Source organism: Protopterus annectens, chromosome 17.part0 (genome assembly GCF_019279795.1).
Source record: "Protopterus annectens isolate FY-2018-M chromosome 17.part0, PAN1.0, whole genome shotgun sequence".
Classification (NCBI taxonomy): Eukaryota; Metazoa; Chordata; order Ceratodontiformes; family Protopteridae; genus Protopterus; species Protopterus annectens.
In genome coordinates, this window is record NC_056751.1 from 767,578,085 (window position 1) to 767,722,263 (window position 144,179).

The window sequence follows — 144,179 nt, forward strand, 5'->3', positions numbered from 1 at the left end:
CATGGCTTAAGAGACATGAGCTTGTCTGGGAACACATTAACCCACACCCATCTTGAGAGCCCATCTGCACTGGCATTACTGACACCATTATGGTGCTGCACTGTCATATCATATGCCTGCGACCCTAGGCTCCACCTTAAGAACTTGGCATTTTGCTGGCTGGCATGATGTAGCTATGTTAAGGGATTGTGGTCTGTAATCACAGTGAATTTCCTTCCATAAAGATAGGCCTGAAGTGTCTGCAGTGCCCATGCTATGGCTAGATATTTTTTTTCTAGAGCTGCATAACATTCGTCTCTGGGTTGGAGTCTACCACTGAGACATTCAACTGGGTGCTCTTCTCTTTCTGAGGAAACCTGGCTGAGGTCAGCCCCCACCCCATGGTTCAAAACATCCAGCTGCATAACAAATTATTTGTTGTAGTCTGGACTGACTAACAGAGGGGGTCCTCCCAAAGCCCCTTTAAGATTTTGGAATGCCTGCTCACATGCTGGGGTCCACACTACCTTATCTGGCCTGTTTTTTCTCATCAGGTCTGTGAGGGCAGCAGCTAAGGTGCTATAATTGAGAACAAACTTTCTATAGCACCCCCCTGTCCCTAATAATACCCTCATCTGACTTTGGTAACAGGGGCAGGCTATGCCTAAATAGCTTCCACTTTGGAAGTTTATGGCCTTATCTTACTACTCCACAGTCTATGTCCCAGGTAGGTGACTTCTGCCATCCCTCACCTGACACTTACTTGGCTTAATGGTCAACGCTGCCCTTTGCAGTCAGTCCAATACCACCCTGACATGCTGAAGGTGCTCATGCCAGGAATGGCTGTAGATGGCAATGTCATCCAGGTAAGCAAGTACATAATCCCCTGCTCCTGCTAAGACATGATCTACCAGCCTCTGGAAGGGTGCTGGGGCATTCTTCATCCCAAAGTGCATCTTTGTGAATTCATATAATCCAAAAGCAGTCACAAAGGCTGACCTCTCTCTAGTGGAAAGAGTCAAAGGCACCTGCCAGTAGCCCTTGGTCAGATCAATAGTGGTCTGATACTTAGCGCCACCCAGCAGCTCTAAGGCTTCATCTGTTCTAGGCATGAGGTAAGCATCTGACTCTGTGTGACTATTTAGTTTTCTGTAGTCTACACAGAACCTGATGCTGCCATCTTTCTTTGGTACCAGCACCACTGGAGAGGCCCATGGACTGATGGACTCCTGGATCCAAGTTCCAACATTTCCTTATCTCCTCCCTAAGAGTCTATCTGACTTTCTCAGGAACCCTGTAAGGGGCCTGCTTGATAGGCCTTTGGGGTCCTGTATCCACATGGTACTGCACCAGGAGGGTGCACCCAGGCTTCCCATTGAACATGTACCCAAACTCCTGTAAAACTGCTTGTTTTTCTCGAACCTGAATAGGGGATAGCTGCTTGGACATTGCTACCCTTCCACTGAGGTTTCAGTCCAAGCCTCATTGAGGAGATCAGTTACCAGATCCCCTCAGACTCCTGCTATCCATTGCAAATACTCAGCACAAGGACCGCCCTATCATGGCAAGGCTTCATCATGTTAACATGGTACAATTTGTGCCCTTGCCTCCTGCCTAGCAGGTTTACCATGTAGTTAACATAATTGACTTTCTTACCACTTCAAAGGGTCCCTCCAAAGCTGCCTGCAGCTTATTGTGTCTAACAGGAATGAGCACCATAGCCTGCTGTCTCACAGTATTATATCTGGCTAGAGGATTTCAGTCAAACCAGAGCTTTTTCATCTGTTGGACTCCTGCTAGGTTCTCCTGGGCCAAAGCAATGAACTCTCTAAACCTTGTCCTGAAGTTTAGGACATATGCCACAATAGACTACTTGTGGAATTCACACTCACCTTCCCACTCAGCACGAATCAAATGTAAAAGCCCCCCCCTCACCTTATGCCATTACAGCAACTCAAAGGGTGAAAACTCTGTGGATTCCTGGGGTACCTCCCTGTATCCAAACAGCAGAGGGGGAAAATATTTGTCCCACTCTCTATTAAACTGTTCTGCAAATGTTCATAGCATGGTTTTTAATGTAGAGTTTAACCTCTCCACAAGACCATTAGACTGGTGGTGGTAGGGGGTGGTCTTTAGGAGCTTCACCCCACAGTGCTCCCACGGACAAGGCAGTAGGTCTGACATGAAATTGGCACCTCCGTCAGTCAGTATTTCTCTCGGGAAACCTAACCTGCTAAAAATCTTTAATAAAGCATTTGCCACCTTTTCTGCCTCAATGGAGGACAGATCCACTGCCTCAGGATATCTACTAGCATAATGTACTACCACCAGGATGTATTTCTTCCCTGTGGAACTTGGGGTACTCAGAGGCCCCACAATATATCCATAGCTACCCTCTGAAATGGCTTCACAATCACAGCAAAAGGCATCAAAGGAGCTTTGACTTTGTCTCCTAACTTGCCTATTTTTGGCACTGCTTACAGGTCCTGCCATACCCTGTTACACCCAAGGCCAATAAAAGTTCTGCATAATCTGTCTCTTGCTGCTCTTTATGCCCATATAACCTGCAAAAGGAACGTCATGGGCTATGGATAGAAGTGAGAGAAGGTAGGGACTCAGCATTACCAACTCTAGGCCACCCTCAGGGGTCCACTCTCTATACAGTAACCCTTTGTTCCAGTATACAAACTCCCCATTTTCTTGAGGATCAGGTGCCTCCCTAGCTAACTTTCTCAAGCCTCATAGTGTAGGGTCCGAGAGTTGAGCCTGTCTCCACTCTATGTTTGTGACCCTTTCCAGCTCCCCTTCCAGAGGAAGTCTGGTATCCTCTGACAGTGGTGCCTCACTGCCAGTCTGGGTACTACATTTACCTCTGCTCTTGTAGTCATTCAGTCCACGAGAACATCAGCACCTATCAGCAGCTGTGGCTAACCTTCAGGCTCACTGCTATAGGGTAGCTCCCGGAAATAGCCACTTCACCAGCCATGGATTCAGGTGTGGTGTCTGTCTGGGTCTCCCCCAGGCTACCAGCCTCACATGCCTCCAAGCCTGCCTGTGTGTAACTGCATGCACACAAGGTAATGTGTGTGTAACTGCATGCACACAATGTAATGTGTGTGTAACTGCATGCACACAATGTAATGTGTGTGTAACTGCATGCACACAATGTAATGTGTGTGTAACTGCATGCACACAATGTAATGTGTGTGTAACTGCATGCACACAATGTAATGTGTGTGTAACTGCATGCACACAATGTAATGTGTGTGTAACTGCATGCACACAATGTAATGTGTGTGTAACTGCATGCACACAAGGTAATGCATCATCAAAATCCTTCTCTTTCAAGACATCTGCAGGGATATCCTCAAACACAACTTCTTGTTTGCTTCCTTTTCCACCCTCCCTCTCAACGTGAACCCTGGCCAGAGGCATTTGGAATGGAGTCCCTCCTAAAGCTCTCACTATGGTGAACTGTCCAAGCAAGTACTGCCCCTCTTTAGCCACTGCCGGCTTCACAATGTTTCTGTCAGAGGCTGCGTCTCTCTTAGCAGTGGTCTGTTTTCCATTCACTAAGATAGGATATAAACTCCAGTGATAGTCTGGCATACATACTGTCTCCAGACAACTTATCACTGGCATACTGTTATTCCTACTTGCTGGTTCCCCCACCTTTGTTCTCTACATTCTTTACATAGACATATGTATGTACATGGCCCCACTGTTTACATTTCAAATAAGTAACCTTTGATCCTGGCCATGTACCTGAACTATTGGCTTCTGCTGTTACTGGTGGACTCTGTTGGGGTGGTTTAGGCTGCCACCATGGGTTCCCTTATATCATGTGCAGCACTGGGTATCCCCTTCTTATGCAGTAATGCTCTGAATGCTAAGTAGAGATCCCCTTTTCTCCCCAGTTCATCTGCAGACTTACACTCCTATTTTGCCAACCAGATTCTCATGTCCTCAGGCAGAGTGATAAGGTCTTGTCCCCTCACCAAAAGTTCTGCCAGCCTTTCAAAAGTGGTGACCTGACACCCACTCTCACACCTATGAAAATAGGTACTTAACTCAGCAATATAGTCACTTACACTTTCGTCTACTTTGCATCTATGCTCACAAAACGTTTTTTTCTGTAAGCTTCACATCTTAACTTAAAACATTCCAATAAACTTTGTTTAACTTAATCATAATTTAAACAATCAGTATCTAACAATTTAGGAACAGAATTACAGCTTTACCATGGAGTAAGGGGGTCAGGATCCATACCGAGAGCCCTTGGTCAACATATACAGTTTACATACCCTTTCAAATATATGCATACAACTATGAAAATGATCACCCCTGTAAACTGGGGAAGACATTTCCTGACCGTTATTGCTTCTGGGGTTCAGTTATTCCCTTCCCCGTTACCTTCATTACCCTGATGAAGGGTCAGCATTCCCCTCTCACGTTGGGCCTGTTTCTCATTTTCTTCCGCCTCCATATGTTGCAGTCTCTGTGATGATTCTGTCTCAGTATGTTTTGCCTGTCACAGTCTCTCATTTTCTTCAACCTTCAAATACCACATTCTCTCCACTGATTCTAATTCCAAATGTTTGGCCTCCAGTTCAAGTCTCTTTAACTCTAGATGGGATTTTAAGTCCTCTAAGGAAAAGGTGAGTTGTCCTGTTTCTAAAGGCTGCACATCCCCATCACCTGACTGGTTGTTGGTCTGGGCTGAGCTGTGATTAAGGGTGAAATCATTTCTTCTTTATTCAGGTTGGCATGGACCAGTCCCTTGATTTCACACTCCTTTGCCAAGTGGTTCTTTGTCAGCTTGCCATAATCTTCTACTGACATCTTTGCTTGCTTTCTCTGACTAAACTTAACTAAGAAAAAATAAAGAAAACTGTTGTGAAAATGAAACTGTGTATGTTCACCTTGTGGCTGCTGAGAGTACAAACACATCTTCAGTGACAACTGCCTACAGGCTAAAGAAGTTCAATTAATATCCACACCACTGCTCACCAATATAGGATGCCCCTCCTTAGGACCAGTAATCAAGAAGCATGAATCCTCACCACTGACAGCGGTGAGGGATGTTCACTTGGTACAAAAACAGATACACACAGTATTTCCAGATGCAGCTGTCTGCACCAAGCACAATCTCCTTAACAGCACACAAAGAACATGCTCAGTCCAGGGGTTGGGTTTCCCTCTCTGTCTGCCTTCAGGCCCCCAGTAAGACTCCTCACTGAAACAGATGTAGTGTTGTCCTCAGCTGAGTGTTCCAAGCCAAATCCGGTTTCCTCCCACATTACATAGACATGTGTCTAGACCGTTTCACCCCAGGCCCCCACTGAAAATTAGCTATGTTCCAAGTCAGACTTTCCCAGTAAACAAATGTTAAATAAATTAAATAAAATAAATAAACTAAATGAAATTTTCCACCACCCTCCCTATGAAATAAGTGGTCTGTGTCCCTCCTCCAAGTAGCTGACACACATGCTCTTTGAGATTTGATTTCATACACACACACACACACACACACACACACACACACACACACACACACACACACACACACATATGCATCCACATGTGTATCACACACACACACACACACACACACATACCTGGGAAAGGTTGGCACAGAGTTATTAACTCTGCTACCTTTGCCCAGACTATAAGATAGTTACAGTGGCACCAGCCAGCTACTCTAAGGATCTTACAAGGGTACCCAATTATATTTAGTAAAATTATTACTAATACAAATGGTAGTGTTTGGCCAATGCAGCAAGGCTTTCAAGAGTGGCCACAGTGTCACCAAATAAATGTAAGTACTTTCAAAGGTTAAAATATTCTCTAAAAGACCACCCACAAGGAAAAGTTTAAGTTTATTTAATAATAAATAATAAAAGGACATGAAAATACTAAATATCTATTTACAATAAACACCAGAGTTTCATCACAGAAAATATTAAAAATAACACAGATGGAAAGATTCACACAGATACAGAAAATAATACTTAACTAATCTCACTATATTTTCCTGACTTGTCTAAAGAATTACTATTCCCTGGTTACTTACTAAGCAAGGCGAGATGAAGTTGGTGAGTGGTCTTCCTTCTTTGTCAGGTTTCAAAAACAGACTGCTCTGAGACTTCTGTAACATCTAGTATTAAAACATCATTTCAGTGCTGGATTACAGAACGACATCACATACATCTGGTCATCTGACTCTGGTTTCCACATTACCCCCTTTATTAGCAACTGGACTAGAATCTAGCACATATGTGTCATAATATACACACACAGAGCTCTGCTAAGATATGTGATAGCATCTGGAAGCTATAAATCCATTTCTAAACTTCTACCCTTCCAGGTTAGCAATTACTTCACCCCTAAGGACAATACAGTAGGATTCATAGTCCTGGTTTTCACAGACATTTTGTCTCTGGCTGAAGTCAGAGCTGTATGATACAATATGTATGGCCTAAGCCAGGTAGTTTAATTTCAGAATATTTTTCAAATGTAGCTAGATTGAGATTAACCTATTCTCCTCCAACATCCCCCATTACAGTATATTAATTTCAATAGTCACAATACAGTCTGTCATACAGGTGTATTTCTTTTCTGTCCAGCAGGACCAACTGTTGGTACATTTTTAACACAAGCAGCTTTACAAATACATTTTCAACACAAGCACCTGCACAAAGCAGTTTGATATACAAATGACATATACTTTTTTAAAACTCCAGCTAGCTATGCTGGTATGCGTTACACATGCACTGCCCTACTCTCTCTGTCATAGCTGGCACTACCTCATATCATCACACTGCCCATAAGACTTATATAGTTATCAGAGACTTATGTTCTTTGATTGACATGAAGCTATTCTTCAATCACCGTGTACCCAGAAAGTTTAGGAATTTATATTACTTTTTGTAACTAATTACCAAAGAAATTTTCTTTAGCTATAAAAAGTTATTGTTCTGTATTACTCTTCATCAGACCTTTCATAGAATATAATTCCTTCTTAAGCATATACCTCTCAAACACCTTGCTGAGCTTCAAAAGGCCACAGTTCTTGCTGACTACCTAAAATTATATGTCTGCAATCCTCAGCCTAACCAGATAGATTAAAAGACCTCTCATTATATTGTGTCTCCTATCGACTCCTATGTGGTGACCTTTACTTAGCCTTTCATTCGGTAAATGACCCTGTCCCACTAATCGTACTTCTCCTTCAAAAACTGGTAACACCTTTAATACCTTCCAGAAGGAATTTAATATTCATTGCAGCAGTGATAGGACTTGTTGTCAGGATTGGTATCTGACCCAGCACATCCTGCACTGCAGAATTAACTTACCCTAGGCATTAAATAGTAAAACAGTACTGCCCTATGTAAACCAATCTTGATGAGTGGGCAGCTATTCAAAAATCCATCCCAGGGTATGTAATGTGTCCCTTTTCAATAAGGGAAGTCAGTTGCTGGGTTACACTGCTTAGGGTCTTGGTGGTCTTCTGGACTATTTGCCTATTTTATCTGTAAATCTAAGAACATGTACAGTGGGATTCCAAAAGGTTTGCACGGTGCTGTAGATAGTACTAATCGCTTACGTTGCAAAGTTCTCTGAACACGAGTTGTAGGAGAACAATTCTATGACCTAAGGAAGTACTAGCGGGAGCCTCCAGGCTGATCAGGTATCTCCCTAACTGTTCAGAAGCAGTTACAGTAAGAATTAATGCATGCCTGCATCCCAATAATGTCAAATATAAGGAAAAATGCAACTTTTGTAAGTTGTATGAAAAAAATAGAAATGTTTATCAGAAGAAATATACAACAAAAGCATGCTTATTTGCAACATATGATTAAAACAATTTTGTGAACATCTATTAATAAAAAAATCTTTATATTCACATATTCATATGTGTCTGTTGTAATATAGTACCTGCTCTGACAGTTTTTAACACCAGGGTATCAGAGAGGAAGGTAGGGAAATTCTGACTGTACCCACATTATACACTAGATTATGTGGTTTTGTCAAGGCAAGAAAGATGTTATCAGGTGAGTATAAACCCAGCTGTGTTCAGGCATGAACTTAATAGGTGAACTCTACATTTAATTTTCATGCCAGGGTGATTTTTGGATGGAGTCCCCAACTGCTTTGAATAGTTGATGGCAACTTTGGCAGAACAGAGCTGCTGTTCGCCAAAATAAAGTCAGAAAAAGGCTGTTGCATCTGTGGAGTTTTCCCTCGCTTGTAAGGAAGGCTGCTGAGGGAATCGTCCCAACTTGTGGAACTGTTACTTCTGGAGCTGTGAAGCTCCTAAAGGGAAATATTTCTAATTCTTGGGCATTGTTGGGCCGGTTTTGAAGGACATTTTGTTTGAACTGAGTTGTGTAAGATAAAGCCATTATGAACTATTATTTTCCTCAAAAGTGTAAATACTATTTTAAAAATTACATTTTGTGTATGTTTTCTGCCTCTGCATGTTTTGCTTAAAACAACACTTTTTTGTTCAGCGCCCTTGTAAATAAACCCATACTGAATCTTGTAAACTGTTGATTGACAATATTTTTGAGTAGTATTAAACTGGAATATAACAGTTGGTGGAGAAAAGCAACGTGGACTTTTCAGTGCCTACCATTAACAATTTAGAAAGTATTTAAATATGTGCTCCAGAAAGAAATTAGTATTGTTTCATATGTGCTGGGAATTGGAGTTAGAGGTATGTAAATAATTTGCAGAGACTCAGAAAAAAAGTTTGAAAAAAACATAACATGATATAACATAAAAGTAGAACATGGTTGCCCTAATGGTTAAGGTCTTTGCCTCCAATGCACAAGGTACAAGGTTTGATCTTGCCTTATGGCTAATGCCTTTATGGTGATTGCATATTCTCTCTTTGTCTCTGTCGGGGTCCTTTCCTCTCCAAATTGGCTCTAGGTGATTGGGTCAAATTGACTAAAGTCGCCAAAAGGTGGCATGGGTAATAGCTAGTGATAAGTGCTTGCTCTGACCTAAACCAGGGGCTCATGCTAATGGTGGGAAGGGTCTATGAGGCCAGCAACCATGGGACAATATGTTATTAACTGGCTGGTGCCCAGTTGCCTAGCTTGGGTTACTTGGGATAGCTCTGTTGAATGAAAGCCAATCAACCTGTCAAGGATTGCTACACTTAATATTGGTTCAGTGATGGGACCAGGTTTGGAAGTGGATCACATGATGGTAAGAAGGAGGTTGGACATCCTGTTTATCCAGGAGATGGAAGGGCAGCAGATCCACTTGGCTTGAAATCCAGAGTCTACTACTCAGTGGAAAGACAGACTAGAAATGGTATGGGAGTTGTGGTGAGGGAGAGGCTTCAGAAGACAGTGAAGATGTCATAGGATAGGGCAGTATTCATAATCTCTATCTAAGCCACACAGCAAGGTTGTGACTGAAAGGAAAAGCATGCATTCAGGCAACAGTTACAGGACTACTAGAAAAAGTAGGACAGAAGGAACAACTGGTGTTGACAATGGATGACCTGAACGCACATATCAGACATACAGTACAGGATATAAGGCCTGCCTGGGTCCACATAGATAGGGCAACAGAAATAAAGAAGAAGGAACCATTCTAGAATTTTGTCTGACAAATGTCTTGATGGTGGCCAACACATGGCTCAGCAAGACAGACAGTCACAAGATCATATACAACAGTGGCCAACATGCAACTCAGGTAGGCTTCTTCTTAGTAAGGAAAGGGCACTGGGTTAGAATCAGAAATTACAAAGTCACCCCAGTGAAATAGTCAGCCCACAGTATAAACCACCGGTTATCACAATCAGCTGCAAGCAGTGGTCAGAGACGGTTCTATGGTAAAGAGACACCAGGCTGAAGACCTGGACATTGACTAGAGAGAAAACACAAGAGTTCAAGGAAAAATTCAGGGTTTCAGCACCTCAGGAAGAACAGGAAACAGTTGGAGTTGAAAAAAATGGCAATGCCTCAAAACAGCACCTATGAGGACTATAGAACAGATATGTGGCCAGGCCAGTATGGAAATGGGGTGGTGGTGGAATGCAGACATGCAGGAAGTCATTAAAAAGAAAGGAGGAGTGCAGGAAAATGGGAGATAAAAATGGGAGATAAAACAGATGGGCAAGGCTAAGAAGGAATACTAGTTGGCTAACAAATAGGCTAAAAATGCAGTTGTAATAGCAAAGAATAATGTGTCACACTGCCAGCCCAGTTATCTGGAATTCTATAAATAATTCTATGTCATTTGTGAATATTGATATGATTTATACAGAACTGTATGTTATGTATTGAGCTAAAATGTAACCACAGCATGCCCTGCTAGCTTAGAATAGAAATGTATGTAAATCATTGTAATTGTGTAACTCTATATGTTTTAGCAGTAGAAACTGGGACATAAAAGGTTAACTTGCACAACTTCAAGAAAATAAGTTGAAATTAAATTCTTTTACAATTGTGCTATAAAAGTTATCTCTCAGTTTCAGTGTAGCAGACACAATGTCTAGAACTAATGAAATACACACCTCCAAACACCAATGCTCAATTCATAAAGACACCATCAAGAACATAACCATGAAAAAAGCACTGAAAAACAAAAACTGTATTAAGCATGTATTGCAAGTTCTGGTACCTCGGCCATTTGCCTTCAGTGGAACACTTTATTGCAAAAACAGCACCTCCTTATATACCAGATATTCAATCATTTATTAAGACAATTAATTCATCAACACGTTGTGACCATTATCTGCTTCTTAAAGTGCAAACACACAGTGCATGATATATACAAATAATATAAAAGGGGAAAAAACATAATCTCAAAAACATTGCAACCCTTATTTCATTTTATATTATGATAATTCTTAAAATATAGATTGTGATGTATATAATAAACACAGAAAAAACTATATACAATATATATAAAACAATCTTATTAATTTCAAAATATACACATTTCTAAAAACCTAAAGCATAAGTGTTGTATAGATATAATTTATTCATTTATTAACTTATTAATTTATCATTTTAAACACCATATTGCTCATAAGATTTATATAGTCATATTACTATCCAAATTCATTCCTCTGGGATGCAGTGTATGATAATTAATTATCATTCTATATTCTAATCTGTTTAATTCCCTTTTTAAATTTCCTGCAAAAACTTTTGGTCGTGCCAATACACTGAAAATGAATCCCTCCACTGAACCATTATGCTCAGACATAAAATGAATGGCTACAGGACTTTCCACATTTTTCCTTATGATATTCCCAGTATGTTCCATGATATGGACCTTCACCTTTCAAGTGGTCTGTCCAATGCATATTTGCACAATTGCATCCAATAATATAGATTCCCCCACATGAGTTACAATTGAATTTTTCCATAGCAAGGTATAATTTTCCATTTATTTTTATTTATTTTCTTATGAGCAATATGTTGTTTAGAATGATAATTTATTCATTTATTAACTTATTAATTTATCTACACAACACTTATGCTTTAGTTGAACTAAATATATTGTATACATTTTTTTCTGTGTTTATTATATACATTGTAATATATATTTTAAGAATTTTATTTGCACAGTTGCATCCAATAATATAGATTACCCCACATGAGTTACAATCAAATTTTTCCATGGCAAGGTATAATTTTCCGTTTATTTTTAATTATTTTCTTATGAGCAATATGGTGTTTAAAATTATAAATTAATAAGTTAATAAATGAATAAATTAATAAATTATCTACCCAACACTTATGCTTTAGTTGAACTAAATATATCGTATACATTTTTTTTCTGTGTTTATTATATACATTGTAATATATATTCTAAGAATTGTCAAAATATAAAATGAAATAAGGGTTGCAATGTTTTTGAGATTATGTTTTTTCCCCTTTTATATTATTTGTATATATCATGCACTGCGTGTTTGCACTTTAAGAAGCAGATAATGGTCAGAATGTTTTGATGAATTAATTTTCTTAATAATTGATTGAATATTTGGTATATAAGGAGGTGCTGTTTTTACAATAAATTGTTCTATTGAAGGCGAATGGCCGAGGTACCAGAATGTGCAATAAATATTTAATACAGTTTTTCTTTTTCAGTGATTTTCTCACGGTTATGTTCTTGATGGTGTCTTTGTGAAAAATGTCTAGAACTAGAAGTTTTTTGTATTGTCTTGGAAGGGAGGTAATTACTAGGTTTGAGATGCAGAAGTGTTTTATTGTTTTATAACTTTCAGAATCTCAAACATCTGAGAGATATGCATTCTTCACAGTGAGATGCTAAAAATGCTTGCACTTTCTGACAATGGGGGTAGCTTGGGAACTAAAGTCAGGTGACAAAAAGTGATGTCCCCCAAGCTAACCCAGCAGTAATATTTGATATTAATTTAAGTACTCTCTCAGAGAGAGACTGTGCATTTTGTATTTTGTTTTGGACCTAGCAAGAACATCCACTATACCTTCAGCACTTGCCTTGCTGTGAGTAAGTTTCTAGGGCAGAGTAACTCTTTTAGATTCAGATAAGAACATAGTAAAAATTAGTTTAGATGTTTTCTGTATTTATTTGAGACTGTCCTGCAATGTTGTTTTAAATATTTCCTGTGATTTTGAACTCTGAAGTTACTGTGTTGATTAAGTATTGTCTTGTTCTTTTATTATTTATTATTAAATATATTTGAACCTATCTTTGTGGCTGATATCTTGTGAGACATATTTAAACTTTTAGAGTACTTGCATATCTATTTGGTGACACTGTACAAGCCACTCTTAAATAGCCTTGCTCTTGTTAAAACTATCATTTGGATTAATAGTAACATTACATAGTAGGATTGGACACCCTTTGTTAAGGGCCTTAAAAGTAGCTGATAAGAGTGGTTGATGGCAGTGGAAACTACGTCATAGTCTGGGCAGAAGGAAGCATAGCTAGCAAACCTGTGCCAGTCTTTCCCAGGTGTGTGTGTGTGTTTGTATATAAATCAAACCCCAAAGAGAGTGTGTGTGTGTGTGTGTGTGTGTGTGTGTGTGTGTGTGTGTGTGTGTGTGTGTGTGTGTGTGTGTGTGTGTGTGTGTGTGTGTGTGTGTGTGTGTGTGTGTGTGTGTGTGTGTGTGTGTCAGCTACTTGGGCAGGGACATGAAGTACTGGTTGGACAGAGAGGGCGCTGGAGGTTTTGGCTTAGCCACTCAGCTGAGATTTCAGCCCTATAGCTGTGCCAGTGGGGAGTCTTATTGGGGATCTGGAGAAAGAGGGAGAAACCAGCCCCAGATTGACTGTGGTCTCTGTGTACTCTTAAGGGAAATTGCACTTTACTGTGTGTGTACTTGTCATCCTCCCAGTGTGTAGATCTGCTAGCTGTTGCCAGTGGTGAGGATTGAGGCTCCTTGATTACTGGGCCAGTGCAGGGACATTACACAAGCCATCACAGGCACTCTACCTCTTCTGAAAAGGGAGTCAGTAGATAGTGTAAAGAAAATTGATCAGGTCGCAAGGCAAAGACAAAACAATAAAGAAGACAGAAGTTATTCAGACATGATGGCAGCAACCAGAGCTGGATCATGGTCAAATGAGACCCTAGGCAGGGTAATGGATTCCTTCTTCCATTCCAGTGTCCAGTTACGTGGCTATTTCATTCCAGTGTCCAGTTACGTGGCTATTTCTCTCCAGTTACCTGTCTGTGTGCTGTTTTCTTCATTACTTCTGTAATGATTACGGGCATTTTGATTTAATTTAATGTTTTCAAATTTTGTACTACAAACATTGATAGCCATTTGCTAAACCAAACAATACAATTTTGGAATGAAAATAGACTTGGCTTGAACAGTAAACTTGTCTGCCCTTGAAATGAAATGGCATTAAAACCCAGATTCAAAGAAAATGCATCTGGCCAGTGGTAGATTAAGTTTACCTTTGGCCTGTTTTCAAACCATAGACGCTTTGTGCACATTCTTAGGGCCATACATACATGTATGTGTTCTTTGTTTCACCTTCCTGATTGCACTAAATTACATTCCTTGTATAATGCAGCACCACATGTCAGAGTGTGTTTTACATTTCTAGTTTTAAAGATGTTTCCCAGTAAGCAACAAAAGAAAATGTATGCACCAATAATGACAAAACTACCCATTTTAAAACATTTCATCCATAAAAGGCCACACAAACTTATTACAATCCACAAATATCAACCAGTATGCACAATCTCTGCAGAAGTAAAATAATTTAAATAATTCCACATTAAAAAGATCTGTAACTAAGGAAGAGGTTCCTGGTGGCAAATAACACATTGCAGTGTTTCATCTACAAATTCAGTGCTTGCTTACCTTGAACAATAAATTGCCGATATTATATTTAAAAAATGGTGGGTTTGTAATACTGCAATAGGGAATGGCTGGCAAACCGACAACAGATACACAATTACTATGCATCTCATCCAAAGGAATACACACTCAGAAGTGCATCAACTCTGTCTCCCCTTAAAATACATCCTAGTATCAGTAATCCAGCTACATGGTGTGGGAGTTGAACCCACAGCCTTCTATACTAGGAGCAAGTATACTACTTAAGGTGCTACAAACACTGTGTTTGAATGCTCTAGCATAAACACTGATGGACATTTGCTAATGAAAACTGTTACACATTGAAAAGAGACATAGCATGAGCAACACTAAACTCCTCTTCCAGTGAAACTTGCAATTCCTTGAAAATGCACTGAACTTCTAAAGTAGTCTGTTAGCTGGTGTACAGGATTCAGGCTCTTATCTTCTGTAACCAAGGTGCAGGGTTTGACCCTGAGCAAATTAATTAACTAACCTGCCATCCTTACCTAGGGAATGACACACACACACACACACACACACACAAGATACATACCCAAAATGAATGACCATCTGCCTTGTTTGAAGGAGTCCAAGCACATGAAGACGAATCACTTTAAAATATGTGTCAATGCAGATAGCAAAGCAATAGGAATGAAGGAATGCGTGTGTTGACACACACATCGATGCAGTGTGTTCTTAAAGAGGAATGCTAGCATGCATATACCTTTTAATTTTTTTGAAAATAAAAAATTAAATGTTGCAGTAGTCCCCTGGCTAACAGATCCTAGGCAACTGCCTAGCTCACCTAGTGCAGGATCAAGGTTTGCCAACAACAACCTGGTCATCAGTCCATAGGATATCAAAGGAAGATGGAAGGAAAACTTCCAGCAGCTTCTCAGTGAAGAAAATCCCACAGAAGCTGTACTGCTCTAGACACAGTCCATAATGAAAGAAGAGGAGGAGCCCACCCTAGAAGAAACAAGGACAGCACTAAGGAAAATGAGGTCAGGCCAGAAACAGCCTATGATGAGAGAAGAACAAGAGCCCACCCTAGAAGAAACAAGGACAGCACTAAGGAAAATGAGGTCAGGCCAGAAACAGCCTACGATGAGAGAAGAACAAGAGCCCACCCTAGAAGAAACAAGGACAGCACTAAGGAAAATGAGGTCAGGCCAGAAACAGCCTACGATGAGAGAAGAACAAGAGCCCACCCTAGAAGAAACAAGGACAGCACTAAGGAAAATGAGGTCAGGCCAGAAACAGCCTACGATGAGAGAAGAACAAGAGCCCACCCTAGAAGAAACAAGGACAGCACTAAGGAAAATGAGGTCAGGCCAGAAACAGCCTACAATGAGAGAAGAACAAGAGCCCACCCTAGAAGAAACAAGGACAGCACTAAGGAAAATGAAGGCAGGGAAAGCAGCAGGCTCAAATGAGATCATGGCAGATATGATCAAGATGTTGACTGATATAGGGGAGAGATGGTTCCTGAGGGTACTCATAGCAGTGTGGAGATAAAGGCACATGCAGATGACTGAAGAATAAGCATAGTAGTGCCAGTGTTCAGGAACAAACAACTGTGGTCAGTACAGAGATATTAAACTCCTGTCTTGCTGTGTGATTCATAAATATGCAGAGCAGTAGAAAGTAAGATGGAAGATGAGCAGTTCAGATTTGAATCAGGATGCAGCACAACTAACCCGATGTTTACAGTGAGACAGATAGTTTAGTAGAAGCTAGAGATGAGGAAAAAGTCCAGCTGGAAATTCCTAGACTTGAAGAAAGTATATGAAAAGGTCTTGGGAAATCAAATTTGGGTAGTTGTACTATAGTTCAAAGTCTAGAAACATTAGTAGAATTAGTGCAGGTTATGTGCAAGGAACCAATGATACAAGTATGAACAGTGTTTGGCCTCACAGAGGGCTTCCCTGTGGAGGTGGGGGGTGTATCAGTGTTCAGCTCTGAGCCCACTCCTATTCATACTGGTGATGGACTCCATTAGCAAACAGGTCAGATGGGAAAGAGCAACAAAGTCACTGTATGCAGATGATGTGGCATTATAGGCAGACACTGAGCAAGAACTTTAGCAAAGGATACGGGAATGGAATGCAAAACTAAATTCTCACAAAACCATTATTATCATAACTGCCTGTCTGCCCCCTGGCAACAATCTCCACAGCATAGAACTCCTCCTCTCTTGGTCTGCCTCCTCATTCTATTAAGAAAGTATCATCCTAGGAGATTTTAATCTTGACTGGCTCTCCTGCTCCTCTAACTACCCCTCCAACTTCTTCAACCTCTACAATTTCTCACAAATTATAGACTGTCCTACTCGCACTGACAAACACTCTTAACAAAAAGTCACTGCTTGACTGAATACTAACAGGTCAAACCTGGGATACCAATCTGGATGCCTTCCAGTCAGTCTTAGTGACCACACACCCACATTTCTACTTAGAAAAAGAACACTAACAAAATCCTACACTTTTTTCAAATACATCCATAGTAAGAAACACTCCTCCGCTGACCTATTTAATTAATTACTACAATGCTGTGATTGGTCCCCATTAAATAACCTACAACTGGATCTTGCAGTAGAATTCTTTAACAACAAATTTCTGGACATCCTAAATAATTTTGCCCCCACCAGAAAACTTCACACCAAATCAAAACAGTTACCATGGCAAGCTCATGATACTAAACTACTAGTTAAACAAAGGGATAAAGCAAGAGCCCTTTACCTATCCACCAAAAACAAATCTTTCTCACCACCTATCAACAACTAAGGAACCAAACTAAGAGAAAAATCAGCAATGATAAAAAACACTTCTTCCAAACCTCTCAACAAAAGTATGCACATAACCTACAGAAATTCTGGCAAACAATCGGCTACCTCCTCATCCCTGGAAAAGTCTCCACCCCCACTCCTTCCACATCCAATAGCTCTGAACCATTAGTCTCCAACTACCAAAAGAATTCCTAAAAATAACAGTTCCATCCATTGCCTATATTATCTCTATACTAATCAATCATTCTATCTCCAAAAATGATGTACCATATCTCCGGAAAATCTCTGGTATCATCCCCCTTCACAAGGGTAACTACCACCCCATTGCTATCATCCCAACCATAGCTAGAATCCTAGAGAAATGTATTCAGCAACAACTCCTACATCACCTTACCTCTAATAACCTTCCAGCCAATACCCAGCATGGCTTTCATCCCAAGCATAGTACTAACACAGACTTAATATCCTTCACCAACACCATTCATCACCATACGAACAATGGACAGCTAGTCTCAGCAATCTTCCTGGACATGTCAAAAGCCTTTGACACCATTTAACACCAACTACTACTAAACAAAGTTGCTTCCTACAATCTCAGTTCAGCTTCCTTAACTTGGTTTCTCAGTTACCTATCAAACTGTCAACAGGCTACTAAGTGAGATAACAATCTCTCCCCTCTTTTGCCTGTATACACGGGAGAACCCCAAGGATCCATACTCGGCCCCCTTCTCTTTATCATATTTACCAATAACCTAAACTCAGCAACCCAACTTGCCTTAATCATACAGTACGCTGACGATACATCTCTTATTTGCTCTGCCTCATTTCCCCACTAGAACTACAAGACAAGATGCAAAAATCTTTCCAGGAAATAGAATCTTATCTATCTAAACAACAACTCCTTCTTAACCCAAATAAAACTAAGTTAATGATATTCACAAATAAACTGTCCAAGCACAGCTTCCTACCCCTCTCTATTCTATCCACCAATGGTACCAAAATTGAGCCTACAAACCAAGCCAAGCTTCTAGGCATTACAATTGACAACCAGCTAAAATTTGATATTCATATTTCGCAAACAATCAAAAAAGTCCATGCTAAACTCGGTTCTTTCTACAGTGCCAAACCTTACCTAACACCCCAAGCCAGGTTAGCCACAGCTAGATCTCAGCTTCTATCTCCCCTTCTTTACTGCTCATACATTTTCACCAACTGACGCAAGGCCATCTTGAACAATCTAGAGTCCTGCTACAACAAAATAGCAAAGTTTGCCACCAATCATCACCATAATGCCCATCATTGTACTGCTCTTCATCAACAAAACTGGCTAGAACTCCACAACCTGCTAACACTAAACCAACTTACCATCACCCACAAAATCATTCAGAACCACAATAACTGCCCCACAATTTCATCCCTGGTCCAACTACATGTCAACAGCAAGTCCCTTAGGTCTTCCGATAGACCACTGCTCAAAATAACAGTCTCATAAGTACCATGATGACCCCCTCTAATAACACAGTCTCATAAGTACCATGGTGACCCCCTCTAATAACACAGTCTCATAAGTACCACGGTGACCCCCTCTAAAAACACAGTCTCATAAGTACCATGGTGACCCCCTCTAATAACACAGTCTCATAAGTACCATGGTGACCCCCTCTAATAACACAGTCTCATAAGTACCATGGTGACCCCCTCTAATAACACAGTCTCATAAGTACCATGGTGACCCCCTCTAATAACACAGTCTCATAAGTACCATGGTGACCCCCTATAATAACACAGTCTCATAAGTACCATGGTGATCCCCTCTAATAACACAGTCTCAAAAGTACCATGGTGACCCCCTCTAATAACAGAGTCTCATAAGTACCATGGTGACCCCCTCTAATAACACAGTCTCATAAGTACCATGGTGACCCCCTCTAATAACACAGTCTCATAAGTACCATGGTGACCTCCTCTAATAACACAGTCTCATAAGTACCATGGTGACCCCTCTAATAACACAGTCTCATAAGTACCATGGTGACCCCCTCTAATAACACAGTCTCATAAGTACCATGGTGACCCCCTCTAATAACACAGTCTCATAAGTACCATGGTGACCCCCTCTAATAACACAGTCTCATAAGTACCATGGTGACCTCCTCTAATAACACAGTCTCATAAGTACCATGGTGACCCCCTCTAATAACACAGTCTCATAAGTACCATGGTGACCCCCTCTAATAACACAGTCTCATAAGTACCATGGTGACCCCCTCTAATAACACAGTCTCATAAGTACCATGGTGACCCCCTCTAATAACACAGTCTCATAACTCCCATTGTGACCCCCTCTAATAACACAGTCTCATAAGTACCATGGTGACCCCCTCTAATAACACAGTCTCATAAGTACCATGGTGACCCCCTCTAATAACACAGTCTCATAAGTACCATGGTGACCCCCTCTAATAACACAGTCTCATAAGTACCATGGTGACCCCCTCTAATAACACAGTCTCATAAGTACCATGGTGACCCCTCTAATAACACAGTCTCATAAGTACCATGGTGACCCCTCTAATAACACAGTCTCATAAGTACCATGGTGACCCCTCTAATAACACAGTCTCATAAGTACCATGGTGACCCCTCTAATAACACAGTCTCATAAGTACCATGGTGACCCCTCTAATAACACAGTCTCATAAGTACCATGGTGACCCCCTCTAATAACACAGTCTCATAAGTACCATGGTGACTCCCTCTAATAACACAGTCTCATATGTACCATGGTGACCCCTCTAATAACACAGTCTCATAAGTACCATGGTGACCCCTCTAATAACACAGTCTCATAAGTACCATGGTGACCCCCTCTAATAACACAGTCTCATAAGTACCATGGTGACCCACTCTAATAACACAGTCTCATAAGTACCATGGTGACCCCCTCTAATAACACAGTCTCATAAGTACCATGGTGACCCCCTCTAATAACACAGTCTCATAAGTACCATGGTGACCCCCTCTAATAACACAGTCTCATAAGTACCATGGTGAGCCCTCTAATAACACAGTCTCATAAGTACCATGGTGACCCCCTCTAATAACACAGTCTCATAAGTACCATGGTGACCCCCTCTAATAACACAGTCTCATAAGTACCATGGTGACCCCCTCTAATAACACAGTCTCATAAGTACCATGGTGACCCCCTCTAATAACACAGTCTCATAAGTACCATGGTGATCCCCTCTAATAACACAGTCTCAAAAGTACCATGGTGACCCCCTCTAATAACACAGTCTCATAAGTACCATGGTGACCCCCTCTAATAACACAGTCTCATAAGTACCATGGTGACCCCCTCTAATAACACATTCTCATAAGTATCATGGTGATCCCCTCTAATAACACAGTCTCATAAGTACCATGGTGACCCCCTCTACTCGAACAAATCGCTAAGTACTGGAATTCTCTTCCTTTAAATGTACAAACACTCCCTGCTAGTCATCTTTTAAAACAAAAATAAAAGAATGTCTTAACAGCAACAAGATCTGCCCTTGTAGTTCTTCCGGATAATCCCTCTCTCCTGGTATACTCTCACCAAAACTCCTTCACCTTAATTTCAGCTCTGGCTATTTCTCTTCATATGTTATAATGATTTATGTTCTCTCTGAGAGATGTATTTTAATGCTGCTGAATTTTAATACGTCACCAAAATTCTATATTCAACATTCTGCATTAGGCCTTATGTGTAATATTTCTAATTTACCGTTAACATAGGTTTATAGAGTGTTTTTCTCAGTTCTTATTATTATTCTGTATTATTACTTGTGTTGTTCGTAGTATTGTATTTGTCTACTGTTACTTATGTTATTCTTTTGGAGCTTTTCTCCCCGAGTCTCCACTGAAAATTGTCTACCAGCCCAGTTGGACACAACCCAGTAAACAAATGTAAATAAATAAATAAATAAACAAAAGGCACATGGGATGAAAATGAGTACAGGTAAGGCGGTTGTAATAGCAGCAAATGAGTAAAATCAGAAAAAAACTTGAGAATTGAGATAGATGAGAAAATGCTGGTACAAGTTAACAGCTTCAAGTACCTGGAAAGAGTGGTTGAGAAGGAAAGTCTGAATAAGCAGGTAAAAGCCAGAATCAGAGGGATACATCCAACTTGCACAGAGAGTCAGGAGATAGTGTATGACAGAAGGACGCCTCAGAAGCTGAAAAGTAATGTGTACCAAACAGTGGTGTGACCAGTACTACTACTTGGTACAGAAACCTGGGCAGTAAAGGTACAGTAGGCTGACGAAGCTGGACATGATGCAGGTGAAGTGCCTTTGTTGGGTGGCAGGGTGCACACTGTGGGACAGACAAAGAAATGAGGACATAAGAGCAGAAGCCAAACTAGGTCCAACTGAAGAGAAGGTCTAGGAGAACAGATTACAGTGCTTTGGGCACATGTGCAGGAAACCAGAAGACAATCTGGTGATGAAGATTTGGGACAGACAGGAAGAAGGCAAAAGGAAACAAGGGCATCCAGCAAAGAGACAGATGGACTGTGTGAGAGAAGACCTGCAACAGTTAGGCATGACTGTTAAAGAAGGTAGGAAAGTAACACTGAATCAAGAGCTAGATGACGGCAGTTGACACAACACCCCAACCCAAAATAAAAATGGGAAAAGGGGAGGCTGTTGATGATGATAATATAATATGAAACCTGCAAACTGTACAGCTGAAAGTTTGAAACCTGTAATCTTCTGTATCTCTGAAGTGTGGTACTGTGTACTGTCGCTTATAGCTGTACGTATGTATGTGGGGGACTCCTGACATGTTTGGCCCTAAGTCTCCAAAAAAGTGAGCAAAAGTGATAAAGTGGAGAAACACAAAGCAAATAATCCAAACAGCAAAAAACAAGCAAAACTCCACAATGTTAAATCACTTTAATAGAAACAAAGCTTTCGGATAAAATATCCTTCTTCAATGTTTTACAAAAGAATTGCTAAAACCATCATTTTTAAATACAAGGCAAACCATCACATGACAGAGTCAATCTATGAAAAAACAGTCAATTAAGATCATAATTAAGTTTTAAAAGTATAGATATCTAAAAAGATGTATAGTTAAAAAATAACAAACATATATATATATATATATATATATGGGTCTAGGTTATAATGTCGACAGATGGGAAGACCGACAGCGAAATCACCGACGCGAGAAGATCGACGGATGAAAACACCGACGCGGAGAACACCGAGATGGGGAAAGGATGTGTACGTATGCGGTAGTGACGGACGTTAGGGTGCGAGTAAGGTAAGTGTGCGATGTTGGCGGTCTGTAGGGGTAGGGGTGGGTTAAGTGAGTTAGGGTTAGGGCGCGAGTTAGGTAAGGGTGCAGTAGTGACTGTTTTGGGTTAGGGGCGGGTTAAGTGAGTTAGGGTTAGGGCACGAGTTAGGTAAGGGTGCAGTAGTGAATGTTTTGGGTTAGGGGCGGGTTAAGTGAGTTAGGGTTAGGGCGCGAGTTAGGTAAGGGTGCAGTAATGACTTTGTTGGGTTAGGGGCGGGTAAAGTGAGTTAGGGTCAGGGAGCGGGTTAGGTTAGTGTGCGATAGTGACGGACCTTAGGGTTAGGGTTTCGGTTAGGGTAGTGGATAGTTGTGTATGTAAGGTTTAGTGTTTGTTTGTTAGGATTTAGGTGTGCTTGTGTTGTGTGTGTGGTTTTTGGTCAGGGAATTTGTTTTGTTTATTGGTTGTTGTGATGATGTGTTGAGTGTGTGTGGTGTCGTGTTTGTGAGCTGTCGATGATGTGGTGTCGGTGATGTTGTTGTCGATGTTGTGTGCTGTCGGTGTTATAACCTAGAACCATATATATATATATATATATATATATATATATATATATATAAAACCTCCTTATAGGCTTATTTTATCTGTTACTGCTTAGCCTTCAAAATCGGCTTCAGTGTGATTTGTTTATTCAAACCTGGATATTTGTCTGCTTGTAAGCGGACAATCCATTCATACTTCTTTGTGTCCACTCTAAAACAAAACTGATGTGTATCATCATTTTCTTGAACATGCTGGGCTAAACAATTAGTAAGAACTCTCCTATGTATATCTGACTTGTGTTCTATGATTCTATCACGTAACCTTCTCATAGATTTTCCAACATAGAGACCTGCGCATTTTTGACAAGTAGCCTAGTATATGTATAAGTGACTTATCGTTGTGGAGTTTTGCTTGTTTTTTGCTGTTTGGATATGTTTGGCCCTAAAACAGAAGTAGTTACTGAAGCACTAGTCAAGGTAACTACAGATACTGGCTATTACCTAGGACAAACAGAAACTAGCACAACCAGCTGTCATTTAGTCCGCAGGAAAGAAGTGATTTCAGAAGCGCAGTCCCTCAGCAACATTTGGGTGAACTGGAACAGCAAGTTGCTTAACACAACAACAGTCTGCTGTCATAACTTGTCACCCCCCAAGGGCCTGAAGAACCAGTCAACCATTGAAGAAACTAGGAACAGATGAGGATATTAAGGCCTACCTTCTGGTATTTAAGAGATATGTGACAAGAGAGAATTCACCTTCACCTGAGTGCCAATAATTTGAGTTGCACATCATATGGGGACTCCCTGAAAACCTATATGGACATGGAAGATACAGACAACTATGATTACCAAAACTGAAAAATGAGCCTGCTGTTAAAACTTCACCACAGAAAGAGACAGACAGATTAAATCACTGGACATTTGTTGTAAACAAATTGCTAAGGTTCCAGATGGCAGATCTGATAATATATTGAGAATCTGATTAGAGTCTACTGTGAATGGGACAAGAGATTTTTAAACATCTTATCAGTGTTATGTGACCAGCATGTACCCGTTTTTGTAAGAAGGTCCTTGTGTATTGCACAGCTTATAAACAAAGGGATTGCATTTGGATCTAAATATGTAATTATTCTCCTTCGCTTGGCGCTCATTCAGCCAATCATTCAACATAATTAATATAATGCCCCATTTGACATGTAGACACATGCAACAACTGGAATGCCCAGAGAGATCTTACTAAAAAGATAAAAGGCCTAAACAACATGTCTTAGATGGACCAACTCAAAGCTCTGTCACTATAAAATCCTACAGACTGCTAAGAGGTGGCATGTGTCTGGTATACAAGGTATCCTCAAGCCAAATACTAATGTATTTACTGCACATTAGCAAGTCATAGGGTATCAGAAATACTCAGTCTAGGGATCTAAACATCTCCTGCAATATTAACAGAATGGTTTACAGCGAAATGCATATCTCACAGAGGATACAACTGCTTTGGAACAGGTTCCCCATCCACATAAAATAAAGTTCATCCCTGATTATACTCAAGACCAACTTGGATCTATGGATGGGAAACATAAAATTTACCCAGAACTGCCCCCTGAACTACTAATGGACAGAGGTAGCTCTTAAATGCTTTATCACATGCATGGATCCCCTCAAATTATCTATGCTATGATTGCAGTAATTCTCATTATGGGTAATATGCAATTATCAACCATGGGATGGGTAAGGCCAATGTCTAAACAAATGGGATATGTTAATTTAATCACAAAAATGGAAAATGGTTCGCTTTAAAATGGCTTGCAAGGGCAGCTGGGCTAGTTCTTACTGATGGACCTATGAACCTATGATATAATTAAGCAAGTACAGCCTAATAATTTAAAGATATAGGCATTTCACAATAATGTACAAACCTCTGGGTAACTAGTAGCCTTAAAAGAACATTTGTTATTCTCTGAAAATATGTAACAAACACTACCAGCAAACCCTAACCTTAAGTATGCATTTATTCCTGTAAGTAAAAAAAAAAATCATTCTTATCTGAAATAATGTGTTTTAAATAATTTAATAAAACTTTATATAGTGAAGATATTAAACTTATGACAAAACGATTGTGCAGATAAAATCTACTAACCATGTCAGTTGTTAGGTAACCTGGATCTGAAGCTGAATCTAGTGACTGTGGTAAGACTAACTTTATATAGTGAAGATTTCAAACTTATGACAAAACTATTGTGCAGATGAAATCTACTAACCATGTCAGTTGTTAGGTAACCTGGATCTGAAGGTGAATCTAGTGATTGTGGTAAGACTAAGTGCTTATCCTCTAGAAGTGAAGAATTTACCTGTTGCAGTTGTGCTACACAAATAAACAAACAAACAAATAGCTAGAGTTGGAAAACATCACTCAAACAGCATCACCCTAAACACCGGGGTCCCACAAGGTTGTGTACTCAATCCACTTCTTTTCACAATTCTAACACATGACTGCACAGCTAAGCATCATTCAAACAGAATCATCAAATTTGCAGATGACTCCACAGTAATCGGTCTTATCAAGAAGGAAGATGAGGGAGCCTACAGGAAGGAGGTGACCCAACTCATTCATTGGTGCACTGACAACAACTTAGCACTAAATGTTGGGAAAACCAAGGAAATCATCATCTATTTTAGGAAGGTAAATAAGCCACACACCCCTATCATTATCAATGGTACCACAGTGGAGAGAGTTAATAGCACCAAATTCCTAGGGATACATATCTCGCAAGACCTCAGTTGGGTCACAAACACTTCCTACCTTATAAAGAGAGCCCAGCAACATCTCCACTTCCTTAGGAGACTTCGTAGAGCTGACCTCCCCCCACAGGTCCTACTCACCTTCTACAGAGTCATGATTGAGAGCGTTCTGACAAACAACATCATTGTCTGGTATGGAAATTGCTCTCAAGCTGATCGGAAGGCACTGGATAAGATCATTAAACAAGCCACAAAAATCATTGGCTCCAACCTTCCCTACAGGACATATATTCAAACAGATGCTATGGTAGAGTCCAAAAACTACTGAGGGATGTATATCATCCGACCTATGGACTGTTCAAACTCCTGCCACCAAGGAAGCACTACAGAAGCATTAGATGCAGGACATCCAGATTCCATAACAGCTTCTTCCCGCGTGATATCAGACTGCTGAACAACAAACCGACAGCCTAACGTGCTACATGGGTAAACAAACATTATTTATGTGTTATATGTCATTGTTATTTACATAACTCTACATAGCTCACTTTACACGTCTCTATCTGCACTATGAAAAATGTAAACCGTAAGTTTTTTTTGTATGTGTGCCTCTTTCTTTATAGTACTGTTTGTTATATATCCTTATATTTCTACTAAGTCTGTTCCTGTCGTTGTATTGTTTTTGTTTCTGCTGTAAAAACCTTCACATTTTTATCTATTTTTTATTGTATTTATTTTTAGTATCTTATTTTGATTTCTGCTTTCAGTATTTTTAAATTATTATTAATCTTCCTTCTGTAAACTATAATTTTTATGGTGCGAGCCTGATTATCAAAATTTCCTGCAGTGGCATGCATTTTTTTCTCGATGTTGATCTGTATGACAATAAAGTTTAGTTTGACTTTGACTTTGCTATTACCAGACGTTAAATGTTTTTGTAGATGTACAGGAATTACAAAAATGGTCAGGTTCAGGAAGCATGATTACTTTAGTTAGAACAGAATATATGTATAATTATAAAACCACTTACAACCAGAAAATTGAAGTAATGTCTCTACATGGGGACACGGAAGCCTAACTAGCACTGCTAACTAGTACTACACCTAGTAACTTTGGTGTCTAATCTAACACACAATGTGATAATCAAACAAGACTTCCAACAGTAGTGAATCAGATGCATTGATAGAGTACACAGATCTAAGAAAGACACAGCTTCAAAACGTAGTATGGTTTCAATCTAGATGGGAGATAAATCTAAATCTGACACTGACCAAAAGACTTAGATAAAACTATGGAAGGAGTCAGTAAAGAGCCAGAAAGGGAAATACTTACAGTTAAAGATACTCTGCATAATATAGGAATATTCAAAGTACTGAGAAAAGTCAGTACGGCATCTGGTGAAAAAGGACCTGTGGTTATAATAAGGGAAACAATTGCAGAAACTCAGAAGGAGAAAGACAACACTATGATGAGCAAACAAACAATAAAGTAGCCAAACAAAGTCTTAAACAGAAAACCAGGAATGTATACTATCAGGGTTCTCATGCGGGAATATCTAAAAATAACAGTAAGATGGTGACAGAAAACTTACCAACACCCCAGGGTGAAGATAATTGTTTTCATGAACTGCCTTTCCTATAGCAGAAGTTAGGTAAAGGATAGAAAGTATTACCCATCGCTGTAGGCAATGAAGCTATACCCGTCACCTCATACAAGGCTAGGGATGAGAGCAATACTGACTTGGCTGAGCTCCACATAACCCATGTAAATATTAATAAAGCTTAATGAGAAGATGACACTAGCCACAGCTGAAGCGAGACCACTGAACAGAACAGTTTCACTTTATAGCCATATTCTTAATTAAACATTACATGCCTTATATACTAATCAGACAGACAAGTACTAAACTAGTAACTGTTATGAAAAACTCTTAGACCTCTCATAATGAATATAAGACAGATGCTAGGATTTTAGCTAGGTTTTACTGGCTAGATGTTATGAAGAAACTATAATAATAGGTGCAGCCTTCACAGAATGCCAGAAGGTTCCACATATCCTAGGGTTTAGGAACTTTTAATGCCCTTATCTGAGTCCCATTTGAGAAAAATAACCATGCACGTTGTAGGTCCCTTTGTGAAACGAAGTAAAGGTTGCAACTATATACTAACTGCTGATTACACTACAATTATAGACCAAGGCAGGTGTGCTGCTGCAGTTTTCCATATTGGTGGGTTGCAGTAAGCATGTTGGCACAAGTTATTAATGTCAAAGTCCTGAGATTTATCATTGCCCACATGAATGTAATTTACCCAAAGAGAGAGAGAGAGAGACAGTTTAATATTGTACTGAAAATAGTTTTGTGACCACACCTGAGTGTGGATCTATGTGTTAAGATAAACAGAGAAAAACAGTAAGTACAGACTACATCAGCTGCAACTGAAGGATAGCTGCAGTAGCTAAATGCCATCATTAAAACAACTTACCAAGGAGGTGGTCCTTGAGGTGTATCCGCTGATATTGAGGAGATCATCAGGAGGTACTGGCCTGTACTGACCTGTCACGAAGAATTCAAAGATGCCCTCCCACCACACCTTAAATTTGTAAGAAAGAGGGACATTAATTTCAAGGAACTATTTGAAAGAAAACCTAATTTCCAGGCTAATAACTCTAACACATGACTAGGCACTTTCAAATGTGGGTCCTGTAATCAATGCCATGCCATTATTAATGCTCCAACACTTTACATTCCCTCCAGGAATTTTAACATCAAATCATATCATCACTACACCTGTGGGAGTAAAGGGGTTGTCTACCTAGGTTTTTGCATCACCTGCTCAAGCTTCTATGTTGGCAAAACTGAGAGGCCATTTAGGAAAAGACTCTACGAACATTTTTACGATCTAAGTAAACAAAGTGAGTTTAACGCATTCTATAAGCATTCACTCACTTGCCCTGGGATAGATCTTAAATTCATAGTGTTGGAGCAAGTTTCCCCGGATGCTAGGGGAGGTGACTGGGAGACGACCCTCGAATACAAGAAACTTATATGGCAACTTAAACTAGATGCAGGCAGACACCCTGGATTAAATGACAACATCAACATAAACAGGGTCCTCAAGCTAAGAAAGGCTCGATTATGAGAAGCTCATTCATTGCTGATAAAAAAATCTTCAAGTGAAATATGATAAATGATTTATTTTAATTTATTGCTAAATGCACTGCCTACAGTTTCTTTCGATTATTTTACATTTCAGTTTTAATATTTACTGTATACGTTTATTATAATGCACCAGGTTTAACTTTTAACAAAGAAGCATTTTTAACAATTTATCAACTCCAGCATTTTTAAGCTGTAATTTTTTAATTGATTAATTTTTTAATTGATTAATTAATAATTAACTTCAGTGTATATAAAGCCTTGCAGCACTTTGGATGTTCACTTGATAAAGCTCGGCATAGACCGAGCGAAAGCGCTTGTGTTTTCATTGTTTTTCATGGTTTCGTATTAAAGAATTAGACTTTCTGAGCAGCTGCCTGTCTTGGTTTGGTTTTCCACCTTGGATTTATTTTTTATTTTATATGCTGTAAACTAACTAAACCTAATACTAAAGTAATACTTATTATACTGAACATTTGCAACAGCCACGTATGAATGTCATATTCTGGAAACCAACTAAAACTAACACTAGAGTAATACTTATTATACTGAACATTTGTAATAGCTGTGTATGAATGTCATGTTCTATAATCTAAAACTAACACTAAAGTAATACTATATATTCAATGGCCATAAATATTTAAAGGCACAGCTTTCTTTTAAGACAAAAACCATAAAAGCCTATTGCCATAAATACACACATAGCAGTATACTATTTAAGAAGCTTTCTTTCTTTCAGAACTGGCTTAAGAAGAACTGATTCCTTCAAACCTGACATGAATGAATGTCATATTCACTAAACTTACTAAAACTAACACTAAAGTAATGCTTATTATACTGAACATTTGTAATAGCCATGTATGAATGTCATATTCTGTAAACTAACTAAAACTATCACTAAAGTAATACTTATTATACTGAACATTTGTAATAGCCATGTATAAATGTCATATTCTGTAAACTTACTAAAACTAACACTATACTTATTATACTGAACATTTGCAACAGCCATGTATGAATGTCATATTCAGTAAATTAAAACTAACACTAAAGTAATACTTATATTACTGAACATTTGTAATAGCCGTGTATGAATATCATATTCTGAAAACCAACTAAAGGAAACACTAAAGTAATACTTGTTATAGTGAACATTTGTAATAGCTGTGCATGAATTTCATATTCTGTAAACCAACTAAGACTAAAGTAATACTTATAGTGAACATTGGTAATAGCTGTGTATGAATATCATATTTTCTAAGCTAACTAAATCTAACACTAAATTAATAGTTATTATACTGAACATTTGTAATAGCCATGAATGAATGTCATATTCTATAAAGTAAAAGTGAAAAAGCAGCAAAGCAAAGACCAGGAAGGAACCGGACCACAAAACTTATAAGCTTTCATTTGTTTAATAAAACACCACCAACTTCATCAGAATAAATACAAAAACTTGAAACCACCCTTTAAATACTTGTCATGTGCAAAAAACCATCCAATGACAATATGCTTCAAATAAATTATTTAAATAGCCATTGTGATGTCATGAAATTTTATGTACAAAAACATGAAAATGCATATATATATATATATATATATATATATATATATATATATTAGTCAATAATAACAAACTACTACGCAGTGTTTCATCAAATCAAGCCCATTTTGTGTACAGCTTGGCTCACTACACCAAAGCCTTTGTAACTGAAGAAAACAATTGATGTTAATAGTTTCATTTAGTCCTGGAGGGTAGTCTGCTCTTAAAGCTATCTGACATTTAGTTTCCCTTAATTCTAATAAGGATTTAAAATTACCCAAAACAAGTAAACGGAGACAAGTAAAAAAACAAAAGAAGTTGAAGAAGATCTCGATTGCCTTATTTCCTCCACAAGTAATTTTGCCTTGGTGATTTAAAATTACCCACCAAAGGACCACAAACTACTTTATCTAAGACAAAGAATGTAAATTTCTTAAAATTGTTACATAATAAAACGTATCGTGCCAGTGCATTATTCCTGTCTTTGTTTCTCACTGCCAACACATGTTCATAAATCCTTCTACTTAGTGACCTGATGGTCTTGCCAACATAAACACTGGTGCAAGAATTACATACTGTGAGATAAACAGTGCCCACAGAATCACATATAAACCTGTCCTTTGCCCAAATAACTTTCTTAAAATGTTTCAACTCAACAGAACCTGAACTGGCTATGTATCTACATTTCCTGACCACAAGCAAAAGTCCTAACAGGGTCATTTACCCCATTGTGTGATGTCTTAGATGTACTTTCAAGTATGCTTCTTATGTTACATACCTTTTTATAAGTGAACAAAGGTTCATTACCAATTCAGAATGTCCAAGCAACACCTTCCAATTTTCCTTAACACCTAATAATGTCCATTCCATCTGAAATGGGCAATGGGAAGACCAGCTCAAACACCTTGTTATTCTGATTCACCCTACTTGCTACACTGAAATTGCCTCTCAAGATGGGACTAGCTAAACTGTCTCTGAGAGTTATAACTTCAGCAACAATGTTATGTAACCAAAACAAATTATATCCCCGGCTATAAAATATCCAGTCAGTTTGTTAACCTCATCATCAAAAACAGAATCTTCACTAGTCAAATGACTCAACCTTATAAGTTGTCCCTTGACAACCCCTCTTTTCATATGTTGGGGATGAAGACTGCCCCTGTGCAGGTACTGATTGACAAAGGTAGATTTCCCATGGATACTACTACTGAAACTAAAACCGTCATCAAGTAGTTCCAAATGAATATCCAGGAAGTCGATTGTTTTCCCAAACCCTCCCAGCTAAAGTTCAAAAAACTGGTTGAACAATTCAGGTCTTGCAAGAATAATTGGAAACTGTCAGGGTTCCCTTGCCACACAAAAAAAAAAAAAAAAAAAAAAAAAAAAAACATCAATGTAACGCCTATAAAATAAAATATTCTTAGCCAAAGGATGTGTCACAAGAAATTTCATCTCCCACATAGCCATAACTAGATTGGCAGAAGAGGGAGCCATTCTGGAACCCATGGACACACCAGAGATTTGATGAAAAATATTAATTCCAAACTTTAAAAAATTACTTTCCAAAATCATTTCCATCAAAACACACAAAGGGCCAGATTCAGGAAGGCTTACACGGAGTTTAAGAGTAGTGTAAGCCTCCGTGTAAGCCTCCTGATTCAGCAACAGCCCAAATCTCCGTGTAAGAGACAGCTAACATGTCTCTTACACGGAGTGGGCGTGGAAATGCTCAATACCTCATTTGCAGCTCCAAGATATGCAAATGAGGTATGTGAGCGATCCACAAAGCCCAAACCAGTCCGTGTAACGGACGTGTTAGCTGCAGAAATGTACTCAGCTGACAACTGAGTACATTTCTGCAAAATTAAAAACGGAGCTATGTCAGCTCCAAATAAAGGGTGCATTTGTTACAGTAAGCATGCCAATGGCCAAATATGAGGCCATTGGCATGAAAAAGTGTTGCAAAAAAAAGTTATATAACTTTTTTTTTCACGGATTTATGTGTTTAACTGTAGCACACCGCACAAACGGGTGCGCGACCTAAAACTCAAAACCGAAGCTTATAAGCCCGCAATTGTGGGATTTATGTATTACATGAAATGTCAATGGAGGGACTTGCAGAGCAAAACAATATGGCCTCCGCTTAGTGGTTGTCAAGGGGAAGCTCCGTGTAAGATATGTAACTAAGCATTACTAGGCAATCCTATGTAAATGAGGGTTACAATACTGAATCACACTGCCACATAGGTAATGAGCACTTTCTGAGTAGTGTAAGAGTTAGAGAAGGGGGAGGAACAGAGTAAGAGGTAGGTGACATCATGGGGGGGAAGGATATAAAGAAATGTACCAGATTGGAGGGCAATGTAAGGTAAGAGATGACAGACAGACATCAGGGAGGGAGGTGTGTCCCAACAGAACACTAGGAAAGTGAAGAAATTGAGGGCATACGCTATCCCTACACTCAAAGTTTCTTGATATACGTGCATGCGCGCGTGTGCGCGCGTGTGAGGCAGGTTCTACATGTGGGAGCGTGTTGCAAACTGTTTACAACGGTTTGCTGGCGCACTGCGTGTAAGGCAGTGTGCTGCTTTAGCATGAATCAGCCTAGCTAACACCGTGTAAGGATGTGCGCGTGTGTAACACTGTGTAGGGATGTGTGCGCGCGTTTAAGTGACTGTGAGCGTGTTTAAGCTGGTGTGCACATTGCTCCCCCTCAGGAAACAGAGAGGAAGCAGGAAACAACCAAAATACAGGGAAACTGCCAGGGAATACTGCTGGAGTTAATTGGTGGAAACAATTGGAAGCAGGCAATTACACAGGCAGACTAGAAACCCAACCCAGCACTTAAAACACAACAGAGAGCAGTGCAGGCTGTTTCTCACAAGAGATACTGCCAGAAACTAAGCTATCAGAATTGAAAACTGAAAAAAAGCTGAACTCAGAGCAGAAATACTAGGGGCTGCCATAGCTGTTATAATCAGACATAGGCGAATTGCTGAGGGTGGTGAAAATGCAGATGCTGACAGACAACCCAGAGTGAGGAGAAGGAGAAGAGTATACAGGCCCAGGGTCACCTACCATGGGTTACATGAGCTGGAGATAGTAGAGCGCTATAGAGTGGACAGAGAGCTCCTGCAGCAGATTGTTGAGCTGTGCAGGCCACGCCTCACACACAGAACCAACAGAGGGGAACCCATCCCAGTGGAAACCAAGGTATGTGTTGGCCTAAGAATACTAGCAACAGGTACCTTCCAGAGACCAACTGGCGATATGATGGGGATATCACAGGCATCAGCCTCCAGGGTACTGCACCATTTCCTGGATGCCATGTCACCACATGTCAGTGATCATATATATGTCCCTAATGACCGTGAGGTTGTGGCCAGCAATATGCGTCTCTTCCAGCAAATAGCGGGATACCCTGAGGTGCTGGGTGCAATAGACTGCACGCACATACGCATCAAGGCACCAGCCGGTGAGCGGGGTAGAGTCTACATTAACCGCAAGGGATACCCCTCCATCAACTGCCAGGTCGTGTGTGATGGCCAGGGCATAATAATGAATGTGTGTGCTGGCTGCCCTGGGAGCTACCACAATTCCCACATCTGACGCAGCTGTACCAATCATTTGCCAATGGGGACTTCCCACACGGACACCTAGTGGGGGATGCTGGTTATGCACTTGAGCCGTGGCTGATGACACCCATCAGAAATGCACACACACCCGAACAGGAACGCCATAATGAGGCACACGCACAAACATGTAATATCATAGAGCGTGTGTTTGGGCTGCTCAAGTCACGGTTCCGGTGTCTGGACACGTCTGGTGGAGCTTTGCAGTACACACCAACTACATGTACCCAATTGATCATGATATGTGCTATGCTACATAATATGATCCTGCGGAAACAGCTGCAGCAGGACCAGCACAGGGCTGGGCCAAACATCCGCCCACGATTGCCATGGGGACCACAGGCAGGGGGAGACTTGGATGAGGAACAACCTGACCTTGTCCCAGTAGGCAGAAGGAGGCGTGCCCAGTATGCCCTGGCCTTGGCAAAGAGGCAACGATAGCACATATGCTTGGTCAGTAGGAACACTGGGACTGATACCCACTCTGACTCACTCATACAGTAACAGGGATGCCTAACATGACACAACCTGCTTCCAAACGTACAGGGAGTGTAGTATGTGCATCTGACAGAGGCAGCCCTGCAGCACCACCCGAGGCATGAATGCCATGTGTTAAGTAATGTAACACCATGTATCATATGCACACCTGAGGACCATGACTAACATCCACCCTCACCAATCATAAACCACAAAACACAAACCCACCTCATAGCTATCACAAGGGATAGGAACCTAGATGTAATGCTACCCAATGCCAAAGGTATAAACAGCAAGATGTGTGCAGTGTAAATGCACACAGTATAGGGAATGCACATATCAGTGCTGTAATAGAAAACAGGGTCAAAGCGCACATCAGCACCCTGACACTACCAGGGTCACACCTCATACAGTGATGTACATGTGCAAAAACATGGAACAAGATACAAAATGAGGGTGACTACCAATAAATGGCATGGATAACCACACACCCCTGTTGTTACCACAACAAGAAGCAACATGCATTAGCCATGGTCAAACACCAATGGCTAAAACTGACTACTACTATATAGCTTGCTGCAGACCACTGTCCTAATAGCAGGAACTGCCCCAGGCCTATGTTCACAGGTTCACAGGTTCATACTAGGCTATCTGCCCTAGGGCATTTATAAGCCTAGACCAGAGTTCCGTGGAGTCTGCCGCCCCTTCACTCTGACGGATAATTTGCTCATTATATTGCTGTGCCTCTGACAAGCAGTGATACTGAGGTTATCCCTGGGGCATACCTGCAATCTCCCATCCATTGATTAAGATCTCACTTGAGCAAAGCCAGTGAGGTACTCAGCCTCACATGTACCAGGATGTTGTTCCACAGCATAGGGACTCTCTGGTTGAAGTCCAGCACATCCTATTAATATCTGTGTTGAGGTTTAAATCTCCTGCCACTGTAGTTCTGATGGATGTAGAGGTCTTGAGGTGAAGCGTGTACATTAACTCAGGTTTGGACATGGCCTTGGATGTCAGGCACAGGTCACCTCTGAGCAGACGGTAAGTCACGGAATCAAGCTGGAATTCCTTCAGTCGGGCAGCATAAGAAATATGTTTGAGACCCTTTCTCCTCCTGTCGAGGAATTTGTGGGCCCATCCAATTGCCATAGGTGTCGGGTCATATACATGCTGAATGGGGCATTGCACTCAATCAATGGTCCGATGAGTGAAGAGTACAGGGGAACAATGACCTCCTGGATCTAGATGTGAATCCCTGCATGATGAGGTGGGCAATGTAGAAGTTCTACCTAACTACCCTGGCAACGTGAGTGTCAAACAAAAGGTTACTGTCAACCTGGGTGCCCAGGTCCCTGATAACCTCCTGTGTGCTTAGAGGATTGCCACCTACATGGGAATTAGTGGTAACCTTGTTCTTCCCAAAGGGTATGGCTATGCATTGTTTAGTGTTTAATGTAAGGCCATGGCTCTGGCACCAGTTATCCGTGTCTATGACACCCTTCTGAAGGATGTCTGTGTCAGATGGGTGTCCAACTATGGTTCCCAGTTTGCAGTCATCTTCAAACTTTGTCAGCCATAATCCTGCTGTGTTTGCTTGTACTTCTGAAAAGTAGATGCTGAGCAATAGTGGGCCCAGGACTGAGCCCTGTGGGACACCACTTGTGACAGTTGTGTAGTGTGACATGGCACCAGCAAGTCTGAACCTGTCTGTTCTGTCACGTAGCCAGTTTGCAACCCATCTTGTGATGTATGGGTTCACATTTAAGCTGGTGATGTTTTCAATGATACCCGAGTGGGGTATTGTGTTGAAAGCCTTTGCCAGGTCAAGGTAGGCTGTGTGGAGTGCCTTGCCCTTGTCAATGGCCTTGGTGTCTGTTATGAAACAGTCAACCAAGTTTAAAAGGCATGATCTGCCTTCGACAAAGCCTAACTGGGTTGGATCTAATGTCTGCAAGTCCCCTATGTCCTCATCTATGACTTCCATTATGATCTTCTCCATAGCTTAGCAGACCCTGCTTGTCAAGCTGATGGGATGGTAGTTTCCGTGGTTGGTGGAGGCACCCCATGTGAAGTGGGTCCACCATTGACATATGCCACTCCTTGGGAACATATCCTGAGTTGAGGCTAAGATCAAACAGCTGCCCTGACTGCGGGTTTAATTCTTGAGTGAGTTCATGGAGCACAAAACCAGGGACACCATCTGGTCCCATGGATGCTGCGTTCTTTCCCTTGGATAGAGCAGTTCCCACCTGAGCATTTGAGATGTTTGGGGGCTACAATCCTCTTTCATACATATCTCTCCAGTTGTGGTGGAGGGGTGGGGAGAAATCTGCACTGAACCTGTCAGCCAGTATGTTGGCAATGTCTGTAGGTTCAGTGATATTTACAGCATTCTGAGCCTATTCTGAGCATATCTGGGAGTTTCCTCCCAGGTGTGTAACGTATGTATAAAAGGCCTCATGGTTGTCCCGTGAGTCCTTAGTGGGTTTACTCCCAATATTCGCCTTGGATGATTTCATGGGGAACTCAGTGTTTCACCTATATTGAGCAGGGTGTCTACCCTTCCACGGATATCGCTCTATCTTGTAGTACCTCCTTCCTTGTGTTGTAGTGCTTGTTTATGGCTGAGGTCCACCACACTGGACGCTTGCCTCTGGTACAACGACTCTGTGTTTTGTTTGGGATTGCCTCATCCATGCAGTCCTGAAGGTGCTGGTAGAAGGCAGTTGTAAGTGATACAGTGGCTTGGGTAATGGTGTCTGCTGGCTTGGGGGCTTTGAAAGAGACCACACCAGTCATTAGAAGTGTGTAGTCGGCTTCTGAGAAGTTCTGCACTGTGGTCTTTTCTATCTGGGGTGGGGTGGGATGTGGACTTCCACTGAGAGTAGGTTATGATCTGATCTCACCAATGATGGGTATACCTCTGGTGTTGAACATTGTGAGCCCATGTTTGTGATGATGAGATCTACTATGTTGTCTCCTCTTGTGGGGGTGGTGACTAGTTCTTCCATGGCATGTGAGTGTATGAACTCTAGGAACCTGTGGGCTAGAGTGTTGGGGCTGTAGTACTGATCCCAGTCTATATTTGGATAGTTGGGATCACCCAGTGTGATGGTGTTTGCAGGTACATGTATCCCCACCACTGTTTTCATGAAAGCTCTGTGAGGTACCTGAGTTTCAGAGGATGGCCTGTAACATGCTACAAACTGCAGAGCAGTCTTGCCTATGGTTAATTGCACCGGATGGTGTCCAATGCATCGTGTGTTGCCACCAACCATGAGGTGAGGGTGTCCTTGATGAATATTGCTATTGCCACCCCTCATAGTGGTAATATGTGTACTGCATAGATACGAAATATTGTGCCTCTGACTTAGTAGTGACACATTATGACCACCTTACATAATTGAATAATGTGACTATGCCTCTGTCTAGTCTGTGCCCCTGTCCACATGCAGCTGTCCAGATGTCTCTTGAAGAGAGTCAGTGAGGTACTCTGTCTAACATGAACTGGGATACTCTGCTAGAGTTTGAGATGCCTCTGAGTTATGACTCTGTCCCTTCAGCATGTCCTATACATGTATGTGCTGAGGTTCAAATCTTTAGCTCCCATGTTTCTGGTGGATGTGGATTGCTTGCAGTGGAGCATGTCTACCAAATCCTGATTGGACATGGTCTTGTATGTCAGGCATAGGTCACCTGTAATGCATGTGGTCTGACACTGAAAAAGCTTGTTTTTAGTTATTCTTGAAGTATATGACATGTGTTGTAGATCCCTGATCTTCATGGTAAGGTACTTGTGGGGTCTCTCCAGCTGCTGCAAGTGCTGGTTGAGGTACATACCAAATGGGGCATTGTATTCAAGCATGGGCCTGATAAGGGAGAAGTATAGTGGTACAATGACCTCCTATGGTCTGGATGGAATACCCTCCATGATAAGGTGGCCAAGATAGAAAGTCTGTCAAACAACTTTGGCAACATGGGTGTCAAATGAGATGTCACTATCTACATGTGTCCCCAGCTGTCTGATTTGTTTCCTGTACTCATTGGGTTGCTGTCTATGTACAGATCTGTGGGTACTGTGTTCCTCCCAAAGGGGATGGCTACACATCAGTTGCAGTCAGTTTCAGGCCATGAGTCCAGCACCAGCTATCTGTCTGTGTGACGGCAGTCTGTAGGATGTGTGTGCTGACTGATGTATTCACTATGGTGCCCAGGTTGCAGTCATCTGTAAACTTTGTCGGCCACAACCCTCCTATGTTTGCTTTCACATCTGAAAAGTAAATACCAAATAAGAGAGGTCCCAGGACACAACCTTGTGGGACACCACTTGTGACTGGCTTTGAACCTGACAAGGCACCTGCAATGTTGACATTATGGGTTCTGTTTCTGAGCCATTTTGCAACCTATGCTGTGACATATGGTGTTATATTTCAGCTGTTGAGCTTGTCTATGATGCCTGAGTGGGGTATTGTGTCAAAGGCCTTAGCCAAGCGCAGGTAGGTTGTGTGTACTGTGTAGCCCTCATCAACGGCTCTACTGACAGTTTCAAAGTAGTCAACTTGGTGCAAAACGCAGGATCTGCCCTGTACAAAGCTGAATTGGGTGGGATCAAGGGTCTGTAGGACACCAATGTCTCTGTGTGGAAGCTCCATAATGACCCTTCACAAAGCTTTGCAGACAAGGCTGTTTAAGCTTGTGTGGTGGTAGCTGCCAGGGTCTGTGGAGGCATCTCCTTTGTGGAGTGGGACCACTGTTGCCGTACGCCAGTGTTCAGGTACAGATCCTGTAGCAAGGCTAAGGTTAAATAGCATCTGCATATACAGATTTAGCTCCATCTGTAGTTCACATAGCATGCAACTGGGGATACCATCAGGTCCCATTGATGCTGTGTACTCGTCTTTGCTGACTGCGGCTCTCACATGGACATCCAGGATGACAGTGAGGTTACATACAGCTGTGATAACTATCATGTTTTGGGGGTGAGGGAGGGGTACATTGCACTGAACTGGTCTGCCAGGGTGTCACTAATATCTGTCAGGTCCCTGGAATATAAGTTGTTGTGTACCAAATCTGAGCATATATGAGGGTTCCCACCCAGGCGTCAGACATAACTGAAGAAAGCAGTGTGGTTACCTTCATCGGCTGTGGTGATTTATGTCCCCAAGTTGAACTTGGGTGTCTTTATGTGAGAATGTAGCTTTCTACTACTGCTGATCACAGCTGCCTTACATTCTGGAGATGTAGCTCTGTCTTGCATTAGTATCCTTCATCTGTTATACAGTTCGTTTATGGCTGGGGTCCACCAGACAGGCCACTTTCCCTTGGTGGTGAGGGTCTCATTCTCATTTGTGATTGCATGGTCCATGCTTACTCGGAGATGTCCGTAGAAAGTGTCTGTGCAGGAGTCACCATTGTGTGTTGTGGTTTCCACTGGCCCAGTGGGCTTAATGGATACCATCTCAGTCCGAAGAAGTGTGAAGTCAGCTTCTGAGCTGTTTGTCACTATACCCCTGGTATCATACTAGCACTGACACAGGTGTAGACAATTCCCCAGAATCCATCAAACAAAATGGACATGCAGGCTTACAGATGCCCTAGGGGGGTAGCCTAGTATGAACCCATTATGATACAGATTGTACAGGACACTACAGATAACCCCAAGGCTGTTGCAAATGATGGTAGTAAGCATGTTGTTGATTCCTGGATATGCTCCGGATCACACAGATATTACAAACAACATACCAGACACACACAGGTATGGCCAACATACATCCTGACATGTGCAGTGCAAACCCCCCCCCCATAATGCCAAATACCTTCCCCAGCAGACTGTCGCCTCCCTGACATTATGTCACCCTTACCACAGGGTACGTACCCAAAGAGCAGTGTACAACAACAGTGGGTGTTCTCAACAAAGGTATCTCCTGAATGGATAGTAAAAACAACCACCACAGAATCATGAGAGGTTTGGTCTGCACAGCTATGGAAAGGACCAGCATGTACCACAGACATAATGATATTGTGGATCTATTGACACCCGACCCTACCCAGTGTGGGTTTACAAAGTGCAGACCCCACCCCTAAACATGTGTGACTCAGTTGAAACAGTACTTGAAGTCAGTGATGAGGGCAATGTGGTCCACACAGTGTAGCTGGACCTTGCAAAGCCTTCTGTACAATACCCTATGTGTTCCGTATAGATTTGCTCACCAGCTGATATATACACCCCAATGTCATGAGAGGGGTTGCAAACCAGACCAACGACAGAACTGACATGGTCAGACATGCAGCAGCCATGTCAGACTACAAACCACATATAACAGGCATCCCACAAAGCTTGGTCCTGGGACCTTCACCATCTGGTATATATGCCCCATAGGTACAGGCCAACAAGTAAGGACTGTGCTGGAACATGTTTGTAGAGGACAACAAGCCGCCTGACATATCCGATACACCAGCTGACACAAGCATCCAATAAAAGGGCCACATAGAAACAGACAACTGGTGCCATAGCCATGTCAGCATGTTAAATGGTGAAAACAGTATAGTCAGCCTCTGTGGATATCCAGTAAGTGACCACCAATTCCCACATAGGTGTCGACCCATGACATACCTAACATGTAATGCCAGAATGGGGACACAAGGTGATAGATATCCTGCATTGGACAAAAATGTGGCTGTAGGGTTAACAGAAACAATCCGTATACCAACCTAATCATGAGGGTTATGACATCTAGCTAACGGGAGGTCATTGTGGTTTTGCAGTTATCTTTCAGCAGCATTACAAATGACCACAACAGCGCCTGTGGGTGTACCTCAGCAGATACATTCAGCAACTGTAAAGTCCACAACAGTACCTCACCAGGAGTATCAAAGAGCTGGAACACATGTAATGTGTCGCCTGATTAAACAGAATTCAGCTCCACACACTGCCATTCTCGCCACCCAGACACAAGCTGTGCCTGATGTAGAAAGCCATGTCCAAGCTGGCAGCAATGCACATGCCGTACCTTGTACAATTTGAATGGCAGGGAGATATGCACATGAGGGACCTGAACCCCAGCACTGACATACATAGGACAAGCTGTACTGCATTATCCAAAACACAGAAGCCACCCCCACGCATGAGTAAACTACCAGTACAGGTTATCCATAGAGTCACTCATTGATTCTACTCAACAGGGATCCTAACGAGTGGATGGGAGATGGTAGGTATACCCTGGGTATCAATGTTGTGTCACAGGTAGACAGAGGCACAGTATACAAAACAAGACATATGTCATGTCAAACTGCACTTACGATGTGTTGATGGACAAACACACTATCCAATAAGCATTAGAAATGGCCTTGGGCACATCGGTAGTGTTTGCCAATGTACACCCATGTGTTGGAATACACTACTGATGTTGGATGAGGCCGTTGTAAGTAGTTCACATATGAACATAATGCAACATGGTCAGATAGGTTCATAGGTTCATAGGTTCATACTAGGCTATCTGCCCCAAGGCAGTTCTAAGCCTAGCCCAGAGTCTGGTTGCGTACGCCACCCCTTATATGGAAACAGTACTGTGCCCATTAGTTGGACGTGCCTGTCTCCAGCAGTGACACAGTGACGATCCCCGGGGTAAACCTATGATTTCCCATCCACAGGTCAGGATACCTCTTGAACAGAGCCAGCAAGGTGCTGTGACTCACATGGACCGTGATTGTATTCCACAGCATAGGAGTCTCCGGTGATAAATCCACCCTCCAACATGTCCAATGTACATCCCTGCTATGGTGTAAGTCACTTGCACTAGTGGTTCAGGTGGATCTGACGATTTTGAGGTGGAGCATGTCCATTAATCCCTGGTTGGACATGCTTGCATGTCATGCACATGTCACCTGTAAGCAGACAGTATGTGACTGAATAGAGCTGTAGTGTCTTCAATCTGGCAGCATATGACAGATGTTGGAGACCCTTTATCCTTTGTTGGGGACATTCAGGGTCTCTCCACTTGCTGCAGATGTCAGGTGAGATACATCCAGATAAGGCAGTGTACCAGATCACCGGTCCGATAAGTGAAGAGTACAGGGGAACAATGACCCACTAGATCTGGATGTGGATCCCTTCCTGATCATGTGGACAATGTAGAAGGTCCTACTAGCCACTTTAGCAATGTGAGTGTCATCAGAACAGTGACTGTCAACCTGGGTCCCCAGGTCCATGATAACCTCCTCTGTGCTTAGAGGATTGCCACCTATATGGTAGCTTGGGGTTACCTTGCTTTCCCTGAAGGGTATGACTACACATGTTTTGCAAGTTGACTTCAGGCCATGGCTCTGGCACCAGCTATCAGTGTCCGTGAGTCCCTTCTGAAGGATATCCGTGTCTGATGCACTGTCCACTATGGCACCCAGTGTGCAGTCATCTGCAAACTTTGTCAGCCAAAGTCCTCCCATGTTGGCCTGTACTTCTGAGAAGTAGATAACAAACAATAGGGGCCAAGGACTGAGCCCTGTGAGAGACCACATGTGACTGGCCTGGTGTCTGACATAGTGCCAGCAACTCTAACCCTGTGGGTCCTGTCCGTCAGACAGTTTGCAACCTGATCTTGTGACATATGGGTGTACATTTCTGTTGGTAGGGTTTCCTACAATACCTGAGTGGGGTATTGCGTTGAAAGTGTTTTCAAGGGCAAGGTAGGCTCTATGGACTGCCTTTCCCTCATCAATGGCCTTAGTTACTGTTTTGATAATGTCAACCAAGTACAAAAGGCATGACTTGCCCTTGATCAACACAAACTGGGACAGGTACAATGTCTGCATGTCCCCATATCTTTCTTTATGAGCTCCATTATGATCCTCTCCATAGCTTTGCAGACTACACTTGTTAAGCTTATGGGGCAGTAATTACCAGAGTCCATAGAGGCACTGCCTTTGTGCAGACGTGCACAACTGGACCCTAAAGAGGCTGTTGTGCACAGTATGGAAATGTAAATCAGTGATAGGACTAAAGCCCAGGATACTGTCCACCACAGTGAAAGTACTGAACCACTACACTATACAGTACTACAGTGCTAGGTCAGTAGGAATGGATGTTAACAATTGTATGCAAAGTATCCCATGCAAAACCTGCAGGCACAGTATAATCCCTGTTGTGTTCACAGGAAGCATCTGGACAGTAACTACACAACATGTCACAGAACACACAACCTTAAACAGGAGTTATTTTTGGAGTTCACACTCATCCACAACTGTGATGGGCTGCATAGTTCAACATATGGAAAGCTCACACTGGGCATGCTCACACACTTTGATAAATGAGACATCATTCACACAACATGCCATGGGAAGGCTGAACTGGGCATGCTCACACACTTAGTTCAAATGTTCCTCTTAACAACTGTGAAAACACACCACAGGATGCACATTCCCCATTCCAAACAATGAAGATGTCAGCACCCTATAAGTAGATCAGTAGAAATGCTACCTCCCAGTAATCCGAATAGCGTGCTCTGCTAATGCGTCTGTCTCTAGTGTCATAACATAGTTAGGTAGGGGTTTGAATCCAGGAAGTGGCATGTGTGTGTGTGAATGGGGGTAAGTGTGTGTATGAAAAGAACATCCCTTTTGGCAACTGTGGAAACACACCACAGGGAGCTCATTCCACTTTCTAAACACTGATGATGTCAGCACCCTATAAGTAGATCAACTGAAATGAAATCTCCCAGTAATGCGAATAGTGCGCTCTGCTAATACGTCCGTCTCTAGTGTCATAACATAATTAAGTAGGGGTTTGAATCCAGCAAGTGGCATGTGTGTGTGTGAATGGGGGTAAGTGTGTGTATGAGAAAAACATCCCTTTTGGCAACTGTGGAAACACACCACAGGGAGCTCATTCCACTTTCTAAACACTGATGATGTCAGCACCCTATAAGTAGATCAACTGAAATGAAATCTCCCAGTAATGCGAATAGCGCGCTCTGCTAATACGTCCGTCTCTAGTGTCATAACATAGTTAGGTAGGGGTTTGAATCCTGCAAAGGGAATGTATGTGTGTTAATATGAGTGGGGTTTGTGTGTGTGCATAACGCTGTGGAGGGAAAGTGCCTTTTGCCAACTGGGAGAACACACTACAGGGTGCACATCCCTCTTCGTAAACACAGATGATGTCAGCACCCTCTAAGTACAGCATTGGAAAAGATTGCTCCTACTAATGCAAATAGCACACTCTGCTAATGTGTCTGCCTTTAGAGTCATAACACATCTAGGTAGGGGTTTGGATCCTGCAAATGGAAAGTATGTGTTTTACTGCGGGTGGGGTTGGTGTGTGTGCACAATGGTGGGGGTGGGATGTCTCTTTTGCCAAATGGGGCTATGCACTGCAGGGTGCACATTTCCCTTAACAAACAGTGATGTTGACAGCACCCTGTACAAACAGAACAACAACACAGAAGGTGTTGGTACCAATGATGCATGTAAGGTTACACTTCAACTAATGTCCACAAAACAAAGTAGGATAAACAAATGCTCCTTTTACTCTATCCAAACAACATGGCAACAGACAACTGCCACTACTCAGTATAGTGCTACATGCTACTGTAACATGCAGATGTACCAGAATATACCTAGATAGTGTTTTGAAGCCTGAATGTGGCAAGTGTGTGGATGTGGGATGTTACTGTGTGTGCATTTCAGTATGGAAAACATGTTTGAGATATTGGCAATATTGTTGCAGACAGCTTAGGTGCAGATACCCCCCCCCCCCATTCTCCTACACAAGTGGAATTAGTTATCACAGATGACTGTAACCTCCCTATCCTCTCACATGTCCAGGTGAGGGCCACCCTCAACATTGCAGGACACATAGCATCACTGTTACAGAATGGTATCCCGGGATGTGTGCTACATTCACCCCTGGAGGACATGGCACCACATTACAGACTAATACTACTCCCTGGCCATACTACAGGATGTGTACCTGAAGAGTGCCATACAGACACAGTGGTCCCACACCAATGAGGAGTAACCTCTACTGACCCTGGTATCTACTGCATCATATGCACAACTGGCCTTCTGTTCTAAGCTACGGAAGTTTCACGCATGGGCAACATGTACAGCAATATTACATATGTATATATTTCAGGACTATGCACACAAAACCTATCTCATGGACAGAGCTATAGATAGTGAACTATGATACATTTGGAGGTGTCACAGTAAACACAGTATTAACCTGCTACTTTGCATTACCTGTGTTTGTGGCAGCTGTTGCTGTGTCAGTGGTGCTTGCTTGCTGCTTGCTGTTTGCTACTCATGGTTTTGCTGCTGGCTGTCTGTATATTTTCTCTTCTCTCTCTCTCTCTCTCTTTCTCATTAGGTTTGTGTAATGACTGTATTGCATGAGTGGAGTGTGGGTACTGAATACTTTTGTAGGTATCTGCATAGGTCCATGTGATGGCCCCTGCACCAATTGTAAGGCAGCATTTGCTAATTGCATGCAGCCAGGTGTGTGTTGATTGCATGTCTCACTGTGATTTCAGGACACTGCTATAAAAAGGTATGTGAGATAGGCGTTGCCCTTTCAAATTGTAGGGCGTGGACCATGCTGGTATGCTGTTGACAGTGTTCTGTGAGTGTGAAGGTTAGTATGGGAATCCAGTGATTTGGCCATTAAAACTTTACCTCACGTGCTTTGGATGGTACATCTCCTATATTGCCTTTATACTAATTCCTACTATTGACTGTTATATTTATTTTAGCAGAGTGATTTTGTAGGGTTGTCATGGCTTAGTGGTAGGTCATACAGACTAATGTTACCAAGGTCCTGGGTTCGAGACTGGCAGTGGGAATTTATTTTTGTCTCCAGACTTTCAAAATGAGTACAAGACCTGTCAATCAAAGTGCCATAAAGGCACTTTTAAGCACTTTAAACCAGGTCTACACTCGTTAGCATGAATGAAGAAGGAGGCGTGCCCAGTATGACCTGGCCTTGGCAAAGAGGCAACGCATAGCACATATGCTTGGTCAGTAGGAACACTGGGACTGATACCCGCTCTGACTCACTCATACAGTAACAGGGATGCCTAACATGACACAACCTGCTTCCAAACGTACAGGGAGTGTAGTATGTGTATCCGACAGAGGTGGCCCTGCAGCACCACCTGAGGCATGAATGCCATGTGTTAAGTAATGTAATATCATGTACAATATGCACACCTGAGGACCCCAACTAACATCCATATCCACGCATATGACCCTGTGGAAACAGCTGCACGTCATACAGTGATGTACATGTGCAAAAACATGGAACAAGATACAAAATGAGGGTGACTAGCAATAAATAGCATGGATAACCACACACCCATGTTTGTACCACAACAAGAAGCAACATGGAATAGCCATGGTCAAAAGCCAATGGCTAAAACCGACTACTACTATATAGCTTGCTGCAGACCACTGTCCTAATAGCAGGAACTGCCCCAGGCCTATGTTCACAGGTTCATACTAGGCTATCTGCCCTAGTGCATGTATAAGCCTAGCCATAGTGATGTGGCTATTGCCACCCCTTATAGTGGTAATAAGTGTACAGAATAGATTCTGAATATTGTGCCTCTGACTTAGTAGTGACACATTATGACCCCCTTACGTAATTGAATAACATGACTGTGTCTCTGTCTAGTCTGTGCCTCCATCTCATATGCAGTTGTCCAGATGTCTCCTGAAGAGAGTCAGTGAGGGACTCTGTCAAACATGAACTGGGATACTCTGCTAGAGTGTGAGATGCCTCTGAGTTATGGCTCTGTCCCTCCAGCATGTCCTATACATGTATGTGGTGAGGTTCAAATACTCAGCTTTCATGGCTCTGGTGGATTTGGATTGCTTGCAGTGGAGCATGTCTACCAAATCCTGATTGGACATGGTCTTGTATGTCAGGCATAGGTCACCTGTAAGTATGCGGTATGACACTGAACAAAGCTGGACTTCCTCTATTCCGGAAGCATATGACATGTGTTGAAGAACCCTGATCTTCATGGTAGGTACTTTTCGGGTGCAAAGGTGCAAAAGGCAGGATCTGCCCTGTACAAAGCTGAACTAGGTGGGAACAAGGGTCTGTAGGTCAGTAATGTGTCTGTGTAAGAGCTCCATGACTCCTCCCATATCTTTGCAGACAAGGCTGGTTAAGCCTGTGTGGTGGTAGTTGCCATGGTCTGTGGAGGCATCTCCTTGTGGAGTGGGACCACTGTTGCCGTATGCCAGTGTTCAGGTACATATCCTGTAGCAAGACTAAGGTTAACTAGCAGTTGTATATATGGGTCCAGCCCCTTCGGGAGTTCACATAGCATGCAACTGGAGATACCAGCAGGTCCCATGGATGCTGTGTACTTGTCTTTGCTGAGTGTGGCTCTCACATGGACATCCAAGATGACAGTGAGGTTACATACAGCAGTGATAACTATCTTGTTTTGGGGGTGAGGGAGGGTACATCGCACTGAAGCTGTCCAATCGGAATGTTGCCAATATCTGTCAGGTCACTGGAATATATGTTGTTGTGTACCAACTCTGAGCATATCCGAGGGTTCACAACCAGGTGTCTGACATAACTGAAGAAAGCAGTGTGGTTACCTTCATTGTCTTTGGTGATTTATGTCCCCAAGTTGACCTTGCATGTCTTCATGAGATAATGTAGCTTTCTACTAGTGCTGATCTCAGCTGTCTTCCCTTTGGAGATGTAGCTCTGTCTTGCATTAGTAACCCTCATCTGTCATACAGTTTGTTTATGGCTGGGGTCCACCAGACAGGACACTTTCCCTTTGTGGAGAGGGTCCTGTTTCCAGTTGTGATTGTATGGTCCATGCTGTCTGACATCTAGCTAAGGGGAGGTCATTCTGGTTTTGCAGTTATCTTTCATCAGCAGTAGAAATGACCACAACAGCCCCTGTGGGTGTACCTCATGCACACACATCCAGCACCTGTAAAGTCCACAACAGTACCTCACCAGGAGTATGACAGAGCTGGAACACATGTAATGTGTAGTCTGATTAAACAGAGTGCAGCTCCACACACTGCCATGCTGTCCACCCAGATGCAAGCTGTGCTTGATGTAGAAAGCCATGTCCAAGCTGGAATCAATGCACATGCTGCACCTTGTACAATCTGAATGGCAGGGAGCTATGCACATGAGGGACCTGAACCCCAGCACTGACATATATAGGACAGGCTGTACTGCATTATCCAAAACACAGAAGCCACCCCCACACATGAGTAAACTACCAGTACAGGTTGTCCATAAAGACACTTGTTGAGTCCCCTCAACAGGAATCCTAATGAGTGGATGGGAGATGGGAGGTTTACCCTGGGTATCAATGTTATGTCACAGGTAGACAGAGGCACAGTATACTAAACAAGACATATGACATGTCAAACTAAACACAATGTGTTGATGGACAAACACATTCTCCGACTAGCATTAGGTCAAGATACCTCTTGAACACAGCCAGCAAGGTGCTCTGCCTCAAATGGACCAGGATTGTATTCCACAGCATAGGGAGTCTCCGAGTGATAACTCCATCCCTCCTGTATGTCCAACATACATCCCTGCTAAGGTGTCAGTCACCTGCACTAGTGGTTCAGGTGGATCTTCTGAGTCTGAGGTGGAGCATGTCCATTAATCCCTGTTTGGACATGGCCTCGCATGTCAGGCACATGTCACCTCTAAGCAGACAGTATGTGAGTGAATAGAGTGTGAGTGTCTTCAATCTGGCAGCATATGACAGCTGTTGTGGTTCCTTGATCCTTTAGGTAGGGACAGTCAGGGTGTCTCCAATTGCTGCAGATGTTGGGTGAGATACAGCCACAATAGGGCATTTGACTCGATCACCGGTCTGATAACTGAAGAGTACAGGGGAACAATGACCCACTAGAGCTGGATGTGAATCCCATCCTTATCAGGTGGGCAATGTAGAAGGTCTTCCTAGCCACTTTAGCAATGTGAGTCTCAGAAGAATGGCGAATGTCAACCTGGGTCCCCAGGTCCATGATAACCTCCTCTGTGCTTAGAGGATTGCCACCTATATGGTAGCTTGGGGTCACCTTGCTTTTCCTGAAGGGTATGTCTACACATGTTGTGCACTCTGACTTCAGGCCATGGCCCTGGCACCAGCTATCAGTTACTGTGAGTCCCTTCTGAATGATATCTGTGTGTGATGCACTGTCCACTATGGTTCCCAGTGTGCAGTCATCTGCTAACATTGTCATCCAAAGCCCTCCCATGTTGGCCTGTACTCCTGGGAAGTACATGACAAACAATGGTGGCCAAGGACTGAGCCCTGTGTGACACCACCTGTGACCAGCCTGGAGTCTAACATAGTGCCAGCAACTCTAACCCTGTGGGTCCCATCCTTAAGCCAGTTTGCAACCCATCTTGTGACATATGGGTTTACATTTCAGTTGTTAGGGTTTTCCACAATACCTGAGTGGGGTATTGTGTTGAAAGTGTTAGCAAGGCCAAGGTAGGCTGTATGGACTGCCTTTCCCCAACAATGGCCTAAGTGACCAATTTGAAGATGTCAACACAGTACAAAAGGCATGATCTGCCCCTGACCAAGCCAAAATGGGATGGGTACAATGTCTGCATGTCCCCTATATCTTTGTTTATGAGCTCAATTATGATCCTCTCCATAGATTTGCAGACTACACTTGTTAAGCTTATGGGGCAGCAATTAACAGGGTCTGTAGAGGCACTGCCTTTGTGCAGATGTGCACAACTGGACCCTAACCAGCCTGTTGTGCACACTATGAAAATGTAAATCAGTGATAGGACTGAAGCCCAGGATACTGACCACCACAGTGAAAGTACTGAAACACTACACTAGACAGTGCTACAGTGTTAGGTCAGTATGAACGGATGTTGACAATTGTGTGCAAAGTATCCCATGCAAAACCTGCAGGCACAGTATACTCCCAGTTTTGTTCACACACAAAGCATTCGGACAGTAACTACACAACATGGCACAGAACACACAACCATAAACTGGAGGTATTTGTTGAAGGTCACACTCATCCACAAATGTGATGGGCTGCAGAGTTCAACATATGTAAAGCCCACACTGGGCATGCTCACACACTTAGATAAATGAGACATCTTTCACACAACATGCCACAGGAAGGCTGAACTGGGCATGCTCACACACTTGGTCCAAATGTTACCCCTAGCAAATGTGAAAACACACCAGAGGATGCTCATCCCCCTTTCTAGACACTGATCATGTAAGCACCCTATAAGTATATTGGAGAAAAAGATTCTCTCAGTAATCCGAATAGCGCGCCATGCTAATGCGTCCATCTCTAGTGTCATAACATAGTTAAGTAGGGATTTGAATCCAGCAGGTGGCAAGTGTGTGTGAAGGGGGGTAAGTGTGTGTGTAAGTGTGTATGAAAGAAACATCCGTTTTGGCAACTGGGAAAACACACCACAGGATGATCATTCCACTTTCTAAACTCTGGTGATGTCAGCACCCTACAAGTATATCAGGGGAAAGGACATTCCCCAGTAATGCGAATAGCTCGCTGTGCTAATGCGTCCGTCTCTAGTGTCATAACATAATTAGGTAGGGGTTTGAATCCAGCAGGTGGCGAGTGTGTGTGAAGGGGGGTAAGTGTGTATGAAAAAAACATCCCTTTTGGCAACTGGGAAAACACACCACAGGATGATCATTCCACTTTCTAAACTCTGATGATGTCAGCACCCTACAAGTATATCAGGGGAAAGGACATTCCTCAGTAATGCGAATAGCGCACTGTGCTAATGCGTCCGTCTCTAGTGTCATAACATAGTTAAGTAGGGGCTTGAATCCAGCAGGTGGGAAGTGTGTGTGAAGGGGGGTAAGTGTGTATGAAAAAAACATCCCTTTTGGCAACTGGGAAAACACACTACAGGATGCACATACCCATTTCTAAACGATATCACAATTATGTATGGCTTTTGATTACAGACATGCCATGTGTGTTGTGCACACACAGAATGCCCATGTGTGTGGGTTGTCCCTCACAATAATGCATGACATTGATTACACCGGTTATGGCAATGAACACATGATGTATGTATGTGCCAAATACACATATGTACCTGAGACTTTCAATAGTTACCATGTGTGATGCCTGCCACATGTGAATACATGGTATTTGCACAGGGTAACATTATGACCGTGGTCTTCTGTGCAGATGCTGCATGTGGGATGTGTATATACAGTGTGAGATGTAGATGCTATCAGCCTAGTAGTGAGGGATGCACACCTGGTCTGGGGCATAAAGTCTACATGTTGTTAATGTACAGGAGCTGCATGTTCTCACCTTTGTGGGAGTGGTAAGACAGTATTCCATAGCAATGCAGTGACTGCATGCTAAGAACCATTCAGCTATGGTGTTGTAGATACACTTATTCATTAGCATTCAGTAATTTGTCGGAATCCCTGGTGAGGGTCTGATGCCAACCAAGGTCAGGGTCTACCAGCCTGTGTCACTTGCTCAGTGATCCCTTCCATGTTCCCTATCACGTATCCCAGTGAGCGACATCCCACATCAGCTGTGGTGGCATGGACAATGACTGAGTCATATGTGTCCATGCATCTGACTGACTTGTATGTTGCTGTTACAGTTTGGCCATGTGTTTCCATCTCATACATGTGATGTACATCAATGGGTAGGGATAGGGTTGACTGTGTACATGTGGCAGCTGTGACATTACTACATGACACACATATTCCACAACTGTACCATAGAGGTGACTGACAACTGACCTTTGCACATGCTACCGGAGTATTGAGATTACATTGGTGATTGACAGCACATAGGGCCAATGGTGAAAAAGAGACATAGGTCCATAGGTTCGTACAGGGATATCTGCCCAGGGCATGTATCCACCTAGCCAGAATGTGCGTGCCTTTCAACATGCATTGTGAATCTGTCTTGCTATGCCCTTTTCCAAGGTTAGTATACTGTGCCTCTTTCTCACAGTGACACATAAGTGATACCCAGCGTAACCCTACAATGTCACATCCAGTCATTAATATCGCTCTTGAAGATAGTCACTGAGTCAGTCCACCTAACCTCTATTGGGATAATAATCAGGAATGAAGGGTGCCTCTGAGTTGTGAATGTGCCCCTCCACCATGTCCTATGTATATCACTCCTGAAGTTCAAGTATTTCCAGCGTGTATCCTGGTGGGATCTGGATATTCTGAGATGCAGCATGGCCATTACGTGAGGGTATGACCTGGCCTTCTATGTCAGGCACAGATTGCCTATGAAGAGTCAGTATGTCACTGAGTACAGCTGCTGCTACTTTAACCAGTCAGTATGTGGCATCTGTTTGAGCACTTTGATCCCCTTGTCGAGGTAGATATGTGGTAGCCCCAGTTGCTGCAGGTGTCTGGTAAGGTGCATGCCGACAGGTTCATCATAGTCAATTATGGGCATGATGAGGGATGAGTAAAGGGCACAATGTCCTCCCTGGCCTACATGTGGATCCCATGATGATGTGGCCCATATCACATGCTTACCTAACCACTTTGTCCATGTTGTTGTCAAATGGTAGAATGCTATCAACCTGTGTACCCCAAGGTCCATAATTCCTTGGTCTGCACTTACTGGATTAACACATATGTGGTACATTGTGGTCATTTAGTGTTTGACAAAGGGGATGACTATACTCTTTCTGTCATTCACGTTGAGGCCATGGCTGTGGCACAAGTCGTGTGTTTGCAAGAGTCCCTTTGGAGGATGCGTGTGTTAGCTGTTGAGTTGATTATGGTGTTCAGTCTGCAGTCACCTGTGACTTGCTGAGCCACAGTACTTCCATGTTGGCCTGTACCTATGACAAATATATAATGAAAATGACAGCCCCTAGGGCTTTGCCTTGTGGGACACCACTTGTACCAGGTTGGAGGCTGACATGGCTCCAGCAATTCTACCATGTGTGTTCTGCCCTTGAGCCACTGTGCAATACCCATAGTGACATAGGGGTTAATATGTACACTGGTGAGCTTCCCTAGAATGCACAAGTGGGGTATTGTATCCAAGGCTTATGCAAGGTCCAGGTAGGCTGTGTGGACCTCCTACCCCTTGACAGTGGCCTTGGTGACTCTTTCAAACAAAGCAAACAGGTTTGATAGGCAGGATTTGCCATTGACAAAGCCAAACTGTGTATGGTGACATGTCTGTATGTCCACAATATCTAGATATGTGAGGTTCTTGATGATTCTTGCCATAGCTTTGCAGACAAAGCTAGTCAGACATATGGGGCAGTAGTGTCCAGGATCCGTGACGGCACCACCTGCATGTTGAGGGACCACTGTTGCTGTATGCCACTCTCTGGCCACATATCATGTATTAAGGCTGGGATTGAACAGTGGTGTTATGTCTGGGTGTAGCTCTTCTTGTGGTTCATGTAGGACACAGCCTGGGACACTGTCTGGTCCCATTGATGCAGTGTTTATTGCTTTGGGAAGGGCATCTCTTACCTGAGCATCTGTGATGTCAGGGGGGGGGAGCACTGTGATGCGAGACATATGTTCCCTTTTGGTGTGGTGGGGAGAGAAGGCAGCATTGAACCTGTCCACTAGGATGATGGCAATGTCTGTGTGTTTTATATTTAGTGTGACATATTGTATTACCTCTGAGCATATCTGGGTAGTACCACCCAGGTTACTAACATAACTACAGGCAGCCTTGTGATTATCCTCAGTGGCTTGTGGAATGCTCTCTCAAAGATGGCCTTAGACAATCATATGGGTGCCTGTAGTTGTCTTCCAATACTCATCAGTGGTGCCTTCACATTTTGGGAGGTTGTTGTATCATGTAGTGGCGCCATCCTTCTATTGTATAGTGTGTTTATGGCTGGTGTCCGGCGCCCAGGACATCTGCCTTTGGAGAATTGGGTCATGCTTTCATATGTGGCTTCATGATCCATGCATTCCTGAATGTGTCCACAGAATGCCTCTATACAGGTATCTGCAGTCTGGTCCATATTTTCAACAGGCCTTGGGCCTTTGAAGGTTTCCACATCATTTATGAGGGGTGTGCACTTGCTTGACATGAGCTGTTGACAGACGTGCCGCCCTCCAGGCAGAGCAAGGGGAGGGTCACAGTCAGCTACCTGTTGGGACGTACCTCCCTGGACCACATGGAAAGAGACACAGAGGAGCTCTTACAGCACCCTCTCAAACTCAGGTCTCCCACACAGCCTTCATGCTGACACAGGAGAGTTTAGATTACTCTGCAAACACCATCATACTGGGTGATGCCAGCTACCCAAACATAGACTGTGTACATTACACAGGCCACAATACCCAAGCTCTAAGGTTCCCATTGATCAGACATTCTTTGGCTATGGAACAGGTAACCAACCTTCCCACAAGAGGGACAGATATTCTAGAACGGATCTTTACAAACATGAGTAAAACTGCTCACCACTGGGAGTATATCCTCATTGTTGCAATCAAACCATATACTAATCACACTGGTGTTCTGGATCCCCACATATGCAAACCTCCAACACATCGATGTGTGTGTGTGGGAAATGTCCCTATTAGCAACCGTGACAGTATCGTACAGGATGCAGATCCCCCTTTTGAAACAGTGATGATGTCAGGACTGTATAACTATATCACCTGTAGTAAAGTCCTCCAGTAATTTGCATAGCGCTCTGCTAATGTGTCTTTCTTCAGTGTCATAACGTAGTTAGGTGGGGGTTTGAATCCTGCAAAGGGAATGTATGAGTGTGGTTTATGTGTGTGCACTATGCTGGGAGGGTTAACTGCCTTTTGCCAACTGGGAGAACACACTACAGGGTGCACATCCCTCCTCCTACACACAGATGATGTCAGCACCCTCTAAGTACAGCATTAGTAAAGATTTCTCCAACTACTGCAAATAGCACACTCTGCTAATGTGTCTGTTTCTACTGTCATTGCACAGTTAGGTATGGGTTTGAATCTTGCAAATGGAAAGTATGTGTTTTACTGTTGGTGGGGTTAGTGTGTGTGCACAATGATGGGGTGGGATGTGGCTTTTGCCACATGGGGCTATGCACTGCAGGGTGGTCATTACCCTTAACAAGCAGTGATGTTGATAGCACCCTATACAAACAAAACTACAAAACAGAAGGTGTTGGTACTGATAACACATGTAAGGTAACACTTGTTCAAGTAATGTCCACAAAACGGAGTAGGATAATAAAACAATTCTTTTATTCTATACAGACAACATGACAACAGACAACTAACTGCCAGTACTCAGTATAGTGTTACATGCTACTGTAACACGCACATGTACCGAATATACCTAGATAGTGTTCTGAAGCCTGAATGTGGCAAGTGTGTGGATGTGGGATGTGTCTGTGTGTGCATTTCCGTATGGGAAACATGTTTGCTGTGGCAATCAGGGTACTACAGTACCTGATGCACATTACATCTTCCAACTGATGAGGTTGCCTGCACCCTGTGAGTACAGGTAGAGAAGGGGATGCCAGTAGTAAACAACATAGTGCACTTCTGAAATGTGTACCTGTCATGTATCAACAGCTACTCATGTAGGGAGATAAATAATGGGAATGGCAGGTGAGCGTGTGCATGTGTGTGGGTAGCAGGGTGTGTATAAATGCATGTGTGACAGAACAGATACATGTAGCTGAATCTACATAACAGCACAAGATGCACATTGCCATAGTCAATGTTAGCATGTGATGGTGTGCAGCTGGTACACTTTGTTAAGTAGTATGGGTGCAGATAACAATTGAGGACGTTCATACAGTTACTGCAGCAGGACTGATGGGATATACACACATTTATACTGCAACACACAACAGTTACCAAAAATGCACAACGAGGAACCTTGTTTGCAGTCAGAAACGCCACCGAGTCACAAGCTTCTTAACGCTTTTATTTAGAGTAAACCAAAAGAGCGTTTTCGCCACAGACAACTGTAGCTTCTTCAGAGAAACAGTTTGAACCAAAAAAACACTCCATTTAAAAATAGTAAATCAGGAAATGACATCATCCTATTTCCTGTTACCGACAGATTATAGTAAAAAACACATTAAAATATTTAATGTTGAAAACATCTAAGATTTAAAATCATTTTAAAATGACAGGAGACAACAAAAAGTAAATTCACTGATGTGAATTCAATCTCAACTACATGACTATAAAATGGATGACAATGAACAAATTGTAATTCCTATTTACAACATACTGCCATACAAAATGTACAAAAATGTATAGAATGTGTGTACAATTGATCATGGGCAACATAGAAAAAGTATACAATGTATAAAATATGTATACAGCCCATGTGTACTGAATAACGGCTTAATTTGAATTATTCTATTTGTAAAATAGCCATGCAGGACTAAGCAGTGGCTACCTGCTGCCCTGCAAAAAGTGCATACATCCTAAATGATTCTGCACCAAAAGGTCAGTTATATCTTCCTAACGAGTCAACTAAAATTTCAGCAAAAAACCTAACTATTAGGTTAAGACTAACTCTGAGTTGTCAAAAGACAAAACAGAACACACCTCAGTGTATGAGTTCAAGATGTTACAAGACACCTCAAGTTATCAAATCCTCAACTAAATACTAACGAATACCCAAATCAACCTACAGTCATAAATGTTTATGTAGTAAACTAGCAGGTTTTACCTAAAATAACTTTTTAGTTTAAGTACTGGGGCAATATTACAGTTAGTGTTGAGGCCAGGGAAACAGAAAGCATCCAAACGCAACTGCCAGTCTAACTCAAAATTTTCTAATATTAGAGATACGGGGCCACCCCTAATTTTTGAGGGTACTTGATCTATAGCCATAAAGCTAAAACTATGTCCTGGGTACAGTGCAATGTGTTTGGCAAGTGCGTTGTCGTCTTTACATGTCCTAATTGCATACAGGTGCTCATACATCCTATCCCGGAGTCGCCTGTCAGTTTTCCCGATGTAGAACACCGAGCAACAGTTGCAGGCAGCAATGTATATGACTGATTTGCTTTCACAATTTAGTGCGAATCTGATAACATACTTCCTGTCCCTAACATGGAATGACTCCCCTGTTCGAACATTATTACAGAAGTTACAGAATCCACATCTGGACATTCCTTTCCTTCTGGAAAAACTGTGTTGTTGAACATCCCTTTATAGCAGTTCTTTCAAGTTTTTAGATCGTTTAAAAATAAATCTAGGTTCACCTCCTAGTTTTCCTGCTAGTAAAAAATTAGAAGATATCAACCTCCAGTTTTTACGGACAATGTCCAAAATTAATTTTGAGTTAGTGCTGAAAGTAGTAACAAAACTCAAAGATAGATCTATATCTGGCCCCCTATGGTCTTCATTATTACTCCTGATATCACTTGTGAATTCATCATCTGTGGACCCACTACCTAGACTAGAGGTAACCCTCTGTTTAGTCAATAGGGGGGTATAAAAGCCTCTAGATCTTTTAAGTGTGACTTCCTCAATAAGTTCACAAACCATTTTCTCAGGGTAACCCCGGTTGGTAAACATTTCCCTCAGTAAGGAGCATTCCTTAACAAAATCCACTAAAGTACTACACATTCTTCCTGCCCTCACCAGCTGTCCCTTCACTATAGATCTTTTCTGTTTGTAAGGGTGAAAGCTGGTGAAGTGCAGGAAAGAATTGCAATATGTAGCTTTCCTGAAGACAGTGGACTTAAAGCACTGCTGACAAATGTCCTTCGTAAGTTTGACGTCCAAATAGTCCATCTCAATGGTAGAGAATTTAAAAGTAAACTTCAGGAACTCAGTGGAATTGCTAATATTGTCCACCAAGGTTTTCGCCTCAGTTTCTGACCCCCTAAACAGAAGGAACATATCGTCAAGAAAGCGGGTGTAAAACGTAACAGGGGCCAAGATACCAGGAAGGTTTGCCAAGATGTTAGCTTCCCAGTATCCCATTACGTAATTTGCCACACCTGCTCCACATGGGGAGCCCATCGCTACCCCACGTTTCTGTAAAAAGAAGTCACCATCAAATAGGAAGTAATTACTAGTTAAGACTATTTCAAGTAACTCCATAACCAGTTCAACCTCCAACTTGGATGCCCCAAACTTCTGCAACATTGACCCTGTCCATTCAACCGCTTCTAAGTGCGGTATACACGTGTAGAGGTCAATAACGTCTATAGTTAACAAGTTGTCGTCTTCATTAAATGGCAGTTTGTTTATGTTGTCCAAAAATGTCCATGAGTCCTTGCACACACTTGGAATATACTTAATATATTTATCCAAGATGTGTGTGATTAGTTTGGAACATGGGTAAGTAATAGAGGATCTACTGTCAATTAAAGCCCTCATAGGGGGATCAGTGACACTTTTGTGGATTTTAGGGATCCCAAACATAACGGGGATCTTGGAAGACATGATGTCAATATAATTGTATGTCTTAATATCAATTTTCCCCGTTAAGAAGAGATCCCTAAAATATCCCCTGATCCTCTGTGTAGTACCATTGACTTCATTTCTTGAAGCTTTTGTATAGGCATCACTATCGAGGAGGGAACACATTTTCTCATTGTAAGTGACATTGTGGAAAATCACCAACCCTCCTCCCTTATCCGGTTTTAACACACGTATAGGTAACTGACTAAATTCGTCCAATAATAACCGTTGTTCTTTGGAAATATTGGAAGTTGTGGTCTTATTCTGATCATTATATTTGTTGCCTATAAATCTGAAGTCAAATTCACACATGTTCTCAAACAATTCCAGAGTGGAATGCAATGGAGGGTTAAAAACACTAGACAATTTCAATGACCCTACATTAAGGGTGGTGTTTACTTCACCTCGGTTCACAGACTCAGTTTCATGATTGAACAATAACTTGAGATTCATTTTTCTTACAAAACACTTCAGTTCTATAATTTCTTCATAACATTCCCATAGGAAGTTGGAACAAAAGTGTTTCCAAAAGCTAACAATTCTATCAATTGTTGGTCCAAGATGATATCAGAGAAATTGTAAATAGTGAAATCACCATTCATATTGGTTAGAATAACAGGGACCCCAGTTCGAGAAGGGGAATTTAGGACATCAGCTTCGACTATACAAGGACTATCTGACCCCAAAGAATTTACTGTGGCGTCAGTCAGGGACGAGTTTATTTCTTCGTCCTGTTCCTGTAAGTCTTCTTGCTGCGTTGCCCTAAAAAATTGTTGTTACTATTCCCTACGTTATAAGTGGTGTGGCCCCTATTGTCATTAAAGCCTTTGTTACTTCTCTCGTAACTTCCTTTGTCTTTAACAAGGCCTTTAATTCTATTGCTCCTTCTAGGTGTTGGAGTGACGTAGTCATTCCCAATGTCATCTTCATCAAGGTCCTCTACCCTGTTCTCATCCTCCCCTGATGATTGAAAAGGATGTTCATTGTTACTACTTATACGGACTTGTCTAGTCCCTTTAAGATTAGGATAAGCGGAATTCTTACCATAAGCGTCTCTGTCCCTACTCAGTTTTTTACTCTTGTTTCCCTTTAATTTAAGTAACAAAGTATCTATACTGGACAAAATACGTCCGTAATCAAACTGGTATCTACTAAAATCTAAATGTTGCTTAATCTCATTATCTAAATCATTAATTTCTTTCAATACAACATCAATATATACTCCATAATGCTTAATAATTACATTCATTAACTCGGCACCATGTTTTTGAAATAGTGCCTCCAAATCGGCCAAAAAATCATGGTCTGAAATTAAACCAGAAGGCATAAAGTTATTCCGCAGGCCTTTTGGTACAATATTTTCATTAATGCATTGTTTGAAGTATGCTGACTCAAGCTGCAGTTTTTTTAGTTTTAATAATTTAGTGTCAAAAATTTTTAGCTTTTCTGATAGACATAAGCTATCATTATTTGCAACAGTACCTGTGTTTATTCCTTGCTCGGTAAACGACAAGTTAGTAGTATCCAGTAGCCAGCCACCGAGGTCTGGAATTCTGTTAATAGACCCTGTAGGCCGGTTATCATTACTGATACTATCAGCTGCTCCATTCCGAGCTGTTGGTTGGGCGGAGGTGCGTTCACTAGATGCTGCTACAGCATAAGAAACAGTCCGCCTTGCTGCTTCCGAGCCACTCGGACTAAGACCGGAAAGCTGGAATCCACTACCCTGACTCGCTCTTGAGCCAGCGACATCGGCAGTCAGCATAGTCCGAGGGTTAGGTTGCGCTGCTGGGATCCAATCTTCATTTAGTCCCTGACTCTGCTCCACTGTCGAAACGTTCCCTATCGGGCCATTTCTCAATGCCTGGAAGGAGACTTGCATCGTGTCCATCCTAGAATTCATGTCATCCAGTCTGGCTGATAGACCAGCTATCAGCAAGGTTAAGTCTATGTCCGTGGCAGCACTACCAGTGGCCATTCACCCAACTGTAAGTAACTGCTGCTGACAACTGTCGGTAAGCGAAAATGAAACTCAGAAGGCTATTAGACTGCAAAACCACAGGAATCCTGCGACAACAAACCACAAAAACTAGTTGCAAACCAATGAAACCAAAAATGCACAACGAGGAACCTTGTTTGCAGTCAGAAACGCCACCGAGTCACAAAGCTTCTTAACGCTTTTATTTAGAGTAAACCAAAAGAGCGTTTTCGCCACAGACAACTGTAGCTTCTTCAGAGAAACAGTTTGAACCAAAAAAACACTCCATTTAAAAATAGTAAATCAGGAAATGACATCATCCTATTTCCTGTTACCGACAGATTATAGTAAAAAACACATTAAAATATTTAATGTTGAAAACATCTAAGATTTAAAATCATTTTAAAATGACAGGAGACAACAAAAAGTAAATTCACTGATGTGAATTCAATCTCAACTACATGACTATAAAATGGATGACAATGAACAAATTGTAATTCCTATTTACAACATACTGCCATACAAAATGTACAAAAATGTATAGAATGTGTGTACAATTGATCATGGGCAACATAGAAAAAGTGTACAATGTATAAAATATGTATACAGCCCATGTGTACTGAATAACGGCTTAATTTGAATTATTCTATTTGTAAAATAGCCATGCAGGACTAAGCAGCGGCTACCTGCTGCCCTGCAAAAAGTGCATACATCCTAAATGATTCTGCACCAAAAGGTCAGTTATATCTTCCTAACGAGTCAACTAAAATTTCAGCAAAAAACCTAACTATTAGGTTAAGACTAACTCTGAGTTGTCAAAAGACAAAACAGAACACACCTCAGTGTATGAGTTCAAGATGTTACAAGACACCTCAAGTTATCAAATCCTCAACTAAATACTAACGAATACCCAAATCAACCTACAGTCATAAATGTTTATGTAGTAAACTAGCAGGTTTTACCTAAAATAACTGTTTCTCTGAAGAAGCTACAGTTGTCTGTGGTGAAAACGCTCTTTTGGTTTACTCTAAATAAAAGCGTTAAGAAGCTTTGTGACTCTGTGGCGTTTCTGACTGCAAACAAGGTTCCTCGTTGTGCATTTTTGGTTTCATTGGTTTGCAACTAGTTTTTGTGGTTTGTTGTCGCAGGATTCCTGTGGTTTTGCAGTCTAATAGCCTTCTGAGTTTCATTTTCGCTTACCGACAGTTGTCAGCAGCAGTTACTTACAGTTGGGTGAATGGCCACTGGTAGTGCTGCCACGGACATAGACTTAACCTTGCTGATAGCTGGTCTATCAGCCAGACTGGATGACATGAATTCTAGGATGGACACGATGCAAGTCTCCTTCCAGGCATTGAGAAATGGCCCGATAGGGAACGTTTCGACAGTGGAGCAGAGTCAGGGACTAAATGAAGATTGGATCCCAGCAGCGCAACCTAACCCTCGGACTATGCTGACTGCCGATGTCGCTGGCTCAAGAGCGAGTCAGGGTAGTGGATTCCAGCTTTCCGGTCTTAGTCCGAGTGGCTCGGAAGCAGCAAGGCGGACTGTTTCTTATGCTGTAGCAGCATCTAGTGAACGCACCTCCGCCCAACCAACAGCTCGGAATGGAGCAGCTGATAGTATCAGTAATGATAACCGGCCTACAGGGTCTATTAACAGAATTCCAGACCTCGGTGGCTAGCTACTGGATACTACTAACTTGTCGTTTACCGAGCAAGGAATAAACACAGGTACTGTTGCAAATAATGATAGCTTATGTCTATCAGAAAAGCTAAAAATTCTTGACACTAAATTATTAAAACTAAAAAAACTGCAGCTTGAGTCAGCATACTTCAAACAATGCATTAATGAAAATATTGTACCAAAAGGCCTGCGGAATAACTTTATGCCTTCTGGTTTAATTTCAGACCATGATTTTTTGGCCGATTTGGAGGCACTATTTCAAAAACATGGTGCCGAGTTAATGAATGTAATTATTAAGCATTATGGAGTATATATTGATGTTGTATTGAAAGAAATTAATGATTTAGATAATGAGATTAAGCAACATTTAGATTTTAGTAGATACCAGTTTGATTACGGACGTATTTTGTCCAGTATAGATACTTTGTTACTTAAATTAAAGGGAAACAAGAGTAAAAAACTGAGTAGGGACAGAGACGCTTATGGTAAGAATTCCGCTTATCCTAATCTTAAAGGGACTAGACAAGTCCGTATAAGTAGTAACAATGAACATCCTTTTCAATCATCAGGGGAGGATGAGAACAGGGTAGAGGACCTTGATGAAGATGACATTGGGAATGACTACGTCACTCCAACACCTAGAAGGAGCAATAGAATTAAAGGCCTTGTTAAAGACAAAGGAAGTTACGAGAGAAGTAACAAAGGCTTTAATGACAATAGGGGCCACACCACTTATAACGTAGGGAATAGTAACAACAATTTTTTAGGGCAACGCAGCAAGAAGACTTACAGGAACAGGACGAAGAAATAAACTCGTCCCTGACTGACGCCACAGTAAATTCTTTGGGGTCAGATAGTCCTTGTATAGTCGAAGCTGATGTCCTAAATTCCCCTTCTCGAACTGGGGTCCCTGTTATTCTAACCAATATGAATGGTGATTTCACTATTTACAATTTCTCTGATATCATCTTGGACCAACAATTGATAGAATTGTTAGCTTTTGGAAACACTTTTGTTCCAACTTCCTATGGGAATGTTGCGAAAGAAATTATAGAACTGAAGTGTTTTGTAAGAAAAATGAATCTCAAGTTATTGTTCAATCATGAAACTGAGTCTGTGAACCGAGGTGAAGTAAACACCACCCTTAATGTAGGGTCATTGAAATTGTCTAGTGTTTTTAACCCTCCATTGCATTCCACTCTGGAATTGTTTGAGAACATGTGTGAATTTGACTTCAGATTTATAGGCAACAAATATAATGATCAGAATAAGACCACAACTTCCAATATTTCCAAAGAACAACGGTTATTATTGGACGAATTTAGTCAGTTACCTATACGTGTGTTAAAACCGGATAAGGGAGGAGGGTTGGTGATTTTCCACAATGTCACTTACAATGAGAAAATGTGTTCCCTCCTCGATAGTGATGCCTATACAAAAGCTTCAAGAAATGAAGTCAATGGTACTACACAGAGGATCAGGGGATATTTTAGGGATCTCTTCTTAACGGGGAAAATTGATATTAAGACATACAATTATATTGACATCATGTCTTCCAAGATCCCCGTTATGTTTGGGATCCCTAAAATCCACAAAAGTGTCACTGATCCCCCTATGAGGGCTTTAATTGACAGTAGATCCTCTATTACTTACCCATGTTCCAAACTAATCACACACATCTTGGATAAATATATTAAGTATATTCCAAGTGTGTGCAAGGACTCATGGACATTTTTGGACAACATAAACAAACTGCCATTTAATGAAGACGACAACTTGTTAACTATAGACGTCACTGACCTCTACACGTGTATACCGCACTTAGAAGCAGTTGAATGGACAGGGTCAATGTTGCAGAAGTTTGGGGCGTCCAAGTTGGAGGTTGAACTGGTTATGGAGTTACTTGAAATAGTCTTAACTAGTAATTACTTCCTATTTGATGGTGACTTCTTTTTACAGAAACGTGGGGTAGCGATGGGCTCCCCATGTGGAGCAGGTGTGGCAAATTACGTAATGGGATACTGGGAAGCTAACATCTTGGCAAACCTTCCTGGTATCTTGGCCCCTGTTACGTTTTACACCCGCTTTCTTGACGATATGTTCCTTCTGTTTAGGGGGTCAGAAACTGAGGCGAAAACCTTGGTGGACAATATTAGCAATTCCACTGAGTTCCTGAAGTTTACTTTTAAATTCTCTACCATTGAGATGGACTATTTGGACGTCAAACTTACGAAGGACATTTGTCAGCAGTGCTTTAAGTCCACTGTCTTCAGGAAAGCTACATATTGCAATTCTTTCCTGCACTTCACCAGCTTTCACCCTTACAAACAGAAAAGATCTATAGTGAAGGGACAGCTGGTGAGGGCAGGAAGAATGTGTAGTACTTTAGTGGATTTTGTTAAGGAATGCTCCTTACTGAGGGAAATGTTTACCAACCGGGGTTACCCTGAGAAAATGGTTTGTGAACTTATTGAGGAAGTCACACTTAAAAGATCTAGAGGCTTTTATACCCCCCTATTGACTAAACAGAGGGTTACCTCTAGTCTAGGTAGTGGGTCCACAGATGATGAATTCACAAGTGATATCAGGAGTAATAATGAAGACCATAGGGGGCCAGATATAGATCTATCTTTGAGTTTTGTTACTACTTTCAGCACTAACTCAAAATTAATTTTGGACATTGTCCGTAAAAACTGGAGGTTGATATCTTCTAATTTTTTACTAGCAGGAAAACTAGGAGGTGAACCTAGATTTATTTTTAAACGATCTAAAAACTTGAAAGAACTGCTACAAAGGGATGTTCAACAACACAGTTTTTCCAGAAGGAAAGGAATGTCCAGATGTGGATTCTGTAACTTCTGTAATAATGTTCGAACAGGGGAGTCATTCCATGTTAGGGACAGGAAGTATGTTATCAGATTCGCACTAAATTGTGAAAGCAAATCAGTCATATACATTGCTACCTGCAACTGTTGCTCGGTGTTCTACATCGGGAAAACTGACAGGCGACTCCGGGATAGGATGTATGAGCACCTGTATGCAATTAGGACATGTAAAGACGACAACGCACTTGCCATACACATTGCACTGTACCCAGGACATAGTTTTAGCTTTATGGCTATAGATCAAGTACCCTCAAAAATTAGGGGTGGCCCCGTATCTCTAATATTAGAAAATTTTGAGTTAGACTGGCAGTTGCGTTTGGACGCTTTCTGTTTCCCTGGCCTCAACACTAACTGTAATATTGCCCCAGTACTTAAACTAAAAAGTTATTTTAGGTAAAACCTGCTAGTTTACTACATAAACATTTATGACTGTAGGTTGATTTGGGTATTCGTTAGTATTTAGTTGAGGATTTGATAACTTGAGGTGTCTTGTAACATCTTGAACTCATACACTGAGGTGTGTTCTGTTTTGTCTTTTGACAACTCAGAGGTAGTCTTAACCTAATAGTTAGGTTTTTTGCTGAAATTTTAGTTGACTCGTTAGGAAGATATAACTGACCTTTTGGTGCAGAATCATTTAGGATGTATGCACTTTTTGCAGGGCAGCAGGTAGCCGCTGCTTAGTCCTGCATGGCTATTTTACAAATAGAATAATTCAAATTAAGCCGTTATTCAGTACACATGGGCTGTATACATATTTTATACATTGTATACTTTTTCTATGTTGCCCATGATCAATTGTACACACATTCTATACATTTTTGTACATTTTGTATGGCAGTATGTTGTAAATAGGAATTACAATTTGTTCATTGTCATCCATTTTATAGTCATGTAGTTGAGATTGAATTCACATCAGTGAATTTACTTTTTGTTGTCTCCTGTCATTTTAAAATGATTTTAAATCTTAGATGTTTTCAACATTAAATATTTTAATGTGTTTTTTACTATAATCTGTCGGTAACAGGAAATAGGATGATGTCATTTCCTGATTTACTATTTTTAAATGGAGTGTTTTTTTGGTTCAAACTGTTCCTCTGAAGAAGCTACAGTTGTCTGTGGCGAAAACGCTCTTTTGGTTTACTCTAAATAAAAGCGTTAAGAAGCTTTGTGACTCGGTGGCGTTTCTGACTGCAAACAAGGTTCCTCGTTGTGCATTTTTGGTTTCATTGGTTTGCAACTAGTTTTTGTGGTTTGTTGACACAACAGTTACCAACATGTTACTACTTATACACATCTATGTAGTCACCCTGTGCATCAGCAACGTGTTTACCTTTACCTGCACCGATGTTGTAGTATGCAGGAGGTGGCACAGTGTCATCATATGCACAGGGTGTGGGTTAGGTATGCCCAAGCCGGCCACTGGTAACACCAATTGACATGTGTGTGTATGTGTGTTTGTGAGGGGCAGCAGTACAGGGTGGACCGTTGTTGGTGCAGTGTGTGTGTGTATGTGTTTGCCCTAGGTGTTAGGTTTCTGCATGTGTGTAAGCACGCACACAGTCCCACATAATGGCTGCCATGTACAGGGTTTTGTGGACAGCCACAGACTGCACCTGTTAGGTCATCCAGATCAGTGTCTGTGGGCACGGACACGGTACCTGTGCCTGGCAGGGGTGCTACGGGCCGTATCCGGTACTAACCCAGACTGGGTACTGTCATCGGAAGCAGGGGTGTGTTGACTGGACACAGTTCCCTGTTGGGACTGTCCAGAGCCACGTGCACGTGGTCTCCTGGGGCGTCTGGATGACAGCACAGACCCAGCATTGCTGGGGCTGGTGCTGGCACTTGAGGCGCGTGAGTGGGCCCGTTGTCGTCCGCGGCCACTGCCAGCTGGTGCTCTTGCTGGCATACGGCCATGTCGACGCCGCAAATGCACACCATCGCCCTGGCCCATGGACATCTGGTTGTGGAGCAGCTGTTGTATGCCCCCACAACGTCTGTCAACGACATCTGTGAAGTTACGGATAGCATTCGCAACATCATGCATGCCGTCTGTCATGGCTATGCGACATGCTCTCAGCTCCCTCAGACCCTGTCTGGTGTACCTTTCCATACGTGCCTGTGCCTGCATGACAGTTCTAAACATAGTGGAGGTTGACATACCTCCTTGGGCATGTCGGCCAGAGGCAGTACGGCCACGGATGCCCCCACGAGAACCCATGGGCGACTGTCTGCGTGGTACCATTGGAGGCCTCTGCACATGGCTGCCTTGTGAGGATGCATGTGCCACAGGTACCACATTACCCTGATCTATGCCCACTGCTGACTGTCCATCACCTAGGGACAATGGTGATAAAGGATGTAACGGCAGGATGACTGTGCGGATTGACGGGGTTGAAAGCTGTGTACTGTCAATTGGCTGACCAATGGCAGACCCAGACACACCTTCCTGCACCATTACAGACATTTCATCATCATCAGTACCTGGGACACAAGATTCAGGTTCCCTGCTGCAGGTCACCAGAGCAGCACCAGAACCTACGGGAGGAAAACATGGAACACAGATTACAGTCTCAATACATATTTGAAAGAGATGCACTTCAATACTAATGCACACATTCAGAAATGGACACATGCACTCATGGACACTAACACACATGCACACTTGGGCACAGGCACACTTGCACACATGCACACCCCACAGTAAACACACACATCAGTACCGTGTTACACTACTCAATTTACTACCTGTCAATTACAGTTATTGTGTACACAGTCACCAGCATGTCTACTACAGAGTTACACTACTCTTCCTAGTTTTATAAATTGTTTTACAGATACTGTTAAGACTCACCAGCATGTATGGCCTGCCTCGTTGCTACATGGGAGGGACCTGGAAGTGTGAAGAGAGTAATGTCAGTGGGCACATGTGTGCCATTTGTTTTGCACATGATACAGTACAGTAGTACACTAGTTCCCTTATACACATCAGCTGCACATCATGTCTGTATATATATCATGATGACAGATACATACCACATGCACACCTTATGCGTGCATGAAGTAACAGCGTACAGAACAGTCATATGTACATACCAGGAGTTAACTCTAATCTCACCCTTACCTCTCTTCAAACGTCAACTCAAATTGTACTTCCAAAACCACTGGCTTTGTTCTTCTTGGAGTCCTGGCTAACGTCCCTCTCCCTACGCTCTCTTCACCTTTAACCCCTCATTGTGCATAGAAACCAGCTTCTACCCTGTTTCTTTCACCTTGATGTCCTTCTATGCTCTGACCTACTTCTCCCATCCCTCCCACCTCCTCTTGACTGTCTTCCTTCTTTTCCTCACTTCCCTTCTTGACTCCTGCCTCTTCCATATCATTGTATCTGTCATACTCCTTCTACTTCTCTACCCTTCTGAGCCCTAACTATTATGTATATGGCTTTTGCCTTATTGCATAACCATTATGCTTTAGGTAGGATTGCTTTGAAACCAACGGTACATTGTGTATGACTCTAAACTGTTTGACTTCCTTACATGTATGTTTATTTAATTAACAGGCTGGTGTACAATTCTATTATGTTGGCTGTCTGTATTGACAACTTGTCTGTCTGCCTTTATTACGTTATGTGTGGAGCTTTTCTCCACAGGCCTCTACTGAAAATGAACTTATATCCAGCTAGACTATCTGGGTCAACAAATGTAAAAGTAATAACAATAAATGAATATGGCATCTTACCTGCACGCTCGCTGTCTTGCTGCTGTGTGGATCCAACCTCCATCAGGATGCATGATGGTTGCTGTTGTTCTGGGGCTGGATCCACAACACTTAGCAGTAGCCCCTCCTGTCTGGTGAGGGGGGGATGTGTGGCCACCCCCCCACCTGTGGCAGCCTGTTGCCTGCGGATATCTGCAGCACGCTGGCGGACATTTCTTATCAAATCACTGCAGTGATGTCTCACCTGCTCATATGTCCTATCATGCATGCCAACATCATTTATCCTGCTAACAAGGCTTTGCCACAGTGCAGACCTCTCCTGCTGATTCTGGGTGGTGCTTGAGAACAGGATGGCATAGTCATGCACCAGGCTCTGGTGGATCACGTCATCCTCTGCAGCAGAGTACGCAGGATTTCTTTTAGGTGCCATGTCTATCTGGAAAGGTACACAAACAGGTTATCAGCATAGTATCTCAACAATACATGGTACACATTCTATACAGGAGTGTTAACTTCTACTTATTACTGATTGGTTAAAACCTGATTACAGTGTAGCTATCATTCTATGTCATTTGTACTAAGTACTTGGCCTTCAGACCAGTTGTTTTACATTAGGGAGGTTGGTGGCAAGCACTGTGGTGGCAGGACACATATCTTTCATCCATTGAAGTTGGGAACTGCTGATTGTGGGCCCAGTGTACAAGTGTATTACTTCTGGTATGGGCAGTTGGCCTTTAGGCCAGTTATTTAACATTAACGAGGTTTGTGGTCTGCACTCATGTGTGACAATAGGCTGTACTCTGCCATTCATAGCTGGGGACATCTGGTATCAGGTTTATAGTGCCTGCATATCTGAGCTGTATCTTACTGACATTGCTACACCTTGTTTGTTGTAGCAAACACTACATCCAGGCCTCCTGCATCTACCTTTGTTTATATGCTTGTTATCTGTTAGCTTGTTATTTCACTGGTATGCTACTTCCACATAGTACACATCTTTGCAACACATCTGTGACTCACTACTGTTATCTGCATTGCTTACTGTACGTACTTCCATGTTACACATGACAGCAAGTGACTGCTTGTCATTGTTGCATTTACTTCATTGTGACACATTGCACTTAGGTTACCTGGCATTTGCTCACTGACGCTTTTATATCAGTCAGCAGTTGTAGGTAATGTCAGTACACCCTCACTCCCCACTGGACCTTGTTTTCAATCATTAGTGATTACAGAGTTCACAATAGTATTCTAGCATGTCCAGAGGTCAGTTGTCAGTTCCCTCCTCAGTCCAGCTGGTGAGTGTGGTACTCCAGAGACAATGTTAGAACAGATGCATGTACACAGACAACCCCCTCCTCCTAACAACAAATTCAAACTCATGTGAGTGATGCAACCATATACCAGACTGGAGGCTAGGCTCTGTCTACTCAATACCGCCATAACCAGTCACGTGACAAAGGGGATCACTCACTACACTTCCAGTCTCACGTAGACCTAACACAACAGCGGACCTAACACATGATCACACATGATCATACTTGTAGGCTCAGACCACAGCTCTGCCTATGCAGCAGAGACCTCCTATGCAGACATCCAGGCAACCACTAACACATAAAGGAACATGTGCAACACATATCACACAAAGCCAATGTGCTGAACACTCACAGCCATTAACAGTTAACAACACACCTCATACACCTGTACTAGGTGCCTCTATCATCAGGCACACTCACATCACGTTCACCAGGCTTAACGAGGTGAGGGTCACGGTGTGCAGCCTGTCAGGCACTATGACCTGCCACATAACACAAACAGTCAGGTAACCCCAAGGCAGGTACAGGTATGACTCAGTCAATGTCCATGCTGCTGTGAATGGCCTGACACATTCCTCCCTGGACTACATGACATGAGACATTACAGAGCTCTCTGAGCACGTAGCCGACAGTTTGACCCTGACCTTGAGTAGCATCCTACCCTCACCTAGAACAATGCCACAATATCAAGGCACGATGATCCCTTCCAACAATTGACTGACATACTGGTGTCATTCACAGGTGTGCCAATGCCTGCCATCATGGGGTGGTATGCTTTGCTAGGGACAGCTTGCACCTGTCACCACAGTCCTATTGACATTTGGCGGAGCCTCCTGCTACACCCATAGTGCCTGTATTAGGCAAGGCTCATAAGGCAAACCCACATCCATTTGTATCACAAAGGATGAGGAAGTAAGAGTGATGCTACTCAACACTGGACGTCTAGACCCAAGGATGCACGCACCCAAAACCCTACCTAGCATTCTGGACATCGATATCTGTGCAGTAACATGAACCTGTTTCAGGTTTCACAGGAGCACACCAGTACTACCACGTTATAGCTGTTACCATTCTTGTCGGCCACGACACTTGAACAAGGGAGGGGAGTATCAGTATTCAATGCAGATTCCCACGCCTCCACATTGGTGGCACAGTACAACATAGGTGTTAGGCCATTGAGTACAGTAGACGTAGTTGGGGACCTGGGGAAGAAACATGGTAGCAGTCTGTCATTTGTCTACCACATGGCCAACGTGGATTGACAGACATGTTATATAGCCCAGCTAATCATGACTGATTCACATGTATGGCAGGGGAGGTCATTGTGCCTCTGTACTCATCCATCATCAGGCCTATAATTGCGTACAATGCACCTTTTGGGATGTACCTAACCAGACACCTACAGCAACTGGTACAGGACAACAGTACATCATCAAGGGGATGCAATGGCTCACACAGATGTCATATGCTGCCCAGGTAAAGTGAATCCAGCTGGACTCAGTGGCATACTGCCTGTTCAGGGGCAATCTGTGCATGCCATATACAGCCATGTCCTACCTAGCAGTAATGAACGTGATGCACCTCAGGCAATCACAGTCCCATACAGCCACATGCTCAGGAGAGCTGGACCTCAGCACTGACATACATGGACATGCTGGAGGGGCATATTCCTAACCAAGAGGCTCCCTTCACTCTGTAATGAGCTCACACTACTGGTTAGGCAGAGTCCCTCATTGACTCTCTTCCATAGGAATCTGGATGAGTGGATGGAGATCATAGTTGTACCCCAGGTATCACTTCTATGTCACTGTTAGACAGAGGCATAGTATACTAAAGTCGGACAAGGGCATAGCAGCATAACTTGTGATTGGGTGGCAAAAGACAAACACATTCTACTAGGCTTACCAATGCCCTAGGGCAAATAGCCTAGTATGAACCTATGAACTGTTCATTCTCAACTGTTCGAGCTCATTACAGAGTAAAGGGAGCCTCTCAGTTAGGAATTTGCCCCTCCAGCATGTCCATGTATTTTCTATTCAGTCGCTTACCGCTTGCTCAGAGGTGACCTTTGCCCAACATACAAGGCCATGTCAAACCCAGATTTGATGAATATGCTTCACCTAAAAAATCTAGATCCATCAGAGCCACAAGGGCAGGAGACATAAACCTCGACACGGCTATTAATAGGACATGCTGGAGGGATAGATTCATCACCCAAAGACTCCCTATGCTGTGGAACAAAATCACGGTATATGTGAGGCAGAGCACCTCGCTGGCCTTGTTCAAGAGAAATCTTGACCAATGGATGGGAGATCGCAGATATACCCCAGGGATTACCTCAGTGTCACTGCTCGACAGAGGCACAGCAAAATAATGGGTATGGTTCCCCATACTAAAGGGGTGGCGTAAGCCACAAACCGATGGGCTAGGCTTGTAAATGCCCTCGGGCAGATAGCCTAGTATGAACCTATGAACATGTGTGTACTGCTATAGTACTTCTGCCATATGTTGCATGTGTGTGTGCTGTGGCGGATGCACAGGTAATGGCCAGATACGTCTGCACAGGTGACACGTGTGACACATTCTGGGTGTTCATCCATACATACTGGATGTGTGCTGCCATCCAACCCTGTGATGTGGACACACATTACTCAGCCTGGATATACATATCTGAACAACACCACAAGCACAATACACTACCTTGCTATGTATGCATGTTATTACACAGTTATTCAGTAGTTATGACAGTGATGCTATCCATGCAGCCCACTGGGCCAGTGGAAGCCACAACACACACCGCCAGCACCTTTGCATATGCTTACCACAGACATCCCACATACTGCATGTACTGTGCACACAGTTATCTAACCCAGAACAACTGCACACCACTTATTAATCCTGTCCAGTGGACTACAGATACAGGCATATTGTATAACAATAGTAGGAGGCTACTGCAGCACAGGGCAGATTCACATGACGGCAAGGCATCTGTTGTCTGCAGTGTTAAGATGCTTCACATTCACCAAATGCACAGATATTGCCAACAATGTTGCAGACAGTTTAGGTGCAGGTACCCCCCCCCATTGTCCTACACACGTGTTATTAGTTATCCCAGATGACTGTAACCTCCCTATCCTCTCACATGTCCAGGTGAGAGCCACCCTCATCATTGCAGAACACATATCATCACTGTTACGAAATGGTATCCCTGGATGTGTGCTACATTCACCCCTGGAGGACATAGCACCACATGACAGACTGATATTAATCCCTGGCCATACTACAGGATATGTACCTGAACAGTGCCATACATACACAGTGGTCCCACACCAATGAGGAGGAACCTCTACTGACCCTGGGAACTACTGCATCATATGCACAACTGGCCTTGTGTTCTAAGCTATGGAAGTGTTAGTTATGGCCCACATGTACAACAATATTACATATGTTTATATTTCATGACTATCTACACATAACCTATCTCATGGACATACCTATAGATAGTGAACTATGATACATTTGGAGGTGTCACAGTATACACAGGATTAACCTGCTACTTTGCATTACCTGTGTTTGTGGCAGCTTTTGGTGTGTCACTCGTGCTGCTTGAATTTTGCTGCTGTTGCTGCTGCTGCTGCTGCTGCTGTTTTGCTGCTGGCTGTCTGTATATTTTGTCTTCTCTCTCTGTCTCTCTCTTTCTCATTAGGTTTGTGCAATGACTGTATTGCATGAGTGGAGTGTGGGTACTGAATACTTTTGTAGGTATCTGCATAGGTCCATGTGATGGCCTCTGCACCAATTGTAAGGCAGCATTTGCTAATTGCAAGCAGCTGGGTGTGTACTAATTGCATGTCTCACTGTGATTTCAGGACACTGCTATAAAAGGGTATGTGAGATAGGCGTTGCCCTTTCAGATTGTAGGGCGTGGACCATGCTGGTATGCTGTTGACAGTGTTCTGTGAGTGTGAAGGTTAGTACATCTCCCATGCTTCATGCTGTGTTGTAGATTCAGGTTGCTGCATTTATCTTGCCTGTTCCCTGTAGTGAGTGTGTATGCATACTGACACCTACAACTATATGTCATATGTATTGCTATATAAATATATATATATATATATATATATATATATATATATATCTGTGTACATATACATACTTTCATATATGTACATTAGCTGACATTATTGGGTACAAGCTAACAATTAGCAGGGCTGTTTCGATTAACACTACTCTAGTATGGGAATCCAGTAATTGGGACTATAAAAGTCTGCCTGACATGCTTTGGGTAGTAGACATACTATATTGCCTTTATCTTCATTCCTACTATTACATGTTCCACTTATTTAGCACTATATTCCTGTATGAGAGTCATGGCTTAGTGGTAGGTCATACAGACTAGTGTTACAATGGTCTTGTGGTAGGGCCTACTAGTATGCTCATATTCTGCCTTTGAGTTGAGTATAGGGCCTATCAATCACAGTGCTGGAGGCACCTTTAAGCAGTTAAAGGGCTTAGTAGGTCTCACAGGAGCCAGGCTGTGTTGCAGATTCTGGTTGCTGCATATATCTTCACTGTTTCCTGTAGTGAGTGTGTATGGCTACTGAGACCTACAACTATATTTCATATGTATTAATATATATTTATATATATGTATGTGTAGATATACATACCTTCACATATGTACATTACCTTACATTATTATGTACAAGCTAACAGGTAGCAGGGCTGTTTCTGCTCACACTGAACTAGTATGGGAATCCAGTCATTTGGCCATTAAAACTCTACCAAACATGCTTTGGATAGTACATCTCCTATATTACCTTTATACTGATTCCTACTATTACATGTTATATTTATTTTAGCAGTGTGTTCTTCCAAAGCAGGCATGGCTTAGTGGTAGGTCAAACAGACTAATGTTACCTAGGTCCTGGTTTCGAGACTGACAGTGGGAATTTTTTACTTTGCAAACTTTCCAACTGAGTACAGGACCTGTCAATCAAAGTGCTGAGGCCACCTGTAAGCAGTTAGAAGGGTAAGTAGGTCACACAGGGGTCAGGCTGTGTTGCAGATTCAGGTTGCAGCAATTATGTTAACTTTTTCCTGTAGTGAGTGTGTATGGCTACTGAGACCTACGATTATATTTCATATGTATTAATATATATTTATATATATGTATGTGTAGATATACATACCTTCACATATGTACATTACCTTACATTATTATGTACAAGCTAACAGGTAGCAGTGCTGTTTCTGTTCACACTGAACTAGTATGGGAATCCAGTAATTTGGCCATTACAACTCTACCTGACATGCTTTGGATAGTACATCTCCTATATTGCCTTTATACTGATTCCTACTATTACATGTTATATTTATTTTAGCAGTGTGTTCTTGTAAAGCAGGCATGGCTTAGTGGTAGGTCATACAGACTAATGTTACCAAGGTCCTGGGTTCGAGACTGACAGTGGGAATTTATTTTTCTTAGCAAACTTTCAAACTGAGTACAGGACCTGTCAATCAAAGTGCCATAAAGGCACTTTTAAGCACTAAACCAGGTCTGCGTTCGTTTGTGGAGCTCACGCATGCGCACTGGCGGTGAGCTCCGCTAACACAAGCGCACACCAGCTATTTTCTTTGAAAGAAAAGAAAAGGGGTGACAGGAAAGTGGTGAAAAAGGGGTCACAAAGAGGGTAAGACAGTAGGGAAAGAAGCGTGGGATTTGCAGGAAGGGTGTAGGTAAGGCCCATAGATGCCCATGTCTTTTGCAGCAACAGCTGTATATTTCTATGTATTTTGGTGAGACATTTGAAACCTTCCACCTCTGAGAGAGGTGTCAGGACAACATTAATATTTGTTGTACAGCCAATTGTAATTAACAGTTTAGATGTCCAGCGGACATGTGTGCGACATGGACAGCTATGTATGGGGCGTAATTTTTGTGGGACAGAGTGCCCTTTTTTTTTTTTACAGGTGAGAGTGGTATGACAGGTGAAGGAAGTCGGTAAAGCTGGGGAGGTAGGTTGGGTAGGTTAACAGACAAGACAGACAAGGCGCATACAGGGACGGTGTATGACACACGGGGGGGGGGGTTACACAATTGACGGGACGGAGGTTGGGATATCCGAGATGCATGAGCCCACAGATGGCAACAGTGGAACTGATATCCCCACCCATAGGCAGTTGCCACTGTTCCTTCACAGCCCAGGACGGGCTGTGCTGGGGCTGTGTAGGCGGGCAGCGGCGGGCCGTTAGCTGTGCCACACGAGCCTCAAGCTGGCGAGGGGTCCAAGAACAGTGTCTTGGATCTCCCGCACCACAGACCGGACACCGCTGGGAGGGTGAGTGGGCGAACCCCTCCGGCCACACTTGCAGAGGGGGACGGGCCCCATCCCCTGCAGCGCTTCCACCCGAAGGTGGCACAGGGCCACGGAGGGTCCGCCTGGGCACTAGTGCCAGGTGCAGTCGCCAGCTGAGGTGGGAGAGGTGGGTCCGCTGGGACCTGCCTTCCCAAGCGTTCTAGGTTTGTGAGTAGTTATGTTAGTTTGGGTTAGTGGCATTTTATTCCATTCAGATTAGTTGTAACAGCATGCATTGGTATTCCCATCAAACAAACACCCAGATATGAACACCATTGAACAAGGGGCATATCAATATCACATGCATTATTTGAACAGCAAAACACAGTCAAACGACATGCAGGGTTGATTAATGGCAACAGGCCATCAGATTTGCAGGTATGAACAGGGCACATGCACGAACAGACATGCATATATGTTTGAAACGGACAAATGTCCATGATTAATGAAATGTTCACATACCATTATTTAGTGGATGTTGTTATATGGAATTATAGGGTTGGGTGGGGATAGAAAGTGATGACACATTCATATGTTACACATTGATTCACATTTCTCATAGGTACACAATTAAGTTGAGGCTGATATTTCAAAATAATCTTTATTTGACTGTCATGCTACACCTGTTACACATACATCACTATCCTACTTATTTTGAATTTGATCAGATACATCATCCTGCTACACTTTGATGACAGGACAGGGGACAACTATGGCTGTTTAGTCTGTCAGATAATCATTCATTCTATCTGCAAATTGTTTACTGTTATCACCATATACAGATTTTGAGCTAGACATTCCAGATTCAGACACACTGAAATCAGTTTGGGATGTTAATTTGTACTTCCCACATGCATTTAGTTCTGTAGAAACACACTGAGGCTTATATATTCAGGGGTTATTACTACTTTATTTATTCATACATGAGCCTTTCTGTCACTCTCACACATTCTGCAACTTCACAGTTCAGGTTGGTACTTCTAGGCTTTGTTCACATATTAGACCTGTGGTGATTCAAACACTTTCCAACAGCCTCACTTCTGTCATGATTCAGCATTTGAACAGGGATATATCTCACATGTGACTACCTCAGATTCTGAAGCTGTACTCTTGAGACTACTGCAGGTTACAGTATATTTAATTAATGATGGGACATCTGTATTACAGCACTGTTTAATTCTATCAGTTATATTTCCAGTTACACTTGCATACTGATGAACTTGTTGCAGCCATACCTGCAGACTTTCAATTCCTGCTTGCACATTATATTACTTTTAATCAATACACTGCACTGTTCTGATACATGGTACATAATAATATTTATTTACAAGTACTGGGTGGGGTTACTAACCTGCATGGTGGCGCCGCACCAGCCTTCTGGCGTGCATCTCACGATTCGCAGAGCGGACACCTGCAGTCGGACTACAAAGGGAATAATATTGGACTGCACATCTCCATGGTATCAGCTGGTTGAAATCCTTACATACATGAGTAAAATGTGACTTACTCAGTAGTGGGGCGTTGGGCATTTGCCGGCCTCCTGGATCCAACGGTTCAATTGGTCCTGCTTGCGTCTCTTCAGGTCCGCATGGTGGTGATGGACCTGCTCACCAGTGCGTGGAATGCCAGTAGCACTGGTCAGATCACGAGCCAACTGGTCCCACGCCTCTGCCCTATATACTCCCCATGAGACCTGGCCCTGCATGAGTTGGGCCTCGTGATTATGGACAAGGAGCCAGACCATGTATCTGGACTCCTCAATGCCCCAACGCTGTGCTCGAAAGCAACGTCCCTCACCTACTCCACTCATGCTGACTGCAAGTCTGTTCTACAATCAGTTATGCTGTGTATTCCGCCTATGGGGCTTATATATGCCGCTTTTCCCGCACATTTCTCTGATTGGCCATTTTGGAATTGTATCTACTTCACTGAAAATGCTTTCTCATGCTCCATTCTGGGTTTTATCCCATATATATGCTATTTCTGCATTTCTAGGTATTGCTGTCATGGCTTGGTGGTTTAGTTCCTTGACTCTAGTGCATTGTATCCTGGGTTCGAATCTGGCAACTGATTTTTCATTTTCCTGACAGGAATGAGTTGAGGACCTGTCAGTCAAACATGCCAAAAGCACTTTTAAGCACTTTAAACCTGGTCTGCGCTCATTTGCGCGGAGGTAACACATGCGCACTGGCAGTTAGCTTGTGGGAGCGCCGCGCAAACGGTGTGCGCTGGGATAAATCCTAATTGGCTACTGACAAACATGTTAAGCTAATTGCACACAGTTTCAGTCTGTCTAACTGCAGCTTGGCAACGGGCATGCAGTTTGCAGCTTTTGAAACACTACTCAGCTACGGGCACTCTGTTTCACAACAGCTTAGCTATCAGTACATTTCTGACTATTTTTATTATTATGTTACTTCAAAATATATGCTCTATTTCATTCCATTTTACAAAAGGGAATACATTTACATTTGTACAATACTGTCAGGGGGCTTTTTAGTGCTTATTTACAAAAAAAAAAAAAAAGGTTGTTGTAGTGGCTCAAACCCTGCCTGCCTACTCTTAGGCCGGCAACTCTACCGCTAAGCTATTATTTCTTGGCTTACTTTGCATATTTAGTTCTTATATCCTTTTCCACTGACTGCTAACTGTGATTGCGCTAGTAGCACACCAGCACACTGGCGAACACAGTAGCAAACATTTACGGGTTTAAAAAAAAAAAGGTTTTAATTTAATTTTATAACATCTCTTCACTTTATACAGTGATGGTCTATCGGGGCATGTGTTGTGTAGTGTGTTTATTCACATTTTCATGGCCTTTCCCGTGGCTGTTTACTTTCAGCCATTCTAGTCTTCCGGGGGCGTGTCCGCTTGCAGGGCTTAGCCTACAGACACGCCCCCTACTCTCTTACACGGACCGTGTAAGAGTTACTAGTGTGATTCAGCATGCCTCATGCACCTCATGCATATGCATGACATGCTGACATCACACAGTTTAACTGCAGCCTCCGTGTAAGAGTTATAACTCTTACACGGAGGCTTCCTGAATCTGGCCCAAAGTGTTGATTTTGCCATTGTCAAAGTCAGTATGACCAGTCAAATATTCCCTAAATAAATCAATTCCAGCTTCTTGATCTATACTTGTATAGAGGGAAGTGACATTGTGTTACAAAAAGTATAGTTGATATATCAACATTTTCAAATTAAATTCACATAACAACTCTAATAGTTGCCATGAATCTTTTAAATAAAACTTGAACTTTAAACAATAGGGTTCAAAATTGTATCTAACCAAATAGAAATTGGTTCAGTCTTAGAGTATGCTGCTGACACTATGGGTCTAAAAGGGGGGTGGTTCTGTATTTGTGGACTTTAGGAATGCCAAAGAGAACTGCTAACTTCGGATGTTCAACCTGTAAGAACATGTATACTGAGTGTCGAATATTACCTTTGATTTTGATCTCATAAATACGTTCTTTAATTCTTTTGCCCAAGCTTCTAGAGGTTATACCCCCATAAAAGCCTTGGGCACCTAGAGCAGACCATGACCTAAACAACTCCTTTCATGTTGCACGTATATCTAGCTTTAGCCCCTATAGTATATGACAAATGTTGTAAAGTTATATAAGACCCTTCATGAATATATCTACAAATGCCACATTCATGGCAATTGCAAATACTCACTGTTTTTGTGTACTAGGTAAAGAAACTTCAGTGTGACAATTTTCTAACAAGTTTTAAATGCAATGGTATTTCTTATATACAAATGCTGGAGTCTCTCCCACAGTACTTGTTATATCTCCATTTCCTACTATCATTTTCCAATTATTCTGTATAGCACTTCTGATGGTAGAACTATCTACTGTCATATCTAAGCAGAATGTAGGGGCTGTATTTGACAACAGAATTATTTCTGGGTTTACTAGGGTATTTCTTGGGAAAACCATTTAAAAATATAGGACCAAATTGTGTTGCTTTTAGAACTTACTTCTATACCTGTCTGAACTAAAAAATCCTTATTGTATTCTCACTCTACAAACATAGATATAATAGTTTCTATTTCTTTATCAAAATCCTCATCCCTACTAGGCATCCTTCAGGCCCGAATGAACTGGCCCCTAGGAATGTTTCTCTTTATAAAAGTAGGATGGTTACTATTATAATGAAGATAGTTGTTAGTAAATGCATTTCTGCGATGTATACAGCTATTAAAGTTCATTGTAAAATCATCATACCAAATTTCTACATCGAAAAAGCAAGCCTTGTATCCTACATCTCCTGTTACAAATTTAAGAAATGTAAGCTAAAGAGACAATGAAAGTAGAGTAGTCCACAATAGAGGCAATAATAACTAGCGCTTTCTTCCACTTTTATTTTCTGTGAACTTCTTCAGAAACAAAGACAACAAGCCCCCTCATGCTTGTGTCTTTTATAAAATACATGCAGGAAATGATGTCATTAATTGACTTTTTTCAATCAACAATGAAAACTATTTTTAACAATAAGTAAAATCCACTTGATGTTATAGGTGTTGTTATCTTATTGACTTATACAATGTATTGTTTTCTCTTTTATTCCGAACTACCAGCTTTATGCTGTGTTCTGACATAACAATAAAAAAGGAAAGAAGTACTAAACTTTTTTCAATTGTTTTACATAAAACCGTCATCCTATGCATTTAAAACCATGATTGCGAAAATATTCTACAATCAACAAATTATATAAAATTCACTGTAGTATAATTGTCAAATCCATGTCTTATTCCATAATACATCTGTGAATGTATATTTCGTCATGCAACAAATAAAATTCATTGTTAAAACGGCTCCACTTTGTTGTTGTTAAATGCCGCAAAACAAAATACAACGTTTTCATTTGTTATCAAAAATATATGTCTTATATATGTGTGTATGATCTCCCTAAGTTTTAAAACGCAATCCCTTCAACTTCCTTATGTACAAACGCACATATTTGCACTTTTTCATTTGTGTTAATGCACATATGTACAAAAGGACTTTGTCGTGTGTGTGTATGGAGCATATGATCACACTTGCACCCACTCGTGCACTCTACTAAATGATCTAATCTTATTGACCCCATGTGCATACTCTCATATGCCTACTCTCTCTCTATCATAAACATTCACTTGTGTCCACCAAACTGCCCATTCACTCACACACGTGTAAGCACGACTTTAATGGCTGGCCTTGATGTCCAAACCCAGAGTCTGTCTAGCAAACTCACGCATGTGGACACATATATCCTCATGTCCCCCACCAACATGTGTTACTCCATATGACAGCATGCTCTTTAGCCTCCAGCCACAGTGTGTGGACAGTACCAAACTACCCCACGATAGACTCTCTACCCGTGGGAATGTCAACTACTCCTACAAAGGCTTCAGTTAATGGACTTGCCTATGGTTCCTTTGATGTCTATCTATATAGCAAGAAGCATTTCATGTTTATGGATTCGTTTAGACCTGGTGGATGATCCGCTCCTAATATCAGTTGCCACAATGTCTCTTTCTGCTCCAATCTATTATTGACATCACCCATAAATACGCCCTTCTCAACCTGATCTAATACGAAAAATTCAAATTTCTTGAATTCTTCACACACCAATGCATGTCTTGCTAATGAGTTGTTTTTGTCTTTATTTTTAATAGCCAATGTATGTTCGTAAATTCTGCGTTTCAAAACCCTAATGGTTTTGCCAACGTAGAAACTGTCACATGATGAACATGATGCTAGGTAAACAACATGATCACTGTGACAGTTAAAATAACCATGAGCCCATAGAGTTCTTTTCATGTGTTTCAAAGTGACAAATGAGGTGTTGCTGATAAACCTGCACTGCCTACAATCTTTGCACGAAAAACTTTGGCATTGTGGCAACTGATATTAGGAGCGGATCATCCACCAGGTCTAAACGAATCCATAAACATGAAATGCTTCTTGCTATATAGATAGACATCAAAGGAACCATAGGCAAGTCCATTAACTGAAGCCTTTGGAGGAGTAGTTGACATTCCCACGGGTAGAGAGTCTATCGTGGGGTAGTTTGGTACTGTCCACACACTGTGGCTGGAGGCTAAAGAGCATGCTGTCATATGGAGTAACACATGTTGGTGGGGGACATGAGGATATATGTGTCCACATGCGTGAGTTTGCTAGACAGACTCTGGGTTTGGACATCAAGGCCAGCCATTAAAGTCGTGCTTACACGTGTGTGAGTGAATGGGCAGTTTGGTGGACACAAGTGAATGTTTATGATAGAGAGAGAGTAGGCATATGAGAGTATGCACATGGGGTCAATAAGATTAGATCATTTAGTAGAGTGCACGAGTGGGTGCAAGTGTGATCATATGCTCCATACACACGCATGACAAAGTCCTTTTGTACATATGTGCATTAACACAAATGAAAAAGTGCAAATATGTGCGTTTGTACATAAGGAAGTTGAAGGGATTGCGTTTTAAAACTTAGGGAGATCATACACACATATATAAGACATATATTTTTGATAACAAATGAAAACATTGTATTTTGTTTTGCGGCATTTAACAACAACAATGTGGAGCCGTTTTAACAATGAATTTTATTTGTTGCATGACGAAATATACATTCACAGATGTATTATGGAATAAGACATGGATTTGACAATTATACTACAGTGAATTTTATATAATTTGTTGATTGTAGAATATTTTCGCAATCATGGTTTTAAATGCATAGGATGACGGTTTTATGTAAAACAATTGAAAAAAGTTTAGTACTTCTTTCCTTTTTTATTGTTATGTCAGAACACAGCATAAAGCTGGTAGTTCGGAATAAAAGAGAAAACAATACATTGTATAAGTCAATAAGATAACAACACTTATAACATCAAGTGGATTTTACTTATTGTTAAAAATAGTTTTCATTGTTGATTGAAAAAAGTCAATTAATGACATCATTTCCTGCATGTATTTTATAAAAGACACAAGAGGGGGCTTGTTGTCTTTGTTTCTGAAGAAGTTCACGGAAAATAAAAGTGGAAGAAAGCGCTAGTTATTATTGCCTCTATTGTGGACTACTCTACTTTCATTGTCTCTTTAGCTTACAAAGTTAGTTTTTCGGTTTAGTCCGAAGTTTGTGCGTGGTTCAAAAATTTAAGAAATGTAGTACTAGAATTCAAACCATCAAGAAATAAAGGATGACTCATAAAGAAAAACAAAAAAACAAGTCAAGTAATCTCCTATAAAACCTTACATCAAAGTTGCATATTACAGTAGGAAGAATTTCCAGCTCACACCAACCAAGAACCAGGCTTGCAAAGGTGGGGGTGAGAGTAACCCCCTTTAGTATACCTTTTTTCTCTCAATAGATTTTAGAATTAAACAGAAAAAGATTATTTTCTAACAATATTTCACGAAATGCACAATATAAATTAATTAGATGTTAAAAATTAGTCTATTTAGTTAAATAACTTTTAATAATTTCAATTCCTCCGCTTGAGGAATGGAGGTAAAAAGAGATACATTGTCTTCCGTATACATATAGTCATTGCCAGAAACATAATTGTGCTGCACTGTAAAATTTTTGATGTTATCCAAAAAAAAACAAGCATCCCAAATATATGATGGAATTTGTTGGACTAGAGGATTTAAAATGGAATCTAAATACAAAGAAATACCCTCAGTGTTACAACCTGAAGCTGTCTCTATAGTTCTAAAAGGGAGGCAGGTTGGGTGCTTTTGAATTTAACGCAGATGATGATGTCAACTTTGATTGATGAAAGCACTTAACTTTTGCAATAAAGCTGTGTGGAGTCCAGAAACCCTGTTGGTGCATTTTTGGTTTATCAGTATTTTGTTCTATACCATTCCACCACTTTCTGCGTTAATTGTTGCTTTTGAATTTATATTACTGAAACTATCTCAAATGACAGTGCTACTCAACCAGACTGAAGCTTTATAACTGGCGATTGCAAACTGAATACTCAGACTTCTCTAGCTCTGAAAACAAGATTAGACTTTCCTGTTGTAACTCTGAATTCAGAGACATTCTTTCTTCTGAACTTCTGAACTGAATTTCTGAATATCTGAACTTCTGGATTCCTGGAGATCTGAACAGAGCTGTCTTAAATGTATCTCTCTCTTAATATTAAAACATTGTACATTTTCCTGCGAGTTTTACATTCCTCCTACACCTTGGTTCCTAAACAGCATCTAAATAAGATATAATTCCACTTGTCTGTCTTAGATATGTTTTTGTATCTTCTGCAAGGTCTTTGACACACAACATGTTCTGCATGTTTGGTTAGCACATCTCATCCTTACCAGTGCTTTGATCTGAGGTCATTCACTGAAACATTATTTTCCTTTGAAACTGCACTTACTTTAACTGCATGTAAAAATTGGAAAAACAATATGAAGATATTGGCCTGCTTTAATATGGTGGCATTTCTAGGCCTACGCAAAGAGAATGCTGTATTTACATAGGATTTATTCTGACATAACTATATCTATGTGATACTTGATATTACAGTAGGGATACCAATGGCAATGCTCCATGACCAAGGTACTATCTTAATGTCCAGAATATTGCACCAAATGTGTCAATGATTTAAGGTCAAGCAACAACAAACCTCAGTAAACCACCCCCAAATGGATTAACTGGTGGGATGTTTTAAGTGAACACTGAAATCCATGTTAAGAAATGTACTGAGGTGAATGGCAAAACCTGGTGCCAGTTAATATTACACCTCTTATTTCCATTAGAAAAGTGCCAGGAGGAATGACGGCTTCAATCCTTTTGAGTTATTATATCTGAATTATTAGATATTGCCAAAGAAACTTGGGAAGAACAGAAAACTCTCATTTAAAAATGCTATATTACACTATAACAACTTCAAGAAGTGGTAAAAGTAATGGTGCCAATAGTATGGAAACACATGGAAACAATCCAGACTATACAACAGGTGGTGTACAATAGAAATTCAAGGACCAGAACATATAAATCTGGAGATCTACTGCTGGTTTGGACCCCTAAACAGAAAACAAATTTTCAGCTAAATGTCCTGATATATTTGATACAACAAAATAGAAATGAGGCAACATACAGAGTCAGACTGACAGGTAAGAGAAAACCAGCAGATATATACCATATAATCATTCTGAAATGTGAAAGGAAGTACACAGTTTCATAGTTAGCTTAGCTGCTGTCAGTAGAGATGGTACTTTTCCATTAAACCCCTACCATTTTGCGCTGCTGTGTTTTGCCGGTATTTCAGGAGCGGACCCAAGTTTATGTGTGAGAAGTAAATCTGTACAATTGAGCAACAAGTTTCCATTCTTGTGTTATGTGTAAAGTACTGTCTTGTCATTGCAGAAAGAGCTTAAGTCCACCGTTAAACCCCCACCAGTTGCCAGAGGTTTTCTTTGCACATATTTCACCCAGAAACAAGTTACCTTTCTTACATTATATATAAAGTACCATACTATCATAACTGTCTTGCAATAACTATGTAATTTTGCCTTGTCCCTCTTTATTTTTCCAAAAAAAAAAGAAGTGTTGCATTAACTATGAATTCCAGGGAGTACTTCTTTAAATAAGTTGTGTATGTCAAGCTGACGTGTGATTTGGAGAAAAGTCCCTGTTAAGTTTGTACGCATTTCAGACCTCCCTCCAGCAGATGCAGTTACAAAGAAGAACAATGAACACTTCTGCCTTCTCCTTCCTCTACAGTCTTTGGTTTTGTTTTCAGTTGTTTGTCTCCGGGTGGATATCAGAACACTGTAAGATGCATGATCCTGCTTCCAGAGTACATCTGGGTCAGCCCCCGGTTAATTTCACGATTAATTTAACCCAAGTAATGTGTGGCAGGGCAGGGACTTACCAGCGTGAAGTAAGGGGCATTGCTGCTGATGTAGTTGGGCTAAGAGCTGAAGTATTTGTTGTTCAAAAGGGAGCCTTTTCACAATTTTATAACCTGAAACAACTGAACTTATATAATGACAAAACACAGCAGTGCAAAGTGGTAGGGGTTTAATGGAAAAGTACCGTAGAGATTAATGAATCTGGTAAAGAAAGAAAAAATTATCTTTGTGTCTGTAGTTCATATTGATAATATACCAACCAATCCACAGACATAAAGAAATAAAGGAATGCAAAACAAGAAAATATTTTCAGAAGTGCCTGGCATAACAAATATGATTCAACACCATATCAAGACTGGTCCAAGCTAGAAGTACCAGCGTCACAAAGAAAGGCAGTGTAAGAAACAGTAATATAAATACTTTGACTAGTGCAGACGTAAGCAGAACAGGCCTATGATGGAACAATTAGGTTCTGTAATGATTTTAGGAAGCTAAGCAACATTTCTACATTTCAGAGATACCCTGGACTTATGTTGGATAAGTTACCGGAAAGGTTGTGGAAGGCATGATTTGTAACTAAATTACACCCGATGAATGTTATTCTGAAACTCCTTTGATGCTTGCAAGACTACTCTTTGTAGCACCTATACTGTACTCAGACTTGTCTCCTTCTGCATTTCATATGGACTTATATGTATCGATAGCGCATTTAAATATGTTTGAAGATGCTTTTTTATTAACCCTGGTGATTCCATTACGGTTGGAATTTCTTTGGTGTCTTTATTCCATTTTGCTCTAGTTTCTGCTTACATATGCTGGCATTTTATGACTTTATGTCATTTGGTATGTAGGACTCTATAATCACTAAGTGCAGCTATTTCCTTTTTTCTTTAACTACTATATGTTGTTTTCCTAACTCTACTTTCTTATAGGTTCATAGGTTGGTACTAGGCTATCGGCTCTAGGGCCTATACAAGCCAGGTTCATAGGTTGGTACTAGACTATCGGCCCTAGGGCCTATACAAGCCAGGTTCATAGGTTGGTACTAGGCTATCGGCTCTAGGGCCTGTACAAGCCAGGTTCATAGGTTGGTACTAGTCTATCGGCTCTAGGGCCTATACAAGCCAGGTTCATAGGTTGGTACTAGGCTATCGGCCCTATGGCCTATACAAGCCAGGTTCATAGGTTGGTATTAGGCTATCGGCCCTAGGGCCTATACAAGCCAGGTTCATAGGTTGGTACTAAGCTATCGGCCCTAGGGCTTATACAAGCCAGGTTCATAGGTTGGTACTACGCTATCGGCCCTAGGGCCTATACAAGCCAGGTTCATAGGTTGGTACTAGGCTATCAGCCCTAGGTTCTATACAAGCCAGGTTCATAGGTTGGTACTAGGCTATCGACCCTATGGCCTATACAAGCCAGGTTCATAGGTTGGTACTAAGCTATCGGCCCTAGGGCTTATGCAAGCCAGGTTCATAGGTTGGTACTAGGCTATCGGCCCTAGAGCCTATACAAGCCAGGTTCATAGGTTGGTACTAGGCTACCGTCCCTAGGGCCTATACAAGCCAGGTTCATAGGTTGGTAGTAGGCTATCAGCCCTAGGGCCTATAGAAGTCAGGTTCATAGGTTGGTACTAGGCTATTGGCCCTAGGGCCTATACCAGCCAGGTTCATAGGTTGGTAGTAGGCTATCAGCCCTAGGGCCTATAGAAGTCAGGTTCATAGGTTGGTACTAGGCTATTGGCCCTAGGGCCTATACCAGCCTAGCCATAACAATTCCCTGGATATTTTTCCCCACAATATTTACTTCCCTGGACCCCTGTCTAGCAGGATGACTGACATGATCCCCAGAGTGAATTTCCTATCTCCCATCCAGTCATCAAGGTCCCTTTTGAAGAGGGCCAATGAGGTGCTCTGCTTGACATGTATGGGCAATCTATTCCAGAGTATGGGGAGTCTCTGGGTCAGGAACCTATCTCTCCAACATGTTTTGTTCATTGTGATGACAAGGTTTAGATCCCTTGAGAGTGTGGCTCTGAGGGATTGGGATTTCTTTAAGTGGAGCATGTCCAACAGCTCAGGGTTTGTCATGGCCTTGTATGTTAAGCAGAGATCACCTCTGAGTAGACGATATGCCACAGAGTATAGCTGGAGTTCCTTTAGACGGTCAGCATATGGCATCTGCTTTAGGCCTGTGATTCTTTTAGTGAGGTATTTCTGTGGCCTTTCCAGCTGTTGCAGATGTCTTGTGAGGTACATACCAAAAGGGGTGTTGTACTCTATAATCAGTCTAATGAGGGATGAGTACAGTGGGACAATGACCTCTTTTTTTCTGGATTCTGGAAAAGCCCTTAGTGATGGGGTGTGCTACAAAGAAATATTTCCTGACTGTTCTGGTGATATGGTTATCGAAGGTGAGACCACTGTCCACCTATGTCCCTAAGTATCTCTTCACATTTTTGATGTTTAGTGTACTGCCACCTATTTGCTAATTCGGGTCTCTAATGCAACACTGAATGCTTAAAACAGTGAACGATGTTACATCGACACATTTTCAGCGAAAGTTGAAAATGAAAGTAATCGCTGTTCCAACCCCTGCAAAAAAAAAAAAAAAAAAAAAAAACACATTACACACTTCCAAACACATACACACATACCCAGTCCTAATTATACCCCCCCAAAAAAAACAGTAAACAACTAAATACACATATGCACATAACCCAAACATACATTTAACAGAAAAAAAAACAGTAAACATTTTAAACCATATGCACTTACCTTAACCCACACCCTAACCCTAAGGTCAGTAACTCTCGCACATTTACATAAACAGCTCCAAACCCATACACACTTACCTTAACCCTAATTCTACCCCCCCAAAACAAAAGTAAACAACTGAAAACACATATACACGTAACTCAACCATAAATTTAACACACAATATAAAACAGTAAACACTTTCATACATATGCACTTACCTTAACCCGCACCCTAACCCTGAGGTCATTAACTGTTGCACAATCACGCTCGGGAGCTATACTGGACAAGGTACCACACTACACTTCAGAACACAGCAAAACAACGAAGCTTCGCTGTTTTGCCTGTTCGCTCTACATGTGTCGACGAAAACGCATTTGACATAACGCATTTTCATTGTACTCATAGGAACCTGGTAATTCATGGGTACATGTTTTTTTCCAAAGGGGATAACAATACATTTCTTGGCATTAAGATTGAAGCCATGGCTCTGGCACCAGGCATCTGTTTCTGTAAGGTCCTTTTGTAGAATATCCACATCATTTGGGGATTCAATAATGCCTCCCAGTTTGCAGTCATCTGTGAACTTTGTTAGCCAGAGTCCCTTAGTGTTGGTCTGTACTTCAGAGAAGTAGATGCCAAACAAGAGTGGTCCCAGGACTGAACCCTGAGGTACTCCACTTGTCACTTGTCTGGAGCTGGATTTGGAGACGGCTACTTTTACAGTCTGGGTTCTGTCAGTAAGCCAGTTGGTAACCCATCGAGTGACATAGGGATTTATGCCCAGCTTGGTAAGTGTATCTATGATTCCAGAATGGGGGATGGTGTTGAAGGCCTTGGCGAGGTCCAGATAGGCTGTGTGAACTGCCTTACCCTCGTCCACAGCTCTGGAGACTGATTCGAAGAAGTCAATCAAGTTCAGGAGACAAGATCGGCCCCTCACAAACCCAAACTGGGTGGGGTCCATTGTTTGAAGGTTGCCAATGTCTTTGTTTATAAGTTTCATGATAATGCATTCCGTGCCCTTCCAGATCAGGCTCATCAGACTGATGGGACGGTAGTTCCCGGGATCCAAGGTGGATCCCCCCCTTGTGGAGTGGGATAACTGTAGCTGTATGCCACTCAGTGGGCACGAAGCCTGAGGTGAGGCTATGATTAAACATGACACTTAGGTGAGGTGCCAGTTCATTTTGTAGTTCATGTAGTACACAACCCGGGATGTCATCTGGTCCCATAGATGCTGTATTCTTAGCTTTGGAGAGTGCGGTTTCTACCTGTTTGGCCGTGATTACTGGTATTTGGCAATCTTTTGGTATTGAGATGTGCCCTTTAGGGGGTAAGAGGGGGGTGAAGTTGGCACTAAATCAATCTGCCAGGATATTGGCAATATCCTTGGGATCAGTATATTTAATGCCATTCTGTTGTAGCTCAGAGCAGATCTGAGCATTGCCATTTAGATTCTTGACATAACTATAGAATGCCTTGTGGTTGTCTTTGGAATCTTTGGCAATTTTATTTTCATAACTAGCTTTTGACGATTTTATGAAGGATCTCAGCTTCTTATTGAGGCTGGTGAGGGAGCTTTTTGCATCCTGGGATTTTCCTCTCTTCTGCAACAGTTTCTTCCTTCTGTTGTATAGTTTGTTTATAGCAGGGGACCACCAGATTGGCTTCCTTTTTTTTGGAGGAGAGCATATTGGTTCTATTTGGGATGGCACGATTCATGCACGAGTGGATGGGCTCATACAGTGGCTTAGTGTAGAATTCAGCAGTCGAACTTTCAGATCCCGTCTGCATGGGTGTCATGAAGTTTGTCACTTCTGACTTCAGTAGCATGAAGTTGGTTTTGGAGAAGTTTTTTACAGAGGTTTCCTTACTGGGGGTTGGGGGTGGGATGTGGATGCCAAGGGTGATTTGCTTATGGTCAGACCTGACCAATAAGGGAATGACCACTGGTGTGGAGCATCTACATCCCATGTTGGTAATGACCAGGTCTAGGATATTGGAGCCCCTGGTGGGACAATGGATTAGTTGATCCAGGGCATTGGAATTTATGAATTCCAAGAAACGTTGGGAAAAGGTGTTGGTACCCGAGTAGTTTTCCCAGTTAATGGCAGGATAGTGGAAATCACCCAGTATTAGGGTGTTTGGTTGTATCCTAATATTTTCCAGTATGTTTAGAAAGTTAAAGTGAGAATCTTAGGGCATGGGGGGGATCTGTAGCAAGCTACAATTTGGATTGCAGTCTACCTAGTGTTAGTTGCACCTGGAGAATTTCAGATGCATTGTGTTGGGCAACTAGCCTGGAGGTGTGAATATCCTTGGTGAATATGGACACTCCTCCACCTTTAGTGTTTCGGTCTTGGTTTTGTGGCCAAAAAGTGTGGTAAGAGTTGTAGCCTGGTATTGCAGGGGTGCTCTCTGGAGCCTTGAACCAGGTCTCAGTCAATGCACAGATATTGATGTTCTCCATTTTTAGGAGTGCCTCGAGAGAGTGCATTTTGAGGTTTAGACTTCTAGCATTGAGTAGGATTACCTTCAAATTTTGCATGCTTGTATTTGTTACAGTGGTGGTTTTGTCCATTGAACCTTGCCTAAAAAAGGCACTATAGGGGTGGCAACAGCTTTAGCCAGTAACCTGAATCCCAGGGGTGACAGGTGCAGACCATCTCTAGCAAAGCATTGTGGTTTGTCGATCATGTCTTCCCAGGCAGACAGATACTGGATGCCCTTTGTATGACACCAGAAGCTTAGCCAATTGTTGAAGTCAATTATTTTGTCCGTATACTGTGGTATCATTCTGGGTGAAGGCAGGATGCTACTCAGGGATAGGGTCATACCTGCCTGGGCCACATGATCCGAGAGCTCTTCCATGTCCCTTTTCATGTAGTCCAGGGAGATACGTCTCAAGTCATTAACTCCAACATGGGCAATGACAGAGTCATATTTGTACTTGCTGTGGAGTGACTTGAGTGCATGTGTTATGTGGCGGATCCTGGCACCTGACAGGTAGCTGACTGTAATTTTCTCCTTGTTCAGCCTGGTGAGTGGGACATCAGTGAGCCTAACTATAGACTCACCTATGACTAAAGTGCTGGGTACATTGTTTTGCCTTAGGGGCTGTCGTTGGGTGGCACACTGGTGTTGTGAGCTATGTCTCACTTTGGTTGTGACTGGTGTTTGTTTGCGTTTCAGCTTCAGAGGTAATTGTTGCTTGGCCAGGTTAATGTTAAGGGCCTCTGCATATGTGGGTTTATTGTTGCTATGTGTGGGTGTTGATGGTGTGTGTTTTGAAGGGTTATGAGTTGCTTGAGGTATAATGCAGGTGTTAACCTTCTCCTCTAGACTGTCTAGCACATTCTTGGCCAGAGAGAGCTTTACTTCCAGTTTGGCTATGTAAGTATGTTACTACCAACATTGGAGGATCCTAGGGATCAAAGTTTCTTCATTTTCAGTAATTCTTTGTTACTACAAACATTGGAGGATCCTAGGGATCAAAGTTTCTTCATTTTCAGTAATTCTTTGTTACTACCAACATTGGAGGATCCCAGGGATCAAAGTTTCTTCATTTTCAGTAATTCTTTGTTACTACTAACATTGGAGGATCCCAGGGATCAAAGTTTCTTCATTTTCAGTAATTCTTTGTTACTACTAACATTGGAGGATCATAGGGGATCCAAGTTTCTTCATTTTCAGTAATTCTTTGTTACTACTAACACTGGAGGATCCTAGGGATCAAAGTTTCTTCATTTTCAGTAATTCTTTGTTACTACTAACATTGGAGGATCATAGGGGATCAAAGTTTCTTCATTTTCAGTAATTCTTTGTTACTACTAACATTGGAAGATCATAGGAGATCAAAGTTTCTTCATTTTCAGTAATTCTTTGTTGCTACTAACATTGGAGGATCCTAGGGGATCAACGTTTCTTCATTTTCAGTAATTCTTTGTTACTACTAACATTGGAAGATCCTAGGGGATCAATGTTTCTTCATTTTCAGTCATTCTTTGTTACTACTAACATTGGAGGATCATAGGGGATCAACGTTTCTTCATTTTCAATAATTCTTTGTTACTACTAACATTGGAGGATCATAGGGGATCAAAGTTTCTTCATTTTCAGTAATTCTTTGTTACTAGTAACATTGGAGGATCCTAGGGGATCAACATTTCTTCATTTTCAGTAATTCCTTGTTACTACTAACATTGGAGGATCATGGGGGATCAAAGTTTCTTCATTTTCAGTAATTCTTTGTTACTACTAACATTGGAGGATCCTAGGGGATCAACGTTTCTTCATTTTCAGTAATTCTTTGTTACTACTAACATTGGAGGATCCTAGGGATCAAAGTTTCTTCATTTTCAGTAATTCTTTGTTACTACTAACATTGGAGGATCCTAGGGATCAAAGTTTCTTCATTTTCAGTAATTCTTTGTTACTACTAACATTGGAGGATCCTAGGGATCAAAGTTTCTTCATTTACAGTAATTCTTTGTTACTACTAACATTGGAGGATCCTAGGGGATCAAAGTTTTTTTCATTTTCCGTAATTCTTTGTTACTACTAACATTGGAGGATCCTAGGGATCAAAGTTTCTTCATTTTCAGTAATTCTTTGTCATTCATTTTTCTAATTCTTTGCAGCTACCTGTGTGCTGTAATGTTTGTAAAATCCCCACTGCAACTCTCTTGCCACATTATTGCACATTTCAGTATACAGACTTGGACCAGCAACAATACATACAACTGTTTCTAGTTCTATACTACAGAGCCTATATTTGTCTGTATCTTCCACTTTTTCTGTATATACTTTTCAAACCAGCATGCATGCATTCAGCTACATTGAACTGCTGTTATTAACTTTTCATCATTTGATTAAATTCATCTCTCCTTAGCCATTCATATATCAAATCTTTATCAACATGCAGTTCTATGTACGTATACTATAACTGTAATTTTTCTATACTTCTGCTCTAATTTTGAACTTTCCAGTTAGCTTTCCTTTTCTTCTTGTCATGTTGTGTATTTTACTTCTTTTGTTTTGCTTTTTTTTGTACTTTCTGTTGTACCTGATTTTTCTTCTTCTTCTGGTTTGATTTCCATTCCCACTTCTTTCTGAGCAAAGATATCGTCTTAGACCTGTTTTATTCATGGTTTTCAACTTTCATCTTGTTCGGATCTGATGATGTCAGCACAAATGTAGGTACCCTCATGACTGCAGGCCTGTAGATCTAGTCAGTTTTAATGAGGCCCATACCTTCTTCACATCAAGGGATTTACACTATTGCATGCAATGTGTTTTGTACATCATTTGATAAACATGAAGTGATTTTCTCTTTTCTAGTCCAACTGATTCAATATTTTTTGGGCCAATCTATCATATCAAGACTCTGGCTAGAATTCAATAAAGCCTATACTGAGCAATTCTCCATGTAGGCATAGGGTTACAGCCTGAACATGGACATGGACGCTGAGCAGTCCAATAAACAGGGCGGAGGGGCATGCACGAGTGTGCGGACATGGAGGTGTCCATGATATGCAAATCACTTCATAAGCTGGTGAAAAACATGCAAATGAGGTTGATTTCCAATCCAACAAGCAGAAAGGCACCTGTGTAGGTGCTTGGTATAGCGAATGTACGTGGATAGAAACCGTGTACTGGACTATAAATTTACACAGGGGCTGTAAAAGCCTAAAAAAAGGGTGGATATGGTACCGTAGGTATGCAAATGGCCAAAACTATGGCCAGTGCATCCAGAAAGTAATGAAAATCATTAAGAAATAATAATTTTTTAAATACATATATTATGTTTGTGCAGTGCTTAGTGATGCGCAATCATGCCATTATGAAAAAAAAATTTAAAAAGTGTAAAAAATGTGTAAAGTAGACATTTGCAAATATACTGCATTATAGTGCCCAGCATGCAGAGTATTACAATGGCAGGTGTTAGTGGCTGCTATGGAGGCAGACCCTGGAGTTGTGAAGTATACAGGGTATACACAATTAGCTGTATGTAATTGAGCTGAATAGCAAAAAGGACTAGAGTGTGTGCAGATACAACCCATGGTAGGGCTAGAACTGTGTAGGTAGTGGTAGAACAGGCAGCTGACATCAAAAGGGGTTGTATCACACTATGTTAAAGCAGATTAGAGCTCAGCAGCTCCTGTTTGCGCTCAGCTAAGCACAGATAAGCAGGGGGAGTGTCTGATGCTGATGAGCATGTTTTAGCCAGTTTAAGAAAATGTGAGCATGCCTGTCATTGGGGGTGTGTCAAAACTGCTGAGTATTGTTTACACTAGTCCGTGGGTTTATGCGCCGTGCCCCCATGCTTAGCAGTGAAAGAATTAGAAAAAAATAGCCTGGGAAAGCCAATCGGGTAGAAATTACTGTTAAGCCCTGTTTAACAGACACTGGTCCATTCAAACCCCCAATGATATACCTATCAGGTGGAATGCAGCATAATGCGCCAATCACACAGGTTGGAACTATAGCACACTACTATAAAGTATGCGTACACCCTACAATCTGATTTTCCCACATACTCCTCACCATTGGAGTACATACTTGGGAATTTTATCTGACAAAATGCTAGGGGCTGCTACTGCTCTGCTATATCTGTATGTGCTTGAGGCTGAGGTCAGTGAAGATGATGATGCTGACAATAGGCCTAGACTGAGAAGGAGAAGAGTGTTCAGGCCCAGGGTGACCTTCCAGGAGCTACATGAGCTAGAGATTGTAGAATGCCTGGGGCTGCTGCAGGTCTGCTACATCTGTATGTGCTAGATGCTGAGGTCAGTGCTGCTAGTGGTGCTGCTAACAATAGGCCTAGGCTGAGAAGGAGAAGAGTGTTCAGTCCCAGGGTGACCTTCCAGGGGATACATGAGCAGGAGATTGTAGAGCACTATTGTGTGGACAGGGACATACTAGAAGAACTCACAGAGCTCTGTAACCCTCAACTTAGACCCAGAGCCAACAGAGGGGAACCCATCCCTGTGGAAACAAAGGTATGTGTAGCCCTTACAATTTTAGCTATAGGTACTTTTCAAAGACCAGCTGGGGACATAATGGGGATCTCACAGGCATCTGCATCCAGGAACTCCACCACTTCCTGGATGCCATTCAAGCACATGCCAGTGAGCACATTTATTTACTTTACACTCCTCAGAAGAGGGTCAGCAATATTCGTCTTTTCCATCGTGTGGCACATGCAATAACTATGTAGCATTATAATGTACATAGCTAGATAGGTAGTGGCTCTAATCGCAGGAATGGCAACTCGGTGAGTGTGTTATGCATGTGTGTATGTATATTCCCTTGCAGCTGTGTGCATTTCTTCCCTATGTGTGGCAATGCCAATACATTTTAAAGCTTGTACCTACCTGTAAACCCTCCCACTGACCTACTTTGCAAGGCCTGCTGATGTCATCCACCCTGGATGCACAGTTACACATTCTCCAGACATGTAAACTCTGTGGTGCATGCCATGCAATAGGTACATAGCACTATAGTGTATACAGCTAGTGGTTCTAATCCCAACAATGCCAACTCAGTGTGTGTGTGTAAGCATATCACCCTGCAGCTGTGTGTATGTCTTAACTGTGTGTGTGTGTGTGTGTGTGTGTGTGTGTGTGTGTGTGTGTGTGTGTGTGTGTGTGTGTGTGTGTGTGTGTGTGTGTGTGTGTGTGTGTGTGTGTGTGTGTGTGTGTGTGTGTGTGTGTGTGTGTGTGTGTGTGTGTGTGTGTGTGCAATGCCAAAATATTTTAAGGACTGTTCCACCCTGTTAACCCCCCCCCATTGGAATACATTACAGGGCCTGCTGGTGTTATTTACCTTAGATGCACAGTTAAACACTCCCCAGGGATATAAGCTCTGTGGCACATGCGATAAGTATGTAGCACCATAGTATATACAACTGGATAGGTAGGGGTTCTAATGTCATAACTGGCAACAGTGTGTGTGTGTGTGTGTGTGTGGGCCAGATTCAGGAAGGCTTACACGGAGTTCAAGAGTAGTGTAAGCCTCCGTGTAAGCCTCCTGATTCAGGAACAGCCCAAATCTCCATGTAAGAGACAGCTAACACGTCTCTTACACGGACTGGGTGTGGAAATGCTCAATACCTCATTTGCAGCTCAAAGATATGCAAATGAGGTATTTGAGCGATCCACGAAGCAGAAACCAGTCCATGTAACGGACGTGTTAGCTGCAGAAATGTACTCAGCTGACAACTGAGTACATTTCTGCAAAATTAAAAACGGAGCTATGTCAGCTCCAAATAAAGGGTGCATATGTCTCATTAAGCATGCCAATGGCCAAATATGTGGCCATTGGCATGAAAAAGTGTTGCAAAAATAAGTTATATAACTTTTTTTTTTTCCACGGGATTTTTGTGTTTAACTGCAGTGCACGCCCGCGCAAACGGGGTGCGCTACCTAAAACTGAAAACTGAAGCTTATAAACCCACAATTGTGGGATTTATGTATTACATGAAATGTCAATGGAGGGACTTGCAGACCAAAAACAATATGGCCTCCGTTTAGTGGTTGTCAAGGGGGAGAAGCTCCGTGTAAGACATGTAACTAAGCATTACTAGGCAATCCTATGTAAATGAGGGTTACAATACTGAATCACACTGCCACATAGGTAATGAGCACTTTCTGAGTAGTGTAAGAGTTAGAGAAGGGGGAGGAACAGAGTAAGAGGTAGGTGACATCACGGGGGGGAGGATAGTAATAAATGTACCAGATTGGAGGACAATGTAAGGTAACAGATGACAGACAGACATCAGGGAGGGAGGTGTGTCCCAACAGAACACTAGGAAAGTCAAGAAATTGAGGGTATACGCTATCCCTACACTCAAAGTTTCTTGATATACGTGCATCTTGATAGCGTCTGCGTGTAAGGCAGGTTCAACATGTGGGGCGTGTTGCAAACTGTTTACAACGGTTTGCGTGGGCGTGCGTGAGTAAGGCAGTGTGCTGCGTTTTAGCATGAATCAGCCTAGCTAACACCGTGTAAGGATGTGTGCGTGTAACACCGTGTAAGGATGTGCGCGTGTTTAAGTGACTGTAAGCTTGTGTAAGCTGGTGTGCACATTGCTCCCCTCAGGAAACAGAGAGGAAACAGGAAACAACTAAAATCCAGGTAAACTGCCAGAGGATACTACTGGAGTTAATTGGTGGAAACAATTAGAAGCAGGCAATTACACAGGCAGACTAGAAGCCCAACCCAGCACTTAAAACACTGCAAGGAGCAGTGCAGGCTGTTTCTCACAACAGATACTGCCAGAAACTAAGCTATCAGAATTGAAAACTGAAAAAAGCTGAACTCAGAGCAGAAATGCTAGGGGCTGCCATAGCTATTATAGTCAGGCATAGGCGAATTGCTGAGGGTGGTGACAATGCAGATGCTGACAGACAACCCAGAGTGAGGAGAAGGAGAAGAGTATACAGGCCCAGGGTCACCTACCATGGGTTACATGAGCTGGAGATAGTAGAGCGCTATAGAGTGGACAGAGAGCTCCAGCAGCAGATTGTTGAGCTGTGCAGGCCACGCCTCACACAAAGAACCAACAGAGGGGAGCCCATCCCAGTGGAAACCAAGGTATGTGTTGGCCTAAGAATACTAGCAACAGGTACCTTCCAGAGACCAACTGGCGATATGATGGGGATATCACAGGCATCAGCCTCCAGGGTACTGCACCAGTTCCTGGATGCCATGTCACCACATGTCAGTGATCATATATATGTCCCTAATGACCGTGAGGTTGTGGCCAGCAATATGCGTCTCTTCCAGCAAATAGCGGGATACCCTGAGGTGCTGGGTGCAATAGACTGCACATTTACGCATCAAAGCACCAGCCGGTGAGCGGGTAGAGCCTACATTAACCGCAAGGGATACCCCTCCATCAACTGCCAGGTCGTGTGATGCCCAGGGCATAATAATGAATGTGTGTGCTGGCTGCCCTGGGAGCTACCACGATTCCCACATCTGCCATCTGACACAGCTGTACCAATCATTTGCCAATGGGGACTTCCCACACGGACACCTAGTGGGGGATGCAGGTTATGCACTTGAGCCGTGGCTGATGACACTCATCAGAAATGCACACACACCTGAACAGGAACGCCATAATGAGGCACACGCACAAACACGTAATATCATAGAGCGTGTGTTTGGGCTGCTCAAGTCACGGTTCCGGTGTCTGGACACGTCTGGTGGAGCTTTGCAGTACACACCAACTACATGTACCCAAATGATCATGATATGTGCTATGCTACATAATATGATCCTGCAGAAACAGCTGCAGCAGGACCAGCACAGGGCTGGGCCAAACATCCCCCCACCATTGCCAAGGCCACCACAGGCAGGGGGTGACTCGGAGGAGGAACAACCTGACCTTGTCCCAGTAGGCAGAAGGAGGCGTACCCAGTATGCCCTGGCCTTGGCAAAGAGGCAACGCATAGCACATATGCTTGGTCAGTAGGAACACTGGGACTGATACCCGCTCTGACTCACTCATACAGTAACAGGGATGCCTAACATGACACAACCTGCTTCCAAATGTACAGAGAGTGTAGTATGTGTATCTGACAGAGGTGGCCCTGCAGCACCACCTGAGGCATGAATGCCATGTGTTAAGTAATGTAATATCATGTACAATATGCACACCTGAGGACCCCAACTAACATCCATATCCACACATATGACCCTGCGGAAACAGCTGCATGTCATACAGTGATGTACATGTGCAAAAACATGGAACAAGATACAAAATGAGGGTGACTAGCAATAAATAGCATGGATAACCACACACCCATGTTTGTACCACAACAAGAAGCAACATGGAATAGCCATGGTCAAAACCAATGGCTAAAACCGACTACTACTATATAGCTTGCTGCAGACCACTGTCCTAATAGCAGGAACTGCCCCAGGCCTATGTCCATAGGTTCATAGGTTCATACTAGGCTATCTGCCCTAGGGAATTAATAAGCCTAGCCCAGAGTTTTGTGGCTTCTGCCACCCCTGCAAGTTGATGGATAATATGCCCATTATTTTGCTGTGCCTCTGTCAAGCAGTGATACTGAGGTTATCCCTGGGGTATGCCTGCAATCTCCCATCCATTGGTCAAGATCTCACTTGAACAAAGCCAGTGAGGTGATCAGCCTCACATGTACCAGGATGTTGTTCCACAGCATATGGACTCTCTGGGTGATGAATCTGTCCCTCCAGCACATCCTATTAATATCTGTGTTGAGGTTTAGGTCTCCTGCCCTTGTAGTTCTGATGGATGTAGAGGTCTTGAGGTGAAGCATGTTCATTAATTCTGGGTTGGACATAGCCTTGTATGTCAGGCACAGGTCACCTCTGAGCAGACAGTGGCGACTGAATACAGCTGGAATTCCTTCAGTCGGGCAGCATAAGAAATATGTTTGAGACCCTTTCACCTCCTGTCGAGGAATTTGTCGGCCCATCCAATCTGAATGGGGCATTGTATGCAATCATTGGTCTGATGAGTGATGAGTACAGGGGAACAATGACCTCCCTTGATCTAGATGTGAATCACTGCATGATGAGGTGGCCAATGTAGAATGCCTTCCAAACTACCCTGGCAATGTGAGTGTCAAACAAAAGGTCACTGTCAACCTGGGTGCCCAGGTCCCTGATAACCTACATTGTGCTTAGAGGATTGCCACCTAGATGGGAAGTAGTGGTAACCTTGTTCTTTCTGAAGGGTATGGCTATGCATTGTTTAGTGTTTAATGTAAGGCCATGGCTGTGGCACCAGTTATCCGTGTCTATGAAACCCTTCTGAAGGATGTCTGTGTCAGATGGGTTTCCAACTATGCTTCCCAGTTTGCAGTCATCTTCAAACTTTGTCAGCCATAATCCTCCTGTGTTTGCTCGTACTTCTGAAAAGTAGATACTGAACAAATGTGGGCCCAGGACTGAGCCCTGTGGGACACCACTTGTGACAGCTCTGGAGTGTGAACTGGCACCAGCAACTTTGACCCTGTGTGTTCCATCACTTAGCCAGTTTGCAACCCATACTGTGATGTATGGGTTCACAATTAAGCTGGTGATGTTTTCAATGATACCTGAGTGGGGTATTGTGTCGAAAGCCTTTGCCAGGTCAAGGTAGGCTGTGTGGACTGCCTTGCCCACGTCAATGGCCTGGGTGAGTGTTTTGAAAAAGTCAACCAAGTTTAAAAGGCATGATCTGCCCTTGACAAAGCCAAACTGGATTGGACCCAATGTCTGCAAGTCCCCTATGTTTTCATTTAGAATTCCCATTATGATCCTCTCCATAGCTTAGCAGAACAGGCTTGTCAAGCTGATGGGATGGTAGTTTCTGGGGTTGGTGGAGGCACCTCCTTTGTGAAGTGGGTCCACCATTGCTGTATGCCACTCCTTGGGAACATATCCTGAGATGAGGCTAAGATTAAACAGCTGCCCTAACTGCGGGTGTAATTACTCATTGAGTTCATGGAGCACACAACTGGGGACACCATCTGGTCCCATGGATAAAGTGTTTTCTGCCTTGGATTGAGCAGTTCCCACCCCAGCAGTGGAGATGTTTGGGGGGCTACAATCCTCTGGTGTACATACCCCTCCATTTGGGTGGAGTGGGGGGAGAAATCTGCACTGAACCTGTCAGCCAGTATGTTGCCAATGTCTGTAGGTGCAGTGATATCAACATCATTCTGAACTAAGTCTGAGCATATCTGGGAGTTCCCTCCCAGGTTTCAAACATAGGTAAAAAAAGGCCTCATGATTGTCCCTGGAGTCCTGAGTGGGTTTACTCTCAAAACATGCCTCGGATGATTGTATGGGGGAACCCAGTGTTTTACTCACAATGAGCAGGGGTGTCTCCCCCCCTACGGATTACGCTCTATCTCGTAGTAGCTCCTTCCTTGTGTTGTACAGCTTGTTTATGGCTAGGGTCCACCAGACTGGATGCTTGCTTGTGGTACAAAGAGTCTTTTTTTTTTGGGATTGCCTGAACCATGCAGTCCTGGAGGTGCTGGTAGAAGGCATTTCTAAGTGATACAGTGGCTTGGGTAATGGTGTCCGCTGGCCTGGGGGCCTTGAAAGAGACCACACCAGTCCTCAGAAATGTGAAGTCGGCATTTGAGAAGGTCTTCACCATTTCTTTTCCCATCTGGGGTGTGGGTGGGATGTGGACTCCCACTGAGAGTAGTCCATGATCTGATCTCACCAATGATGGGTATACATCTGGTGTTGAACAGTGTGACCCCATGTTCGTGATGATGTGTTCTAGTATGTTGCCTCCACTTGAGGGGATTGGGACCAGTTGTTCCATGGCATTTCAGTGTATGAACTCTTGGAACCTTTGTGTTAGAGTGTTGTGGCATGATTAGTGATCCCAGTCTATATGTGGATAGTTGGAATCACCCAGTAGGATGGTGTTTGGAGATACATTTATCCCCTTCAGTGTTTGCAGGATAGCTGTGTGAGGTACCTGAGTTTGAGCGGGTGGCATGTAACATGCTACAAACTGCATAGCAGTCTTGCCTACGGTCACTGGCACCTGGATGGTCTCCGATGCATCGTGTGTTGCCACCAACCATGAGGTGAGGGTGTCCTTGATGAATATGGACACCCACCATCCTTCTTGGTGTTGTCGGGATGCTGGTGCGGAATGCATGATATGAGGTAACACCCGATAGTGCCGGGTGCTGTCAGAAGCTGTGAACCAGGTTTCAGGCACAGCACAGACATCAATGTGCTACATACTGAGAAGGGCATAGAGTGTGTGCAGCTTGAGGTTGAGACCTTGGGCATTGAGCAGCATTACCCTTAGTGTCTTTCCTTTACTGTGTTCTAGGGTGGTAGGTGTAGAATCTGAATCTTGCATAAAAAAGGCACAATGGGGGTGGCAAGAGCATCATCTGAAATCCGTAAGCCCAGGGGTGACAGGTGCAAGCCGTCCCTTGCAAATCACCGTGGCCTGTCCAGCATGTCATCCCAGGCAGACAGACATTGGACCCCCTTAGAATGACACCATAGTCTAAGCAAAATACTAGAGCTGATCATCTTGTCTCTGTTTATGTGGCATCATACTTGGTGAAGGTAGGATACTGCCGAAGGTCAGGGTCATACCTGCCTGGCCTACATAATCAGAGGGATCCTCTATGTCTCTTTCCATGTAGTCCAGGGAGGTACATCTCAGGTCGTTCACACCAGCATGGATTATGACTGGGTCAGACCTGTACTTGCAGTTTAGTGACCTGAGTGCTTGCATTATGTGGTGGATTCCAGTGCCCGATAGGCAGCTTACTGTGACCTCCTCTGTACCTGATCTGGTAAGTGGGACATCAGTGTGTCTGACTATGGAGTCACCTATGACAAGTGTGTCTGGCATTGTGTTTGGCCTTAAGGGCTGTGACTGTTTGGCACACCGACTCTGTGGTCAATGTGTTGCATGTGCTGTGCCCTGTGGAGGCAGTTGTGTGAGTGTCTGCTGTGGTGGCCACTGCCATTCTGGTAGACTTCTGATCAGAGCCTCCGAGAGTGTCTCTGTGTGTCTATGTGTATGATCTTAAGTTGTGACAGTGCCATGTGAGACTGGATTAAAGATGTGTGTGTGGTTACCTTCACCCTCTCTCTGGTCTTGCTAGTCCTATGTTGAGAGAGCTCAGACTCCACTTTGGCTATATAGTTGCATCTCTCACATGTATGTGTGTTTTATGGCAGAAGGAGAGGGTTGTCAGTGTACATGAGGCAAGTGTAACAGTGCCTCAATATTCCCAGGTTCACCAGCTGAGCAGGAGAGGACACTAGCAACTGATCCCTAGACATGCTAGAAGGAATAGACAAAACAATGTTGGAATACAGGGAGATATCAAGCCCCCAAGCCACATCATACTGTTTGATTGACAATAGCTACACATACACGGTGTTTCATAGTGTCATAGTGTACTACTAGGCTATCTGCCCTAATGCATGCATAAGCCTAGCCATAGTGATGTGGCTATTGCCACCCCTTATAGTGGTAATAAGTGTACAGAATAGATTCTGAATATTGTGCCTCTGACTTAGTAGTGACACATTATGACCCATACGTAATTGAATAACATGACTGTGTCTCTGTCTAGTCTGTGCCTCCGTCTCATATGCAGTTGTCCAGATGTCTCCTGAAGAGAGTCAGTGAGGGACTCTGTCAAACATGAACTGGGATACTCTGCTAGAGTGTGAGATGCCTCTGAGTTATGACTCTGTCCCTCCAGCATGTCCTATACATGTATGTGCTGAGGTTCAAATACTCAGCTCTCATGGCTCTGGTGGATTTGGATTGCTTGCAGTGGAGCATGTCCACCAAATCCTGATTGGACATGGTCTTGTATGTCAGGCATAGGTCACCTGTAAGTATGTGGTATGACACTGAACAAAGCTGGACTTCCTCTATTCTGGAAGCATATGACATGTGTTGAAGAACCCTGATCTTCATGGTAGGTACTTTTCGGGTGCAAAGGTGCAAAAGGCAGGATCTGCCCTGTACAAAGCTGAACTAGGTGGGAACAAGGGTCAGTAATGTGTCTGTGTAAGAGCTCCATGACTCCTCCCATATCTTTGCAGACAAGGCTGGTTAAGCCTGTGTGGTGGTAGTTGCCATGGTCTGTGGAGGCATCTCCTTTGTGGAGTGGGACCACTGTTGCCGTATGCCAGTGTTCAGGTACATATCCTGTAGCAAGACTAAGGTTAAATAGCAGTTGTATATATGGGTCCAGCCCCTTCTGGAGTTCACATAGCATGCAACTGGAGATACCAGCAGGTCCCATGGATGCTGTGTACTTGTCTTTGCTGAGTGTGGCTCTCACATGGACATCCAAGATGACAGTGAGGTTACATACAGCAGTGATAACTATCTTGTTTTGGGGTGAGGGAGGGTAAATCGTCGCACTGAAGCTGTCCGGAATGTTGCCAATATCTGTCAGGTCACTGGAATATATGTTGTTGTGTACCAACTCTGAGCATATCCGAGGGTTCACAACCAGGTGTCTGACATAACTGAAGAAAGCAGTGTGGTTACCTTCATTGTCTTTGGTGATTTATGTCCCCAAGTTGACCTTGCATGTCTTTATGAGATAATGTAGCTTTCTACTAGTGCTGATCACAGCTGTCTTCCCTTTTGGAGATGTAGCTCTGTCTTGCATTAGTAACCCTCATCTGTCATACAGTTTGTTTATGGCTGGGGTCCACCAGACAGGACACTTTCCCTTTGTGGAGAGGGTCCTGTTTTCAGTTAATGATTGTATGGTCCATGCTGTCTGACATCTAGCTAAGGGAGGTCATTCTGGTTCTGCAGTTATCTTTCATCAGCATTAGAAATGACCACAACAGCCCCTGTGGGGTGTACCTCATGCACACACATCCAGCACCTGTAAAGTCCACAACAGTACCTCACCAGGAGTATGACAGAGCTGGAACACATGTAATGTGTAGTCTGATTAAACAGAGTGCAGCTCCACACACTGCCATGCTGTCCACCCAGGTGCAAGCTGTGCCTGATGTAGAAAGCCATGTCCAAGCTGGAATCAATGCACATGCTGCACCTTGTACAATCTGAATGGCAGGGAGCTATGCACATGAGGGACCTGAACCCCAGCACTGACATATATAGGACAGGCTGTACTGCATTATCCAAAACACAGAAGCCACCCCACACATGAGTAAACTACCAGTACAGGTTGTCCATAGAGACACTGGTTGAGTCCCCTCAACAGGAATCCTAATGAGTGGATGGGAGATGGGAGGTTTACCCTGGGTATCAATGTTATGTCACAGGTAGACAGAGGCACAGTATACTAAACAAGACATATGACATGGCAAACTAACGCTTACAATGTGTTGATGGACAAACACATTCTCCGACTAGCATTAGGTCAAGATACCTCTTGAACACAGCCAGCAAGGTGCTCTGCCTCAAATGGACCAGGATTGTATTCCACAGCATAGGGAGTCTCCGAGTGATAACTCCATCCCTCCAACATGTCCAACATACATCCCTGCTAAGGTGTAAGTCACCTGCACTAGTGGTTCAGGTGGATCTTCTGAGTCTGAGGTGAAGCATGTCCATTAATCTCTGTTTGGACATGGCCTCGCATGTCAGGCACATGTCACCTCTAAGCAGACGGTATGTGAGTGAATAGAGTGTGAGTGTCTTCAATCTGGCAGCGTATGACAGCTGTTGGGGTTCCTTGATCCTTTAGGTGGGGGACAGTCAGGGTGTCTCCAATTGCTGCAGATCTTGGGTGAGATACAGCCAGAATAGGGCATTCGACTCGATCACCGGTCTGATAAGTGAAGAGTACAGGGGAACAATGACCCACTAGATCTGGATGTGAATCCCATCCTGATCAGGTGGGCAATGTAGAAGGTCTTCCTAGCCACTTTAGCAATGTGAATCTCAGAAGAACGGCGACTGTCAACCTGGGTCCCCAGGTCCATGATAACCTCCTCTGTGCTTAGAGGATCGCCACCTATATGGTAACTTGGGGTCACCTTGCTTTTCCTGAAGGGTATGTCTACACATGTTGTGCACTTTGACTTCAGGCCATGGCCCTGGCACCAGCTATCAGTTACTGTGAGTCCCTTCTGAAGGATATCTGTGTGTGATGCACTGTCCACTATGGTGCCCAGTGTGCAGTCATCTGCTAACATTGTCATCCAAAGTCCTCCCATGTTGGCCTGTACTTCTGGGAAGTACATGACAAACAATGGGGGCCAAGGACTGAGCCCTGTGTGACACCACCTGTGACCAGCCTGGAGTCTAACATAGTGCCAGCAACTCTAACCCTGTGGGTCCCGTCCTTAAGCCAGTTTGCAACCCATCCTGTGACATATGGGTTTACATTTCAGTTGTTAGGGTTTTCCACAATACCTGAGTGGGGAATTGTGTTGAAAGTGTTTGCAAGGCCAAGGTAGGCTGTATGGACTGCCTTTCCCCAACAATGGCCTAAGTGACCAATTTGAAGATGTCAACCCAGTACAAAAGGCATGATCTGCCCTGACCAAGCCAAAATGGGATGGGTACAATGTCTGCATGTCCCCTATATCTTTGTTTATGAGCTCAATTATGATCCTCTCCATAGATTTGCAGACTACACTTGTTAAGCTTATGGGGCAGCAATTAACAGGGTCTGTAGAGGCACTGCCTTTGTGCAGATGTGCACAACTGGACCCTAACCAGGCTGTTGTGCACACTATGGAAATGTAAATCAGTGATAGGACTAAAGCCCAGGATACTGACCACCACAGTGAAAGTACTGAAACACTACACTAGACAGTGCTACAGTGTTAGGTCAGTATGAACGGATGTTGACAATTGTGTGCAAAGTATCCCATGCAAAACCTGCAGGCACAGTATACTCCCTGTTTTGTTCACACAAAAAGCATTTGGACAGTAACTACACAACATGGCACAGAACACACAACCATAAACTGGAGGTATTTGTTGAAGGTCACACTCATCCACAAATGTGATGGGCTGCAGAGTTCAACATATGTAAAGCCCACACTGGGCATGCTCACACTTAGATAAATGAGACATCTTTCACACAACATGCCATGGGAAGGCTGAACTGGGCATGCTCACACACTTGGTCCAAATGTTACCCCTAGCAAATGTGAAAACACACCAGAGGATGCTCATCCCCCTTTCTAGACACTGATCATGTATGCACCCTATAAGTATATTGGAGAAAAGGATTCTCTCAGTAATCCGAATAGTGCGCTGTGCTAATGCGTCCATCTGTAGTGTCATAACATAGTTAGGTAGGGGTTTGAATCCAGCAGGTGGTAAGTGTGTGTAAAGGGGGGTAAGTGTGTATGAAAGAAACATCCCTTTTGGCAACTGGGAAAACACACCACAGGATGATCATTCCACTTTCTAAACTCCGATGATGTCAGCACCCTATAAGTATATCAGGGGAAAGGAAATCCCCCAGTAATGCGAATAGTGCGCTGTGCTAATGCGTCCGCCTCTAGTGTCATAACATAGTTAGGTAGGGGTTTGAATCCAGCAGGTGGCAAGTGTGTGTGAAGGGGGTTAAGTGTGTATGAAAGAAACATCCCTTTTGGCAACTGGGAAAACACACCACAGGATGATCATTCCACTTTCTAAACTCTGATGATGTCAGCACCCTATAAGTATATCAGGGGAAAGGAAATCCCCCAGTAATGTGAATAGCGCGCTGTGCTAATGCATCCGTCTCTAGTGTCTTAACATAGTTAGGTAGGGGTTTGAATCCAGCAGATGGCAAGTGTGTGTGAAGGGGGGTAAGTGTGCATGAAAGAAACATCCCTTTTGGCAACTGGGAAAACACACCACAGGATGATCATTCCACTTTCTAAACTCTGATGATGTCAGCACCCTATAAGTATATCAGGGGAAAGGAAATCTCCCAGTAATGCGAATAGTGTGCTGTGCTAATGCATCCGTCTCTAGCGTCTTAACATAATTAGGTAGGGGCTTGAATCCAGCAGGTGGCAAGTGTGTGTGAAGGGGGGTAAGTGTGTATGATTGATATATCCCTTTTGGCAACTGGGAAAACACACTACAGGATGCACATACCCCTTTCTAAACGATATCACAATTATGTATGGCTTTTGATTACAGACATGCCATGTGTGTTGTGCACACACAGAATGCCCATGTGTGTGGGTTGTCCCTCACAATAATGCATGACATTGATTACACCGGTTATGGCAATGAACACATGATGTATGTGTGTGCCAAATACACATATGTACATGTGACTTTCAATAGTTACCATGTGTGATGCCTGCCACATGTGAATACATGGTATTTGCACAGGGTAACATTATGACCGTGGTCTTCTGTGCAGATGCTGCATGTGGGATGTGTATATACAGTGTGAGATGTAGATGCTATCAGCCTAGTAGTGAGGGATGCACACCTGGTCTGGGGCATAAAGTCTACATGTTGTTGATGTACAGGAGCTGCATGTTCTCACCTGTTGTGGGAGTGGTAAGACAGTATTCCATAGCAATGCAGTGACTGTATGCTAAGAACCATTCAGCTAGGGTGTTGTAGCTACACTTATTCATTAGCATTCAGTAATTTGTCGGAATCCCTGGTGAGAGTCTGATGCCAACCAAGGTCAGGGGTCTACCAGCCTGTGTCACTTGCTCAGTGATCCATGTTCCCTATCATGTATCCCAGTGAGCGACATCCCACATCAGCTGTGGTGGCATGGACAATGACATGAGTCATATGTGTCCATGCATCTGACTGACTTGTATGTTGTTGTTACAGTTTGGCCATGTGTTTCCATCTCATACATGTGATGTACATCAATGGGTAGGGGATAGGGTTGACTGTGTACATGTGGCAGCTGTGACATTACTACATGACACACATATTCCACAACTGTACCATAGAGGTGACTGACAACTGACCTTTGCACATGCTACCGGAGTATTGAGATTACATTGGTGATTGACAGCACATAGGGCCAATGGTGAAAAAGAGACATAGGTCCATAGGTTCGTACAGGGATATCTGCCCAGGGCATGTATCCACCTAGCCAGAATGTGTGTGCCTTTCAACATGCATTGTGAATCTATCTTGCTATGCCCTTTTCCAAGGTTAGTATACTGTGCCTCTTTCTCACAGTGACACATAAGTGATACCCAGGGTAACCCTACAATGTCACATCCAGTCATTAATATCGCTCTTGAAGATAGTCACTGAGTCAGTCTGCCTAACCTCTATTGGGATAATAATCAGGAATGAAGGGAGCCTCTGAGTTGTGAATGTGCCCCTCCACCATGTCCTATGTATATCACTCCTGAGGTTCAAGTATTTCCAGCATGTATCCTGGTGGGATCTGGATATTCTGAGATGCAGCATGGCCATTAAGTGAGGGTATGACCTGGCCTTCTATGTCAGGCACAGATTGCCTATGAAGAGGCAGTATGTCACTGAGTAGAGCTGCTGCTACTTTAACCAGTCAGTATGTGGCATTTGTTTGAGCACTTTGATCCCCTTGTCAAGGTACATATGTGGTAGCTCCAGTTGCTGCAGGTGTCTGGTAAGGTGCATGCCGACAGGTTCATCATAGTCAATTATGGGCATGATGAGGGATGAGTAAAGGGGCACAATGTCCTCCCCTGGCCTACATGTGGATCCCATGATGATGTGGCCCATATAACATGCTTACCTAACCACTTTGTCCATGTTGTTGTCAAATGGTAGAATGCTATCAACCTGCGTACCCCAAGGTCCATAATTCCTTGGTCTGCACTTACTGGATTAACACATATGTGGTACGTTGTGGTCACTTAGTGTTTGACAAAGGGATGACTATACTCTTTCTGTCATTCACGTTGAGGCCATTGCTGTGGCACAAGTCGTGTGTTTGCAAGAGTCCCTTTTGGAGGATGCGTGTGTTAGCTGGTGAGTTGATTATGGTGTTCGGTCTGCAGTCACCTGCGACTTGCTGAGCCACAGTACTTCCATGTTGGCCTGTACCTATGACAAATATATAATGAACATGACAGCTCCTAGGGCTGTGCCTTGTGGGACACCACTTGTACCAGGTTGGAGGCTGACATGGCTCCAGCAATTCTACCATGTGTGTTCTGCCCTTGAGCCACTGTGCAATACCCATAGTGACATAGGGGTTAATATGTACACTGGTGAGCTTCCCTAGAATGCACAAGTGGGGTATTGTATCCAAGGCTTATGCAAGATCCAGGTAGGCTGTGTGGACCTCCTACCCCTTGACTGTGGCCTTGGTGACTGTTTCAAAGAAATCAAACAGGTTTGATAGGCAGGATTTGCCATTGACAAAGCCAAACTGTGTATGGTGACATGTCTGTAGGTCCACAATATCTAGATATGTGAGGTTAATGATGATCCTTGCCATAGCTTTGCAGACAAAGCTAGTCAGACATATGGGGCGAGTAGTGTCCAGGATCCGTGACGGCACCACCTGCATGTTGAGGGACCACTGTTGCTGTATGCCACTCTCTGGCCACATATCGTGTATTAAGGCTGGGATTGAACAGTGGTGTTATGTCTGGGTGTAGCTCTTCTTGTGGTTCATGTAGGACACAGCCTGGGACACTGTCTGGTCCCATTGATGCAGTGTTTATTGCTTTGGGAAGGGCATCTCTTACCTGAGCATCTGTGATGTCAGGGGGGGAAGCACTGTGCTGCGAGACATATTTGCCCTTTTGGTGTGGTGGGGAGAGAAGGCAGCATTGAACCTGTCCACTAGGATGATGGCAATGTCTGTGTGTTTTATATTTTGTGTGACATATTGGATTACCTCTGAGCATATCTGGGTAGTACCACCCAGGTTACTAACATAACTACAGGCAGCCTTGTGATTATCCTCAGTGGCTTGTAGAATCCTCTCTCAAAGATGGCCTTAGACAATCATATGGGTGCCTGTAGTTGTCTTCCAATACTCATCAGTGGTGCCTTCACATTTTGGGAGGTTGTTGTATCATGTAGTTGCGTCATCCTTCTATTGTATAGTGTGTTTTTGGCTGGTGTCCGGCGCCCAGGACATCTGCCTTTGGAGAATTGGGTCATGCTTTCATATGTGGCTTCATGATCCATGCATTCCTGAATGTGTCCACAGAATGCCTCTATACAGGTATCTGCAGTCTGGTCCATATTTTCAACAGGCCTTGGGCCTTTGAAGGTTTCCACATCATTTATGAGGGGTGTGCACTTGCTTGACATGAGCTGTTGACAGACGTACCGCCCTCCAGACAGAGCAAGGTGAGGGTCACAGTCAGCTACCTGTTGGGTGATAGAATGTGCCACATAACACAGGCACACAGGTCACTCCACAGCAAGTACAGCTATGAGGCAGACATTGTCCATGCTGGTGCAAACAACCTGAGACGTACCTCCCTGGACCACATGGAAAGAGACACAGAGGAGCTCTTGCATCTTTCTTCAGTGTCATAACGTAGTTAGGTAGGGGTTTGAATCCTGCAAAGGGAATGTATGTGTGTTAGTATGAGTGTGGTTTATGTGTGTGCACTATGCTGGGAGGGTTAACTGCCTTTTGCCAACTGGGAGAACACACTACAGGGTGCACATCCCTCCTCCTACACACAGATGATGTCAGCACCCTCTAAGTACAGCATTAGTAAAGATTTCTCCAACTACTGCAAATAGCACACTCTGCTAATGTGTCTGTTTCTACTGTCATTGCACAGTTAGGTATGGGTTTGAATCTTGCAAATGGAAAGTATGTGTTTTACTGTTGGTGGGGTTAGTGTGTGTGCACAATGATGGGGTGGGATGTGGCTTTTGCCACATGGGGCTATGCACTGCAGGGTGGTCATTACCCTTAACAAGCAGTGATGTTGATAGCACCCTATACAAACAAAACTACAAAACAGAAGGTGGTGGTACTGATAACACATGTAAGGTAACACTTCTTCAAGTAATGTCCACAAAACGGAGTAGGATAATCAAACAATTCTTTTATTCTATACAGACAACATGACAACAGACAACTAACTGCCAGTACTCAGTATAGTGTTACATGCTACTGTAACACGCACATGTACTCGAATATACCTAGATAGTGTTCTGAAGCCTGAATGTGGCAAGTGTGTGGATGTGGGATGTGTCTGTGTGTGCATTTCCGTATGGGAAACATGTTTGATGTGGCAATCAGGGTACTACAGTACCTGATGCACATTACATCTTCAACTGATGAGGTTGCCTGCACCCTGTGAGTACAGGTAGAGAAGGGGATGCCAGTAGTAAACAACATAGTGCACTTCTGAAATGTGTACCTGTCATGTATCAACAGCTACTCATGTAGGGTGATAAATAATGGGAATGGCAGGTGAGCGTGTGCATGTGTGTGGGTAGCAGGGTGTGTATAAATGCATGTGTGACAGAACAGATACATGTAGCTGAATCTACATAACAGCACAAGATGCGCATTGCCATAGTCAATGTTAGCATGTGATGGTGTGCAGCTGGTACACTTTGTTAAGTAGTATGGGTGCAGATAACAATTGAGGACATTCATACAGTTACTGCAGCAGGACTGCTGGGATATACACACAATTATACTGCAACAGTCAACAGTTACCAACATGTTACTACTTATACACATCTATGTAGTCACCCTGTGCATCAGCAATGTGTTTACCTTTACCTGCACCGATGTTGTAGTATGCAGGAGGTGGCACAGTGTCATCATATGCACAGGGTGTGGGTTAGGTATGCCCAAGCCGGCCACTGGTAACACCAATTGACATGTGTGTGTATGTGTTTGTGAGGGGCAGCAGTACAGGGTGGACCGTTGTTGGTGCAGTGTGTGTATGTGTTTGCCCTAGGTGTTAGGTTTCTGCATGTGTGTAAGCACGCACACAGTCCCACATAATGGCTGCCATGTACAGGGTTTTGTGGACAGCCACAGACTGCACCTGTCAGGTCATCCAGATCAGTGTCTGTGGGCACGGACACGGTACCTGTGCCTGGCAGGGGTGCTACGGGCGTATCGGTACTAACCCAGACTGGGTACTGTCATCGGAAGCAGGGGTGTGTTGACTGGACACAGTTCCCTGTTGGGACTGTCCAGAGCCATGTGCACATGGTCTCCTGGGGCGTCTGGATGACAGCACAGACCCAGCATTGCTGGGGCTGGTGCTGGCACTTGAGGCACGCGAGTGGGCCTGTTGTCGTCCGCGGCCACTGCCAGCTGGTGCTCTTGCTGGCATACGGCCATGTTGATGTCGCAAACGCACACCATCGCCCTGGCCCATGGACATCTGGTTGTGGAGCAGCTGTTCTATGCCCCCACAATGTCTGTCAACGACATCTGTGAAGTTACGGATAGCATTCGCAACATCACGCATGCCGTCTGTCATGGCTATGCGACATGCTCTCAGCTCCCTCAGACCCTGTCTGGTGTACCTTTCCATACGTGCCTGTGCCTGCATGACAGTTCTAAACATAGTGGAGTTTGACATACCTCCTTGGGCACGTCGGCCAGAGGCAGTACGGCCACGGATGCCCCCACGAGAACCCATGGGCGACTGTCTGTGTGGTACCATTGGAGGCCTCTGCTCATGGCTGCCTTGTGGGGATGCATGTACCACAGGTACCACATTACCCTGATCTATGCCCACTGCTGACTGTCCATCACCTAGGGACAATGGTGACAAAGGATGTAACGGCAGGATGACTGTGCGCATTGACGGGGTTGAAAGCTGTGTACTGTCAATTGGCTGACCAATGGCGGACCCAGACACACCTTCCTGCACCATTACAGACATTTCATCATCATCAGTACCTGGGGCACAAGATTCAGGTTCCCTGCTGCTGGTCACCAGAGCAGCACCAGAACCTACGGGAGGAAAACATGGAACACAGATTACAGTCTCAATACATATTTGAAAGAGATGCACTTCAATACTAATGCACACATTCAGAAATGGACACATGCACTCATGGACACTAACACACATGCACACTTGGGCACAGGCACACTTGCACACATGCACACACCACAGTAAACACACACATCAGTACCGTGTTACACTACTCAATTTACTACCTGTCAATTACAGTTATTGTGAACACAGTCACCAGCATGTCTACTACAGAGTTACACTACTCTTCCTAGTTTTATAAATTGTTTTACAGATAATGTTAAAAGACTCACCAGCATGTGTGGCCTGCCTCATTGCTAGATGGGAGGGACCTGGAAGTGTGAAGAGAGTAATGTCAGTGGGCACATGTGTGCCATTCGTTTTGCACATGATACAGTACAGTAGTACACTAGTTCCCTTATACACATCAGCTGCACATCATGTCTGTATATATATCATGATGACAGATACATACCACATGCACACCTTATGCGTGCATGAAGTAACAGCGTACAGAACAGTCATATGTACATACCAGGAGTTAACTCTAATCTCACCCTTACCTCTCTTCAAGCGTCAACTCAAACTGTACTTCCAAAACCACTGGCTTTGTTCTTCTTGGAGTCCAGGCTAACGTCCCTCTCCCTACCCTCTCTTCACCTTTAACCCCTCATTGTGCATAGAAACTAGCTTCTACCCTGTTTCTTTCACCTTGATGTCCTTCTATGCTCTGACCTACTTCTCCCATCCCTCCCACCTCCTCTTGACTGTCTTCCTTCTTTTTCTCACTTCCCTTCTTGACTCCTGCCTCTTCCATATCATTGTATCTGTCATACTCCTTCTACTTCTCTACCCTTCTGAGCCCTAACTATTATGTATATGGCTTTTGCCTTATTGCATAACCATTATGCTTTAGGTAGGATTGCTGTGAAACCAACGGTACATTGTGTATGACTCTAAACTGTTTGACTTCCTTACATGTATATTGATTTAATTAACAGGCTGGTGTACAATTCTATTATGTTGGCTGTCTGTATTAACAACTTGTCTGTCTGCCTTTATTACGTTATGTGTGGAGCTTTTCTCCACAGGCCTCTACTGAAAATGAACTTATATCCAGCTAGACTATCTGGGTCAACAAATGTAAAAGTAATAACAATAAATGAATATGGCATCTTACCTGCACGCTCGTCTTGCTGCTGTGTGGATCCAACCTCCATCAGGATGCATGATTGTTGCTGTTGTTCTGGGGCTGGATCCACAACACTTAGCAGTAGCCCCTCCTGTCTGGTGAGTGGATGTGTGGCCACCCCACCTGTGGCAACCTGTTGCCTGCGGATATCTGCAGCACGCTGGCGGACATTTCTTATCAAATCACTGCAGTGATGTCTCACCTGCTCATATGTCCTATCATGCATGCCAACATAATTTATCCTGCTAACGAGGTTTTGCCACAGTGCAGACCTCTCCTGCTGATTCTGGGTGGTGCATGAGAACAGGATGGCATAGTCACACACCAGGCTCTGGTGGATCACGTCATCCTCTGCAGCAGAGTAGGCAGGATTCCTTTTTGGTGCCATGTCTATCTGGAAAGGTACACAAACAGGTTATCAGCATAGTATCTCAACAATACATGGTACACATTCTATACAGGGAGTGTTAACTTCTACTTATTACTGATTGGTTAAAACCTGATTACAGTGTAGCTATCATTCTATGTCATTTGTACTAAGTTCTTGGCCTTCAGACCAGTTGTTTTACATTAGGGAGGTTGGTGGCAAGCACTGTGGTGGCAAGACACATATCTTTCATCCATTGAAGTTGGGAACTGCTGATTGTGGGCCCAGTGTACAAGTGTATTACTTCTGGTATGGGCAGTTGGCCTTCAGGCCAGTTATTTAACATTAACGAGGTTTGTGGTCTGCACTCGTGTGTGACAATAGGCTGTACTCTGCCATTCATAGCTGGGGACATCTGGTTTCAGGTTTATAGTGCCTGCATATCTGAGCTGTATCTTACTGACATTGCTACACCTTGTTTGTTGTAGCAAACACTACATCCAGGCCTCCTGGTTCTACCTTTGTTTATATGCTTGTTATCTGTTAGCTTGTTATTTCACTGGTATGCTACTTCCACATAATACACATCTTCTCAACACATCTGTGACTCACTACTGTTATCTGCATTGCTTACTGTACGTACTTCCATGTTACACATGACAGCAAGTGACTGCTTGTCATTGTTTCATTTACTTAATTGTGACACATTGCACTTAGGTTACCTGGCATTTGCTCACTGACACTTTTATATCAGTCAGCAGTTGTAGGTAATGTCAGTACACCCTCACTCCCCACTGGACCTTGTTTTCAATCATTAGTGATTACAGAGTTCACAATAGTATTCTAGCATGTCCAGAGGTCAGTTGTCAGTTCCCTCCCCAGTCCAGCTGGTGAGTGTGGTACTCCAGAGACAATGTTAGAGCAGATGCATGTACACAGACAACCCCCTCCTCCTAACAACAAATTCAAACTCATGTGAGTGATGCAACCATATACCAGACTGGAAGCTAGGCTCTGTCTACTCAATACCGCCATAACCAGTCAGGTGGCAAAGGGGATCACTCACTACACTTCCAGTCTCACGTAGACCTACCACAACAGCGGACCTAAAACATGATCACACATGATCATACTTGTAGGCTCAGACCACAGCTCTGCCTATGCAGCAGAGACCTCCTAAGCAGACATCCAGGCAACCACTACCACTTAAACGAACATGTGCAACACATATCACACAAAGCCAATGTGCTGAACACTCACAGCCATTAACAGTTAACAACACACCTCATACACCTGTACTAGGTGCCTCTATCATCAGGCACACTCACATCACGTTCACCAGGCTTAACGAGGTGAGGGTCACGGTGTGCAGCCTGTCAGGCACTATGACCTGCCACATAACACAAACACTCAGGTAACCCCAAGGCAGGTACAGGTATGACTCAGTCAATGTCCATGCTGCTGTGAATGGCCTGACACATTCCTCCCTGGACTACATGACATGAGACATTACAGAGCTCTCTGAGCACGTGGCCGAGACAGTTTGACCCTGACCTTGAGTAGCATCCTACCCTCACCTAGAACGATGCCACAATATCAAGGCACGATGATCCCTTCCAACAATTGACTGACATACTGGTGTCATTCACAGGTGTGCCAATGCCTGCCATCTTGGGGTGGTATGCTTTGCTAAGGACAGCTTGCACCTGTCGCCACAGTCCTATTGACATTTGGCGGAGCCTCCTGCTACACCCATAGTGCCTGTATTAGGCAAGGCTCATAAGGCAAACCCACATCCATTTGTATCACAAAGGATGAGGAAGTAAGAGTGATGCTACTCAACACTGTACGTCTAGACCCAAGGATGCACGCACTCAAAACCCTACCTAGCATTCTGGACATCGATATCTGTGCAGTAACATGAACCTGTTTCAGGTTTCACAGGAGCACACCAGTACTAACACGTTATAGCTGTTACCATTCTTGTCGGCCCCAACACTTGAACAAGGGAGGGGGAGTATCAGTATTCAATGCAGATTCCCACGCCTCCACATTGGTGGCACAGTACAACATAGGTGTTAGGCCATTGAGTACAGAAGATGTAGTTGGGGACCTGGGGAAGAAACATGGTAGTGGTCTGTCATTTGTCTACCACATGGCCAACATGGATTGACAGACATGTTATATAGCCCAGCTAATCATGAGTGATTCACATGTATGGCAGGGGAGGTCATTGTGCCTCTTTACTCATCCATCATCAGGCCTATAATTGCATACAATGCACCTTTTGGGATGTACCTAACCAAACACCTACAGCAACTGGTACAGGACAACAGTACATCATCAAGGGGATGCAATGGCTCACACAGATGTCATATGCTGCCCAGGTAAAGTGAATCCAGCTGGACTCAGTGGCATACTGCCTGTTCAGAGGCAATCTGTGCGTGCCATATACAGCCATGTCCTACCTAGCAGTACTGAACGTGATGCACCTCAGGCAATCAGAGTCCCATACAGCCACATGCTCAGGAGAGCTGGACCTCATCACTGACATACATGGACATGCTGGAGGGGCATATTCCTAACCGAGAGGCTCCCTTCACTCTGTAATGAGCTCACACTACTGGTTAGGCAGAGTCCCTCATTGACTCTCTTCCATAGGAATCTGGATGAGTGGATGGAGATCGTAGTTGTACCCAAGGTATCACTTCTATGTCACTGTTAGACAGAGGCACAGTATACTAAAGTCAGACAAGGGCATAGCAGCATAACTTGTAATTGGGTGGCAAAAGACAAACACATTCTTCTAGGCTTACCAATGCCCTAGGGCAAATAGCCTAGTATGAACCTATGAACTGTTCATTCTCAACTGTTCGAGCTCATTACAGAGTGAAGGGAGCCTCTCGGTTAGGAATATGCCCCTCCAGCATGTCCATGTATGTTCTATTCAGTCGCTTACCGCTTGCTCAGAGGTGACCTTTGCCTAACATACAAGGCCATGTCAAACCCAGATTTGATGAATATGCTTCACCTCAAAAAATCTAGATCCATCAGAGCCACAAGGCGGAGACTTAAACCTCGACACGGCTATTAATAGGACGTGCTGGAGGGATAGATTCATCACCCAAAGACTCCCTATGCTGTGGAACAAAATCCCGGTATATGTGAGGCAGAGCACCTCGCTGGCCTTGTTCAAGAGAAATCTTGACCAATGGATGGGAGATTGCAGATATACCACAGGTATTACCTCAGTGTCACTGCTCGACAGAGGCACAGCAAAATAATGGGTATAGTTCCCCATACTAAAGGGGTGGCGTAAGCCACAAAACGATGGGCTAGGCTTGTAAATGCCCTCGGGCAGATAGCCTAGTATGAACCTATGAACATGTGTGTACTGCTATAGTACTTCTGACATATGTTGCATGTGTGTGTGTTGTGGGGGATGCACAGGTAATGGCCAGATACTTCTGCACAGGTGACATGTCTGACACATTCTGGGTGTTCATCCATACATACTGGATGTGTGCTGCCATCCAACCCTGTGATGTGGACACACATTACTCAGCCTGGATATACATATCCGAACAACACCACAAGCACAGTACACTACCTTGCTATGTATGCATGTAATTATACAGTTATTCAGTAGTTATGACAGTGATGCTATCCATGCAGCCCACTGGGCCAGTGGAAGCCACAACACACACCGCCAGCACCTTTGCATATGCTTACCACAGACATCCCACATACTGCATGTACTGTGCACACAGATATCTAACCCAGAACAACTGCACACCACTTATTAATCCTGTCCAGTGGACTACAGATACAGGCATATTGTATAACAATAGTAGGAGGCTACTGCAGCACAGGGCAGATTCACATGATGGGAAGGCATCTGTTGTCTGCAGTGTTAAGATGCTTCACATTCACCAAATGCACAGATATTGGCAACATTGTTGCAGACAGTTTAGGTGCAGGTACCCCCCCATTGTCCTACACACGTGTTATTAGTTATCCCAGATGACTGTAACCTCCCTATCCTCTCACATGTCCAGGTGTGAGCCACACTCATCATTGCAGAACACATATCATCACTGTTACGAAATGGTATCCCTGGATGTGTGCTACATTCACCCCTGGAAGACATAGCACCACATGACAGACTGATATTAATCCCTGGCCATACCACAGGATATGTACCTGAACAGTGCCATACATACATAGTGGTCCCACACCAATGAGGAGGAACCTCTACTGACCCTGGGAACTACTGCATCATATGCACAACTGGCCTTGTGTTCTAAGCTATGGAAGTGTTAGTTATGGCCCACATGTACAACAATATTACATATGTTTATATTTCATGACTATGTACACACAACCTATCTCATGGACATACCTATAGATAGTGAACTATGATACATTTGGATGTGTCACAGTATACACAGGATTAACCTGCTACTTTGCATTACCTGCGTTTGTGGCAGCTGTTGCTGTGCCAGTGGTGCTGATTGCTGCTTGCTCTTGCTGCTTGCTGCTGCTTTTGCTGCTGGCAGTCCTAATATTTGTTTGGTTGTTTTCTGTCTCTCTCTCTCTTTCTCCGTAGTGTTTGTGCAATGAATGTATTGCGTGAGTGTAGTGTGGGTACTCAATGCTTTTGTAGGTATCTGCATAGGTCCATGTGATGGCCTCTGCACCAATTGTAAGGCAGCATTTGCTAATTGCATGCAGCTGGGTGTGTACTGATTGCATGTCTCACTGTGATTTCAGGACACTGCTATAAAAGGGTATTTGAGATAGGCGTTGCCCTTTCAGATTGTACGGCGTGGACCATGCTGGTATGCTGTTGACAGTGTTTTGTGAGTGTGAAGGTTAGTACATCTCCCATGCTTCATGCTGTGTTGTAGATTCAGGTTGCTGCATTTATCTTGCCTGTTCCCTGTAGTGAGTGTGTATGCATACTGACACCTACAACTATATGTCATATGTATTGCTATATAAATATATATATATATCTGTGTACATATACATACTTTCATATATGTACATTAGCTGACATTATTGGGTACAAGCTAACAATTAGCAGGGCTGTTTCTGTTAACACTACACTAGTATGGGAATCCAGTAATTGGGACTGTAAAAGTCTGCATGACATGCTTTGGGTAGTAGACATACTATATTGCCTTTATCTTCATTCCTACTATTACATGTTCCACTTATTTAGCACTATATTCCTGTATGAGAGTCATGGCTTAGTGGTAGGTCATACAGACTAGTGTTACAATGGTCTTGTGGTAGGGCCTACTAGTATGCTCATATTCTGCTTTTGAGTTGAGTATAGGGCCTATCAATCAAAGTGCTGGAGGCACCTTTAAGCAGTTAAAGGGGTTAGTAGGTCTCACAGGAGCCAGGCTGTGTTGCAGATTCTGGTTGCTGCATATATCTTCACTGTTTCCTGTAGTGAGTGTGTATGGCTACTGAGACCTACAACTATATTTCATATGTATTAATATATATTTATATATATGTATGTGTAGATATACATACCTTCACATATGTACATTACCTTACGTTATTATGTACAAGCTAACAGGTAGCAGGGCTGTTTCTGTTCACACTGAACTAGTATGGGAATCCAGTAATTTGGCCATTAAAACTCTACCTGACATGCTTTGGATAGTACATCTCCTATATTGCCTTTATACTGATTCCTACTATTACATGTTATATTTATTTTAGCACTGTGTTCTTGTAAAGCAGGCATGGCTTAGTGGTAGGTCATGCAGACTAATGTTACCAAGGTCCTGGGTTCAAGACTGACAGTGGGTATTTATTTTTCTTTCCAGACTTTCAAAATGAGTACAGGACCTGTCAATCAAAGTGCCATAAAGGCACTTTTAAGCACTTAAAACCAGGTCTGCGCTCGTTTGCGCGGAGCTCACGCATGCGCACTGGGGGTGAGCTCCGCTAACACAAGTGCACACCCGTGCTAATTTCTTTGAAAGAAAAGAAAAAGGGGTGACAGGAAAGTGGTGAAAAGGGGTCACAAAGAGGGTAAGACAGTAGGGAAACAAGCGTGGGATTTGCAGGAGGGATGTAGGTAAGGCCCATAGATGCCCATGTCTTTGGCAGCAACAGCTGTGCATTTCCATGTATTTTGGTGAGACATTGGAAACCTTTCACCCCTGAGAGAGGTGTCAGGACAACATTAATATTTGTTGTAGAGCCAATTGTAATTAACTGTTTCAATGTCAAGCAGACATGTGTGCGACATGGACAGCTATGTATGGGGCGTAATTTTTTGTGGGTACAGAGTGCCCTTTTTTTCAGGTGAGAGTGGTATGTCAGGTGAAGGAAGTCGGTGTAGCTGGGGAGGTAGGTTGGGTAGGTTAACAGACAAGACAGACAAGACACATACAGGGGCGGTGTATGACACGTGGGGGGGTTACACAATTGACGGGGACGGAGGTTGGGATTTCCAAGATGCATGAGCCCACAGATGGCAACAATGGAACTGATATCCCCACCCATAGGCAGTTGCCACTGTTCCTTCACAGCCCAGGACGGGGCTGTGCTGTGGGCTGTGTAGGCGGGCAACGGCGGGGCCGTTAGCTGTGCCACACGAGCCTCAAGCTGGCGTAGGGGCCCCAAGAACAGTGTCTTGGATCTCCTTAGCACCACAGACTGGACACCGCGGAGGGTGAGTGGGCGAACCCCTCCGGCCACACTTGCAGAGGGGGACCGGCCCCATCCCCTGCAGCGCTTCCACCCGAAGGTGGCACAGGGCCACCGGAGGGGGGTCCTGCCTGGGCACTAGTGCCAGGTGCAGGCGCCAACTGAGGTGGGAGAGGTGGGTCCGCTGGGACCCGCCTTCCCAAGCGTTCTAGGTTTGTGAGTTGTTATGTTAGTTTGGGTTAGTGGCATTTTATTCCATTCAGATTAGTTGTAACAGCATGCATTGGTATTCCCATCAAACAAACACCCAGATATTAACACCATTGAACAAGGGGCATATCAATAGCACATGCATTATTTGAACAGAAATACACAGTCAAACAACATGCAGGGTTGATTAATGGCAACATGCCATCAGATTTGCAGGTATGAACAGGGCACATGCACGAACAGACATGCATATATTTTTGAAACGGACAAATGTCCATGATTAATGAAATGTTCACATACCATTATTTAGTGGGTGTTGTTATATGGAATTATAGGGTTGGGCGGAGATAGAAAGTGATGACACATTCATATGTTACATATTGATTTACATTTGTAATAGGTACACAATTAAGTTGAGGCTGATGTTTCAAAATAAATTTTATTTGACTGTCAAGCTACACCTGTTACAAATACATCACTATCCTACTTATTTTGAATTTGATCAGATACATCATCCTGCTACACTTTGATGACAGGACAGGGGACAACTATGGCTGTTTAGTCTGTCAGATAATCATTCCTTCTATCTGCAAATTGTTTACTGTGATCACCATATACAGCATTTGGCCTAGACATTCCAGATTCTGACACACTGAAATCAGTTTGGGATATTAAGTTGTACTTCCCACATGCATTTAGTTCTGTAGAAACACACTTGGGCTACTATATTCAGGGGTTATTACTACTTTATTTATTCATACATGACCCTTTCTGTCACTCTCACACATCCTGCAACTTCACAGTTCAGGTTGGTACTTCTAGGCTTTGTTCACATGTTAGACTGGTGGTGATTCAAACACTTTCCAACAGCCTCACTTCTGTCATGATTCAGCATTTCAACAGGGGATATATCTCACATGTGACTACCTCAGATTCTAAAGCTGTACTCTTGGGACTACTGCAGGTTACACTATATTTAATTCATGGTGGGACATCTGTATCACAGCACTGTTTAATTCTATCAATTATATTTCCAGTTACACTTGCATACTGATGAACTTGTTGCAGCCATACCTGCAGACTTACAATTCCTGCTTGCACATTATATTACTTTTAATCAATACACTGCAGTGTTCTGATACATGCTACAGTACAATATTTATTTACAAGTAATGGGTGGGGTTACTAACCTGCATGGTGGCGCAGCACCAGCCTGACCATACATCTCGCGATTCGCAGAGCGGACACCTGCAGCTGTAATAGGAAAGAAGTAATATTGGACTACACATCTCCATGGTATCGGCCAGTTGAAATCCTTACATACATAAGCAAAATGTAACTTACTCAGTAGTTGGGCGTTGGGCATATCCCGGCCTCCTGGATCCATTCGGTCAACTGGTCTTCCTAATGTCGCTTCAGGTCCGCATGGTGGTGACGGACCTGCTCACCAGTGCGTGGAATGCCAGTAGCACTGGTCAGATCACGAGCCAACTGGTCCCTTGCCTCTGCCCTACGCTCCCCATGAGACCTGGCCCTGCATGAGTTGGGCCTCGTGATGATGGACAAGGAGCCAGACCATGTATCTGGACTCCTCAACGCCCCAACGCTGTGCTCGAAAGCAACGTCCCTCACCTACTCCACTCATTCTAACTGCAGGTCTGTTCTACAATCATTTCTGCTGTGTATTCCTGCCTATGGGGCTTATATATGCCTCCTTTCCCGCACATTTCTCTGATTGGCCATTTTGGAATTGTATCTACTTCACTGAAAATGCTTTATCATGCTCCATTCTGGATTTTATCCCATATATATGCTATTTCTGCCTTTCTAGGTATTGCTGTCATGGCTTAGTGGTTTAGTACCTTGACTCTAGTGCATGGTATCCTGGGTTCGAATCTGACAACTGATTTTTGATTTTCCTGAAAGATATGAGTTGAGGACCTGTCAATCAAACATGCCAAAAGCACTTTTAAGCACTTAAAACCAGGTCTGCGCTCGTTTGCGCGGAGGTAATGCATGCGCACTGGCAGTTAGCTTGTGGGGCGGCGCAAATGGTGTGCGCTGGGTTAAACCTTAATTGGCTAGTGACACACATGTTCAGCTAAGCACAGCTAGTTGCAAACGGTTTCAGCCTATTAAACCGGTGCTTAGCAACGGGCACGCAGTTTGCAGCTTTTTAAACACTACTCAGCTACGGGCACTCCATCTCACAGCAGCTTAGCTATCAGTACATTTCTGACTATTTTTATTATTGTGTTACTTCGGAATATATGCTCCATTTCATTCCATTTTACAAAAGGGAATACATTTACATTTGTACAATACTGTCAGGGGGCTTTTTCGTGCTTATTTACAGAAAAAAAAAGGTTGTTGTTGGGGCTCGAACCCTGCCTGCCTACTCTTAGGCCGGCAACTCTACCGCTAAGCTATTACTTCTTGGCTTACTTTGCATATTTAGTTCTTATATCCTTTTCCACTGACTGCTAACTGTGATTGCGCTAGTAGCACACCCGGCCATGGCGCACACAGTAGCAAACATTTACGGGGTTTAAAAAAAAAAAAAGGTTTTATTTTAATTTTATAACATCTCTTCACTTTATACACTGATGGTCTATCAGGGCATGTGTTGTGTAGTGTGTTTATTCACATTTCCATGGCCTCTCTCGTGGCTGTTTACTTTCAGCCATTCTAGTCTTCCGGGGGCGTGTCCGCTTGCAGGGATAAGCCTACTGACATGCCCCCTACTCTCTTACACGGACCGTGTAAGAGTTACTAGTGTGATTCAGCATGCCTCATGCACCTCATGCATATGCATGACATGCTGACATCACACAGTTTAACTGCAGCCTCCGTGTAAGAGTTATAACTCTTACACGGAGGCTTCCTGAATTTGGCCCTGTGTGTGTGTGTGTGTGTGTGTGTGTGTGTGTGTGTGTGTGTGTGTGTGTGTGTGTGTGTGTTTGTATATATATCCCCTTGCAGCAGTGTGACTGTCTCCAACAAACATAATGAGCTTCTGCAAATACTGTAATCCTGTTCTTTATTACAAATACTGTCATATGCATTTCAATACCTGAGACTTATACGTTATCTAGTTATGTAAATATTCTCTGCATGGCAACAACAAAAAGGCTTTCATTGTTGGTAATTCTTGAACAATATGCTGAATAAAGCTTACTTGCATCTTACAATCTCAGACAAGCTTACCTGATGGTCATTAAAGCATTGCTACTTAAACACAGAGCAAAAGCCACTGCAACAACATGCATTTTCTGAATAATAAGAAGCATAAATCAACAGTATAGAAATATTGCAGAAAGCCAGAACATTCTGCAATATCAAGGACAGATGAAGCCACTGTAGTACTTGTGTCTACCTTGGATGGGGGGATACTTTGCACACCTACACTGCATAACTGCTTCTTGTCTTGCTTGGACACATCCAGAGTCACTACATGGGGGAGTGGGGTACAAGTATGGCATAATTTGAAATGTCTCTGGCTGATGGTGATTTGTCATACCTCTCAACCTCAGAGAAAGAAATCTGGACAAAGCCATAAACAGAAGTGGGACAAAGGCCCAAAAAATAATGGCAATTTTTAAATATTGCTCTTATAAACTTAGAAAGATAATAAAATAATAGGTCTTGCATTTGTATGAATTTCCTGAAGGGTATGAAATCTGAAACTCAAATGTCTGTCATTATTTTCTAACTTCAATATTTAATGATTTGCCACTAATTTGCCAGAAAACCACAATTTTATGAAAAACGGACGAAAAATGTGTTGCAAAGATATAAGATAACCACACAATACAGCTGGTAACCTGTCAAAGAAGGGACACTTTTTTAATATTTTTTAATATTAGCACTAAGGTGAGCAGCTGACAAAATAAGAAAATCTACCTGCATTTCTGAAATAAAAGTAATATATAACTCTGATCATTACAATTATGTATTAATTGTAAACCCTCCATGTTTTCTTCCAAAATTGCCATTTTGTGGATTGATTATTAGGGGAGAGCAACATTTTGAGCCAAAATCAGGGACAGTTGAGAGGTTTGGATATACCTAATTCTATAAAGCGATTTATTTGTGCATACCTCTCAACCTCTTAATGCAGAAAATCTGGACAAGGCCAGATATATTGGGGGAACTTACAAACAGTACTGAAAATAGCTCTTTTAAACTTAGACATTTAATAGAATAACAGGTCTTGCTTTAGCATGCATTTGTCTGAAAGGTATGAAGTCTGAAACTCAGTGTCTGTCATTATTTACTGACTTCATTCCTAAATGATTTGCCAGAAAACCACACATTTTACGAGGAACAAACCAAAATAAAAAGTAAAAATCTATCCATTCTATGAAAATCTGGACAGTTGAGAATGCTCAGCCAGGGCTTTCTTTGAGTTTGCTTCCCTTCCCCCCTCACAAAATCATGGTCAAATGGAGCCTCCCACCTGCAGCCATTCCAATGTTCCATTACTTGGCTATTTCACCCCATTTACCATAAACACTGTAATTTGCATACTGCTTTACTTCTACGATGATTTGTATTTCATCTAATAGTGTTATTTTATGGTTTACAGCACAAACACTAATAGACATCTGCTAAACAAAGCAATGCAGTCTCACAATGCAAATACACCTAGCATTAAAACTTCTCTGCCCTTGAAACGCTCATTCATTAAAAGAGCATTGAAACCCACATTCAAAGAAAATACATCTGGCTAGTGGCAGATAAAGATTAACTTTGGACTGTTTTCAAATCATAGGCCCCTTGCACACAAAACATATATGTGTTCTTTGATACACCTTTCTGATTGCATTAAATTATATTCCTTGTATAATACAGTACAGTTTTCAAGGTTTTTGTTAAGACAAATGGTGTGCGCTGGGTTAAACTAATTGGCTAGTGACACACATGTTCAGCTAAGCACAGCTAGTTGCAAACGGTTTCAGCCTATTAAACCGTGCTTAGCAACGGGCACGCAGTTTGCAGCTTTTAAACACTACTCAGCTACGGGCACTCCATCTCACAGCAGCTTAGCTATCAGTACATTTCTGACTATTTTATTATTGTGTTACTTCGGAATATATGCTCCATTTCATTCCATTTTACAAAAGGGAATACATTTACATTTGTACAATACTGTCAGGGGCTTTTTCGTGCTTATTTACAGAAAAAAAGGTTGTTGTTGGGCTCGAACCCTGCCTGCCTACTCTTAGGCGGCAACTCTACCGCTAAGCTATTACTTCTTGGCTTACTTTGCATATTTAGTTCTTATATCCTTTTCCACTGACTGCTAACTGTGATTGCGCTAGTAGCACACCAGCACCTGCGCACACAGTAGCAAACATTTACGGGGTTTAAAAAAAAAAAAAGGTTTTATTTTAATTTTATAACATCTCTTCACTTTATACACTGATGGTCTATCAGGGCATGTGTTGTGTAGTGTGTTTATTCACATTTCCATGGCCTCTCTCGTGGCTGTTTACTTTCAGCCATTCTAGTCTTCTGGGCGTGTCCGCTTGCAGGGCTTAGCCTACAGACATGCCCCCTACTCTCTTACACGGACCGTGTAAGAGTTACTAGTGTGATTCAGCATGCCTCATGCACCTCATGCATATGCATGACATGCTGACATCACACAGTTTAACTGCAGCCTCCGTGTAAGAGTTATAACTCTTACACGGAGGCTTCCTGAATTTGTGTGTGTGTGTGTGTGTGTGTGTGTGTGTGTGTGTGTGTGTGTGTGTGTGTGTGTGTGTGTGTGTGTGTGTTTGTATATATATATCCCCTTGCAGCAGTGTGACTGTCTCCAACAAACATAATGAGCTTCTGCAAATACTGTAATCCTGTTCTTTATTACAAATACTGTCATATGCATTTCAATACCTGAGACTTATCGTTATCTAGTTATGTAAATATTCTCTGCATGGCAACAACAAAAGGCTTTCATTGTTGGTAATTCTTGAACAATATGCTGAATAAAGCTTACTTGCATCTTACAATCTCAGACAAGCTTACCTGATGGTCATTAAAGCATTGCTACTTAAACACAGAGCAAAAGCCACTGCAACAACATGCATTTTCTGAATAATAAGAAGCATAAATCAACAGTATAGAAATATTGCAGAAAGCCAGAACATTCTGCAATATCAAGGACAGATGAAGCCACTGTAGTACTTGTGTCTACCTTGGATGGGGGGATACTTTGCACACCTACACTGCATAACTGCTTCTTGTCTTGCTTGGACACATCCAGAGTCACTACATGGGGGAGTGGGGTACAAGTATGGCATAATTTGAAATGTCTCTGGCTGATGGTGATTTGTCATACCTCTCAACCTCAGAATAAGTAATATGGACAGAGCCATACATAGAAGTGGGACAAAGGCCCAAAAATAATGGCAATATTTAAAAATTGCTCTTATAAATTTCGAAAGATAATAGAATAATAGGTCTTGCATTTGTATGAATTTCCTGAAGGGTATGAAATCTGAAACTCAAATGTCTGTCATTATTTTCTAACTTCAATATTTAATGATTTGCCACTAATTTGCCAGAAAACCACAATTTTATGAAAAACGGACGAAAAATGTGTTGCAAAGATATAAGATAACCACACAATACAGCTGGGAACCTGTCAAAGAAGGGACACTTTTTAATATTTTTAATATTAGCACTAAGGTGAGCAGCTGACAAAATAAGAAAATCTACCTGCATTTCTGAAATAAAAGTAATATATAACTCTGATCATTACAATTATGTATTAATTGTAAACCCTCCATGTTTTCTTCCAAAATTGCCATTTTGTGGATTGATTATTAGGGGAGAGCAACATTTTGAGCCAAAATCAGGGACAGTTGAGAGGTTTGGATATACCTAATTCTATAAAGCGATTTATTTGTGCATACCTCTCAACCTCTTAATGCAGAAAATCTGGACAAGGCCAGATATATTGGGGGAACTTACAAACAGTACTGAAAATAGCTCTTTTTTAAACTTAGACATTTAATAGAATAACAGGTCTTGCTTTAGCATGCATTTGTCTGAAAGGTATGAAGTCTGAAACTCAGTGTCTGTCATTATTTACTGACTTCATTCCTAAATGATTTGCCAGAAAACCACACATTTTACGAGGAACAAACCAAAATAAAAAGTAAAAATCTATCCATTCTATGAAAATCTGGACAGTTGAGAGGTACGCTCAGCCAGGGCTTTCTTTGAGTTTGCTTCCCTTCCCCCCTCACAAAATCATGGTCAAATGGAGCCTCCCACCTGCAGCCATTCCAATGTTCCATTACTTGGCTATTTCACCCCATTTACCATAAACACTGTAATTTGCATACTGCTTTACTTCTACGATGATTTGTATTTCATCTAATAGTGTTATTTTATGGTTTACAGCACAAACACTAATAGACATCTGCTAAACAAAGCAATGCAGTCTCACAATGCAAATACACCTAGCATTAAAACTTCTCTGCCCTTGAAACGCTCATTCATTAAAAGAGCATTGAAACCCACATTCAAAGAAAATACATCTGGCTAGTGGCAGATAAAGATTAACTTTGGACTGTTTTCAAATCATAGGCCCCTTGCACACAAAACATATATGTGTTCTTTGATACACCTTTCTGATTGCATTAAATTATATTCCTTGTATAATACAGTACAGTTGTTAGACAGCATTTTACATTTATTGTTTTGAACATTTTTCCAATAAACAATGAAACAAAATGCATGCACCAATAATGACAAAACTGCCCAATTCAGAACATTTCCATCATAAAAATCTACTCAAATTTCTACAATCCACCAATATCAATAAATGTGCACAATCTCTGTAGAAGTAAAAGTCATCTAAATAATTCCACTTTAAAGAGATCTGTAACTAATGAAGTTGCTGCTAACAAACAACTTTATATTTCATTGTTTCATTTACAAATAAAGTGCCTATTTCCCTTGAGGAATAAATTGCCTATGTTACATTAAAAATGATAAGCTAGTAAAAGTGCAATATGGAATGGATGGCAAACTGATAACAGGTTCATAATTACTGGGCATCTCTGCCAAAGAGGACATTATCAGGACTGCAGCATCCACCATGTTTAAAAGTGCAGCACAGTACAGTATCAACAATGCATCTACATACCGTGGGAGTAGAACCCACAGCCCTCTGCATAAAAAACAAGTATTCAACCTGTTATGATATTAACAATGCAAGGAGACTCGGCATAAGCTGCACTAAACTTCTCTTTCCCTGAAGCTCTCAGCTCCTTGTAAAATACACTCAACACTCAACTGTATCTCTCAACTCTGCAGCACAAGAAATATGGAAAAAGCCAACATGTATTGGGGTGGAACAAAAGCCCAAAAACCAGGGACACATTTTAAACATTACTTGTATAATCTTGGAACGTTGCTAGAATAAAATCTTGTGTTACCCCCATGCATTTCACTGCCAAGTCTTGAACCCAGGACTCAGTGCACTGCAGTCAGAGAAACATACCACTATGACAAATCAGCTGTTTCTTGAAAGACAGAACAACTAAAACTTAAATGACTATCATTAGTGAATTCAGTTCTCAGAATAGCTCTCAACCTCTTAGCACAAAAAATCTGGACAAAGCCAATAATAGGGGAATACAGCCCCCAAACATATTCAGTGAATTCAGTTCTCACCATAGCTCTCTACCTCTTAGCACAAAACACCTGGATAAAGCCAATAATGGGGGAATACAGTCCTAAAAATAGGGACAAATTTCAAATATTGATCTTATAAACTTAGAAAATTGCTAGAATAAAAGGTTTTGTGTTGCCATGTACTTTCTGAAGAATATGAAGTCTGAAATTCAAATGCCTGTCATTATTTAGTGAATTCAAAATCCAAAAAAACACAGATTTTATGAGGAACAGAACAGAACAAAAATATGAGGCACAAATCTGAATAGTTTTCACAATTGGTGGTGGGTAGGGAACTCAAGCTCTTGCTACCTGCACACAAGGTACAGGGTTTGAGCCGGAGTTTCTCTCTAGCCACCAAGTCTATTTCCTGAGGTTTTTCTCTAGCCACCAGGTATATTTAACTGGGGCATTACACACACACATGTACCTGAGTTTGTAATTGCAGCAGTCTACAAAGTCCCATCTTCCTGCAGCAGCTTCCCGTGACAGCAGCCTTTGAAATAACACAAAGTCCTTTCTTCCCACGAGAGCAGTTATCCATATATGACTGCAGATGTTGCAGTCCAATCCCCCTTCCAGTCTATGCAGTTGCAACCACATAGACTTCTGGGCATCTGTACTGTAATGCCTTCTCTTCATAATCCAGACTGGTTAAACAGCAGTCCAGATTCCCACACCCATGGCAGGGGGGGGGGGCTGCAGTCCTGCAGTCCAATAGCATGAGTCGCCCCTGGCTGTTAGATTCCAAGATACAACACGTATGGATGTCTACCCATGCACACAATTTCATTCTGTGTTTGTAATAAAAATACAGAAATACACACACACACTCACACACACACACACACACACACACACACACACACACACACACACACACATACAAGTGAGTACATGCACACACACAGACACATACCCCTCCACACCCACACATACTAGTGCACACAGGCTCACACATGCTTGCACACACACACATACACACACACACACACACACACACACACACACACACACACACACACACACACACACACGCATGCTCATGCACAGTAACACACATGCATAAATAGTTGCATGAGTGTTCTTGCATGTTTGCATGTGTGCATCTGTTTGTTTGTGTGTGTCAGTGTATATGTTTATATCAGTCTGTACAAACACTCCTCTTTGTACATATGAGTGTAATTCCTGGTTCATAGGTTTATAGGGGTTTACTAGGCTAACAATCACAAGGGCTTTTTTCAACCTAGCCATGCATCCCAAATCTCTGACAAGTTCTAATACCCTTGATAAGTGTAAGCATGGGCCTGGGAGATGAACCATTTACAGGTGGCCTGTGTCCATTAGAGACATAGGTGCCAAACCAGGGATGAATTTCTGGTTTCCCATCTAATTGCCCAAGTTGCACTTGAATTGGGTTAGGGAGAAACTCTGCTTCACGTGGATGGGGAGGGTGTTCCAGAGATGGGGTAGTCTCTGGGATACATACCTGTCTCTCCAGCAGGTCCTATTTATATCACAGGCAAGGTTTAAGTCTTTAGAATGGGTAATTCTGGTGCTGTTTGTTATGCAAGAGGTCCATCAGAGGGGGTCTGATAATGCCTTGTATGCCAGGCATAGATCTCCCCTCAAAAGCCTGTAGGAGACAGAATACAGGGAGAGGGCCTTGAGGTGGTCTGCATAGGACATTTTACTTACTCCCTGTATTCTTTTAGTGAGGAACCTCTGTGGGCATTCGAACTGTTGGATATGCCTGGTTAGGTGCATACCAAAGGGGGCATTGTTCTCAATGACAGGTCTAATGAATTCTGAATACAGTGGAACAATGACTTCCTTGGACGTAGATGCCATACCTTTGTTTATAAGTTGTGCAACATAAAATGACTTTCTCACCACTGTAGATACATGATGGTCAAAGGCTAGATTACTATCTATGTGTGTCCCTAAGTCCCTGACTACTGGATCAACTCTAAGGGGTGTGTTGTCAATATGATACTTACCAGGGATGGATGACTTCCCAAAGAATACTATTATGCAAGTGAAGAAAGTTGCTTTCCTATGCACCAATAACTTGATACTGCAAACTTTCATCCTCGACCACATCACATATTCATCTCACTTCCCACCACTGACCATCTCGGGTGTATGTTTATTGCAATTTAGAATCAATTCAGGGCATGTAATCTACAACACTGTGCACCTTTCTGATCTAAGTTGGAAGTTTCACATCCAGTATAGTGCTTGTGCACTGATGCAATGTATGGTGCACTGAACCTGCTCAGGAAAACAAAGGAAAACATACACACACACACACACACACACACTCTCGCACCCAGACACACTCAAAGGCACACAATAATACACACGTGAGCACATGCACATGTACACATAATTTATATCAACTTTCAACCTCAATATTACTATATGATAAAAACACAGACCTATATGTCTTGACTACTGGGGCTGTCTTTCATCCCACCCCCACTTCACTCACGTCATCAAGCATTTATCATCACTCTACATGCATCATAGATGCCCAGCCTAATCCATGATAAAACAGCAACCCCTATACTTTGTACAAAACAGAAAATATAGGAAAATCATACATATCTGCTGAAAATTTTCGTAACATTAACTGCAGCAAGTTCTAGCTATATACAATCGTAAACTAAAAATAATGCTGTATATCTAAACATTAGAAATAATTATGTCAATATCATCTCCAGAAAGAAAACTGCACAAAACACAAAAAGCACACTGCCTTCCCTAAAACATTAAATGACCTCACATAAGTGTGGAAATCTACTTCTAAATGAACTTTTAAATAACAAGATATGTAAATATAGTATATATATATATATATATATATATATATATATATATATATATATATATATATATAAAATAAATAAATAAATGAAAAACTCCTTTCACCCTGGAGAAAAGAATTGAGCTGAATTGGTATTGAGTAATTTTCTTCTTTATTAGTCTGAAGAACTTCTTCAGAAAAAGACTGTAATAAGCCAAGTACATAGTCTGTGGACCACTAAATATAGTAAAGCTGTCAGCAAAAACAGCCATTAAATTCAATGATTACGTAAAATATTAAAGCAAATATTTTGTGCAACCCATGGTTAAAGTAATACAATTGTGATAAAAGTGGTTAGTGCTAACAAACAAAGCATGGTGAAATTTAGCATAAACGTGTTACTAGGATCAAAAAGGAAGTGGCTATTCAGGGGTTCCCTGAGGCTACATAGTGCCCTTTAATATTAGAGTATATATATATATATATATATATATATATATATATATATATAGTCCTCATAGAAAGTCACATCTTCAACTTCCTCAGACCTGAAAGAAATCCTGCGACCAGTGAAAGACCTGTTCCGCATAATAGAGCATGTAAACACGTTAGGAAGACATGACACAAAAAAACTTTCATAAGGTTCAAACAAACTAAATTATTGAATCTCAAGTGAAAAATGAAACACAGAAAGTAAAAATATGGTGATGTTACAGTGGTAAAATAAATATATGTATACTAAACATTCCTACACACCCCTTCCCTGAACACAACACATTAAAAAAGCCATGTTAACATTTCATTTATCTCATAAATCCAGCCTCCATGTTATTCCTTGATATAATCTGGGAGCTTCTTCCAAACTGAGTGCCATCTAGCAAAACTGTCTGATTCATCAAACAACATGTTTCCATCTCCCTATCCCCAAGCACACAAAACATGGCTACAATGCTAAACACACACTATACCAGGCTCAGAATGCAATCTCTTGTAACAATCCCACCACTATATATAATTCCTAAATCCACTGGATGCCAGTGCAAACAATCAAATTAAAATAAACAAATAACCCCCAATTAGATAAAAAAAAACACAAAAGCCTAATGGATGAAAAAATAGAGACTCTGACTTCCCTTCTCCTCCCTCATTTGTCAACTGTGAAAGATAATTGATGCTATAAAACAAAAGAAAGAAATCTTAACATAACCTTATATCCCTATGCAATGAGGTTCATTCGTAAAAAATAATTATGCCAGTAATGCTTCCTGGTGGAATATAACTACTTCCAAAGCACAAAATCATAGACTGCACCACCTTACTAACACATAAGAACCATAACACTTTTCCTTCCCCTGATCCTTCAGACACATATTCACATCCCCACTAACAAACTTTTGATGTGTCTGAAGGTTTTGGCATTAATCTTCCAAACTCATGTTTACCTTATCCATATGCAATTGAGCTTTCTTACTTGAACATCTGAAACATTAAATGACATAAATACTTCATGTATTTCTCACAATATTCACTCTGTCGATGAAGCACACACCTAAGAGAGTGAATGACACCCATATATATATGTGTGTGTGTGTGTGTGTGTGTGTGTGTGTGTGTGTATATATATATATATATATATATATATATATATATATATATATATATATATATGGGTCCCTTTCATATTGCCGAAACTTCAAAATGACGAATTTCATATGGCCGAGACCATATGATCGACATTTGAAATACCGACAATGCAGAACTGGCATCTCCATACAGTTTTTATTGTTGTTTGTCTTTCGGCTTTTCCTGGTTAGGGGTCGGCACAGCAGAATTCCCGTCCGCTAATGACTGGCAGTTGGTTTTTATGGTGTCGAGTTGCCAGCCCAATGCCCAACCTTCAACAAAGGCACACCCATTCAACGCATGTCTTTCGAACGCCCACTCGACCGCGGGGAGGACATGCAGACTCCACACAGAAGGCACTCCCGACCCAAGCCGAGCATCTCCATACAGTGCGGAAAGGAAAGATTTTCATTCCTGCACTGTAGTGCAATTTCGGAGTTGGTATATTTAAGTTACGGGGGGTGGAGCCCCCCATGTGGGTGCAGGGGGGCTTGCCCCCTTGCTAGCAGTGTTTAGGTAAGTGTTTTTTGTTTTTTACTTTTGTATTTCATATGTTCGACATTTCAAATAGCTATCATATGGTCTCGGCCATATGAAATTCGGCATTTTGAAGTGTCGAACGTATGAAGTAGATCTATATATATATATATATATATATATATATATATATATATATATATATATATAAAAAAATATTTATGCATTATATTATATTATATTATGTTATATATTACGCACATGTATACTGCGGTGGTGGTGCTGCGGTAGCATTGTCGCCTCACAGTAAGACGTTGTCCTGTTCGATTCTCAGCTAAAGCGTCTTCTGTGTGGAGACATGCGTGAATGGGTGTACCTTCATTGAATGTTGTGCATCAGAGCTGGCAACTCGGCACGTAAAAATCTGCTACCAAGCATTAGCGGACTGGAGTTCTGCTGTGGCGACCCCTAACCGGGAAAACCCTAAAGACACAACAACATATTACGCACATGTGTCTCTTCTCTATCAGACATATGGAAATGCTCAAAATTCAACATCTGTTTGGTCAACACACTTTGGTTGACAAAAACAGATGGGCAACAGGTGTGTGAGATCAACAGTGCCCAAGAAAGGGAATTTGTCTTTTCTCTGTAGATTATGCTAACTCAAGAGTTAGTATATATAATGAATGTGTGTGGGGGTACAGTATGCAGGGGTGCTTACTCCTTTACAAAAACACTTGCTTTCTATTTTGCATACTCTGAGGTTAATCCTCGGAACTTGTGCAGTAGCCTGGCCATGTTTTGTCATCAATATTTATGGGTCATCATTTCACACACACTGATCTTTTATCATTCAGTACAAACTACTACAGAAATATATACACATACATATATACCTGTCTTTCTATCTCTCTCCCTCTCACTTTGTGTATATCTCTCTATCTATATATAAAAACTGCACTTTATTCAGCTGTTTTTACTGTACTTGTGTCTCTTCCTACTTTATTGCTTTATTTGCTTTTGTTGCTTGTTCTTAAATGTGTTCAATTGCATTTATTCTGCTGTATTTATTATTGCTTGTTAGTAGCTGATTAAACTGTAATTGTTATTATAGCTTCTCAGTTTTGGTTTAAGGACTTGGGCTTTAGGTCAGTTATTTTAGATTAAGAAGGTTTGTGGTCTACACTCTTGAGGGAGGATAGAGTAACCTCTGGCCTTCTGAGCTGGGAATTGCCGGGTGAAGGCTTATTGTGCCTGTTATTCTAAATGTCTTTGTTCTGGTTTAAGCACTTGGGCTTCAAACCAGTTATTTTACATTAGGAATATTTGCGGTCTAAACTCTTATGGCAGGAGAGGATAAACTACACCTTTCTAAACTGGGAATTGCTGCTTGAAGGCTTGTTGTGTCTGTTCTGAAAGTGTTTTAATTATGGTTTAAGCACTTGGACTATAAACCAGTTATTTTACATTAGGAAGGTTTATTGTCTAGACTCTTGTGGTGGGAGAGTGTGGCCTACACCCTTCTAAGCTGGGAATTGCTGGTAAAGGCTTATTGTGCTTGTTATTCTAAGTGACTGGGTTCTGATTTAAGCTATTGTGTTCCAGACCAGTTATTTTACACTAGGAAAGTTTATGGGCTACACTCTTGTGTATTCTACTGAATTGCAACTTTATTTAAACTGCTTTTTTTTTTTTTTTGCTGTTGTGACTGTGATTTTCTGTACTTTGTATTTCTAATACTTCTGCATTTTATAGCATAGGCTAGATTCAGGCCTGCTGAATCTAGACTGTTTGGTATCATCTGAACACTAAAACCACCTGAAAAATATGTACTTTTAAAGCCTACATTGCACTTTGAGAACAGTGTTCTACTGAATTGTGACTTGATTTAATCTGTTTTTTGCTGTTGTGACTGTGATTTTATGCACTTGAATTTCTAGTAATTCTCCATTTTACAGCATAGGCTAGATTCAGACTTGCTGATTCTAGACTGTTTGGTATCACTTGAGCACTAAAACTAGCTCTTTACTGAGATACTGAAAGATCTCGGGTATCCATTGCTTTCAACTAACTATAACTGCCTGTGTTTGCTCTAATACTGCACTTTTAATTTGTATCTACATTCTACTGCCTGTTTGAATTGTCTAAACTGTTTTTTTGCCACATTTTGTGTATACTGTACTAGTTCAGCTGTAGCATAGCCCAGTTCCAGTTTTGCTGTTTCTGGGTCTGTTTTGTAACTTCTGAGCTTCAAATTCAAGACATCTTTGTTGGAGAAGGCCCTTCTGCATCTTTGTGGGAGGAGAGTGCTGTCTGGGTCCCGTCTAATCAAATGTGATTGGACTAGAACTGAGAGAGAGCATCCTTTTTGGCTAGTATGAGTTAAAAGGGTTATTTTTTGTTTTATTTAAGCCCCGTGTTTGCACTTGTTTGCATGTAGCCCCCCATCGTGCATTGCCACATAATAGTGGATACCATTGGTGGTTACAGACGCAAACATTTTGTTTGTTAACTTTTCCCTTAGCACTTTGCTTGTGGTCTTCCAGAGGTTTTTATGTGGCCCTGCTCTACTGTTAGGTGGAACACTAAGCCTAGCCTCAGAGGTGCCAACACACCTGTCACCCTCTAGCCATTCCTACATGTGACCTCTTTTCCTGACCATATAAATTTACCCAAGTCTGTGGGCAGACAATTTCCCATGGTTTCTCCAGCCATCTTGGTAGACATGGTCATCCTGAGGCAGTGTAGCAACTGTATCATGTTCACCAACAACCCTCTACTCTTAGTCCACACAAACTCAATATGTGAGAGCTGCAACTATATTAAGAACCTTTAATCCATGCTGTTTCACACATCAGTCAGTACATATGACAATGAGTGGGTTGTCCCTCACCTCCTACTCCACCCAATCCCACATCACACATAACTACATAAGCTGAGGTCCTCACCAGAAACGTACCTAAACACCAGAGTCCTCCCAGACATAAGCACAAGCACACTACACATAATATTTCCTTTGCAGAACACAATACACATAACAGCTCACACACCAGTGCCTCACTTGTCAAGCCCTTAAAGGCAAAACACAAAATCAAACATATTAGTCATAGGTGATTCCATTGTGAGACACACAGATGTCTCTCTCACCAGGCTGGATAAGGAAAAGGTCACAGGTCAGCTGTCTATTAGGTGCGAGGATCCACCATATCACGCATGCATTCAAGTCTCTCAACAACAGGTACTTTTATGACTCCATCGTAGTCCATGTTGAAATGAATGACTTGAGACATACCTCTCTTGACTACATGAAGAGAGACATGACTAAGCTATTGGACTATGTGTCTCAGGCAGGTATGTCCCTAGCCTTAAGCAGCATTTTACCTTCGCCTGGGATAATACCTCAATACAAACAGAAAATAACTGGCTTCAATAATTGGCTGAATTTCTGGTGTCATTCAAAGGGGATCCAGTATCTGTCAGCCTGGGATGACATGATCGACAGACCTTGATGCTTTGCCAGTGATGGTCATTATCTGTCACCCCTGGGATTTTGGCTACTGGCTAAGGCTCTTGCCACCCCCATAGTGCCTTTTTAGGCAGTATCTCAAGGACAAAATTCCCAAAGTAAAAACTCCATCTAAAAACAACCTGAAGATTATACTACTAAATGCTAGGAGTCTGAACATCAAACTGCACTCACTGGAAGCAGTGCTCACCTAAGAAGATGTAGACATTTGTGCAGTCACGGAAAGGTTATGCTGATAAATGTTGAGTCTTAACATGAAACTGCACTCACTGGAAGCAGTCTCCCATTGGAAGACACAGACATTTGTAGAATCACGGAGAGCTGGTTCAAGGCTGTGGAGAGCACCCCAGCCATACCAGGTTACACCTCCTTCCATATGTTCAGACTACAAACTGAAGGCATGAAAATTAAAGGAGGTGGTGTATCAATATTCATTAAAGATAAATACAGCTCCAGATTGGTCAAACAATATGATTCCCTGGAGATTTTTCAGGTTCAATTAACTGTTGATAGGACACCTATTCAACTCATTGCCAGCTACAAGACCCCCTTCATGAGTCAGGACACCCACTATACTTATTTGGATCTACTTGAGTCTATCAAGATACATCTGAACACTAACTATGACTTTAACTACTCACCCATTGACTGGATAAATTATTCCTCCTCAAACTCACATGCCAAAGGTTCCTCAACTTCATTAACTCCAGTTCCCTAGATCCTGGACCTGGTGCTTACAATATGGGGTACCACTGTAGCACCCCCACTGTGAGGTCTTCCCTGATGAGATCTGACCACAAATCAGTCTCATTCAAAATAACCATCAAACCTGACCCTCCCAGCAGCAACTAAACTAAAAAACTTCTCCAAAGCAGATTATAACCTCTTATGGGATGGTATAAATAGCTTCACTGCACCTTCCTCCAGCTTCCCTGCACCTTCCTCCTCAGATGGAACTGGCAACTATGCCGAGTTATACATCAGTGCTTTATACAAAAACCTATATAACTGCATTGATTCAGTTGTCCCTGATAGGACCAAAACAAGCTCCTTGAGGAAGTAGATAACTGCCATTAACAGGCTTTGCAATAAGAGGAAGAAATTGTTGTCTAAGAGTAAGAGAGAGCAAGTCCTAAACTGCAAACACTCCTTCCTTAGCTTAAACAAGCAAATATGACTTCTTGTGAAGTACGCTAAAGCAAACTGCAAATCCAAATTAGCTTCCTCAACTAAGGACAACCATAATCCATTCTATAGTTACATCCATAACCTAAAAGGAAAGGCCCAGATTTGTGCCAAACTGGTAGTTAATGATACCACATATAATGACCCTGTGGACATAGCTAACCTGTTAGCTGACAGGTTCTGTGAAAACTTTACTCCCCACCTCATGTACCCCATGACATCCCTACTACCCATCCCCTACCTTGTGTCTCTAAAGAGCAAGTAGTGAATGCCCTCTCTAAGGCCAAAAACACACCATCTATGAGATCTGATAACATCCAAGGCTGCGACCTAGATGGGCTCTAACAAGAATTAACAACACCATCGGGTACTGTTTTCAATCATAGTCTAAACACTGGCTTCATCCCAGCTGAATGGAAAATGGACACCGTTATTCCCTTGCACAAAGGTGGTGCTTCCACTGACCCTGGGAACTATAGACCTATTAGCCTGACTAGCCTTATCTGCAAGGCCATGGAGTGAATCATCATGGACCTTATCATCAAAGGTATTGGTAACCTCCAAACACTTGACCCTACTCAGTTTGGATTTGTCAAAGGGAGATCATGTCCTGTTAAACCTGGTGGACTTCAAGACAGTCACCAAGGTCCTGGACAAGGAGAAATCTGTGCATACAGTCTACCTAGACTTAGCCAAGGCTTTTGACACTATCCCCCATTCAGGCATCATTGACAAACTCACCCAGCTAGGTATCAACCCTTATATAATTGGATGGCTCACTAAATGGCTCACTGTAGAACCCACATAGTCAAAATAGGGGAATCCACCTCCAACAGCAGATCTGTAACTAGTGGTGTTCCACAGGGATCAGTCCTGGGAGCTCTACTGTCTGGAATCTATTACTCCAAAGTACAAGCAAAAACTAAAGGTCTGTGGCTGAGAAAGTTTGCTGATGACTGCAAACTGGGAGCAGTCATAGAATCGCCAAATTATGTCAACAGGGTCTTACATAAGCAAATGACTGGTGCCAAAGTAATGGCCTTAAACTCAATGCAAAGAAATGTATTTTCATTCATTTCAGCAAAAGCAATGTTCCTGCTAACTACCACATCAATAGCAATACCTTAAGTATGTACTCAGTGGTGAGACACCTGGGCACACAGGTTAACAGCAACCTTACCTTTGACCACCATGTCTCCACAGTGGTAAGAAGGGTATTCTATATTGCTCATCTCATAAGTAAGGGCATTGCCTCCCTGTAGTCTTCCCTCAGCAAGCCAATATTTGAGTACAACACCCCCTTTTGGTATGTACCTTTCCAAGCACCTGCAGCAATTGAAGAAACCACAAAGTTTCCTCACAAGGAAGAATCGAGGTCTTCAGCATCTGTCCTATGTGGATCATCTGAAATCACTGTCACTTTATTCTGTTTCATACAGACTACTTAGAGGTGAGCTCTGCCTTGCATATAAGGCACTTTCTGACCCTGCTTTACTGGAAATGCTGCATATTCACAAATCAAATGGCACATGGGTTACTTAGTCCCTAGGCGCTCTCTTTACCCTAGAGAATGCTAATGTCTGTGCAGTCACTGAGACATGGTCTAAAGCCATGGAGAACACACCAACAGTGCAAGGTTATAATGCCTTTCATACATTTGGCCAGCTACTTCACACGCAGGGACTAAAGGTGGAAGTGTCTCTATTTACATAAAAAAATACTTCAAGGCTGGTCAAACAGGACAATGCACTTCAGCTGCTCCATGTTCAAATCACCAGAGACAAAATTCAATATCACTTCCTTGCAAGCTATAGGTCCCCCTGTATGACCCAAGAGACCCATACCATGTATGTAAACTCATTAGAAACACTAACCATCCAACCCAGTACCATATTCATGGGTACCTTTAAGTATTGCACTATTAACTGGGAATCCTATATGACACCAAACATACAGGCCCAGAGATTCCTTGATTTTGTAAATGCAAACACCCTAGACCAGATAGTCAGTACATCATCCAGGGGTGCAACAATACAAGATCTGGTCTTCACTAATATGGGAGAGTGCTGCACACCCTCTACTGTAATCCCTTCCCTGGAAAGGTCAGACAACAAAATGATCTCCTTTGAAGTAAAAATAAAACATGGACCCCCAGCTAAACTTCTAATATTCAGGAACTATTCTCAGGCTAACCTCCTGCTATTAAGTGAGAACCTGGCAAAATTCCAAGCCCCCATAAACACTGAGAACACTGTTGCCTATGCAGAACTGTTCACAGAAACTCTATACAAGCATGTTAAGAGCTGCACAGAGGCAGCTGTACCCACCAGGAAGAAGTACAGAACTAACACAAAAAACAAACCACAAAATCAATAGGCTGTATAACAGAAGGAAGAAAATCATGGCAAAAATTAGGAGGTGCAGCACCCAGCAGGATAAAACCACTCTCATCAAACTAAACAAACAACTCAGAGGGCAAATAAAGTCCACCAAAGCCAAATCTGAGGTAAATTTGGCCTCCTAGTCCAATGAC